The 144,179-nt window shown below is 42.5% G+C and overlaps 1 long non-coding RNA gene across 5 annotated transcripts; it reads left to right on the top strand.

Annotated features, from left to right (window-relative positions):
- Window positions 1–47,510: 47,510 nt before the first annotated feature.
- LOC136665337 (uncharacterized) lies at window positions 47,511–111,381 on the top strand. 5 transcript variants are annotated; one of them, XR_010795232.1, is made up of 4 exons: window positions 47,511–47,549; window positions 47,940–48,007; window positions 89,028–89,183; window positions 111,281–111,381. It is a non-coding gene; the product is annotated as an uncharacterized lncRNA (long non-coding RNA). The 5 variants fall into 5 exon arrangements; XR_010795231.1 differs by lacking the exon at window positions 111,281–111,381 and adding an exon at window positions 102,404–102,560; XR_010795228.1 differs by lacking the exon at window positions 111,281–111,381 and adding an exon at window positions 98,754–98,984.
- The last annotated feature ends 32,798 nt before the right edge of the window (window positions 111,382–144,179 follow it).

The raw sequence follows: 144,179 nt of genomic DNA, 5'->3' as shown, positions 1-144,179 counted from the left end.
ACTGTAAAATCAAGACGGATCTCTTATCAGGAGATGGATTACTCCGCTGTCTTTTCTTTACAGTCGATGTGAAAAATGGACTTGCCTAAGCAATCCAAATGAATTTTCCACGCTGCAGTGGGACACTGAGGAATCCCATTGTTATCACCATAAAAAGCCTATTATTTATGACAGAGATATCTTCAGCCTTATACGTTGATGACACACTGACGCAAGCACTGACTGTCTGTGGTTTCCATCGCCAGTAAAAATAGATTTTGACCCGATGAAGTGATCGCAGCGTTCAATTGACTTGATTTGTTTCCGCAATCACAGCTACACCTTGGCATTAAGCGTTGCCTGATTTACACGTAAAAACCAGGATGAGTCTGAAAGTGACTGGGAGCAATGAGAGGTTTTTTCTTTATGCAATTGCTTTATTTCCCTCATGCTGAAGATTCTCCTCCCTGCTTGGGAGGCTCAGTGCCTGTGTGCCAATGAGACTGACAGCTTAGAGAATTAGATCTATGTACTCGGGGCTTCTGTCAAGTTCCATTGTGTTTCTCCTCCACTAATGCATTCATACCATTTCACTGGGGAAGTAATTGGATGTACAAAATCTGAGTTATAGTCCACGGCTGCACGTGGGGCTATTGACCACAGCAGCTTTATGGCCATGACTGCATGTCATCAGCCATCGATGTCAGAACAATTAACTGACTAATATAAAATGTGTGTGTCAGTAATATTCATTTGCGGTGCATTACATAAAAAATAACGGTAAAAATAACGTTATTGTAACACATTACGTTTATATCATGTTACACCAAGAAATTGTTTGTACAATGGTGTAGAGCAAGGTCAAAGTCTAATGTTCAGGCAAACCTTGATGTAAGTCCTGATCTTATAAGATGTCTACATCTCTGACCACTGCAGTTTCCTCCATTAGTTGTAAACGCTGCCCTGGGTACCTTAGAAATGTGTTGAATTTTTCTGGTGAAGTTGTTACGGCTAATTGTTAGCAAGCTTGGAAACGATCACTTTGTCCTCATTCTACTGAACAAGATGGATGCCTACAGCCTCAGAATGTGACAGTGATGACGGGAGCAGGGCAACCTGGCCTTCTGAGGTTTGCCTCCCTGTGACTGTCACTTCACTCAGTGAAAGCATCCCAGGCTTACTACAAATTAAATTTGGGGAATTTGGGTTCTTTAAGGTGCACGGAAGGTTCATCTTGTATAATGTCCATAGAAAAGCATGTGATGATCATATAAGATGCTGTGAAGCATCAGCGTATCAGCAAAGGACCACCATGCTCAGTTCTGTTTGTGTTCTAAAGGGGGTTGAAAAAAATATGAAGGTCATCATTGAGGTATTGAACTATAGAACTGTTCTCTGGAGGAATGGAGCACCATCCAGTACATTCGGGGTAAGTTGCAGAGTCTTTTGTAGCGCACAACTACTTGAAAGTCACTTAGCATCATTAATGTTTATGTAGGGTGACCAGGCGTCCTCTTTTACCCGGACATGTCCTCTTTTTTAGACTTAAAAAAATGTCCGGGCGGAATTTCACAAACGTCCGGGATTTAGTTTTTCTAGAGCTTACATAGAACTTCGAGAAGTTTCGTTCACAAACTAGCCCCGCCCTCCCCTACTCCGATTGGTTCGCTAGAGTGAGAAGGGGGCGTGGTGAAGTAGCCTAGAATCTTCTGATTGGACGGTCTGACTGTAGAGCTACCGTTATTGGTCGATAACCTTCTCTGTAAACATTTAATTGGTCAGTCTGCACGTCAGTAGTCCTTGTTTACGTCAGGCAAAGCTCATGTACCCACCCTCATCTGGAGCAGCTATGCCGAAACGTAAAAGTTCTTGGATGAATTAAAAAAGAAATTCCCATGTTTTGTGTAGCAAATAAAGGTGTAAAGGACTTAAAAACACACATAGGTTCAGCTAAGCATACAACGGCAGCGAGGGGCGAGAGCTCATCAACCGCACCCCCACGGAGGCGTGACCTCTTTTTCACCCTCTCAGATCTGGTCACCCTAGTTTATAAGGCTGTATGCCATCAGATTCTCACAACGGTGTGGCAAAATCTTACCTAAAGCCTTCTCAGATGTCGTTGATAGAGCACGTTGTTACTGCAGCACTGGGAGGCACAAATTTTCTTACAGAAAAATGTTATAAAAAAAAAAAGTTGGATAAGTAGGTGTTATATTAATACATTATGAATATATTTAATGTGTACTGTGAGTAACGGATTCAAAGGAAGTGTTTCACATAATGTTTCTCTCATTAGAGCTGGATGTCTAAGCCAAGGAACGTTTAAGAGTAATTTTAAGAAAAGATAAAATGTGGAAAATCATTATTCTGATGGCTTACGTCAAGCTTTATAAAGTATTATGTCACTGTCTTGTACTGCAAGGCAATAATTTGCACATCTAACTCACAGTTGTGCTAAATTGCACTTACACCACCATTAATCAAAGGAAATCCTTCCTGCAGACAATGAGGAATTAGCCGAAAGGAACAATGCATAAATTGCATATTGTTCAAGTGTTCATTTCTGTTAAATCTCGTAGGGTTCATTTAAACTCTCACTTTCAAAAAAGAAGAATATGTCCTTAAGAGCACAGCAGTGGTTGATTTCATTTGTGCAACACAAGCTAATATTCCATCATTGCTAACCCTGACCTTTGGAGTGTGAAGCACTTAGCTTTGCTAATTCCAGCTCCATTAGAGGAGCATTCTCTTCTCAAACAGCCTTCTGCCACAATGCAATAATGGGTTATCTGCTTAGCCTGCTAAATGAGGTATAAAATGAAATGGCACATGATTTGTTTTTCATACTTCCAGCTATTTCTTTAAGTAACAGACGGCCGTGTTTGGTCAATGAATCAACATTAGCTCGCCTCCGCAGGCAGGGGTTGCTATCGATTCTGATTAATCACAATTAATTCCAGTTTAGAATCCAGATTAGGAAATATAGAGGATGGCTAGAGCAGCATCATGTTCACATTTCACTGAATCTGGCTCAAGAAATAACCCTGTGGTGTAATTGGTTTTTAGCAGTACTTTCTAAGAAAATTCAGTTTTTCAGGAGGTAAGTAGATTTGATATAAAATGTGCTTGAAGGCTGATGTTCCATTACTGGAGTTTTACTGAAGAATTTTTCATTCATTCATTATCTGTAACCCTTATCCAGTTCAGGTTCGCGGTGGGTCCAGAGCCTACCTGGAATCATTGGGCGCAAGGCAGGGAATACACCCTGGGGGCGCCAGTCCTTCACAGGGCAACACACACACACTCACACCTACAGACACTTTTGAGTCCCCAATCCACCTACCAACGTGTGTTTTTGGACTGTGGGAGGAAACCGGAGCACCCGGAGGAAACCCACGCAGACACAGGGAGAACACACCAACTCCTCACAGACAGTCACCCGGAGGAAACCCACGCAGACACAGGGAGAACACACCACACTCCTCACAGACAGTCACCCGAAAGAAACCCACGCAGACACAGGGAGAACACACCACACTCCTCACAGACAGTCACCCGGAGGAAACCCACGCAGACACAGGGAGAACACACCACACTCCTCACAGACAGTCACCCGGAGAAAACCCACTCAGACACAGGGAGAACATACCACACTCCTCACAGACAGTCACCCGGAGGAAACCCACTCAGACACAGGGAGAACACACCACACTCCTCACAGACAGTCACCCGGAGGAAACCCACGCAGACACAGGGAGAACACACCACACTCCTCACAGACAGTCACCCGGAGGAAACCCACTCAGACACAGGGAGAACATACCACACTCCTCACAGACAGTCACCCGGAGGAAACCCACGCAGACACAGGGAGAACACACCACACTCCTCACAGACAGTCACCCGGAGGAAACCCACTCAGACACAGGGAGAACACACCACACTCCTCACAGACAGTCACCTGGAGGAAACCCACGCAGACACAGGGAGAACACACCACACTCCTCACAGACAGACACCCGGAGGAAACCCACGCAGACACAAGGAGAACACACCACACTCCTTACAGACAGTCACCCGGAGGAAACCCACGCAGACACAGGGAGAACACACCACACTCCTCACAGACAGACACCCGGAGGAAACCCACGCAGACACAGGGAGAACACACCACACTCCTTACAGACAGTCACCCGGAGGAAACCAACGCAGACACAGGGGAACACACCACACTCCTCACAGACAGTCACCCGGAGGAAACCCACTCAGACACAGGGAGAACATACCACACTCCTCACAGACAGTCACCCGGAGGAAACCCACGCAGACACTGGGAGAACACACCACACTCCTCACAGACAGTCACCCGGAGGAAACCCACTCAGACACAGGGAGAACACACCACACTCCTCACAGACAGTCACCCGGAGGAAACCCACTCAGACACAGGGAGAACACACCACACTCCTCACAGACAGTCACCCGGAGGAGACCCACGCAGACACAGGGAGAACACACCACACTCCTCACAGACAGTCACCCGGAGGAAACCCACGCAGACACAGGGAGAACACACCACACTCCTCACAGACAGTCACCCGGAGGAAACCCGCGCAGACACAGGGAGAACACACCACACTCCTCACAGACAGTCACCCGGAGGAAACCCGCGCAGACACAGGGAGAACACACCACACTCCTCACAGACAGACACCCGGAGGAAACCCACGCAGACACAGGGAGAACACACCACACTCCTTACAGACAGTCACCCGGAGGAAACCCACGCAGACACAGGGGAACACACCACACTCCTCACAGACAGTCACCCCGGAGGAAACCCACGCAGACACAGGGAGAACATACCACACTCCTGAATATGCATTTTCAAATGTCAAAAACTCATTGTGAGAGCTTTAATTGGGATGTATTTAAAAATAATCATTTCAGCCATGCCATTGCTGTACTAACTGCATCTGTGAGTGCAACAGTTTTCAGGACGACTGTATAACAGCAGGAGATATGTATGGCCTTGACAGGCTTAGTATAGAGTAGTGTGTTCTCCCACGACACGCCCAGCTTTAGCTCATAGTGTATTTTTTTTGGTAGAACTGTGTGTATCTCTGAGTTAGGAGGAATCCACAGACCACTGTATTTCTTATTCTTCTGTGTTTTGCATAGATGGAGTGCACTCTTGGCCTCCTGGTCATGTTGGAGGTGTTTGGGGTCTTTGAGTAGAAACTCCGCACACCCACGCTCTTGTATGAAAATGATAAACAGACGAGATGGAGGGAATTTTCTCTTCAATGCGCTTCATTTCATAGGCAGCAGGTGAGGAGTTCAATGCCTTAACCTTTTCTCAAACATTACTCGTGCTCTAAGTGTAAACCCAAAAATGGAACACTCTGGAACATCTGCCAACAAGCTTAGCGACACTCAGATTTCAAAAATAGAGATATTAATCACTCCATTATTAGAGTGTAAAGCAGTGAAACTCTAGAGGGATGATGCTCCATCCAGTATCTTGGAGATGGGTCGGTGTGGTGATTTGGCTTAGTACTGCCACGGCAACATAGCGAGCCAGTGATCTGATATGTGGACTGTACAAATGTAAGAGCCATCATTCAGCCGAGCTGTATTTCTGTGGAGCTGTGCATTTATAATCGTTTGTGTAACGCAGATGTCGGGTACAGGATGAGAAGGTCAATACCGAGAGAGTGATGAATTTTTGATCTTAGCATTCGTTCAGGTCTGAGATCCTCTGGCCTTTTCTCGACGTGTAAAACTGAAAAATGATACAATAATTACAGAGTCAAGAAGAAGGCAGGAGATATCAGAGCTGTGTGTGTTATATTAGAAGGTTTATACGAGGATTTTATTGCATTCAATCACAATATTATTGCTGAGATCAAGTACTATTATTGGATGTTAAAAATATGAATCTTTGCTAATGCTTTGCTTTGCTAATATATTCATTTTTGAGTGTTTATGTTGATCCAACACCTCTCTGAAAGTTTCACAGCTGTGTTCAAGTGATTGGGGGGAAATGAAGCAATGGAAATCCATGTTTAGTGTTGGACAGCCATGACTCTTAATGGGGGATTATATTTAGATTATACTCCATATAATTACATTGCAAATTGTTATATTTAAATATAAATTAATAACCAAGTATAAATGTTTGTTTTTTTGGCTTCTCTTGGTGTTATGGAATTGCCCAAGCACCCAACAAAGTCCAGATGTTGTCATGACAACAGACATGAAGACGATGCCATCGGCCAATCATTGGTGTTTGCACATCGGTTCTCGGAGTTGCAAGTGTGGTCAGTCACATGAATTTTATGGCTCAAAATATTGACTTAAAGGTTGGAGGCAGAAGAAAGGCGCCATGAGGCGTAGATGGAGGGACCGAGGACACGTACTGCTGCCATTGCACAAATTCCAATTAATTTAAATGGTGCAAATGCTAATAATGCTCCTCAGGTTCTAACACCATGGTTAAGTTACAGTAAGGCCAGTAAACATCATGGGAACTTTGATGTTCCCATGAAACAGCCTCTGAGCTAAATACTAGCTTAAGTTGATGTTAGTTAGTTGATGAGATTGATATTATGTTAATGCTGAATGCTAGAAACCATTGAAATATGGTATTCTCTGTGCCATGGGTTTTTAAAACTCCTCCGACACAGTAACAAATCTTCAAAAAATTTCAAGGAATCTGCAAGGAATTAAAAAAAATACAACAATATTTATTTCTCTAGTGAATGTCATAAGGGGAAATTGTTATTATTAAGGGAGGAGCTGCCATTTTTAATTGAATTGAGTAGGAGGCAGAGAGATTAGCAGTGGTTTACCAGCAAGGAGGGCGTGACTTGTGCTTTCACAAATTTTGGTAAAAGGGTCTTATTGCAGCAACTTTGTTTGTGTTTGTGTGTGTGGAGGAGTTATAAAGGTTACATTTTCATGGCATATATTCAGCAATTATATTAGCTTTTGCCAGTTTTCAGGTCGGTTCCTTCTACTAGCAGAAATGAATATGCACAAATTATCTCATCGTCATTCATTATCTGTAACCGCTTTTTCCAGTTCAGGGTCGCGGTGGGTCCAGAGCCTACCTGGTATCATTGGGCACAAGGCAGGAATACACCCTGGAGGGGGCGCAAGTCCTTCACAGGGCGACACACTCACACACACATTCACTCACACACTCACACCTACAGACACTTTCGAGTCGCCAATCCACCTACCAACGTGTGTTTTTCGACTGTGGAAGGAACCCGGAGGAAACCCACGTAGACACAGGGAGAACACACGACACTCCTCACAAACAGTCACCCGGAGGAAACCCACGCGGACACGGAGAACACACCACACTCCTCACAGACAGTCAACCGGAGGAAACCCACGCGGACACAGGGAGAACACACCACACTCCTCACAGACAGTCACCCGGAGGAAACCCACGCGGACACAGGGAGAACACACCACACTCCTCACAGACAGTCACCCGGAGGAAACCCACGCGGACACAGGGAGAACACAGGGAGGATTAATGTATACATTGTAACTTTGGTTTATGTTCCTACACCATGAAGTACTTAAAACGTAATCATTTTAAATGGGCCGTGTCATACTTTTTTCTCAGTATCATTTGTATCAAAACTGAAGCAAAGCAAGAACATTGTACGAGAAGTTCTTCCAGTAACTACAAGAAATGTGAGTATTTAATGGCTGACGAGTTTCGCCTTAGTCAAAAGCAGTCCAGGCTTATGAAACACACAACTACAGTGTGAATGGGCAGGACAAAATCACTATTAACAGAAGCAGAGACGTCATATATATGTTTTAAAAAAGCTTAGTTTTTATATAAAGTGAGTTTTAAGTTTTAAAGGAAATGTAATGGTGAGATGATGGTACATTTGCTCGTGAAATTGTACAAAGTAAGTTGGAGAGTTTCTCACATCCTGCAAATGTACTGATGATTTCGACTCCCACCCCCTTCTGGCTCCCTTTTGGCAGCTTGGCTTTCACTATTCCACAAAAGGCTAGGGCACCATTGAGTGTCAAAGCCAGTGGTCACCAGAAGCTGCTTCTGTGCAAAAGATGAGACCGTATTCATGACCTCTGGACCATGGCTTGGAGAAATCATGCTTTTAATACTGCAACTGCATGGTTACACCTGTAGAAAATTAAATTCTCTCTCTTTTCCCCTCTCTCTCTCTCTCTCTCTCTCTCTCTCTCTCTCTCTCTCTCTCTCTCTCGCTCTCAAACAGACACACACACACAAACATACATACACGCTTTTCCTGCCTTATGTTCCCCAACAGACACACACACACACAACCATAGCAAAAAATAAAATAAAATATAAATAAAAAAAAATAAATAAAAAAAATCACAGATAAACACACATCCTGCTGCTGCTGTGATCAGTTTTATTTCTATGTTTAAAGGTATGACTCGTGACACGGAATAAATCTCCTAGAATCTAACAGAACATATAAATGGATTCTAAAATGTGAACAGAGATATGTAACATTTTTTTTTTATTTATCTTATTGCTTTCATAGTTTGCGCATATCATCACTGTCCAATTCAACACATGGTTCTCACTAAAAAGTGACTTAACTTTTAATAGAAATCAATGTTAAAAGCTTTTATTTCAAATCATTGTGGAGCATATTGTTCCATTCATTATGAAGATTTCACAAACTGTGAATGACAGCTGCAATGTTTCACCGATGCAGTAAGTGTCAGGTTCGCAGGGACTGACGGAGGCGGGCGCACTTGCTAAAACACAGTGACTAATTTTAATTCACAACACAAGACAACAATACAGAGACAGACTAAGATAACTATACAAAATATACAAAAACAAAGAAAGACCTAGACAGAGATTTAGAGTGACCTAGACTGGGGAACAGATATATAACAGACCGAGACTGGGTGACAGATACTTAAGAGACAGACTGAGAGAGCTAAACAAACAAAAACTGGACAGAAAGCTAAACAGAGACCTAGACAAGGAGAACTAAACAAACAAACCTAGACAGAAAGCTAAAACAGACAAACCTAATGGGAACACAAAGCATACGGGTGAAACAGACAGACCAGACAGATACGAGACAGACGGGCAAACATGGAACGTCCAGCAAAGAAGGAGTCACACAAAGGAACTTAAATATACCACACAGACAAGGGACACCTGAAACAGATAACGAGGGGGCAGGATTACAAATGAGACACGGACAAAAAGGAGGAACAAAGGCGGGACATGGGCGGAGACACGGACAATAACAAACAGAGCCATGTGCTAAGGGGAAAACAGACACGACAGGACAAGGGCGTGACAGTAAGTTAAAGATCCACATAAACAGTTGTTTTTAATTGGACAGTGACAAGGTCTAGTACATAAACTCACTGGCTGCTTTATTATGTACATCATATAGAAAGCTAAACTTTCTAGTGTTTTTAGATGAGACTGATGTGAAATGGCTCATCATTACACTTCGTTTGAGTATGGGCTACGTTTGCCATGTGGTGATTTATCAGGGCTTAACACTGGGTATTGAGATATTATTGGCTGTCGGCTGGAACTGGCTTGAGGCTGATCCCTGGTGAAGGCAGTTGGACGTCGATAGCTGGATGATACGTAGCTTAATGAAATCTCAAATTCGATGTATTTCCCCGTTTTGTAGCGACCTTTCTGGCACAGATTTTACATATTGCCTCGTCCGAATTGGCTGGTTCTCCCTTTTAATTTGGTTTCAAAGCTGAAATGCTCTCAAATTGGCGAAGTTGAATTTGGTTTTGTGGCTAAGTTGCTGCCATTGTTCCTATTTTATAAAACGAAGGATGACTCTCAGCTGTTTAGCAGCTGCTTTTCAGATGCCAACAGTACAAATTACACACTTAAACTGTTATTTTAAAGATTTTTACGTAAATTTATTTAACATTCATTACACATTTACTACAGAGTAAAACAAGACATATGTTGCAAAACAAAAAGGGAAAAAAATGATACCTTGCAGCTGTGACGGTAGTTTGCCATTCCTTTGCTGTTGTCTGGTCAATAGAGTGGTATGAGAATCACAGAAATACTATTAGTATTCTAAATACTGGAGATCTGTTAGAACCCAACCCTACACTGTAAAAAATGTCTGTGAATTTTACGGTGGAAAACTGTAAAACCATGACAGTAAATGACTGTAAACTCTAAAAAGGTTGAAAACAGTTTCCAAGGACTGGGAGGAGCTGAGACTCATTAGGGAGCTCCCAGCATGCTTTGCTTCTCCATATTTTCTGTGATTTTCAGAGTTTCTTTGTTTTTTTCTGTCTTTGAGACTTAGTGATTTTGGGTTGCATTGGGGTGATCACTGCGTGTGTTTGTGTTTCTATGTATGTTGTGTCGAGACGTGTGTTGGTCAGAAAAGTTCACCATCAGCCTGTGTTCCGCGTGTGGCACCCAGATACCGAACATTTCTTTAGTCCTTTCAGCAATATCTCCTTTTAAGGGCTGAATACAGGAGGCAGTTTGGCTGTATCTAAATACGGCTACATCTCAGTCTCCTTTCTCTAATTTGTCACACAATTTACATGATAATTTTATAGTAAAACAATGTTTCTTTGTTATTTTTATGTAAATACCATGTTTTTTACAGTGTATATCTGTTTTTTTTTTAACAGAAATGTACTGTAAACAAAACAGTCCTTAAATGTAAAATCCTTAATAAAATAGTCACTGAGATCATATATTAATATAGGAACTCTACATTTGCATCACTACAACGCAGTACTCAAACAGTGGGTTTGTAAAAGGCAGTAAATCAAACAACAAACATAAAACTATGGGCCTTCAAGACTACTGAAACATCACAGTTAAAATATTGGGAATTATAATTTCCAGTCGCTTTGATAATCTTGAGACAATCACAGATTTCTTAATCAGACTTAACTAAGTGAAGCGCATTCTGCTGATTTGTTCTCGGGTTAGCCGTTAGCAGTCAGAGAGAGAGAGCTCTGTTGTCTGGCTTGACGTTCACACAGTATCTGAGAATCAGTTTGTGAGTCAGATGGCGTTAGATGCAGTCATGAATGATGCATGCCCTGAGTCAGAGAGTTCTGGCCGCCAGATGAGAGAAATAAAATATATGAATATGAATAAGGCAGCAGAAGACTTTCTCCAAAGCTGTACTCTGCAGAACATTTCTTGCATTTCAGAACTGTGTGCTCTATTAATGAAACATTGATTACCTGCATAAGTGCCTGGCAAACTGCACGGCGTCTATGTGCTTAATACCCACTGTAAACGTATACAGAAATGACAAAACAAAAAGGCACTGAAATGTTTGGGTTTTAGTGATTACATCTTATAAATGTTGAATCACTGTACTTTTGTTTGCCAGTCTGTGAGGAGTTGGTGTGTTCTCCCTGTGTCTGCATGGGTTTTCTCCAGGTGACTGTCTGTGAGGAGTGTGGTGTGTTCTCCCTGTGTCTGCATGGGTTTCCTCTAGGTGACTGTCTGTGAGGAGTTGGTGTGTTCTCCCTGTGTCTGCGTGGGTTTCCTCCGGGTGACTGTCTGTGAGGAGTGTGGTGTGTTCTCCCTGTGTCTGCATGGGTTTCCTCTAGGTGACTGTCTGTGAGGAGTGTGGTGTGTTCTCCCTGTGTCTGCATGGGTTTCCTCCGGGTGACTGTCTGTGTGGAGTGTGGTGTGTTCTCCCTGTGTCTGCGTGGGTTTCCTCCGGGTGACTGTCTGTGAGGAGCTGGTGTGTTCTCCCTGTGTCGGTGCGGGTTTCCTCCAGGTGACTGTCTGTGAGGAGTTGGTGTGTTCTCCCTGTGTCGGTGCGGGTTTCCTCCAGGTGACTGTCTGTGAGGAGTTGGTGTGTTCTCCCTGTGTCGGTGCGGGTTTCCTCCAGGTGACTGTCTGTGAGGAGTTGGTGTGTTCTCCCTGTGTCGGTGCGGGTTTCCTCCAGGTGACTGTCTGTGAGGAGTTGGTGTGTTCTCCCTGTGTCGGTGCGGGTTTCCTCCAGGTGACTGTCTGTGAGGAGTTGGTGTGTTCTCCCTGTGTCTGTGTGGGATTCCTCCGGGTGCTCTGGTTTCCTCCCACAGTCCAAGAACACACGTTGGTAGGTGGATTGGCAACTCAAAAGTGTCCATAGGTGTGAGTGTGTGTTTGTGTTGCCCTGTGAAGGATTGGCGCCCCCTCCAGGGTGTATTCCTGCCTTGCGCCCAATGATTCCAGGTAGGCTCTAGACCCACTGCGACCCTGAACTGGATAAGTGTTACAGATAATGAATGAATGAATGAATAAATAAGTTATTCAAGCATTGTTATAAATTTGGAGTAAAGCATAAATATATAAACTTTATGCTGTTAAAGTCTTTCGATTAAAAACAGAGGGGGGAAAGGCACAATACTTTTACTATATTAAATAGTATGTCTAATATATACCAAATATATTGAAATTCAGCAGCTCTCTGGAGTGCTGTTGCTCCCGGAGTCATACTTGTGTCTCTGCTGTTCACTTCAGTGACATCCTTGGGGCAAGAATTGTGACAGAAACAAAGCAGTGTGCTTACACGTAACAGAGTGACGTTAGCCGTGTTGCTCCAGTCCCAAAATAAAGAAGCAAACTTCAGAATACATCAAATTTTTTAGCGTGACGCAAAGATTGTGCCTGTTTTCCAGTGAGCCATTACCTTAAACAGAATCCTCTGTATTGTCTGGGGGTCAGGGATCATGGGATATGGAGTCCACTTGGTCTTCATTGTCTCACCTGGCTCTGTTAGTGAGCTGCCGCTTATCCTCAGGGAATCGTTCTTGGCTTCGCATGCCGCCTCTGCCTCTCTGTGATATTTCTGCTCCAGTGGACAGTTAAATAAATGGCCTGCCGTCCCCTCGGCCCTGCTCTGCATTCCCAGCTGCGTGCGGGCTTTCCAATAGCCTTTTAATTTGGGTCAAAGTGATTTTCAAAGCACAGCGGCGCATGAAAAATGAAGGTGGCCTCGGAAAACGGCCCACCGCTAGCCTGTCACACGCACAATACACTGCACCTACAGCCCGGTGACGGCCAGAAACCACTTCTTTAAACAGAACAAACGGCGCGAGTGAGCGTGCTCGGACTGAATATAAATGTTTAACTGGTTACGTAGCGTAATCTGACAACACCAGGACTATGTTAACATCACATACCGTATACTCACTTTTTTACTTAGATCCTTTTTCTTCTGCTTTGATGCCTCACAATGGTGGTTTTGTTACTAAGCTGTAACTGTCATTAAAATGATCTCAACTTTGACCTCTCTGGAGCCACGTGCACGTTTTATCATCATGAATAACTGTCCCAACCGGAGCACTTGTAATGTTCATGGCACCATAGGGTTATGGTGGTAGAAACATTACGTTCTTTTGCAACACTGAGGATTAGAAGAGGTTTAGAAATAGTTAAACCTCACTTATCTGTGTGGTTACATCCAGCAAGGTTCCCAAACCCCACCTTTTTTGGACTGGCTTATTTGTGCAAAGTATATTTCTTTGGTAGTTAGCTGTCAGTTACCTTATACACGAGTTACTGCTATGCTAATAAAAGATAACAGTAGTCGTAAACTGGGACAGCTGTATAAATCTCATGTATTTATATGAAGCTAATGTTTATGTTTACAACTGTATTTAAAACACTGGGTCAGATTTGGCTTTTTTTGAGCTCTTGGGGCTCCCATTAGTGTAATTAATTTTTTCCAGCACTGTACTGAAATCAATGGGGTGGGGAGATGGTTTCCTACCTTCCTCTAAAAATTACATAGTGCTGTTTCTTCAGTGCTGAACCTGGAGTAGCAACAGCCAAAGCTCTGTTCTCATTATTACAGGTCAGTGGTACATCACAACGACTTTGAAGGTGTCATTTTAAGGTAAAAATATTGCATAATGTTCCTTTAATGGTATATATATTTGTATATAATTGTTTGCTGTATACAATATATTGCTTTATTGTCAATAATGCAATATGTACAAGACATACAGAGGATTTTAATTGCATCACTCTCAGTCCAATTGTGCCGCTATAAACATTAACAATTAAATAAACACTAATAGACACTAATTTAATTATTTTTAATAAATATTTATTTATTTATGGTGTTGACATAAATAAAATAAAGTCACAGTCTTTGGAATAATAAACAAAAACAAACAAACAAAACCTTAAGTTTGCACTACATTCATAACAAGCGCATGGGGTAATTTACCCTAATTATTATAATTTTTTTTATTATTCATCCCTGATATACCAGATTCACCTCCAATCAGAATTGTGTGAGTTAAAATGTTATGTATATTAATACCACCTGACAAGACCTAGAAAAAAATTTTTTTTTTGTCTCAACACTTTTTAAGGTTCCACTTTTTCAGAATTCATTACGTACGTTAAATGATGCGACTAAACGGGCTAATTTTGCATCTCTGTAAATTCACACAAACACACCTATCTAACGAAGGGGGTCTGGTCTATTCATGGCTGTATACATCAGTAATTAACCAGTATACATGTGTAATTTTCTAGGAGCGGAGTTAATTATAATTTGCTAGAAACTGGAAAATGTATTTGTGCCACAAACCAAGAGCTGTAACGTTTTTATGTTTGTATCAAAGTGACCCACTACACCATCCTTTTCAAACTTGCAGAGAGTGCAACCCAATCATCCTAATGGCTCGCAGCAAGACATTTTAAGAGGGATTACAAACCAACGGGAGTGAAATGCTCAGTTTGAAAGGGGACTCAAACTGTGTGGGAAAGTAGTTTATCACTCCAGAAGCTGATAGGTTTGACACAGACTAGTTAGCAAGACTATTTCAAGTTTTCTCCTGTGGTGGTGAGGCTTCTGTCCATCGTGTGTGATCAGCAGGGGTCCACCGAAAAATGGAGTTCAATATAAATTTGGGGCCCATTCAGAAACTGCAAAACATGAAATCCTGCTTCTCCTACCTCTAACAGGCTGTTTTGGACGAACCTTGGCGTATTGATAGCAGCCGAGCACTTTTCCTTCTTTCAGAGTCTTTCATTGGAGTGTGATGAAGACGTGCTGGAGAAGAGTGTGCAAAAAAGCGCAATTGCACATCCATTCAGGGACCTGGGGTGCCTACGCACCCATCACCTATTTAACCAAGAGAACCCAGTCAGTTGTTTGTGGACTGCCTTAATTAGAAAACATGGAACAAAAGAAAACGATGTTCTGATTTGCATTCATTCATTATCTGTAACCCTTATCCAGTTCAGGGTCGCAGAGCCAACCTGGAATCATTGGGCGCAATGCGGGAATACACCCTGGAGGGGGCGCCAGTCCTTCACAGGGCACCACACACACATTCACGTACACACACCTACGGACACTTTTGAGTCACCAATCCACCTACCAACGTGTGTTTTTGGTCTGTGGAAACCCACGCGGACACAGGGAGAACACACCACACTCCTCACAGACAATCACCCGGAGGAAACCCACGCGGACACAGGGAGAACACACCACACTCCTCACAGACAGTCACCCGGAGGAAACCCACGCAGACACAGGGAGAACACACCACACTCCTCACAGACAGTCACCCGGAGGAAACCTATGCAGACACAGAGAGAACACACCACACTCCTCACAGACAGTTACCCGGAGCCGGAATCGAACCCACAACCTCCAGGTCCCTGGAGCTGTGTGACTGCGACACTACCTGCTGCGCCACCGTGCCGCCCTGTTCTGATTTTGTTACCTTTTATTATGCAAATGAACTGTACCACTGAGTGTTTTCACTGGACCTCCATCAGGGGGCTTGTTCTTATGATCCAGCCTGATGACCTGAATGGTATCAAAGTGTGTGTGTGTGTGAGAGAGAGAGAGAGTGAGTGCGAGTGCATGCTTCCATGCATATTACTTGTGAAAGCATACATCCATAGAGTGGCTCCATTAATTTCCCTGTCCTTTGCGACACTGTACACTCTTCACCCCTCTTCTGCGGCTCAGTGTCCTTGAAGAGGCCCATCTTTCTTGATTAGATGTGTCTGTAAACTGATGAGCTGTATGTGCTGAATGGAGGGTGGTCCTCTAGCTATTGTAGCCTAATTCTCAAGGGCTCTCTATCAGAGCCCCCGACAGTCAAGGCTGACAATCAACCTTTGGCACGCTCGTTTCTGAAGTGCTCCCGTTCCCCTCTTAACGCACATTGCTAATATTGTTTGATCGCTGGCAAAAAGTGAAAATTCCTGAACATCCAATGGCACTCAAGGCTCTTGTAGCTTTCCTCCATCTTGTGTTCCAACACACGCAGTAATATATATACATTGGGGTGGATTTATTTATTTATTTTTCTTGAAAATGTAACAGGCTGAGCCCTACTGATTTTTGGACCGTTTTTTTTTCCGGAATGGCTGTGTGATTTGTGTTGAGTGGTGTTTTTTTTTTTGTGTGCTCTCTGGGAGTTTTAAAAGGTTTTCATCCTTTCAGTGCATGACATGTTTGTCCTCGAGGATTCAGAATCGCTTCATATTCACCCGGAGGAAACCCACACAGACACAGAGAGAACACACAACACTCCTCACAGACAGTCACCAGGAGGAAACCCAAGCAGACACAGAGAGAACACACCACACTCCTCACAGACAGTCACCCAGAGGAAACCCACGCAGACACAGGGAGAACACACCACACTCCTCACAGACAGTCACCCGGAGGAAACCCACACAGACACATGGAGAACACACCACACTCCTCACAGACAGTCACCCGGAGGAAACCCACGCAGACACAGGGAGAACACACCACACTCCTCACAGACAGTCACCCGGAAAATTCCTGAACATCCAATGGCACTCAAGGCTCTTGTAGCATTCCTCCATTGGAAAGTTCCAACACACGCATTAATATATATACATTGGGGTGGATTTATTTATTTATTATTCTTGAAAATGTAACAGGCTGAGCCCTACTGATTTTTGGACCGTTCTTTTTTTCCGGAATGGCTGTGTGATTTGTGTTGAGTGGTGTTTTTTTTTTGTGTGCTCTCTGGGAGTTTTAAAAGGTTTTCATCCTTTCAGTGCATGACATGTTTGTCCTCGAGGATTCAGAATCGCTTCATATTCACCCGGAGGAAACCCACACAGACACAGAGAGAACACACAACACTCCTCACAGACAGTCACCAGGAGGAAACCCAAGCAGACACAGAGAGAACACACCACACTCCTCACAGACAGTCACCCAGAGGAAACCCACGCAGACACAGGGAGAACACACCACACTCCTCACAGACAGTCACCCGGAGGAAACCCACACAGACACATGGAGAACACACCACACTCCTCACAGACAGTCACCCGGAGGAAACCCACGCAGACACAGGGAGAACACACCACACTCCTCACAGACAGTCACCCGGAAAATTCCTGAACATCCAATGGCACTCAAGGCTCTTGTAGCATTCCTCCATTGGAAAGTTCCAACACACGCATTAATATATATACATTGGGGTGGATTTATTTATTTATTATTCTTGAAAATGTAACAGGCTGAGCCCTACTGATTTTTGGACCGTTCTTTTTTTCCGGAATGGCTGTGTGATTTGTGTTGAATGGTGTTTTTTTTTTTGTGTGCTCTCTGGGAGTTTTAAAAGGTTTTCATCCTTTCAGCGCATGAAATGTTTGTCCTCGGGGATATCCAAAATCAGAATCGCTTCATATTCACTCAGTCTGAAAAGAGATTGAATTTTTTTTTTCCTTTCTACGTCTTTTGAAGCATTTTTCTGGCCTTAAATCTCTCTTAAAACTAAAAAGCCTCTCTCTGTATAAGTGCTTAATTTTCAGCAGAATCAGATTTTAATATTTATGTGAATTCAGAGACACAGCCTCCTTTATTGTTTGCTTGAGATGCACAGACAAGTTTTCTGGGATTTTTTTATTATTTTTTTTTAACATCCTGCCATGCACTTTCCTTCTTGGAACATAAAAAAAGAGATGAATTCATCAATATTTGAAGAAAAATTAGAGAAAGAGGGCACCCTTGAAAGCGACTGTTCTATTTGATTATATCATTGTTTACCTCCTCTCCATGGCGATGGCTGCATCAAAGCGTCTCTTCCGAATAACAAACACGGCCCTTTCAGACCAAACAATGCTGTATCCTTACTGCTCCACGTATCGACTGAATTTGGGATCTTCATTGTTTTTTTTTCCCTCGTTCTCCTTGTCACCTTGGATTGGGCACTATCTCCCTGAAGGCTGGGGATCCAGGTGTCACTCAGGCTATTTGCTCATGAATGCATGTAGAATGAGGACTGTGTGTGTGTGTGTGTGTGTGCCAGATTGGAAGTGTGTATCATGGGAAAGCGGATGCAGAGAAGTCTTTATATATTTTATATTTATTTATTTATTTATTTTACTATCTGGCTGTATTGATGAGATAGAGGAGAGAATGATGGGGGTCCAGCCTCTGTGTTGTGGAGATAAGTCCTGAATGCTCAGCCGCTGATAGAGACTCCTCTGATGAGGCTATTCATGTCCTTAAAGGATGCTCCATTCCACCCCTCTCCAGCGGCGGGCAGATTGCCACTCGATACTTACGCAATCGTGTCGGGAGCGGTAAATGGCATGCTTTTTTTGATGTGCAATATCCCATTATTTCTGGGCGTCTGATAGGAACTTAATTAGAAACATAATGGATCTGCCGCACATCAGACAAGGCTAATTAAGGCCGGCTGGAACGCAGGGGATAATTGGGTTTTCACTGCAGGCCTTGTTTTTTGATGACCGCCCCCTTTCAGAAGCCTGTGCCCCGGAGGTCTGGCGAGGTGAGAGGTCATCTTGCTGTAAGGGTTCGGTGTCTAGGTGTGTGCTGTTAATGACTCCTCTCCCCTGTCTGTTTCCACTGCACATAGGACAATGTCTGTCGTCTATACAGCTCTCTCAAATCGTCTCCTACCCTGCATTTACCTTACAGCAACAGGCAATCGGTCGATTATGAGACCATGAAGAGGAGAGTTCAATGACAAGGTACTGTAAAGTCCTCTGACCAGTAATAAACACGGTTTGTCTGAAGTCCTCAGTCTGTATTTTCATAAATTTTGCTTGTACGTCCAGTGCTGCTGGACTTTTTAAAGTCATCAGCAACCACAATGTCCAGTAGAGACACCAATGATTGGGTACAGTGATTAAAAACTCCAACAGCACTGCTGTGTCTGATCCATACTTACCAGCGCATTTGGTACACACACTAACACAACACCACCACATTAGAGTTCACTGCAGCTCGGACAATGAGCCGCCACTGAAATCATACCTGCTCTGTGGTGGTCCACTGAGGGAGTTTTGTAAAGTTAGATCTTGTTATTCCACCTTGAGGGTTTTAAAAACTCCAGCAGCACTGCTGGGTCTGATCCACTCGTACAAGCACGACACACACCAACACATATTCTTTCCTTGTTGGAAGCAGGACAGTGACCCGAATGGAAGTGTTTATCTTTTTAATGTTGGGCAGAGGCTCATACCGTTTTTCAGTCTCGCTGTCGGTACTGTTAGGAGTCTTGCCCAAGGGCATCTATTAGTGTGCTTACTAAAGCAAGGACTCAAACCCTTCAGTCTGACTCATATCTGTCATGTATTCTCATAGTCACAATACATCACATAATGAGCATTAAGATACAGTCCTTGTGTCTGTTCTGTCATATCATTTTGTACTAAAGTGTTGTCTGTTAAATTTGCATATTTAAGATAATTTAATTTTGTATCCGCTACACTAACAAGGCTAAAATATAATAGAGAAATATTCTGTTCTGTATCTCCCTTTGGATTTAATGGAAATGAATGCCCATTAGGCAGGTCTGAATCCTGGTAAGTGACAGGGAAACACATGTTCTGGTAAGGGTCAGCTAAAGTGGGACACGTATAATGGGAATAGCATAGCAGAAGTAATAAAAATTAGCCTACATCTCTTCTGTGTGGGAATGACAGGCTATCATCACATGACGTTTTCTGTTATGGGAAATGAACATACAAATCCACGTCGCTCATGAAAGTGACACATTATGATTGTGACTACATCACAAACAGGAGCTAAACCAAACACTGAAGACACATTTAGGGCAACATTAACAGCTTGTTGGTTGCTGATGTGAGCACAGGATTAAGCCAACGCTGGAGTGGTTCTAGACCAGTTGGTGAGTGGTCTCCTGCTGGGTTTTCATGTAGGGCAGTAGGTGGAGGCTCAATGTCACACACAGCCTCCACAGAGTTCTGAACAATAGCTAACACCTGCTCTGCTGAAGGCAGTGTGCCCTTTGACAGCAATCTGAATTACACACTACTGTCCACTAGCGTCCCCTCTTACAAAGTCAACAGTACTTTTAGCATGCTTGTTTAGGGGTTATTTTGTATTATTTAAAGAAACAATTTTCCAGTGTATGAGCTCATTAACGTGGGGATCTGCAGGCTACCAACACGCACAAGCTAAACCAAATCGACACAGTTAGCTGTTGTTGTGTGATCGGCCTGAAAACATCAAATACGATCAGCCGTTCTGATTTTGTACTGCATCTTACATGAGGAATTGCGTTTTAGAATTGTCCTAGACCTCTGTGCACCACAGAACCACTTTGAACCCATACAGTCATGTGTTCTCACAGCATCTTGCAAGGACTTGTTCTTTCTTTCTCCCAGGAGGGTGAACTTCAGATAATTTGTTTGAGTGCTACCAGCTCAAATCGCCCCCAATCTTATCCCTGTGTAGTCTTGTGTGTCTTTTTATATAGGAAATTGTTTTCACATGGAAATTCTGGGTATTTATTGGACATGTAAATATCAGGGCTACTGTACTGATGCATCAGCATGGACAGAGAAATACAAACTAGACTAGCACTCCTGTGTCTTAAAACCAGCTCATCTGAAGAGATGGCTTCTGCTGATACATTTGGACATCAGCAGTGCTTGCCAACCCATAAATAGTGAAGAAAGACCACCCATTTATGGCACAATGAGAACAGAGAAATTAGAGAGCCCAGCGAACATGGCAATGTAATGTGTGGCTTATTTTCTTTTAAAGGAACAGGAAGTGAAATGTGTTGTTCGGAACAAGGCTGTTTAGACATGGTAAGAAAAGTGCTTTTTTTCGTGTGTCATTCTGGTAAAAGCTTTCACACAAGTTTCATTAAGACCCTAGGGAATGGTGTCAGCTGAAGGTAAAAAGGGAGTCACCTTTAAACGCCCAGTGGTTGAAACATTTGCCTGCGTTGACGAATGTAAATGTGGATGTTTTCAGATTGTGTGTATTTAAATTCAAAATCTCTGTGATTGTGTCTACTGTATCCCGTGATGCTGAGCAAGTGTTAGGATACGACCAAATTAGAGGCTACCAACTTTGATGAAAATAGCAGCCTTATCTAATGATGCTTTTCCACTGACTCGGCACGGCTCGACTCGCTTTTAGTTGGTTGCCTTTCGCAAGATGGAGTTGACATCGTAAAACCTGCGATGTGTCAGAAACTGCCCTATTCACTACATAGTCCACTATTTTTGGGTTCCAGCATTGTGTACGAGTGTCTGAGTGTATTCAGTGCACTCAAACAATCCCACAATGCACCACAAAAGATGACACCAGTGGATAGCAGATACCCATAATTTGGACACAGTTCTAGTCCTTAACAGGAATCATGGGCTTTGAAAACCACAACAATGCCGATGGTAAAAGTTAGGTGCTCTTTACTCGTTGTGTATTCGTGTGTTGTTTTTGGTTTTCGGACTGAACACAGCTCCATGCCCCAGTTCTCACAGATCAGTATTCCTAGCTGCACATTTGGCTTTTGCTGGAGATTGTTGTCTGCAACCGACCCAAGGAGCATTGGTACCTCTTCAAAACACCTCGGGTAATTGTTACGAGCTGCCGTTGTGAGCTGGAAAAAAACATTTAGAAGTGGCTAGTTTGTGCTGGATCTTTTTTATTTCATGGTGATTGACAGGTCTCTCTGGCCAATCAGTGCTCTGCAAGGTTGCCATGTCATGATTTAATACCTACTGGGTTCGGTTGGACCCGTAAGGGAGCAGGGACTAAAAAAGTACCAGATTTGGCCGGTGGAAAAGCAAAAGAGCAGAGCTGAGTGGAGTCGTGTTGTTTCCATGCAGTGGAATTGCTCATGAGCAAATAGTATGGAACCTTTACTGGAATCAGAAACCACTCTGAAGAACGTTGGTGGAATTTATAAAATGATAATAGGAGACACAGTGTTGGCTTAGAGACAACTAGGAAACCTTTCCTTTACATCACAGAATAAAGACATTATGGATCTCAGTGAAGGGTCCTGAGTGATGCTCATCCTCTTGAGATTCATGCGAGCAGTGAATGACAGAAAGCAAATAATGTTGAAGCTTCTGATCGACCGGAGAGAGAGGAGAGCAGGGGCTCTGAGTCAGTGTCCAGGAAAATTCATTATTTTCCCCACTAACAATGATCAATGTTTGTCAATGGACATGCTGAGAGCCAGCCTTGCCTAAACAGATCTCACAGGTCTGATCAGAGTGCGGTGAGAATCGACCAGTGTCCTGATCGATACTGGCAAGATAGGGGCTGAGAAATTGTATTTGGGAAGAATCATGAGGTTTCTCTCCCTCTTTCTCTTTGTGTGTGTGTGCGAGAGAGAGAGAGAGAGAGAGAGAGAGAGAGAGAGAGAGAATTTGTGCATGCATGCGTGTCTGTGTGTGTGTGTGTGTGTTGAGTGGATTTGCCTGTACGAGCTTGGGGAGCAGGAAAACCCAAGCTGCTATAAGAGCAGAGATAATAACAGGCAGAGAGGAAGAAATTGCATGTGCTCAGGTGACAGACCAGCCTAATTAACTCTAATGAGTGAGGCTTTATGGGACAGCGAAAGGCAATTATTATACAATGATTCCCAGGGGTGGAGTGTTTGTGTCCTTCTATCTGATCAACCTTTCTGTCATTCACACAGCAATCCTGTGTTCTGTCAATTGTTAGAGAGCAAGAACGTTAGAGCAGCTTCTTACTTCGGGTCCGCTAGAGGGCACTAGCAAAAAGAAACTATAGCTGAGTCCCAGTTGCCCACTTAATACCAACAAAATCTAACTAGTATTTAAGACTGTACTGTATAGTACAAGGGATTTAGCATGGACGGAAGTGACATGTGCTCAACAATATATAGTGATTATTGAATGGTCCCCACCAATTACCCTATAGGTGCAGAAAGGGTTAAACCACATTCTCTACTCGAGTCCTACCTCCCTGTAACACATATGGCAATTCTGATTGGCTGTGCCTTTCCTTGCTGTCACGTGAGAACCTGAAGCTATGTTTGCTTGTTAGCGGCGCCAAAACTGGAAGGAAAACCTTCCAGTCATATGTGAGACTTACTGTACAAGACTCCTGGGTGACACCTGGGCGTCAAAATTGAGTAACAATGGCAGCAAAAAAGAAGAAGCTGGACATTAGAAGCTATTTTTCAAAGTCACATTCGCTGATGAAATGAGTCCATCATAATAATGTTAATGAAAATGCTAGGCTTTGGTGCACAGCATACAGCAGGCTAAAGTCGTCTTTGTTGGAATTGTGGAGATTATGCAGTGCTCCCACTTTCTTTATTGCTGATGTTTGAGACCGGTTTTTATTTGCTCTATGGCTGAAATAAACTGAAGACTAAACTATGTTTTATCAGTCATTATTCATTCATTCATTCATTGTCTGTAACCGCTTATCCAATTCAGGGTCGCGGGGGGTCACCCAGAGGAAACCCACGCAGACACAGGGACAACACACCACACTCCTCACAGACAGTCACCCGGAGGAAACCCACGCAGACACAGGGAGAACATACCACACTCCTCACAGACAGTCACCTGGAGGAAACCCACGCAGACACAGGGAGAACACACCACACTCCTTACAGACAGTCACCCGGAGGAAACCCACACAGACACAGGGAGAACACACCACACTCTTCACAGACAGTCACCCGAAGTGGGTATCAAACCCAGAACCTCCAGGCCCCTGGAGCTGTGTGACTGTGACACTACCTGCTGCGCCACCATGCCGCCCGAAATAGAAACAGAATTTTTAAAAATAATACAATGCACTGAGTAGTGTGGAGTGAGATAACTGACTTTCAGTCTTTGAAAAAAAAAATGGTGTAAAGCATTGCAACTGCAGCTTGCATTGACATGCGTTGTCATAGCAAAAGTACGTCATATCCTGTTATTAAAAAAAAACAGTGTAGTATTTAAATATTTAGTGTACTACCCTGCTAAACTCACACATTTAAGGTTAGTACTTAGTATAACGTAAAATAGTAGTGTGTAGTACACAATTGGGATGCACCTATGTGTCATTCTGTAATAAGTGAATTCACGAATTCAGTTACTTTAATGTTCACTAATTTCCATAAAGGGAAACGCAAAGGGAGAAGCTGCTCTTAAGGTTAACGTCATTGTGCCCAGTGCCAAGAGTCCAACAGAGGAGTATAAGGCCCCCTAGTATTAGGCTGTAGATCAGTGAAACTGGATTCCTTTCTGGATGAGTTCAGGTGTGAGCCAAAACTAATCATCCAACATCAGTACCTGACCTCGCTGTTTCTTGTTCTCATGGCTGAATGCAGTCAAATCCTCACAGAGCCGTTTAAAACTGCAAGTGTTAAACCTTCCCATTAATTTAGAAACGGTTACTGGAGCCAATGGGCAAACAACCATGTATTTTAAAGGGAACGTATACAGTTGTGGGGAAATGTGGTTCTCAGCTCTGTGTCTTTTAAGGTGGAATGGTGAGATTGAAGGGAAAATAACGATGGTTGTTTGTAAAAGGCTAAAGCTAAAATTGTCTATAATTTTTAATCACTGTTTGAATTACCACAGAAACTCATTTGTAACTCCAGTTGTTTAGTTTTGTGGTGCAGTGATTATTTGTGCTTCTGACCTAGATTTTGTTTTGGTTATTGCTTGTTTTTAGAGAAAAGGTCTTGTATAGAAACATCCAGTGCAGAAATTTAATAGAGATCCTAAATAAATATCCTGTATTTTTTTTTACAACCCATTACACAACATTGTCACATATTTGAATCACTTTATGCATTGATTACATTTTGATCACACAAAACTAAATTCTCCCTGGTGTATCCCAGCCTTCAGAGCTGTAGCCATATGTATAGGATTTCATTAAAGCAGACGGTCATCAATGTTCAGATGTATGGTGTAACAAACCAAAAAAAAAAAACCCTTGTAAAATTAGAGTATTACTGGCAGCAGAGCAGAAGCCATTTACCAGACCATTACAGCAATCTGTAATTATAGGACAGCACTATAGTTCTGTAATCAGGATTTACTGACTATTTGCCAATTATTGTATATTAGGCAGCAAGCCAGACCCTGGGTTCATTTTTCAGCCGTGATTATATTGCCAGGACACGTAGCACTGCCAAAGTGTCATAGGCCTCCAAATGAATAAACAGGAACAGGCTGCACTACTCCATTTGTCAGAGTGGGTTTTTGTTGTGCTTCTGTAACTAAACATTACATAAGAAGCAGCTTCACTTATAATAAGTTTTATTTTCTAGTTTTCTAAATTTTTGCATTGTGTATCAGTGTAGTCACCCCATCACTATCTTATCATTAGTGAATTCAGCTACTTTAAGGTGCACCCACTGTTGGTATATTCACCATTCTCATTCTCTAGTGTGAGGGAGCACCATCCGTTACCTCTAGAAAGACACAGAGTGGTGTTTCTGAGCCAGAGCTAATCATCAAGTATCAATACTTCCCAGTAAACAATTAGCCGTTGATTCACCGTTGAAATAACGTAATGACTGCCGTCTAATCAACGTTCTCTTAAGGTTGAAAATGAAAGTTGAAAAGACGTCCAAACCCAGACATTGAAAAGACGACTATTAGACGTATTTTGGACGTCCATTGACGTTATTAATTGGTCCCGAAATAAATTACTTGTATAAAACGCGTTTTGGACGTCCACTGACGTTATTGATTGGTCACCATTTAACTAACTTATTAAGATGGATTTTGGACGTCCACTGACGTTTAAAATATGTCCTTGATGGACAGACTACTTTTAGACCTATTTTGAACATCCAGGGACGTCCCTTGTTTACTGGGTTGGATCTCAATAATGCTCTCATGGCTGAATACACTCAGATCCTCACAGATATGTTCCAACAGCTAGTGGAAAACCTTCCCAAAAGAGCAAACATTGTTGGAAATTATTCTGGAGAGCACAGAGAAGAATGTGCATAAACAGCTAGGCCAAAATCCCCAACTCACTGCCCTTCTGTGACCTTTAATCCCCCAAACAGCACTGCAAGCCAGCATGGGCTTCTGTGACAGATCTCTCCACATGGGCTTGGAAAATCTTTGACAACCCACTGTCAGTAAACACTTTTCTTCAGTACATTTACAAACGTGTAGACACTTCAATGAATATCGGAAGCTATGTGTCAACGATGTTTCAGAACACTGCCGACTTCTCTGCGCTCAAGCTCATGTAAAAAGTACTGGTGCATGCTGGGAATGTGTATTATGATCCGACGACTCAGCTTGCGGAATATTACTGGAAATATGGATGTCTTATTTTGCCAGTTGAGAAGAACAGAACAACAGCACACAAATAGTTACCAGCTAAAAATTGAAAAAAAAGTGTTCTACATTAATGATTATACAGACTAATGAACAAGCCCTAGCTGAACCAAGAATTACATTCGTTTGAAACAGGTCAAAACACTTTTGTTGACATCATGCATCATTTTTCTTTCAGCTTTAACAAAACCTGTATAAGGTAAGCACTTTCTGACCTCAACATTTTTTTTCATTTAAAGGCAGGAAAAGAAGTACATTATAAAAAATGAATTAGCATATAACATCTATGAACAGGATTGGCACTTCATTCATTCATTGTCTGAAACCACTTGTTCAGTTCAGGGTCGCGGTGGATCCGCAGCCTACCCGGAATCCCTGGGCGCAAACAGGATCACATCCTGGAGGGTGCCCCAGTTCTTCGCACTGTGACACTCACTCACACCTACGGACACTTTTGAGTCCCCAATACACCTACCAACGTGTGTTTTTGGCCTGTGGGAGGAAACCAGAGCACCCGGAGGAAACCCACGCAGACACAGGGAGAACACACCACACTCTTCACAGACAGTCACCCAGAAGAAACCCACACAGACACAGGGAGAACACACCACACTCCTCACAGACAGTCACCTGGAGGAAACCCACGCAGACACAGGGAGAACACACCACACTCCTCACAGACAGTCACCCAGAGGAAACCCACACAGACACAGGGAGAACACACCACACTCCTCACAGACAGTCACCTGGAGGAAACCCACGCAGACACAGGGAGAACACACCACACTCCTCACAGACAGTCACCCAGAAGAAACCCACACAGACACAGGGAGAACACACCACACTCTTCACAGACAGTCACCTGGAGGAAACCCACGCAGACACAGGGAGAACACACCACACTCCTCACAGACAGTCACCCAGAGGAAACCCACGCAGACACAGGGAGAACACACCACACTCCTCACAGACAGTCACCCAGAGGAAACCCACACAGACACAGGGAGAACACACCACACTCCTCACAGACAGTCACCTGGAGGAAACCCACGCAGACACAGGGAGAACACACCACACTCCTCACAGACAGTCACCCAGAAGAAACCCACACAGACACAGGGAGAACACACCACACTCTTCACAGACAGTCACCTGGAGGAAACCCACGCAGACACAGGGAGAACACACGACACTCCTCACAGACAGTCACACGGAGGAAACCCACGCAGACACATGGAGAACACACCACACTCCTCACAGACAGTCACCCGGAGCGGGACTCGAACCCTCAACCTCTAGGTCCCTGGAGCTGTGTGACTGTGACACTACCTGCTGCGTCACCGTGAAATATATTAAAAACAATTAGGTTCAATTAGGTTTCTGATAGTAAGACTTGGCTTTTTCTAGGTATAAATATAACAGGGCCCATACTGAGGTGAAGTAAGCTGCAACAGGGGCCAGAGATGTTCTTTTCATTGGCCAAATAGGGGTCATAACCCTCATTCTTTGAAGAAAACAGAGGTGCGCCAGGCTTATCTCTGCTAGCCAGTGCCACTTGTCCTTATTTCCCCTGTCTATGACATGTCCCTTTTATCTGATTCAAGTGCTTCTGAGCAGACAGTCTTTCCTGGTGCTTTGTGTGACCTACCTCACTGGAACGTGCATACAGCAATCAGCCATAACGTTAAAGCCACCTCCTTGTTTCTACACTCACTGTTTATTTAATCAGCTCCACTGAACACAGCAGTTCTACAGACTGTAGTCCACTCACAGCTCATCATACTTGCTTAGTCACCTTTCACCCTGTTCTTCAATGGTCACAACTCACAGAGGACCACCACAGAGCATGAATGGTTTGGGTGTTGGATCATTCTCAGCGCTGCAGAGATACTGATGTGGCGGTGGTGTGTTATTGTTTGTGTTATGAGTGGATCAGACACAGCAGGGATGCTGGAGACTTTAAAAGGTCTGGAGTTAGTATCAAACATTTACATTATGTGTAGGTTCTTATACAGTTTAAAGGTCTAATTATATGGAATATATTTCAGACATTACCTTGTAGTTCTGTAAGCTTGGAAAAAGATCATGCTACACGTGTAACTCATTTACCAATGACTGAACAACTGTTCATCCATCTACAGAAAGATTCTTCAGGGAATGAAAAGTAGTACCTCAGTGATTCAAACCAAAGCTCTTTTTCAGCACCTTTTTATTGTAGGTGGAATCAGCGGTGCCCTGGCAACCCAGCTGACAATGCCAGTTCCAGCTGGAAGGAGCGGCTGAAGCAGTGGGTAGGAGTATAGGAGCCAAGGAAGGCATGTGATACAACTAGATTACATTCAGGCTTTCCAACCCTAAAACACAAGTTTAAAAAAAAAAAAAAGGACTCTGGGGTTTGCCCTTTGCTCCGATGTCCAGACTTTGCCATCACAAGCTAATCTCCATGTCTGAACCATGCCAGCAGGACTGGAGAATCAGGCCAGTGACTTACAGCTACAGATTAGTCCCTGTGTGAGTTGCCATGCAATTAGCCAGCAGCCAGTTCCGCATGCTGAAGTCTGGGTAAAAAGAGGGTGGCCTGATTTCGTCTTGTGTTTCCCCTGGTTCCTCAGAAATGCATATAGTCAATCTGAAAATGACAGTAGATATATATTGATTTCTAATTTATTTTCAGCTGACAACACCTACTTAACACATTGGGCTCTTGAGCATTTACCTGTGTGTCACATGCAGAGACCTCGTTACATGCACATGAGTGTGCATTGATGTATCTGGGTTTGAAGAGTGCATAGCAGTGGTATGAATGTTGAGTTTTATTTGCATAGTGCAATGCCGTAGACAAACTACCACAAGGATCAAACAACACAGCAGCGTTCTCCCCCCTGTCTAAACAGCCCGGTTCAGAGGACCCGTTCCTTTAAATGAAAACAAGCCTCATCTTGATTCAAGAACAAGAGCCCAGGGGTGAGGAGCGAGAAGCAAAACTCTGGCTTTTAGCTGTTTTCACTTGGTTCTCTTCATTTTCTGTTCTTGTTTTCACCGTGTTTAATCAGGACATTTATTTCTGTGCTTTTGTTGTGTTCGTTTTATGTCATATTTGTGATCTCCTATAAATGCAGGTCCAAATGAGTGGAAGGTGTTCAACTCTAAAGTCTCTGCACTTTTAAATTGGAATAACATCAGAACGACTTCTTTCTGACAGACCACAAAAAAAAAAAACCTGACTGGGTTTGGTTGTTTCACAGTTTATGGTTTGGAAAGAGCTTCCAATCCCCATATTTATGTGCACATGCACTGGAAAAGTTATTTTCCCCTCATAGCATGTCATAAAATGTAAGATCTTAAATATTTGCCTGTGATTTTTGACATTAATCAACAATGGGCCTATTATAATAATTCCCATTTTGTTGCGTTACCTAATAATTTATCAAAATAACGTGACTCCTTATTAGTGACATAAAACAATCCAGGAAATGAAAAGAGAAGTCTTTCACTTCTACATGCCCTCTAAAACTTTACTCCTCAGATGATGAATTCAGGCACAGCTTCTTCTCTTTCATAAAGCAATCACCCTCCAATGCTAACGTTATCCTTTAAGAGAGAGAGAGAAAAAAACAGATGTGATTAAAATGGGATCCTTTCTCTGTCAGTGTGCTTTGATTTGCATTAAACTGTACAGATGTCTCGGGTGAAGGGGAGTGAGTGATTTCATGAGACTGGGATACCCACTGAGCTCTCTAATAAGTTACTGCTTCGATGCTAAAAAGAGCATATTAAACTGATAGGGAACGCAGCAGTGCGCCACACAAATGGACAGCAAGTCAAATGCGAGCGGCTCACTGCGGGCGTTATTTGTTTTAGGTGCTTTTCACTTTTTAAATTGCTGCACAAAGGGGTCTAGTCCCATAGAAACGACTTGAAAGCCTCTTTCCTGTCATCCTCCCTTGAAGTAACTTCAGATGTGTTTGCAGATGTGTGTAAACACAGCCTCTGCCAAGATTTTCAGAACCCCTTCCAAAAACTTGATTTCATTTCCTCTGATTAATATAACACAAATGTTACTCTCTCTCTCTCTCTCTCTGTGATTCCCTTTTCCAGTTTATTTTTAATATGCTTTCAAAGACAGAAACAGGCTCAGAATCATACAGTCCATTGGCATTAGAGTTATGTTGTTTATGTGATGTATATTCTTGTTTATTGCCAGTGTAAGTGGCTGACCACACATATTTAAGTATTGAATATATTTAGTTTAGGGCTAACAGGGAGGTTGGAACTGCCTGCTTGTGAATGTCTTGCTAAAATCAACTCTTCTAGGGTTGCCAGATTTCATGGCCAATCTGGACATGGAGTGTCTGGCAATGGGCAAAGTGTCTTTATCACATCCATCGTTTTTATTTATTTATTATTTTTAGGGGTCATTTTTGTGCTTTCAAACTATTGGATAATTGTATTTCAGCTTTTTGTTACTTTTTCTTCACAGTTTGTATGAATGTCTATGTAATATACACTATTTGTTGTATGTTTGTGTACATCTATTATTTTAAAATATACATACCCACTCACACTTGTACGACTGTTATAGAAAAGCACTGTTAATAGAGTTGGGCATTATGGATGCTAATGCTATGCTAATAGCATTAGCATCCAATGCTAAGCCAATGCTAAGCACAGACAGGAGGTGGATACATTTCCCCTGCAAATCCAAATCCAACATTAGTATCTGACCTCACTAATGTTGTCGTGGCGGAATGCTATCAAATTCTCACAGCAATATTTCACCGTATAGTGCAAAGTCATTCCAAGAGAGTAAAGAGTTCCAGCAATGTTCCATGTTTCTTTAAAACTCAAATTTGTTTGAGAGTTCCTTCCCTTAAACTGATATCAGGTTGAGATTTAACTAGAGCCCATCACGTCCAATCACTCTAGTAATTACAGTCTCACTGCATTATTTTTATCTTACGTTTTCTAAGCAGAAAGTAGACATACACCTCCACTCTTTCACGTGGGGGCTGTTAAAGACCCTCTGAGTTACTTCTCTCACTCCGTGAACAGAGAGGAACAGTGTTTCCGTTTCCACTACATTCAGCTTTCTGCAGTGACTCTGATTGCCTTGTGGTTTCTTGGCCTAGCGCTGGTAAGGTCAAGCATGAGGGTGAGGACACCAGAGATAGCGTCCATTACTTCCAGTATGTAGCAGTCACTGACCTCCTCCGGTCTAAAACAGCCCCTCGGCTCCTGACTCGAGTCAATAGTACACACGCTGCCTGTTAAAATTGCCTCAGGGGGAGCAATGAGACACTGCGAATGCTAAGTAGGACCACAGAGGCCTGTTGGCTGCTTCTTTGCAATTACTGAAGGTGTGCGAATGTGTGAGTGCATTGTAATGTAATGTATTTCATGAATGCTATGCCTGTTGTGTTTCCAAACAATAAACAAGTATTAATATAATCTGAGGTAAAGGTATGTGATCATTGCTAACAAGTTGTTAGCTTAAATGGCTCATGGGGATTTGCTAGTACATTGCTGTTGGACATTCCAGTTGGATAGTCAAGACTAACATTACAGTGGCTCTACAAATCACCTGAGTGAAGACCTAGACACAGTTTGAGGTGACTATTGGCTTTGAATGTTGACTATTGACTTTGAATGTTTATTAGCAACGTTAGCTTTGAAGCTGTAACTTGCAACATTTGTACACACTATGTCTAAACTCTAACGAGTTGTATCAATGCAGAATAGAAAATTGTTTATATTTGAAAAAGAGTGTATATTGTCCATATCGTAATACCATCTCCAGAAAGTACAGCTAGCTAATTCAAAACATATTAGCGGTTTTCCATATTTGCTGCAGCCATGGGCTGAATGAAAACAAAAAAAGTCTCCAGCAAAGAAAGATCATGAGGTTGGAACAAAGCTGTAAGTGTTTCCAAGGCAATCAACACTTGACGTGTTTGGCTTTGAATATTTATACGCTTTAGAATTTCTTTATCGCCTTCGTCAGTATAGAGTACTTTACTGTAAATGTACATAAATAACCTGCTACATCATAATGTGCCTCAGGTTTTGCATATTTGCTGCACCCATGTGAATATGAAGGTGTTTGTTTTGAAGAGCGCAGACTAGGTGGTGTGGAAAATGAGACATTTTTATCCCGGCCATTAGAGGGATTCGGAGGAAGCAAAAATATCGGTTTGGTTGTTTTCACACCCGCAATTTAGGGCCTGAGCTCCTGGAAACCCACTTACTCCCCATTCTCACTGTTTTGCACTCATTCTCTGTCAGTTAATGAAGGCTTGTGCAACTCTGTGTGTGTGTGCATGCACACTGACATTCCGTGTCTTTGTATACATGTGCACCTCAGATGAAGCTGAAATCCTCATTAGAATTTAATAGTTTGCTCTGCTGTTATTAACTAGGTGCTACGGCTGCCAAATCACGCTTCTCTTTGCAGTGATTTTCTGCCACAATCAACCACCCATAAAGTTTATGGAAGATACTTTTCGCCGTCTTTTTTATTCCTTTTATTCCAACTCATAAATCTGGCCCCTCCTCCTTCCCCAAAGAGAAAAGAGTGTGCATATTTGACCAAGTGTGGCATATGTTACTCTTTCCCTTATTATCATTCTTTATGGAGCATTGCAATAACTCCTTTATGACCTCGCTCACTTGTACCAATTGGGAAAAAAAGGGTGTAAGTTTGGAAATCCTTTTCCCTTCCAGGGATCCTCATATCGCAGTAAAACAGAGCGGAGAAAAGTAGCCATAAACATCCTGTGAATGTGCCTCTGTTTGATGTTTCCTTGTAAGGAGGTAACAAAATTAATTTCATTTATTTCTTCTCCGAAGAGAAAAAAAAAAGCACTAAAGATAAATGACCAGTGAGATATAATGCCACACTCGGAGGAATAGCCCAGCGTTCTGCGGTGTCTATTTTTCCATTAGGCTATTTAGCAAACAGAGAGCAGGGGGAGCATACTGAGTACGGGAAAATGAATATCTCTTACTTTTGGGATACATTTGCCTGCAGGGAGGGTTTTCATTATGCACTAAACTAGGTAAAGAAAGAAGGCTAGCGTCGCTAGCAGTCATTATAGTGCAGAATTTAAATAGTACATCAAAGTGGCTTTGTACGGCAAGGCTTTTTATGCGAGTAACACATGAAGGAAAAGAGAGAAGAAAAAAAAAAAACACAGTCCCTGAAGACCCAGGCCCCCAAGAATGAAGGCGAGAAAGTATTAGGGCATTTGTCATTTGTGGACGCTGGGGGGGTACTGCCTCTCCAAAACAAACAGTCGCATCATGCTCTGAGAGAAAACACATCTCTGCTTCCAGAAAACGGCCCATTTGCAAATGCGATATTGACCAAACAACCCTTTGTATTGTTTACAGAGTGCTCTTCCTAATGCAGTGGCTTTTCCCCACTGTAGAAAGAAAGACAGAGTGCAGAAGATAAAGAAAACTACTTGTTATGTGTTGCCTGGGCCAGCTGAGCCTGCTTGGCTTCAACAATGCTGTAGGTTTGGCATCTATCGATCGGAGGACATTAAGTGGTATCTGCTGCAAGATTACAAGCACAGTCTTTGGTCGGGAGCCCATTGGCATTTGGATAAAAGAACTCCACTCTCTCCATCCAGTTCTGTTTATCTGGCTAATTTTATTGACAGAGGCCATGTGAGCGCTCCTGTCAGGCCTTTACAGGTATTGTGGTCTCAGCTTCACTTTTGCTTTCACTCTCAAGAGCCCTGGAATATAGACTACTATTAGTACCAGAAACTCCAGAGTCCCTAACACAGCACAAGGCCTCACGTAGAATCAGGACCACTCCATGTTCATCTCACAAATACTCAGACCCTGATAATAAACTGTTACATGGGTTTACTAATGGTAATCGCATCCCAAACAAGCAGATACAAAATAAACCGAAGAAATCGAAACATATAATCACTGTCCGAAGAATATCCCCAAAAATGTAATTTTCAGGAGAAAGGAAAAAAAACCTTCTTAACTTTCAATGGAAGCCAATGTAAAACAATCATGTGTTTGGTTTAAATTCTAAAAATTGCAGTAAACTTCCCCTTGTTGATTTCCACGTGGAAAAAAAGATTTAGGATGTTAAAATTATTATCCAATCAGGGTGGGGCGGGGGGGATATCTACATAGGTAGAGGCTCTGGCAACCTCTGGCAATAGTTAGAACCTCAGGATCACAAGAACAATTAACCTAAAATGTCAGATTGTCACAGTAACCTCTAACATAATTCTGAACTGACAAAAGAGTCAATAAATCAGATTTTCATTTCCAATGTGTGAGAGGAAACATTCCAGTGGGTGCCACACTCTGAATATGAGCCACAGCCCAACGGAGTTCAAGTCAGATGTTAGAAATATAGCCCAACATATGCTGATGTCTGATATGAAGAGCTGCAAGATTTCACTGCCAATGTTTAGTCTAGAACAGCCAATAAATGGTCATGTGTACCAGCATTAGCCTAGCGCTAACATACTACAGGAAATCACGCCACTGTGCTAGCGGAAATTCGATTTATTGGTTTTGTCTTTTTAATTTTGATCTTCACAGGCCATCTGTGATGTCTGAAGTGACATGACCCCACAAAAAGTGCGTAGAGTGTATATAGGACCAATATACTGCCTAGTGCCTGCATTGATATAAAGAAATTGATCTACACATGAATTTAGCACAAGAAGTAGCAGATACCAGAACATTGGTTAAGGTGAGTCAGAGGAGGCGGGCCGTTGTCCTGGCAACTGTGACCAAATGAAAGGATGTACATTACACTGCGGGTTGGGAGGCATGATTGAGTTGGCATTATTGAAAAGTGAAATCCACTTGACAAATGCACGTACAGAAATAGCCCAAGGCTGACCAGTGCAGATTATTTCCAAGGTGACAAGATGCAGTTTAACATGCGAAAAACAGCAGCGCTGAAAAACTATTCTATATATTAATTACCATTAATCTCTGGACAGCACAGCAGACAGAGATATTTAAATTTTGTCTCGATTCATAAAACAATTCCTGACAACACGGACATTCATGTTTAATTTATAACTCTAAAACAGCGCAGTCAACGTCTGACTTTTTATTTTCGCTCATTAGCCCGATTTTCTTTGTGAGTTACGTTCCTTAAATCATGGAAAAATGTCCATTGGACGGCGTCCTCCATGGCTGAAGTGGCTCTTGTAATACAAAGATGAATACCAGAAAAAAAAGAGAGTGAGAGAGAGGGAGAGAAACACTGATGCTGTTAATATGTCTAGCTTTTGAGCACTTTATATTACTGAACACATCTCCATTATACAATATACACTATGTCCATAAGTCTGTTTCCATTTGCTGCAGTAACAACTTCTCCTCTTCTGGCAGGGCTTCATACTACATTTTGGAACATTGCTTTGAGGAATTGAATGCATTCAATCATGAAAATATTACGTGAGGTCAGGGAATGTTGGTGGATGATTAGTTCTAGATCACAGTTCCACTGCTCTACAGCTCAGTGCTGAGCCAGCCAACACTTGGCATTGAACATACTGCAGAGGTGGGAAGTAATGAATTACATTTATTCTTGTTATGCTTCTTGAATACACCGCCCCCCAATATCATTTCTTGAGACTTAATTCATAGTTCCTTTACCTGAGTTATATTTTTTCTGTGTTACATTTACTTTGTAAATGCAGTGTTGTATTCTGAAAGCTAACGAAATCACAGCACTGCCCACTCTGTATAGTTTAGTCCTGATCTATGGCCAGATTTTTCAGCTCTCTAATGTTTTCATATAAATTACAGTAAACAGTGTTATTATGAGCTGCTAAACAAAATCTCCACTTTTCACAACCCAGTGGAAGCACACCGGCAGTTAGCTGATCAGCTTGCTAATCTTAGCTAAACAGGTCCTGTGCTCTGTTTATTTGCTGCTTCATACATGCTTTATTTAGAGTGCCTGTTAGCTAGCTAATTTAGCTAATGTGCACTAGCAGTCAAGATGCATTAATAGTAGTTTATAGGAAGAATATCACTAAAAGCATTATTAATTCTTACTTAGTGAATGCTTTAATAAATATTTCATGCTAAAGCAACTGAATGCTAATTGAAAAGCAGTTCCTATCCATTCTATTTATTAGCGCAAATATAACCTCATTTGCTAACTCTCTGGTATTTAGTGCTGCACACTCAAGTTAAAAAAACAAAACAACACTGGTCTCTTGTTGGGAAATGCCTTTGATACAGAGCCACAGGGAGTGTTTCAGGGTTCCCACCTCTCCCTCATTGGTCAGGAGACACCTGCAATTCGGGTTGATGTCCTGCTTTCTAGCAAAACTTGTGTTTTCTCGTTCAATTGTTAAAACTCTATCCAACCAAGCTCATAGCTAGATCCATGTATCTGAACATATAATGAACAGGTTGCTGATTGGTTGCTATGAGGTAGTAGGTATTGCTGATTGGTTGTCAACAGAGCGAGGTTCTACCCAGTGTATGTAGCTGGAATAAAGGCTGGGCCTGTGTGTGAGAAGCCTGTCTTTTTTTGGGCATATCTTAGCTTTCTGGAACCTATCCTTACTTCGAAGTGACAAACTATCTACGAGAGGGAGCGAGTTATCCTCAAATAACAGTGCTGCTGTGATGTGGCACGAGCACATAACCGAAGATGGCAAAACTACTAACCTGCTGACTAAACTACTCCCTAACAACCTCACTTAAGCTTTCAGCTCACCACAGCCAGACATACACTGTGATTTTTGAAATTGTTTGTTGGTGGTAACTCACACTGCACGTTTGATTCGTTCAAACTGTACAGAAGTAATCGGTCTGACTGACATGCTGTGACGTTTGTGCACACGTGCAGGTGAATTGCAGCTTTGTGGCAGAGATTTGTCTACATCCAAATGCTTGGTTCAGCAGAATATGGCGCCATGTGTAACATAAATTTTGAGACTGAAATGGACTCACAGGTGGCTGGGAAAACATGGACAATGTAGTCTGTTAATATGCAGTGAAAACTGGAGGTGATCTGTGACTGGACTGTGCACGTGTGTAGCTGTGTCCAAAGCATTTTCAGCTCCTGAGAATTTGTAGAGAAATCCGCTCTCTGGACTGCGCACTCTACGAGAAGCGACTAAAATATCCGACATGTCAAAAATCCATCCGGACATATGACTGCTCACTCTGAGCTCGTTTAAGCAATTAATCAGGCATTGCTTCTCCCTTCACACTGCACGTCAGTTGTCAGCCAATCGAGCTAAAACACGGACCGGTCCTGAAATTCAGTCTGCTATGACCAAATTAGGTATAGATATGGGCCAATATCTCAGTGTATGCATGGCTCATCCTGCTGACTGAACTACCCAGCTCAACAAGAAAGAAGTAAAATGTATATTTTATAATTGTACGATCCTTGTCTGTATATTTACTATTGGTGTTTATTCTCAGTGTGTTTTCAGTGAAAATGATTAGTATGAAACATGAGCTGAAGGTTATTTACTGGTCAAAATTATCCAAAGAAGTAGGGCTGATGCATAAAGAGAGTTATGTGTTACTTAGCAACAGCATTCAGCAGATTGATACAGTGGTTGGATTGATAGTGGTCTGTTAATTCTTAAAAACTAAACCATCAAAAGTTTCAAGCAATATAAACCAAAAATGCAGAAAAGCTTAATTTTACCATCTCAAGTTTCTTGCTACTTTAGGAACTACTTCTTTAAAAACATGCAAATGTGTAAACGTACCACTTCATTATTAATTCATTCATTCATTATCTGTAACCCTTATCCAGTTCAGGGTCGCGGTGGGTTCAGAGCCTACCTGGAATCATTGGGCGCCAAGGCGGGAATACACCCTGGAGGGGGCGCCAGTCCTTCACAGGGCAACACACACTCACACATTCACTCACACCTACGGACACTTTTGAGTCACCAATCCACCTACCAACGTGTGTTTTTGGACTGTGGGAGGAAACCCACGCAGACACGGGGAGAACACACCACACTCCTCACAGACAGTCACCCGGAGGAAACCCACGCAGACACAGGGAGAACACACCAAACTCCTCACAGGCAGTTACCCCGAGGAAACCCATGCAGACACAGGGAGAACACACCAATTCCTCACAGACAGTCACCCGGAGGAAACCCACGCAGACACAGGGAGAACACACCACACTTCTCACAGACAGTCAACCGGAGGAAACCCACACAGACACAGGGAGAACACACCACACTCCTCACAGACAGTCACCCGGAGGAAACGCACGCAGACACAGGGAGAACACACCACACTTCTCACAGACAGTCAACCGGAGGAAACCCACACAGACACAGGGAGAACACACCACACTCCTCACAGACAGTCACTCGGAGGAAACCCACGCAGACACAGGGAGAACACACCACACTCCTCACAGACAGTCACCTGGAGGAAACCCATGCAGACACAGGGAGAACACATCACACTCCCTTACAGACACTCACTCGGAGGAAACCCACGCAGACACAGGGAGAACACACCACACTCCTCACAGACAGTCACCCGGAGGAAACCCACGCAGACACAGGGAGAACACACCACACTTCTCACAGACAGTCACCCGGAGGAAACCCATGCAGACACAGGGAGAACACATCACACTACTCACAGACAGTCACCCGAAGGAAACCCACACAGACACAGGGAGAACACACCACACTCCTCACAGACAGTCACACGGAGGAAATCCACACAGACACAGGGAGAACACACCACACTCCTCACAGACAGTCACCTGGAGGAAACCCATGCAGACACAGGGAGAACACATCACACTACTCACAGACAGTCACCCGAAGGAAACCCATGCAGACACAGGGAGAACACACCACACTCCTCACAGACAGTCACACGGAGGAAATCCACACAGACACAGGGAGAACACACCACACTCCTCACAGACAGTCACCTGGAGGAAACCCATGCAGACACAGGGAGAACACCACACTCCTCACAGACAGTCACTCGGAGGAAACCCACGCAGACACAGGGAGAACACACCACACTCCTCACAGACAGTCACCTGGAGGAAACCCATGCAGACACAGGGAGAACACCACACTCCTCACAGACAGTCACCTGGAGGAAACCCATGCAGACACAGGGAGAACACATCACACTACTCACAGACAGTCACCCGAAGGAAACCCATGCAGACACAGGGAGAACACACCACACTCCTCACAGACAGTCACACGGGGGAAATCCACACAGACACAGGGAGAACACACCACACTCCTCACAGACAGTCACTCGGAGGAAACCCACGCAGACACAGGGAGAACACACCACACTCCTCACAGACAGTCACCCGGAGCGGGAATCAAACCCACAACATCCAGGTCCCTGGAGCTGTGTGACTGCACCCCATTTCATTATTTATGCTGAAAAACACAGATTTGCTCAAGTGAGCCTTCAGTAAAATGCAGGCACTCAGAGCACAAATAATAATTAGTTTATTTAGATTTTCTCCAAAGTACTGTTTATAGGGGCCTGATTTACAAAGGCCTCGTGTTGCAGTGGAATATTAATTTTCGTTAATGAGCAGCTTAAGATCTGCCTTCGTGAAAAATGTTCATGAAGAAGTTGGAGAAGGTCAAGAGGCTATTAGCTGGCACAGTATTACAGGCCACTAGATGCAGAGCAGCAGGTTTGTTTTTAACTCTATACAGCGGTACCCACAGTTCAGAAATCAGAAAGGAGCGCTGACACTGTCAGAATAAAAATAAATGCCCTGTGCAGGTAGTGTTGTGTATTAAAGATACAGACACTTCAAATGCCCCTTCAAAAGTACAGCAGGGGTCCAGTTGTGCAGCTTGAAGGTACATTATATCCTTTTTTTCCAGAAGTAAACTGAACATCTGTATGTTTTCATGAAATAACACTTCTCTCTCTAAAAAACACAGGCAAACAAAACCCTTCAGAATAAAAGCCTGGGGCTAAAATTGGATTTATGAAGTCAGTTCCACTTCTGAGTCTATTTTAATTCATTTCCTGCAACTGCTTCATCCTGCACAGAGAGTCGGTCCATCACAGGGCGCCACACACTCACTAATTCACTCATACAATAACACCAAACACCTATGGACTCTTTTGCACAGCCAATCAACCTGCCAACATGTGTTTTTGGACTGCACAGAAACAAGGAGAACACACACATATAGCTTAAAATAGTCATATATTGGTTTTACGCCTGCACTGGGTGCTTCTAAAATAACATATATGCAGCATGCAACCAAAGAGCTAACCAAAAAGCTGGAGGACAGGTTGATGATTGTAGAGAATTCCTTGCGTCTCAGTCTCAGGCTTGCCTTCATCTTCGAGAACGACTTAGATTCTGTGGTTTCTCTTCCTTTGAAATTGAATTGAGGAGACCCAGGCACTCGTATTGATTTTGTTCTCTGATATTACGGAAGACAGTTCATCTCCAGGCTCCAGAGAGAGAGAGAAAGAGAGAGAAAAGAGAAATGAGACTTGCTACGCTTCAACTGCCATTCACATCCCTGCTATTGCTGCTCCTCTGAGTGATACAGTGCAAAGTCACTGTGTGAGGAACCGTAAATAAAGATAGACATGGAAATGTGTTGATCCGTACAAGCAAACTCACATGCTGTCACATCTGCTGTCATTTACAATTCAAGTAAGTTGTATTTTTGGGCTCATGCATTTCTGCTATTTTTTTTCCCTGACTTTCCTGATTTGGCCAGAGAACTGTTGACTGTTGAGAACATTTCTCGTTTGGAATTATTCTTCCATTTTATGTGTATGTTTGTAAATACCGGCCATTTTATAGTTGTATTGTGTTGGGGGTGCAAAATGAGGAGGCATATGAATTTTGTGGAATTTTGACCTTATGTGGAATGGCAGATATGATCCGAGGGACAGCTCCAGCTTGAGGGAACTGTAGATGGCTTGAAGGGACAACATGGGAATTTGCATTAAATGTTGCATTAAAATTAGTGTCTTGAATACTAATTCATGCGCAGCAGGTTAGTGTCGCAGTCACACAGCTCCAGGGACCTGGAGGTTGTGGGTTTGATTCCCGCTCCGGAAGACTGTCTGTGAGGAGTGTGGTGTGTTCTCCCTGTGTCTGTGTGGGTTTCCTCCAGGTGACTGTCTTTGGTGTGTTCTCCCTGTGTCTGCGTGGGTTTCCTCCGGGTGCTCCGGTTTCCTCCCACAGTCCAAAAACACACGTTGGTAGGTGGATTGGCGACTCAAAAGTGTCCGTAGGTGTGAGTGTGTGAGTGAATGTGTGAGTGTGTGTTGCCCTGTGAAGGACTGCCGCCCCCTCCAAGGTGTATTCCCGCCTTTCGCCCAATGATTCCAGGTAGGCTCGGGACCCACCGCGACCCTGAACTGGATAAGGGTTACAGATAATGAATGAATGAATGAATGAATGAATGCAGTGTAATTGAAGCTACCTTCACATTACCAGGAGGAACTGACACAAATCTGATCTCTTTTGTGTGTGTTATTTGTTTGGCCTTAATCTGACTCAGATCTGATATTTTCAGGACATGCTTCTCGATCCGATACGTATCCGATTTTTGGGCAAGCGTCACCAATTTGAACAGTTTTCCTGTGTCTTTAAGTCTGCACACATGTGCCTAGTGCCGTGGTCCTCGGCCAGCAGCACGGCAAAACAACTATGGAGGAGAGGCTTGACCTGTGTCCCAATCAGCGCCGTGCTCCCTTCATAGGGCCCTTCACAAATTTTAAAACTAAAATTACTACACTCAGACAGGGCACTCGTCCGACAGTAAGATGTGAGGTTTATAGTGTAATAAATGAACTTATATTTCTACATAGACTGCACTCTGAGTGCAGACACCCTTATTATATCCTACACTGTAGTGCCGAGGGAGTAATTTGGGATTAATCCGATCTCTAGGTGCAGCAGTAAAAGCCAGCTGGCTTTTTTCGCTTTCTCTTCCTAATCATGTACAGTATACGAGCTATTTGCTGTCCTCCTGAGGATAATGTGATTTCTCCAGTTTTAAAACAAGTCACCTCACGACAAAGGCATAAATTTATCAACTTGCGCATGCATGATGTTTCAGAGAGAGATTTTACATTAGAGTTTACATTACAGACAGATACAGGTCACTCAGAATCATGAATTTGAACCGCATTACTGTATCTGAAAATTGGAATCAAAATTGATGCTTGTAATGTGAACGTAGCCTTATTCAAACACTGCTATTAAACGGTCAGTGCTAATACCATCCGCTTATTGAAGATTTAGAGACTGCTAATTTAGAACCTGTTAAATTAATTGAAATACAATGAGCTTATCATTTCTTTTTACAGAAAAAAAACTTGGAGATCACCTGGAGATCACAGGTTTCAATCCAGTTGATGTCTAATCCATTCAAGGCTGGGAGTCCTGGACAGCCCAGTTTGCCTCACTCTTTGAGTGCATCAGATGTCCCTCTCTTCCTGCATCGCGGCACACAGTTCTAGCTGGGCATCTGTCAGCTGATGTGATGGACCTGGACCTTTTGTGTTCTTCTCTGAAATGTCGATCTGTTAAGTGGCACTGCATCATCAGCTTTTCAGAAGGACACTAAGGGCTTGCCTTATGTGTTTCAGAGGAAGCATCTGGGCTTAAAATTCATTTAGTAATGTATGAATGAGATGGTATGACAGTATGGCCTTTAGATTGAATGGTAATATTTGACATTTTATTTACTTTATATACCAATCTATGTTACATCCATCAAGGAATATTGGATTTTACCTGGATGTTTACACAATGCTCTAAAATGTATAAACCGGTCCCATTTTTCATAAGCCAATAGGATATTTCTTAGATATTACCAGCCTCTTATTGGACCCTATTTCTGTGTTTGCACAAAGAGAAGGCGAACTGCTCTGGCTGTAAATGTACATATTTCTGTCAAGATGGACATGTTCTCAGTGAGTGCTTCTGTTTCAGGAGACTGTCTTCCAGAATGAATTTCCAGCCTATCAACTCACCTCTGCTCCATGCAAGGAGCAGAAATAGCTGTGGCTGTCTCATCATTAGAAGGTTCAGCCATGGTTTTCCCTGATGTTCCTTCCCACTGTATTGCGCAGATAGCTGTCAAATGGACACAGTTAGAAAACTACAAAGATTCTGAACGCTGTTCAAATCTATATGAATCTTGATGGATTTATCCACGTTTCTGAAACGTTCTATCGCTGCCACAACAAAAACAGTAATGATAACATTCAAAGATTTAATATACTTTTAATATACTATTATTTGGGCTGGCTATATTTATTTATTTTTTGTTTTTATTTTTTATTTTGTAACGAATTCTCAGAGCACACAGAGAGAAATTATCTCATGTAGAATGAGTTGTTTACCCAACTTAGGACTTCAGGAGTAAAACTGAAGGTCTAACACATAAGTTAACTATAGGGTGAGCAGACGTCCTCTTTTACCCGGACATGTCCTCTTTTTTAGACTTAAAAAAATGTCCGGGCGGAATTTCACAAACGTCCGGGATTTTGTTTTTCTAGAGCTTACATAGAACTTCGAGAAGTTTCGTTCACAAACTAGTCCCGCCCTCCCCTACTCCGATTGGTTCGCTTGAGTGAGAAGGGGGCGTGGTGAAGTAGCCTAAAATCTTCTGATTGGACGGTCTGACTGTAGAGCTACCGTTATTGGTCGATAACCTTCTCTGTAAACATTTAATTGGTCAGTGTGCACGTCAGTAGTCCTTGTTTACGTCAGGCAAAGCTCATGTACCCACCCTCATCTCGAGTAGCTATGCCGAAACGTAAATGTAAGATCTCGGATGAATTAAAAAAGAAATTCTCATGTTTTCCCATGTGTAGCAAATAAAGGTGTAAATGACCTAAAAGCTCACATAGGTTCAGCTAAGTATACCAGCCTAAACTAATCACAATGTGGGAAAATAGATACCACTCAAGTGCAGTCTGGGGCATGTTTACACTTCACAAGATGCTAACTGCTAGCCTATAGGCTTCCATTAATTGTAAGCTACATTAGCTTCATAGCTCCAGCAGATAGATTTGCTTAGAATTATGGAAATATATTCTCAAAGTGTTTCATTGCATGTGCTGTGCATTCAGTATTCTCCTCCTGAAGAGTTGGCACTGTAACCCTACTGGAGGCCTAGCATCTGAAAATTCCCTTATTAGAAAATGTGTGAGCGACTTGCTGTCACCATTGACTGATAATGTGATAGAATGTGAAAACTGAGGCTAAGGCTGCGTATAAACTGGGACAGAATAACAGCATTTTAACACCTTCTATAACTGGAAGTAGAATAATTATGAATGAATCACTCTTTTTTTTTTTTTTTTAACGAAAGCATGTATTTAACACATACTCCTACAGTGCAAAACACTGTTGCTGGGAATTAGTCCTACTTTCTGCACCCAGAATAGACGAAGGAAGTACAGTGAGCTGAGGGTAAATATCCTGTCTGCTGTGGTCTGGCCTTTTTTAATTATGTGATGTGTAATGGTGGAGACTCTTCGTGGGTTTCCTCTGGGTAAAACATCATGTCAATTCTCAGAGTGTATGTGGCCAATTAAAAGTGAACAGGAGTGGAAAACCAGTCACTTTTAAACCTTAGGGTGGCTTTATCCTGTGAAATGTAACACAACACTTTTGTTAACTAAAATCCGCCTTCCGTCGTGCAAACTGATATGAGTTGCATGATATGAAGCTCGGGCGGCACGGCGGCGCAGCAGGTAGGTGTCGTAGTCACACAGCTCCAGGGGCCTGGATGTTGTGGGTTCGTTTCCTACTCCGGGTGACTGTCTGTGAGGAGTCGGTGTGTTCTCCCTGTGTCTGCGTGGGTTTCCTCCGGGTGACTGTCTGTGAGGAGTCGGTGTGTTCTCCCTGTGTCTGCGTGGGTTTCCTCCGGATGACTGTCTGTAAGGAGTTGGTGTGTTCTCCCTGTTTCTGCATGGGTTTCCTCCGGGTGACTGTCTGTAAGGAGTTGGTGTGTTCTCCCTGTTTCTGCATGGGTTTCCTCCGGGTGACTGTCTGTGAGGAGTGTGGTGTGTTCTCTCTGTGTCTGCGTGGGTTTCCTCCGGGTGACTGTCTGTGAGGAGTGTGGTGTGTTCTCCCTGTGTCTGCGTGGGTTTCCTCCGGGTGACTGTCTGTGAGGAAATGGTGTGTTCTCCCTGTGTCTGCGTGGGTTTCCTCCTGGTGCTCCGGTTTCCTCCCACAGTCCAAAAACACACGTTGGTAGGTGGATTGGCGACTCGAAAGTGTCCGTAGGTGTGAGTGAATGTGTGTGTGTCTGTGTTGCCCTGTGAAGGACTGACGCCCCCTCCAGGGTGTGTTCCCACCTTGCGCCCAATGATTCCAGGTCGGCTCTGGACTCACCGCGACCCTGAACTGGATAAGCGGATATTGAATGAATGAATGATATGAAGCTCGCTTTTTGTAAATAGTGACCCAGTTTATTCATAATATGCATGGAATTTTGTAAATATATTGCAAAACAAATATTACTGCAAAACAATGACAAATAAATATCTGTTCATATTTATGTGCTTAGTCAGGCCACTTTCTCCAATATCGGAAATATGTTAAAATGGACCCAGTTATTAAACCTGCTGTGCTAGATACAATAATAGATAACTTTAATGAAATCTTTGAGGGAAAGAGTATGTGAGCAGAATCTCTACTCCCTCCCAGTGCAATATCATTCCAGAATAAAAGTAATAACTTGAGAAGAAATCCATTAGGACCGCCAAAAAACTTCATAATCATAACTGAGAGATTTTTTTTTTAAAGAAAAGTCCAAAAATACAACGGGATGACTTTCATTTTGATGGATATTGCTATTCTTAACAACATAGACTAAGACACAGTGCTGGAGAGGGTTAATTCATATGCAATTCTCCTCTCTTCTATAAAACTTGTGTGGAAATAATGAGAGGCAGAACTAAAAAGATATCCTTTCATTCAACACATTCAAACAGAAGACCTCAGGATAAAAAAGACGTATTCAAATGCTGATCTGGCTACTGTAACGTGAATTAAAAGAAAGGTTGAATTTCCATTTTCTCAAACAATTCACAGCATATGATATGATTAGGCTCTTTTCAGCGGGTGAGAAAAAAGGGATAGCTTGCGGAAAGCTAATAAAACATTGATTGATACAACTCAATACAAGGTTACGCTGCTTATCCAAAGTGTCCTATTGGAATATGAATAAAGATATATTTGCAGATTATTTCTTTCGGTATGGTGTGGGGGAATGAATTAGGTTTATAAGTTTTACAGCAATGAGGTTCAGGGTAAAATAAGGCAGGCTTTGGACTCTTCAGTGTTTAAACACAAATATTTAAGCTGGAACAGGTTAAGGTGGAATGGTGCAGCAATTCCGGCTGGAAATTCCATTTGTAATTCCGGCTAGAATATGTTCCTTCTTTGCATTAAACTTTTGTTGTTAAAAATTCAATAATTTATCACATAAAGTTATTTTTTTTTCTGTGATAAAACAAATGTCAAGTTTTTAACTGTGTTCCATAGCTGTTACAGTGTTGAGTGGTGCTATTTCCCGCCCAGGCCCAGACCAATCACAGCAAATTATTATTTTTTTTTTACTTGCTGGGACTTGGGGCGTGTTGTGGGGTGAGATATTCTGAATAAAATATAAACGAATCCCCCTCCCCCCTGTAACTGTCACGCCCTTGTCCTGTCGTGTCTGTTTTCCCCGCCTTATGCTCACTTAGCACATGGCTCTGTTTCTTATTGTCCCTGTCTCCACCCTTGTCCCGCCTTTGTTCCTCCTCCTCATCAGTGTCCTCGTCAGTGTCGTTTGTAATCCGTCCCCCTTGTTATCTGTCTCAGGTGTCTCTTGTCTATGTAATGTATTTAAGTTCCCTTGTCTTGCTTCCTTCAAGTTTAGTCTGTTTAGCTTTCTTTGCCTGTGTAGTTCTCCCTGTCCAGGTGTGTATTTAGCTCTGTCTAAGATTAGTCTGTTTACCTTTCTCTGTTTAGGTCTCTGTCTGTTTAGTTCCCTCTGTCTAGGTTTAGTCTGTTTACCTTTCTCTGTTTATTTCTGTCTAGGTTTGTCTGTCCAGTCCCCTCTCTCTGTCTAAGCCCCTCTGTCCAAGTCTCTCAGTCTAGGTCTTTCTTGGTCTAAGTATTGTCTTTGTTTTGTAGCATTTGGTGTAAATAAAAAGTCAATGTTATAGCGAGTGCGTCTGCCTCCGTCAGTCCACTCAGTCCTGACAGTAAGGGAACCCTCAGAGCGCTGCTCAAACCCAGTGGCTCTCATAGGACAATAACTAATTGGGGAATCTAAGAAGGAACACCCTATGCTTTATCATTCCACAGGAAATAAAGGCCTGTTTAACCGTGGCATGGTGAGCGACTGAATACAGAGCAGAAGCTCTCCTCTGACGGTAAGTGATTTTTAAACACAACATCTGATCTGAAGTGATATTACAAGTTTACGGTTGTTTAAAAAAAGCGTTTTAAAGAGAACGTATGTGTATGTACGTTTTTGTCTGTAATTACCACAGAAACTTATTTGTAACTCAACTACAAACTCGACTTATGTTTAGTTGTGTAACATTTTTGGTTTGTGTTTACTTTCATGCAGTCTCCTAAATTTGGAGACCTTTCCACCCTAAGAGCTAGCAAATGGTGAGGAAACATCCTCAGTATTTTATTTAAAAAGATATTTTTGGTTAAGATTGTGAAAGTTGCCTGTTCACACAGTGTGTCCCAGGTGTAAAGAGTCAGAACAGGTAAGTGTTTGGTTTGGTGCTTCCAGAGAAAGGTTGCGTGTTAATGGTTGAAAATCTGTGTGCAGGTAATAAGTTCTGTTGGCGTTGTGCAGTGTGATAACATTTGATGCTTTAAAATAGATCATTTTGATTAGAATGTACTTATATGCCAAAATATTAATGAGTGATCAAAATTCAGACTCAATAAATAAATTAATTAAATGATTCTATGCTGATAATGTCCAATTTCATTTGCTATTGGCTTTGAGCAAAAGGCTTTAGGTACTTGTCCAAAGTGGAAATCAATGATATGGTCAATGATTCTTCTGAAATGATTCGTATTAATACAGTTTCCCCTGCCTTTTGTTTCACGGCTTCTGCTTTTAGAACTTCAACACCTCGAAAGGAAAAAATGAGGAAACACTTCTGCGAGAATTTGAATTTGTTTAATGCTTCTCAGGCATGAACACATCAGTGATGCCAGATTCTAAAGCTGGATTATTACTTTTTGACCATTCTCCAATTAATCGCAACGTTACTGGATGGAGCGCCATCACAGATGGGGCAGTTCTGCTCCACAACCCAGGGGAGATTTATACCCATCTGGCTGACGCTTGTCATTGAGTATGATGAGTTTAGACTTGTGTGATTGCTTCAGTGCATCCCATTCCAACGGCAGTACATTTCTAAGGAGATCACGCACGCTGTGTTCAAAATTGAACATGCGTGACCAGAATGAATTAACCAATAATAAAGGCTGTGAAAAGTAAAGAATGAGTGGCCGCCGATTGCTGTGCACAGGCTGTATATTTCTCTCACTCAGCTACTCGGTGGCCAGTCATTATTCAGACACAATGATGTCAGTGCTCCTTAAATGGCCTTTAGTGCAGAGGAGACTTATTAACATTGATTGTGATTTATTTCAAAGCTTTACATTGATTTTGTTTTCATCCACACCATGCCTCACTTTAACCCGTACAATCAGCTTCATGATGAAGCGTTTCCACACTGCTTAATAGGTGAGATTGCTTTACCCTCTGGTCTGATAGATTGCACTAGAGCTGCATAATGGAACAAGACCTACTCCGCTGACTGTTCTCACTCAAACCGAAATTCGAAAATCTCACTCGGGCTCATTGGGATCGTCATCCTTCTCTGTTGTGTGGCCTCACTTGGTTTGCGCTCATGAATGTGCGAACCCTGTCTCTTACACATCCAGTTAAATTAATTTACAATTAAATATGCATTGAATCTAATGTTGTTTCTTACCGCAATTGCTTGCAGCGATTTAGCACCATCTCATAAGAACTTCACATGTTCTCACTCGCTAAACGCACATGAACTCTATTCTGATAATGAGGGTTATGACTCAGTATATGTCGAAGTTATTGGGCACCTTTCTTTCTCACATTTCTTTCACATATATATGTTAATTGGGAGTGTCCTCATTTGCCGTAGCTTCAGCTTCTACTCCCCAGGGGAGACTTTACACTAGATGTTGGAACATTGCTATGAGGATTAGTTAGCATTCAGTGTTAAGGCCTGTACTGATGTTGAGTGCGGGCGGCATGATGACGCAGCAGGTAGGTGTCGCAGTCACATGGCTCCAGGGACCTGGAGGTTGTGGGTTTGATTCCCGCTCCGGGTGACTTGGTGTGTTCTCCCTGTGTCTGCGTGGGTTTCCTCCCACAGTCCAAAAACACACGTCAGTAGGTGGATTGGCGACTAGATGTGAAAGAATGAGTGCGTGTTGCCCTGTGAAGGACTGGCGCCCCCTCAAGGGTGTATTCCTGCCTTGCGCCCAATAATTCCAGGTAGGCTCTGGACCCACCGCGACTTTGGATTTGGAATTGGATAAGCGGTTACAGATAATGAATGAATAAATGAATGATGTTGAGTGCGTAACTGTCCAAGTAATTTAGTGTAGTTATTGTTAGCATACACATCTATCCCTGCTACAGATTGGATGGTGTTAGGTCTTCAGAATGTCCCTGCAGGAGGTCCTGGCAGGCATTGGTAAAGGGTCCAGAACTTTTCTGTGGGTCAACAGAATCATTACCATGGGAGATGAGGACAAATGTTCATGGTTACTGCCAGCCTTTCTCCCATATAGAAGACCTTTAGCTTTGAATGTGGAAGGAAAGGCTTGACAGGTTTGGGGCAACCTGGACCACCTTACCTTAACTAAGGCCCACAGATGTAAATATTGGCAGTGGGTACCTAATGCTTACCATGTTTCTGAGGTGTCTGTCCCCAGCATGTGAATGCCCAGCAAGTCCATGAAGAGTTAGAGTAATAAAACTGTTCTGTTGCTTCACTTAAACTGTAATTCGATTATTTTACTTGCAAGTCCTTCAAAAATATGATCTCACAGCCCATTATTTTGCCCTGAAGTAACTGGATTGGTCAAAGGAAAATCCAATAGTCTTTCAGGTTTTAAAATAAGCAGCAAGTCACAGTAAAATAGTTTTGTGTTACGTAACTAGCAATACATTTGCTCTGGAAGACACTGGAATATTTGAATATTTTAAGATATTGTCGCTATTAAAATGATGAATAGCTAAGCTTGTTGGGTGGCACAGTGGTGCAGCAGGTGTCACATGGCTCCAAGGTCCTTGGGTTGTGGGTTAAAACTTGTCTCAAGTCACTGTCTGTGGGGAGGTTGGTGTGTTCTCCTTGTGTCTGCGTGGGTTTCCTCCGGGTGACTGTCTGTAAGGAGTTGGTGTGTTCTCCCTGTTTCTGCATGGGTTTCCTCCAGGTGCCGCAGTTTCCTCCCACAGTCCAAAAACACAATGTTGGTAGGTGGATTGTTATTCTAATGCGTCTGAGTCTGTGGTGCCCTGTCCAGGTTGTTTTCCTGCCTTGTGCCCAGTGATTTTCAGGTAGACTTTGGACCCACCGTGACCATGAATGAATGAATGGATGGATGAATAAGGCTGTGCTTTTTGAAAGCCCAGAAACTAGTAAGTAAAAGCAGTTCCAAAACAGCCACCTTGATATTTTCTCAATAGAAAGTAAAGCTCACAGCTGTTTCTGAATGGAAATCCCTTCAGGCTTGTTTAGGTGAGATCGGGCCACTCTCCGTTTCAACATAGCCATCTTTATCTGTGAATTTCATCTTGGCATGATTACATGCTTCCGCACATTGCTTATCTAGTTTGTGGCAGTGGAAAGGTGTTATTCATGTTCCCTTTGCACTTCAGAATGATTCAGGAACATGTTTTGATTTCTAAGAATACAATGAATGCATAAAAGACTGGAGGTGCTGTGTACAGGAGTGGAGTGTGGGCATTATTTAATATTTGATGTACAACATTTGGCAGATGCTCATATCTAGATTGGCTTACAGTTTAGAGGTAAGCAAATGTGCAGTTAGGAGTCTTGTCCAAGGACCGTCGCTGGAACAGAATGTTTCCTCATGTGGGGAATGTGAGCAATGTTTTAGGCATGGTGCCAGTATTAAATCATGAGAAGGGCATCAAGTAGGAGATGGGGGAGGCCAGTGCATTCAAAAAGTGACACATACACTATATGGCCAAAATATTAACATGGCCAAAAGGTTTTTTTTGGGAAAATTCTCCCTTGGCTTCAGTATCAATTGTTACACTTCTAGGAAGGCTTTACGGGAGCCTTTACGCAACATTACGCTGTGATTTGGTGGCGTTCAGCCATGTAAACATTAGTGAGGTCAAGTACTGATGTTAGATGATCAGATGTGAATCACAAATGCCACTCCAAATCTATCACTCCAGAGAACACAGTTCCACTGCTGACATATGTCTTTCTTCCCTTCTTTACTATTTTTACATAGATCATACAGAACAGGGTGCACTTTAATGTAGCTGAAATTGTTCATTAGAAAAGGTGTTGGGTTTGTGGACATGTAGTTCATGTCAGTGTTTGAGCGCACATTTACCAAAAGTAGCCTTCTCTGTTTGGAGGGTTTGGCCAGAGCTGGACAATATGGCCAACATTTATATCAATATAGTTCTTAATTTTGGTCAGTACAATACAATCCTGGTAGCAATATTAATAATAGGAAAGCCACAGAAAACATGCCCAGAACTGAATGAAACATGACATAATATACAGGGGTTGGACAATGAAAGTGAAACACCTGGTTTTAGACCACAGTAATCTATTAGTGTGGTGTAGGGCCTCCTTTTGTGGCCAATACAGCGTCAATTCATCTTGGGAATGACATACACAAGTCCTGCACAGTGGTCAGAGGGATTTGAAGCCATTCTTCTTGCAGGATAGTGGCCAGGTCTCTACGTGATGCTGGTGGAGGAAAATGTTTCCTGACTCGCTCCTCCAAAACACCCCAATGTGGCTCAATAATATTTAGATCTGGTGACTGTGCAGGCCATGGGAGATGTTCAACTTCACTTTCATGTTCATCAAACCAATTTTTCACCAGTCTTGCTGTGTGTATTGGTGCATTGTCGTCCTGATACACGGCACTGCCTTCAGGACACAATGTTTGAACCATTGGATGCAATGGTTGTGCAATTAATGAAGATTGTCCACCAGGCTGCTCCAATTTAGCCATGAAACCTCCCACACTACAATGACAGGTGTTTCAGTTTCATTGTCCAACCCCTGTATATTTAAATATTGAAAATGTGTATAAACATCACATTGTTTATACAGCAGCTGGATGAAATTTTGCTTTATTTTAATGAGGTTTAGTGTGGTCTGATGGTTGCTTTGTGTTGGGCTAAGTTACCACTGCCCGGCAGAATCTGTGTCTCTTTGTGAATGTTGCTGTGTCGTAGAACAAAACAAAAAATGTAATCGGACTAGTTTGCAATCAAATACATAGCACTGGAGTGAAAAGAAAGGACTGCGCACTCTAGAAAATGTAGTCCAGGTGTCTGCTGCGGGCCTTGCATTCCCATAATACAGATTGGTATTTGAGCGTTAGACTAAGGCCTGATAAGTCACCTCCGATATTAGAGTAGGTGAAAATGCAAAGGGTATTGCTTCTCATCGACAGAAATCCCACCAGAAGTTGACCAAGATGGAGAGGAAGTGAAACGTTCTATTGAAATTTAAGCTAAGAAAGCTAAGAACACTTGTCAAAAGACAGTAGTCATATTGCAATTTTTAACATGGCTTCTACTTGTGTAAATAGCTTTATTTTGCCAATTTGTGGAGATCTGAAATTCAGCTTGTAAATTAATCCTCGTTTCCTGACTTCAAGCTGCTCCGCAGAAGCTTGACTTTCCACTGTTCAAGTTCCAGTGCCCAGATTATCACAGTCCTAAATGTAGATAATGAACCCAGTTGAACAAGTGAGGTAATATATTAAACTTGCTAGATGATTTATTCTTATGAATGCCCTACATTGGACTTTTGTGCTTTCTAATGCGTGCTCCTGCCATGTGTCCAGTGATTCCAGGTAGGATTATGAAATGGTTGGATTGTGTTAATGCATTTATTCAATCATATTTTCATTCATTCATGTTCAGCTCAATCCTGTGACCTGACAGTGACCTGTTGGGACACGGATAGAACCCAGGATCCTGAGGCCCTAGTCCTTTATGGCAGCTGCACTAGCTGTTGCCCCACTATCCCACCCAGCTTGGGTTCATTTGCAATGGACATGTTGAAGTAATTTTAATATAATCTAGTAAATCTAATATCTAATGAAGTCTAACAGAGCCACATGCTTTCTGTTTTAACCAAAGCAAGATAAACAGGTTTAAATAAAGAAACTCTGCCTAGAGTTCTAGGCCAGTGCAATCAGGATGGAGGCTCTAACTTTAGGAGATGCCTGGCACGCAAAAACTGAACTCACTAAAATAACCTGCTATAATTGGCAGCATCATTAAACAGATGCTTATGAATGTGTAGCTGTGCATTTGGTAGATTACAGAGAAATTCCAGGTGTGAAAGTCAGAGGCTTGCTTTAATATAGAAATCCATATCAAAAGGTTGATTAAAAATGTTTTACTTATATACGCATTGCGACAGTATATGGCCAAAGGATTTGGACAGCAGCTTGTCTGGGATTTGTAGAATGTATTAATTAGTGCTATCAATATTTAAACAGTTAGTGCAGATGGGAATTAACACACGGTTTTATGCTAATTAATATTTTACCAAATTTGGCCACAGCTTCCTCCTATAATTCTATTTTTAAACTATCACTACTGTGTTCAGAAGGTAGATTACATTTGATTTATGCTGAAATGTGTATTATGAGCGGCACGGTGGCGCAGCAGGTAGGTGTCGCAGTCACACACTGGAGGTTGAGGGTTCGATTCCCGCTCCGGGTGACTGCCTGTGAGGAGTGTGGTGTGTTCTCCCTGTGTCTGCGTGGGTTTCCTCCGGGTGCTCCGGTTTCCTCCGGTGCTCTGGTAGGTGGATTGACGTCTCAAGTGTCCGTGAGTGTGTGAGTGAATGTGTGTGTCTGTGTTGCCCTGTGAAGGACTGGCGCCCCCTCCAGGGTGTATTCCCACCTTGCGCCCAATGATTCCAGGTAGGCTCTGGACCCACCGTGACCCTGAACTGGATAAGCGCTTACAGATGAATGAATGAAGGAAATGTGTTAGATATGATAAGTAACTCTCACTTTTAGCCTTCCTTCTCTCTCTCTTTCACTCATTCACTCAAGCAGACAGAGCTCCTGTTTCATTACTAAACTTGCTTAATTCCTCTGTGTTTGAGCCCAGGGCTGCACTGTTGCTAAAGCTATCCCTGTAATTCATAAATCATCAAAACTACATTAAAATATTGTAATAAAGGGTTTCCTATGGTTTGTCTTGTGTATCACACTACACATGTATCTCGCTCCCAAAACTACAAGGAAGTATTAGCATTTACATACATTGATTTCTTTTATTATTATTTTTTTATATATTTTTTTATCAGTACACTACTAATATAATTAGAATGTCATTATGTTGATCTTACATCAAGTCCTTTATTTTACGTTCAATCATCCATTACTAAAAGCTTTAAGCTGAAGAAGGGATAATGTGATTAATCACGACTAATCCTGGCAAATTGTTAATTAATATTATATTTTTTTTTTAATCGATTGACAGCTTTAATTTTAAAATATCGTTATTTGTGACTCCTTCTTTTGAGAAGATTTCAAATCAAATGTTGGAACATAGCTGTGAGAATTTGTTAGTATTTGACAGTGAGGTAGGTCTGTTAATGTTGAACGTCCAAGTCACCCCAATACTATTGGATGGTGTTCCATCACTCCAGAGAACCCAGTTCCACTGTCCCACAGCCTGATGCTGAGTTTTCTGAGGATGTTGGGTTCCTATCAGCACCACTTTAAAAAAATGATAAAAATCCCATCAAACTGAGTCAATTGTTTACATCATAGCCATTTTATTTTACCGACGGTTGGGTAATGGGTGTTGTTCCTGCTTAATGTACAGTGCGTTGGGTTTTCTTCTCTGGTGCCACATCCTTTTTAAGGCTTTGGCAGGAGTGTGGGGTTTTTGTGCTGCAGCTGTACTCCCAGATCTCTCACTCCGTCTTGCATTTCCTGTGGTGGAAGCAAAAGGAGGGAGGGACTTGGAGAGTGAGGGAGAGAGGAGTGATCCTGCTCTCACCCCTTCACGTCACTTAAACAGCACTCAGCACTCAGGCTCACACATTCTGAGGGGCCGCAGGCGGAACCAGGGCCCATTCTGTCTCCAAATTGCGTTCTGCCCTCTGCACCCACGAGCCCCTGCAAACAAAACACAGCGTCTGAAGGCCAGGGCCGAGAACGAGGGGGCATGCTGCGGTGTTCGGCAATTACAGACCACTGTACTGCCATGGCCCAGCCTTTCACAATTTCTTCCTGTTTTTCCACTCCGCACCCAACCACACACACTCTCTCTCCACTTCTTTCTCTCATTCTCCAGACACTTTTCTCAATTCTTCTTGTTCCCTCTCTCTCTCACTACTCTATTCTGCCTCTCACCTCATTTCTTTGCTCTCTGTGGTCCCCTGGTGAAGGGAGGAGAAGGATTAGCTTCCCCCACTCTTCTTCGTCTTCTTCTTCTTCTCCTTCTCTGATTCTCACACTGTTCTAATCCCTCAGGTGTTTCTCTAAGCTCATGCCGCCTGCTGCTCATTAGCTATCATCCCACTCTCCACCAGCATTTCACGCTCCATAAGCTGGCAGTTGTCTTCACTCACAATTTACTATACTTTTGCCTTTAGAGTCCAAAAAGAACCTTTTAATGGATGGCTATACCATAAGTAGCTGCTGTAATTTTAAATGATTTTTCCCAAAAATAAATAAATAAATAAATGACACAAGGTGTAGCTACCAGTGTTTATAAGAACCATTACTCATTATTCGTTCTGTAACGTGCAAGTCAAGTATCAAACTGAATGAATATGCTCCACACAGTGGGTTCCTTACACGGGGTGGCCATCTTTAAAAAGGCCTAGAACAGAATGTTTACATCCCAGTCATTGGGTGTCAGTATAGTAACCTTCATAACACAGAGAAGAATCATTGAAGAGAACGAGTACTCCTTCAAATTTAACTAGGTTTTTCACAGCTGCACATCACATACTCTGCATTACAGAACTGTCACCTAATATGAAGGGTTTTGATTTATTAGTTTATGTATTTCATAATTCATTTTCTGCCTTGTGTTTCCTCAGAATTATACTTAAATTTTTACTGGTCTTTGCCTTTTAAACGAACACCAAGAGTTTTTTTTATAAAAAAAAAAAGAAAAATGGCGGATTAGCAATGACAGAGGCTATATTAACCCCTTACAGGTCAGTGGAGCATCACAATGATTTTCATTGACCACATTCATATTATTTTGCGAATGCTGAACTGAGCGACAAATAATGAACGTGAACGTGAGCGTCCTTCACACTCATGAGATTGAATGCCGTTCATATTTACAGCATGCCGCATGACATCAAGACACAGCCAAGCCTGGCTAATGCTAGCGGCATTTTCTTAACCATTTGAATCCATTTTTGAACAAATGGAAAGTTTTTGTGCAGAGTGTGTGTGCCTGGTTTGAAAAAACAAGTCAGGACATCCACCACGTCTGCATCGAATTTAAAACGACTCATTGAGCTAAAGCATCAAAGCAGGTTTGTGGATTACATGCGAATTATTGAAGTCACATTAATTAAAGTACAGGTTTCCCCATTCATTAAAATAAATCCATGTTGTGGTAGTGAACTACTGCATAAAAAAAACACATTTACAATCTCAGCGTTGGTTTAAGCCATTGTTAGTGAGTGCGGTATATGATAATATATTGATTTTGGGAATAGCAATGATTTTGTGCTTGTGATGGATGGGTAGAAAGAGGTTCTATTGAAAAAGAATAGCAGACTATTTTTTGAGGGAATAAAAAAAAAACAATTAAACTAGTTCAATTTTGGAACTAGTTTTGGAATTTTGGATTTTTTTTGGAATTTTGAACTATGAACGTGAACTAGTTCATTTAAATTAGTTTGAACTGAATTTTGAACTGGTTTATTTTAAATGTGAACTGGCACAAAACTGAATACTATGTAAAGTGGCTTTAAGTCTGATACATGTAAGTTACATTAGTAATTCTCAATTGCCATGTGGTATTCAAAATCCAGTACCTTTTTTAATATTTGTGCTGTTTTCTTTTTTGTACTTCAGCTTGTGTTTACAGACCACATGGACTAGTTGAGTATAAACAAATTTTCATATCAATACTTACATTCTACACCAATTCTGTTATAAAAAAAAACTAACAAAAACTAGGTTTGTTTTCCATTAGAGAAGTGTTTAAACGGCCGTATTATAGCATTAGCCACAGTGTTTGAAGTACATCATGGAATCCACATTTTAAATGTTATATGTGGAGTTATTTTTGTGCCAACTCCAAAGACTTAATAATTCCCTCTATTTACACAGGTTAAGAATCTCAAGCTATGATTAGACCTTGTGCATCTGCACCATGAAACATAATGACAGTTATGACAAACAGCCCATAACAGGACATGTTGAGTGGTGAATTTTAAGCAGAAAGAAAGGAACACTTTATAAATGTGTAGAAAATAAATTATTTACAGTAGTGAAAACTCCCCCATTCTGCAGTAACAGCCTCTCTTCCTCTGGGACGGCTTTAGACTCAATGTCAGAAGATGGCTCTGGATATTTGTTTACATTTGGATCACAAATGCTAATTAATCCCCAAGATATTGGATAAAGCTCCATCTCTCCAGAACTGGCAGTTTCATGGCTCTAGAGGGGCTTTATACTCCTCTGATCAACTCTTGGCATTGAGCCCGGTGACCCTAAGCTTATTTACAGCTGCTCCTGGGGGTCACGTGTTCACATGTTCTCATAGTCCAAAGCAAAACATTCTCCATGTATCTCCATTTTTGTGGCTTTGTAGTTTATTAAATCGTTCGAGGGGGCAGGGTGGTGCAGCAGGTTAGTGTCGCAGTCACACAGCTCCAAAGACCTGGAGGGTCTAGGTTCTAGTCCCACTCCGGGTGACGATCTGTGAGGAGTGTGGTGTGTTCTCCCTGTGTCTGTGTGGGTTTCCTCTGGGTGACTCTCTGTGAGGAGTGTGGTGTGTTCTTCGTGTCTGTGTGGGTTTCCTCCGGGTGACTGTCTGTGAGGAGTGTGGTGTGTTCTCCCTGTGTCTGTGTGGGTTTCCTCCGGGTGCTCCGGTTTCCTCCCACGGTCCCAAAGCACAAGTTGTCATAAGTGTCCGTAGGTGTGAGTGTGTTTGTGTGTATTGCCCTGTGAAAGACTGGCGCCGCCTCCTGTATTCCCGCCTTGCGCCCAATGATTCCAGGTAGGCTCTGGACCCACTGCGACCCTGAACTGCATAAGCGCTTACAGACAATGAATGAATCGTTTGATCACAGCAGCTGTCCTTCAGATTGGGTGGAAAATTTCATGATTAATGGACCAATAGAAATGCATCAGAATGACTTGGAGTTGCATCTTTTTTACAGTGACTTCCATTGAAGCTTAATACTTTTTCCTTCTCCTATAATAAATTTTCTTTGGACAGTGACAGAATGTGTGGACATACAGCATATGTTTCCTCATTGTACAACATGACTTACATATGGCTCAGCCAACTTCAGTTATCCTGTTTGCTTCATGTAAAATTGTCCACTGTTCAAACTGCAGTAATTACAACCATGGATCTTTCAGCGGCGCGTTACTGAAGACCACACTCCTCAGCAGAGCCAAAAATGAAGTCCTTTAAAAACTGTTATTGTTCATGTATTCTGCACTCCTGCGCTAATGGGAATTGGGGCGAGCGCGCATATCTTAATTGTGAGCGCTCGTAATGAATGCTGAGTGCCATTAGCTCTCTCGAGTTGTTCTGTTATTGTGAGAATTGAAATATGAGAACGCTATTACACCAATAGACCAGACCAGCAACACTCAATCACAATCCTGCGCCGAATTTCGGTGACGAATATGCTTTCCTCCCCGGGGAAAAAGAAATGAAAATGAATGCACATTTCTGCCTTATTAATCCTTGTATCTGCAAATCATTACATCGCAATAACCCAAAGCTAGCAGCCCCTTCCCAGTGTGTCTCCAACATGAAGCCTGTGAGGGCTAAAGTTCACCAACATTAATCTTAGTCAACATTTTAATGGACTGATATGCATTTCCAATAATGATGTCTATATTTTTCTGCCCCAGACAGATAGTTAGACTGCGCAAGATAGACAGCGCTATTTTCACAAAATAGGCCCATGGATTAACATTAAGCATTAAGCTGGAGTCCGTATAATTATGCCAAAACAGACTGAGACTCCTCTTTGCTTCTTTTAGCTCAGAGAAAAAACCTAATCAGATTTATCGCAGGCTAGCTCTATAATTATTTACTCCATTAGCCATTAGTGGCCCACACAAAGTGCACTGGCTCGCAAAATTAGAATCCTTATCTGAATGTTCCAGAAACTTCACTGTATCCTCCAACGGAATGTGTAAATTTAATGGGATGTGCCCAGCGCAGAAGGTTTTCTTATTTCCCTTTTTTAAAGCAGATGTTAAGGACATTTCAATATCATATATAGCACTGGCCACTGTTTAAGTGTTTGTTCTGTGCTTGCCCACCATCTGGGTGGGAATCAACAACAAAAAAAGCATCATTAATGGGACGGTTTAGCCGCTACCGTGACCTGTAATAATTATATACTTATGATCAACTGTCATTTTTCAATTTATCTTCAATTAAAAAAAATGTTTTCACTTGTTTGTATAATGTTTATACAATAATTTTTAAAATCCAGAGTTTACACCACTCAATATTCATCAGACGAATCCCTGTTCACGATCCCTGCTCTCAATAATGTGATTTAAATGGAATTCCTTTCAGAGGCTTAATGTGGTTATACAACGGTACGTTTTTAAACTTCTCTTTTGTTCGTCAATTAAACTATTAATATAACATCTTTTCATCTAAATGATATTGATATATTTAGTAGTTCTTAAAAAAAAGTCATATCTTAAGTGTTTTAGATGTAACTATACATATTTGTTTCATTCCGTACACACAGAAATATGAATATGATAGTAGGCCTTGCCTCCATCTCAACCCACCCTTCCGCTATTGGCCTGCTGTTTAAGCCCCACCCCAAACGAACAGGATCGATTCTTTAGATTTATGAGTAAGAAGCCTGATCTCATCCGTTTGTGAGTTTCTTTTGAACACTGCAGTTTCAAATCAGAAGTGCTCAGTCATGACTAGGGCTGGGCAATTAATCAAAAATTAATCGAAATCAACATTCAGTACCTCTAATCGACATAATCTAGTGTATTATGATTATATTGATAATTTTTATTCTGTTATGTCCCCACTGTGTGTTCATGTACTGTCCCTTTAAATCCACACTACCCAGCTGTAGTCACATGATTCTGCCCCCTATCTGCCACATGGAAGCAACCTAAACGCTGAGGCCAACCGAGGTGTATAATAACGGCTTATACACCAAGAGTGGCAGATGGTTCTGGGGGAGTGCAATAGTCTCCCTGATGGTGGATACGGCCAAACACAACCACCCCTAAACATGAATAAAAGCCCTCCCTGACCTGAACAACTCAAACCCCCAAATAATCCCCAAAACAGTAAACAAGGGAGCCGCAGTGCATGCTGGGAGCTCTCCTGTGAGTCCCAGCTTTGACAAGTCTCTGATCACTGTCACAATACTTTATTTATTGATTCTTTAAAAAAGTATAGTGCCTATAGAGCTGTGTGGTGTCTGATTCTATATAATGTACCTTTTTAGATTTTTATTGTATTTACTTTAAACAAACGGTCACTGCAGAATGGCCAAGTGGAGGTCCGTCTCATTACTTCGACTAGCTTCACTGCTCAGCAGAAATGTAACGTGTTTTTATTATTATTATTTTTTTTTCATTAACCTGAGAACTGTATCATTTATATTCTCCCTCGGGTTACTTACAGTGAAGCACTTGAAGATGCGATTGGTGCTTCTCACAGCACTGCAGGGTTTTTCTTGAGTGCATTTCCTTACTGTGCCTCCAAACTTTCCACTAAATATGGCTACTTTCAGTTTATTGTTGGCTCTTAGTTGCTATTATATATGACCGTGAAGCCCTTTTCTTGTATTCAACCATATTTTGATGTAGTGCCCTTAAAATCTTCCAGTCAGTTAAAACCCTGAAGGCCCAGATTACTCTAGAACAGGGCTCTGGACGTGCCATGCCTACGCACTTTGTCTGTTTTCGCTGCGGAGCTTGAGCGCAGATAAAGACTAGTCGTGAGTGCTTCGTGATTGTAGCCATGAGCGAATCTTTTGAGTGCTTTAGCATCTGCCCTCTGGGATTGTGAGTGAAGGCTATGAAATAAGGAGCGTGATGTGAGTGGGCTTCCGACCCACATTGCAGATGTAATATCAACAGCTGGTGTCCTTGAAACATGAGAGAGCCATATCTTCTTTATAATGTATATCTGAACTAATTGACACTAGAAGTGGACATAAAGGAATATGAATGACTGTGTGAAACTGAAGGACAAGGCCTCTTTACTCGGCAGAATACATTTTAAAAGGGCTCTCATTTTCTCAGCCAATGCCTGTTTACCTCTCTCCAGAAAAACAGCAGTGAACAGCAGAACTTCAGTGTGAATGCTCTCATTTTTGTTTTGGCTAGAAATGATTATGCTTTTGGTCAAATAACAGGTTTTGTTTATTTGTGAATAAGTGGATAAACAAACACTATGATCAAATCCATATATAAGGAGAACAAATAAAATATGTAAATTCACTATCACTTTTTGATAAACCACTATGAACTAAAATGCTTGTGTTAAATTACTTAATACTTGAGAAACGCTGGAGTTTATAAAAGCCCAAACTCTATTTTGTCTCTTGCACTGTGAAATAAAATAATAATAAACAAGTGTAGTTATTGACACATTTGCTCTTAGAGGCTTATGTCAAACAGATACAACTTGAGTGTGACTTGAGTCCATTTCATGTGACTGGAGTTCACATCTCTGAGTCACACAAGTATCACGTTTTAGTAAATTAGTGTTTTAAAAATAGTTTCAAACACTGTAGAATGTGTGTGTGAGAGAGAGATTTGGCAGAATCTCTATGGAGTTGCTTCATGTGGTGCATCAGTAGGTGTCATGTTTTAAAACAACAAGTCTTTTGCGGAAGTTTTTGGTGGCCATTTCTACCCATCAGTGAGTCTCCCCCAATTACTTAGTCAGCTCCAGGATGGTAGAAATGAATGTGTGCCTTCTCCATACAAAACTGAGCCAATCCACCTCTTCTTTCAAACGGCTGCTAATGCTGCACCACTGAGGAGCGTGGAGGGGAACGAAAACTGCCCAGACCTTTCACATAACCAGGTAGACACCTGAGCTAGCTAGCACTGTGAAGACAGAAATGGTGTGTGGGGGTGGGACTGGAATGTCTATTTTACTCACTTAGAAAACCAGACCAAATACTTTCTCTAGGATGTTTCGTCTCAGTTGGCCAATGAATCAAAATCAAAGGGTGTGATGTAAAATTCATAAAAATAAACCATTCGGAGGTTTGTTTTTTGAGAAGGAAATAAAACTGTAAAAAGCAGTTTGAGGAAACTTCAGTTTATAAGTGTTAATAGAAGGCTACGTTTCCTCTCCAGCTAGTGGGGTGAGAACTTCTACCTTTACAAGTGAAGAGTCTAGGGACAACACGAGATAGAACTGTTAGCTGGAATTTGCAATTAAAACAAAACCCAAAGCAGGATACATAATGGCAGTTTATATTCAGGGCTTGTGACGTGTTGACTCATTTCATCAGCTGGCTGACAACTGAAAATGTGAAGGGTATGTTAAAAAGAAGAAAACAATTATAATAATTATGCAGCAGACTATCTTTAATAAGGCCATGTCCCATCTCTGAACCCAGCTTCAAACTGCTCTCCTAAAACTGGATCCAATGTCACTCGTCTTTTATCTCACACTTGATAAATCTCTGATCAGTCCATTGTGGCCTGAATGGTTAAGTATTCTTTGACCTGATGAGAAGACACTGCTTATTGGTATAGAAAAAGACACAGGTTAGATTCATTCAGGTGGGATTGAGGTCTCACTTAAATTCTGCTAGGAGCATTGCTGTAAAGCCAAAGAAAAATAAGGTCCCATGTTTTGACAGTTTGGGATCTATTATTGTGGACATAATGCAACCCCAAAATAAGGCAGAAGACTGTGGTGCAGACATGTGTGGGCATGCTGCAGTTTTCATGACCAGTGGCAGAGGCAGTAATCTGGAGAAGAGCAGGGAACTTACAAAAATAAGTGGTTGGATTAGACGGCATGATCAACAGATTTGTGTAGGCATGTCGCTGCAATTTAACTCTTGACTGAAATTGAGCCTGAGCCAGCAACACAGAACAGTAGTAGTTTTGTCTTTGTAGGGACCGTAAAGGAATTCATCATAATACAGTTATTTATAACAAAGTATTAATTTTATTCTCATCGCCGTACACAATAATAATAAAAAAGATAAGAATATGCGTTGTAATTATCGTTGGTCTTGTTAAGAATAACTTACAATTACGAGTATTGTGTTGTTTTGATAATAAGTACAAATTCAAATTACAATTACAAATTGTTGTTTTTGTTGTTGCTCCGGTTTCCTCCCACAGTCCAAAAACACACGTTGGTAGTTGGATTGGCGACTCAAAAGTGTCCGTAGGTGTGAGTGTGTGAGTGAATGTGTGAGTGTGTGTTGCCCTGTGAAGGACTGGCGCCCCCTCCAGGGTGTATTCCCGCCTTGCACCCAATGATTCCAGGTAGGCTCTGGACCCACCGCGACCCTGAACTGGATAAGGGTTACAGATAATGAATGTTTTTGTAGTATCGCATGGTTGTCCAAAACATCCAAAACTGTATCTTATAGAGGAAGGGGTATCAAAAAATCTTAATTTTCAGTGGAAGTCAATGTAAAATGGTTTCAGTGCAAGTCATTTTGCAGCATTTCTGTTGGTCCGTTCATCATGAAATCACGCAATGTGAAGTATAGCAGCTGTGTTCAAATGATGTAGTAAACTAAAAACCCACACAAATGGAGATACGTGTTTTAGATTGAACAGTGATGATGTATTACATATCATTATACATTATATAGTGTAACAGTTATAATAAAGTAATTATAAGTGGTTTTTGGTTAGGATTTAGTGTTTAGTCTCATGTAGAGCTCTTGTATCCCCACTCAAATCAAGCCCTAGTTTGTTTTCCGTTTCCTCTGGAGTAGAATAATTAGCCCAATTTTGATCTTACCATTCTTACCAAAGTAAAGTTACACAGTTTTAACACACACCTCTTGTTTTAAATGTAGGAAATTCCACATCTGTCACTGGAAATGATCTGAATCTGATCTTGGAGGATACTGATACGCAGGCCTGCTGGTTTAAATCATGAAGGGGCTCTGTGGAAAGCAGTCGTAAAGAGATAATCAACAGGAAGGAGATATTTCCAGCAACTGTTCATTTAAGAAAATGTTTTCTTTCTGCCACTTGCCGCTCAGCAAGTGGGTTTAGCGAGGCATGATGACTTGGTGGTGCATTGCCCTCCTCCATAACCTCCTTCCCTGAAGCCAAACTGGCACACACTGGACTTCATTTCTCAGAAACAGTGGTAAATATTCAGAGATGGGTCTCAGTTAAATGCCTATTTCAGGTGTCTGGTTCAACTCGTGCTAAAAGCTCAAAGATGCAGCCCTTTTTAGAGGCAACAACAAATAAGCAATTTTCTGCCTTTACAAGCTGACAGCACAATGCGGCCTGTGTCAGCAAATTCTGTTGTGGCTACAGTTTAGAAAACACGATATTATAATTTGCTATCTTATAATGCTAATGACTAAACTTTTCCTCCTTGCCGGAGGGACACCAAACACCTGCCAAGTACTTTTTTCTTTTCTCCCCCCCACCACCACCCCCAACTGCATAATCAAGAATGCATTAGTTGGAGGGAAAAAAAGGTGATCTTCATAAAGCTAGGACAATGAAACCTTCAAAGGCATTGCTTGCTAAATGAGGAGTCCACAGAGGGCTGGCGAAACTTTTCAAAATGTTTAAAGTGCCGGAGAAAGGGAAGTGATCAAGATGAATTATTTATCGAATGTGGAGGATAGTGCACATTCATCTCAGGTTCTGTTGATAAACTATCCTTGAATTACGTCTGACAGTGTCATCATGCCTAAAAGTCAGCTTCACTAGTTTTCCTCTTTATTCTCATGTGGTAGTCCTTCTTATTGCTAGAACACAGAACCACAAAACTGTGGTTTTATGCAGTGTAATGTATTATTTTACTGACTACATAGTGTGTTTGAACACAGTCCAGATAACACCAAAAACACGCAATAAATGTCTCTTAAATCTCACATCGTATTGTTACTATTAGACTAAGAATGTAGCTTGAAATCATTGGCCTCTTTTCCATGGCAGGGTCAACTATGTCTTACACTACTTATATTGGGCGATCCAGGCCGGTTTGACCCCCAAAATCCAATTCGTTTGACTGGCCTGAGTGCTCCGTAACTTGCCTTGGCACAGTACGGTTTGGGTTAAGTTTAGGACAGTCCTTGAACTGTCAATGTGAGTGCTAACCGTTTCAGGGCACAGACCGTGATGTTGGTGCCCTGATGCTCACTGTAAACACATGGTGGCAAAAGGATCATTCACATTTGTTACTGTTTTGCTCAGAGAAAAGTCGTCTTACATGCGCGGTACGATTTAAAGGAAAATGCCTGCGCTGCATAATCAATAAATCTATGAAACATGAGAGCCCAAATAAGTCAGAATAAGCCATAAAGTACAAACCTGAGCTCTAATGTGCTGTACAAAGGCGCCTTTATTCATAAATGAAAGCCACTCTGACGTAAACCTGCTCGGGCTCGGAACATGTAAATGCAGGCCAGAGTGGGGTGGAGGACAACCTTATTCCAGCAAGTACACAATTAAGCCAACAGTTCTGGCCCCACTAGCCTCATTAGTTTCTTTACCCATTGCTAAATCAGGAGCTGAATCTGTGAACCGACCAACCGCAACATTCGTCACGGACATTACAAGGACTTTATCCTGGTAGTGCCCTAGTAAAGACTCAAGGTGAAGTCCGAGTCAACGCATGCACAAAGTCGAGGGAAGTGTTCCGGACTTTCATTGTGCGATCTGATGCAGAATATTCTCACTGTGAGCTGCATGTGTGAAAGACAACTCCAGGACATTTCCGGCTCTGACATTCTCTGGAGATTCTCTAGAAATTCCTTGGAGTTCATGTATGAAAGGACCATAGCATTCCACTCTGTGAATACCGAACTTTGGCAGCCAACAAGACACTTACCTGCAGACTCCTGAAGGATATGTGGCCAACCTCATGTGGTCAGGTTATAATATGTTATATAATAACGTCAGAAAGCTTAAAGGATCAATCGGCGGATTCCTACGTCATTTAAACCCTCCCACAGAATGGTTCTGTGGCCTTGAGTATGGTTTGCTGAATGCACACAAACACTGCGGAGCCTGGTTTTCTCAGCACGGTTAGCTACCCACCGAAATAGTTAGCATCCATGCTCAGAACCATTTGGCCCTGCAGGGGACAGAAGCCATTTTCAGTTTGCTGAGATGAAATGTGAAATCAGACATTTTTAACCAAGAACTACAGTATGCAATGTATTTGAGCATCGTAAAAAAACAAATGTTAAATATACAATAATATTGAATCTTGTTGAGCACAGAAATGAGCTAACTGATAACATTAGAAACCCCATAGGGACGCTAACAAAAATCCAGCATTATTGTTAAGGGTCTGTGTTTATGGACCATGTTTTGACAGTGATGGCCCGACCTGAAGGGTTTGCTCTAATTGCTCATTTTACCACTGACGCATGCTGCAAATTTATTTCTTTTTCTTTTTCCCCCCTCAAACATCACATCCACGTCACACTTCTTTTTAAACAAATTCCAAAGCCCAGACACCTGAATTTTCTCTTCACAATGAATGAATGTATAATGAAGGAGTCAGGTCTGACACAGTGTCAACAGATTAGAAATGGTGCAGCCTACTGTAAAAGTGTTTAATATTCTTTCACATGTCTTTCGAACAGAGAAACAGACTGTACCCAGTAAACAATTAGTCGTTGATTTAACGTTGAAATAACTTAATGACTGCCGTCTAATCAACGTTCTCTTAAGGTTGAAAATGAAAGTTGAAAAGTCGTCCAAACACAGACATTGAAAAGACGACTATTAGACGTATTTTGAACGTCCATTGACGTTATTAATTGGTCCCGAAATATATTACTTGTCTAAAATGCGTTTTGGGCGTCCACTTACGTTATCGATTGTTCACCATTTAACTAACTTATTAAGATGGATTTTGGACGTCCATTGATGTTTAAAATATGTCCTTGACGGACAGACTACTTTTAGACCTATTTTGAACGTCCAGGGACGATCCTTGTTTACTGGGTAGTGACTGCTATTAAAACTCTAGAGTACACATAAATTTAAAGGACACACCCCACCTCATTCCTTTAGTCCCTCCAAGCTTACTGTCCACTCCCTTAAATTAAAGTACATTGTTGGTGAACTTTATTGTATCATCAGTTTATTCCTTTCTTAAAGTTTTCACAGCATTCTGTTGGTTAATGTTGATATGAAATCAAGCATGGGCTGCCACTCCATTCGAGTTATTATTATTCGTGATAATGACGTGCGTGATGCTGTATTTTGACAATGTGTCCATCCAAAGTCCATGGACTGTGTTCATATCGTCCTGTTGCTGCCTGTTCATTCTTGCAGAAAACGTCAATTTAGTCTTTCAGCTTTTAAGATCACTGTTATCAGTCCGTCAGTCAGAGCATGGATAATGCACAGCTTAATTACATGCATATCATTTTGGGATTTTTTTTTCCCCCACACTTTAGGCAGACAGCTTCAGTGTAAGATAACGTCATCTGCCTCTTAATTATTTCTTCATGCTACATTTTTAAAAAAAATTGTTATTATCATAATGATAAAACGCATGCAGGTTAATGCAAGGGCAGCACAACAGGTCCTGGTGTTGTGGCTTCAATCCCAGCCTTGGGTGACCCTCTGTGAAGGGTTTGGTGTGTTCTTCAGGCTCCAGACTCCACACAACCCTGAACATGATGAAGCATTTACAGAAAATATATGGAGGAATGAATATTAATATGAATCCTGCTTCTTTTTGTAATAGAGCTTTTATGACTGTGCCAAGCAGGAATAAAAACAATTCTAAATGAGTAAACGGCAGCTGCATACACTCTTAAGTACCCACCTAATCAGTGAATTTAACACACTTTATAATAGTAGTAAATCACTGTAGTCTGTTGTAGTTCATATTGCTTATAATTTAATTGTGCCCTTTTACCTGCGTTTCTCATGACAGAAGTTCAGGGAAATCTGAAGATGCAGTGTTTGCTGTGCAGATCAGTCTTAACAGATCAAAATGTTATTTTCTCCGCTCAATTATGTGCAGGATTTGTGCTGCAGCCAAACCTGTTTAACAACATTACATTTCCCTGAAAGAAGCTAACACAGCCTGGATTGTCTTTATTTTAAAGTCTAGTTGTGTTACACGTTATGATTACTTGCTAATGGTACATGTAGGGCTGGACAATAATTTAATATCAATAAATATTGCAATATAAAATGTTTCAAAACCAATGATATTAATTCATTTATTATCTTTAACCCTTATCCAGTTCAAGTTTGCGGTGTGTCCAGAGCCTACCTGGAATCATTAGGTGCAAGGCAGGAATACACCCTGGAGGGGGCGCCAGTCCTTCACAGGGCAACACAGACACACATTCACTCACACCTTCAGACACTTTTGAGTCGCCAATCAACCTACCAACGTGTGTTTTTGGACGGTGGGAGGAAACCGGAGCACCCGGAGGAAACCCACGCAGATGCAGGGAGAACACACCACACTCTTCAGACAGTCACCCGGAGCGGGAATTGAACCCATAACCTCTAGGCCTCTGGAGCAGTGTGACTAACCCTAACACTAACCTGCTGCGTCACTGTGCCGCCAAAACCAATGATATGATTTACACCATTTCAGTTTTTCAATAAATATTAATTACAGCATCTGCCACTGACTTATGGTTTTACAGGGTGCTGCTATCCATTAATTGCACTCCGTTTTAAAGTTTAATTTAAAAATATTAATATTGACAAAGCCGAGTGGTTATTTGATGATGTCATGTTGCTTTCGGTTCTTGGCAGTTTTTCTGTAACATTTTATTGTGTTTATCGATGTCTGAATTATATCGTATTGACTGAAGTTAAGAAATATATTGTGATATACTTGTTGGCAATATCGTTCAGCTCTAGGTACGTGCTTAATAGGGAACCACAGTCATGTTAATGATAAAACATCATTTAACTGTAATCTGCATTGATGAACGAGAAAACATTACACTGTTTTTAATTCTGGCCTTCAGTGTACCTCTAGCAGTGCCTTCTAGATATTAGTGCTTTACTAGACAAAGATTTGGAAAGAAGAATTCATATGAATTGTGTTACACTTGCTCTTGCAGTCGCTGAAGTTAAAGCAGTCTGCTGAATGTTTTTCGTATCATCCAGGGGAGTCTTAGCTGTTTGAGCAAGGTTTTTTTTATATGATCATCTGGAGTGGTGTTTTTATTATATTTAGCTTATTTGAGTACTGTTAATATGAAATAATATCAGAGCCTTATTGGATTCAATGTGTAATCAAGTCAGATGATGTTATGAAAGTGTGATTTAATGAGACCAGGAAGAAGAATTAACAAGGTAAAAATATTTTATTTAATGTTAAGATAAAATTAAACAGCAAAAATAACTCATTTGAATATATTCTTAAGTAATATCCTGAGCTCAACAAAAGATCTACAGACACCAACCAAAGTTTCTGGATCCTGGAGTTTCTAGAAATAGCTTTACTTTTTCAGGAAGGTGTGTTGAAAACGTGGACTTCTGATTGTTCTGACAGTTCCTCTTATATGTTTCTTTACCTCAGGCTTGTGCTGGATCCACTGAGGGAATCAACAACAATACAGCAACACAAAGGATGATATTGAAAAAAATTGATCCAGCCAAGGCATCCTTATTGCTTTGGATAATAACCAATTGATTGCAACAACTGAGAGCAGAAGCACTTGATTGGTGTGAAACGGAGGCTCCTCAGAGAGTGTCAGCACACAGAAACACACACACACACATCAGCTCCAAACCTTTCACACCAGGAGCTTCTAGCTATGGGTTCTACACTTAAAGCTTTGTCTGAGCATTGGTACAAAAGTGGAAATTAATGAAAATGTTATGTGTAAAGCAACAGATTACATTTGAATCACGTAACTGTATTTTTGAAATATATATTTCGACCTAGCGATTTAAAAAATAAATAAATAAATAAAAATTCAGTAAAGATTATAAATTTTAAGCCTCAAGATGGTGATTAGCTGGTGATCTAATGTAGCAAACTAAACAGCTAAAATATGACATATATACCCAGTGGTTTTAGGTTGTTCTTTTTAATGTTTTCTCTGTACGTTCGCATATTACAATAACAAACGTGACACAAACCCTGCTGCTAGCCTAGCTACATATGTAGCTTAGCTATGCTAACAATATGCTAAGAAATAAGAACATTTGTGCACAAAACCTAAAGCCATTGCGTAAATGTTATGTTGTGGTTATGCTAACTGGCTAATTTAGTCATACAATGTAAAAGAGCACTCCATTAAACCTAGTGCTCCTGTGATGAATTATGTGTCACATTAGATAATTTGGCTTATATAAGGTTATATTTATACATGTCGTCTTTCTGAAAGTGAATGCAAACATTCAAGCCCTTAAATGTACTTTTTAAAAATTATCATCCATTAATTCATTCATTAATTATCATTAAAAATTATTATTCATTATTTTGTTGGTTCGTTGTCAGTAGTAGTAGTAGTTTTTGTATTTGTATTGAGCAGCACAGTGGCACTGCAGGTAGTGTCTCACGGTCTTACACCTCCAGGGTCCTGTGGTTGTGGTTTTAAGAAATATATGGGCAGAAAAATCTGGAATGATCCAGTGCAGTTTCCATCCACTGCACTTTTGCGAATCCAGCTGCCATTGGCTTTGTAATCAGTGTTGGCATTGAAATGAGGGGGAGGGTTTTTGCTTTGATTAAAACAAACTTTTTAATTATTATTTTTTGTTAAACAGTCATTTACAGCAAAAATGCACTTTATGTTAAGCTTTTTCTAAATGTTTTAGAGGACAGTAAATAAACGTTGTGTGGTCACTGAATTTTGCCAAGGGCTGAATGCGTACTATAATGTACACATGCTCTAAGATGAGCCCCGGACACCTCATTGTTTATTCAAAAAAACAGTGTTCCATTGATCTATTTACGTGCTTCAGCGATAGTCAAAGCACCTCGTCCAAGCCTAAAACTCTTTTAATGATGTTTGAAAATCCTCACAGAAAAGAAACCTAATTAAAAAGGCCCAGATTTTGCGGAAACATCCATAATTCGCAAAAAAAAAACTTTGTTTGATGGAAAACCCGCTTCTGTGTGTGAGCAGTGTTCTCCCTGTGTCTGCTTGGGTTTTCCCAGGTTTCTGTGTCCGATAACGAATGCATGTAGATGGATTGACTGTGTAGCATTGCCCATGAGGGATTGAGTGTGTGATGCCTTGTGATGAACCGGTGCTCCTTCCAGGGTGTGTTCCTACGTTGCACCCATTGATTCCGGCTAGGCACCAGTCACAGCACAGCCCTGAACAGGATGTAGAGGTTACAGAAAATGAATAAATGCATGAATGTTTGTACTGAAGTTCACTCGCACTGCCGTGGCAGTCCTCCTCTTGCTGTATTTCCTTTTTAGATGATATGGTGGGCAGATGCATTGTATCATGCAAATACACTAGGCCCCTTTGCGACAAAAGACTGATATGGAGCAGATTAGAGAAACTGGAGCAGGCCCCACTGTAATCCTCCTCTTTGTGTGTCAATGGTGAGAATGACAGGCCCCGTGCCTGCTTGCGGTATAATTATTAGCTTGCGTGGAAACCGCAGGAGACATGACAGAAATGCAGCGCATGAATATTTTATTGGGGACCCAGGCGCTCATGGGTTCAGGTCAGGCAGCTTGTTCATCGAGCTGCTGAAAAGCATTGTTCATTAGAGAGCATCATAGAGGAGGATGAGGAGTGTCAGCGACACCCTGAGTGATTCCCACTGACTCATCTCTCTAATGCAAGTCAGTCGTGTAATTACGAGCACTTGTTCTGGCAGGTCAGTTCAGGTAGGTGGGAGAGGGAGGGAAAGGCGCATCGTGCCAGATGCACACTACAGAGTGATCAATAACAATACTGCTCATCTGAATGCAGCTACACTCCCAGTTATTCCAGCAATCACTTGTTAACCCTCACTTACCTAACCTTGTGCTGATGCCTCCAGAGACTTCCGCAATGTCTTCTTTAACGCAGTAAATTCTGCCTCATGCTGCGTTCGCATGCAGCACGAGAACACAATACAGAGGGAAGTAATAATGGTTTGCTGATCTTCAACCATTTTTTTTTTTCCTCAGCTAATCTGTGGATGTGCATATTTTAGAGATCCCGAGATGTGGCTCCAAGTGAAGGATAGGAGAAATGTATTAATGGAAATGGAAGAAAGTACGATAATAATGCAACGTTATAGGAACATTTGAACAGAAATGCTGATGTGCAAGAAAAACCTGTATCTGAAAAGATAACTTTAACAAGAGAAGCATGAATCCTTCTTAACTTTCAATGGAAGTCATTGTAAAAAGGTTTTGTTACAAGTGTGTTTTAAGCACTTATGTTGGTCCATTCATCACTAAATCTTTTGCACAATGTGAAGGACAGCTGTGTTTAAATGATGTGGAAAACAGAAAACATCCAGCAAATGAGAATTGGCAGAAGTAATATATTTTTATATGTGCTCCGGTATCCTCCCACAGTCCAAAAACACAGGTGGATTGGTGACTCACGCGTGTCCCTAGGGGTGAGTGTGCCAGTGACTGTTGGTGTGTGTCACCCTGTGAAGGACTGGCGCCCCCTCCAGGGTGTGTTCCCTGGACATTAAGGGAATGAATGAATATTGTATCGAATTACATGCGAGTTTTGATTTAAAAGTGTATTAATACACCAGTTTTTGTTTCAATTTGTTACAATGTAGTTAAAAAATAAAATCACAATACTACTAACAGTTACCGTTAAATGACAACAGCGGGAGAAAATTTGAATTTTGTATTACAATAACGTTACAGGGCGACACGGTGTTGCAGCAGGTAGTGTCTCAGTCACACAGCTCCAGGGGCCTGGAGGTTGTGGGTTCGATTCCTGCTCCGGGTGACTGTCTGTGAGAAGTCTGGTGTGTTCTCTCGGTGTCTGTGTGGGTTTCCTCCAGGTGACTGTCTGTGAGGAGTGTGGTGTGGGTTTCCTCCGGGTGACTGTCTGTGAGAAGTGTGGTGTATTCTCCCTGTGTCTGCATGGGTTTCCTCCGGGTGACTGTCTGTGAGAAGTGTGGTGTGTTCTCTCGGTGTCTGTGTGGGTTTCCTCCAGGTGACTGTCTGTGAGGACTGTGGTGTGTTCTCCCTGTGTCTGTGTAGATTTCCTCCGGGTGACTGTCTGTGAGGAGTGTGGTTTGTTCTCCCTGTGTCTGTGTGGATTTCCTCCGGGTGACTGTCTGTGAGGAGTGTGGTGTGTTCTCTCGGTGTCTGTGTGGGTTTCCTCCAGGTGACTGTCTGTGAGGACTGTGGTGTGTTCTCCCTGTGTCTGTGTAGATTTCCTCCGGGTGACTGTCTGTGAGGAGTGTGGTTTGTTCTCCCTGTGTCTGTGTGGGTTTCCTCCAGGTGACTGTCTGTGAGGAGTGTGGTGTGTTCTGTGTCTGCGTGGGTTTCCTCCGGGTGACTGTCTGTGAGGAGTGTGGTGTGTTCTCCCTGTGTCTGCGTGGGTTTCCTCCGGGTGACTGTCTGTGAGGAGTGTGGTGTGTTCTCCCTGTGTCTGCGTGGGTTTCCTCCGGGTGACTGTCTGTGAGGAGTGTGGTGTGTTCTCCCTGTGTCCGCGTGGGTTTCCTCCGGGTGACTGTCTGTGAGGAGTGTGGTGTGTTCTCCCTGTGTCTGCGTGGGTTTCCTCCGGGTGACTGTCTGTGAGGAGTGTGGTGTGTTCTCCCTGTGTCCGCGTGGGTTACCTCCGGGTGACTGTCTGTGAGGAGTGTGGTGTGTTCTCCCTGTGTCTGCGTGGGTTTCCTCCGGGTGACTGTCTGTGAGGAGTGTGGTGTGTTCTCCCTGTGTCTGCGTGGGTTTCCTCCGGGTGCTCCGGTTTCCTCCCACAGTCCAAAACACACATTGGTAGGTGGATTGGCGACTAAAAATTGTCTGTAGGTGTGAGTCTATTGCCCTGTGAAGGACTGGCACCCCCTCCAGGATGTATTCCTGCCTTGCACCCAATGATTCCAGGTTGGCTCTGGATAAGCGCTTACAGATAATGAATGAATGAATTACACGTTACAGAGAAACACTTTAAAACTTGTGCACACTTAAATAGAACATAAAAGTTCTAGCTTTGCTGGAGAAGGAAACAAAACTGTGGAGAGAAAAAAAGGCACTTGTGTAAAATGCATTATTAGCGTCTGGTTTGTGGATAAAGTAAAATGTATAGATCGTTCTGTGACCAATTCATGATTTATAGGCACATCATGTGTAAGTCTCTGTCCTGTCTGTCATTTTTGCTCCGGTAAGGAATTCACTCACCTTTTGCTGGACCTTGGACCCCACCCCCCAAAGTTCTGTTCCACTTCTATACAGGACATGAAAGATGGATTTTCTTTCAGTGCCCCTTTTGCCATGTTTAAACACTATTCAAAGCGATGTTTTGCTGGCTTGCTGTGGGGAAATAAGTGTCAAATCAAGGTTACTCTGCAAGCTCAGCATAACTTGACTACAGGCCTCTCAGCGAGGTACGGAGATAAAAGAAAGATGAAAATATTTTCAAACCCAGTGATGCACGACCATCCGAGTTAGGGCTCTAATGTACCATTGCCCATAAAGGGGAGATGGCATTGAGGAGGCTGGTCCTGCTGGTGACTCTGCCATTAGCACTCATTTTCCACTCTTAATAGCATAGGCACCTTGTTTAATAAGCATAGATTACAGGTCATAAAGGGCAATGGCGCGGTGAGCACCACTGGTCTGAGATCAAGGAGATATAGTAGAGAACAGAAGCAGCCCTGCCCTCCCCCTTCCCACACTGGGCTTGATGGAAATGTGCAATAAAACGACTGTGTATCCTGCCGACTACGCCACACGCAGCGACCCATTTATGTGGCTCTGAAGGACCCTCTAGAGAGCAGCGGTAGATAATGAATAATAGTGTTAGCTAAAGTGCCTGAGCTGTGACACACAACTTAAGCCTGGAGAATGAGTAGCGGGCTGAAGTACAGGGTCGTTCTGACATCGCTGACCTTGAAGCGAGATTGTGGAATTCTTTTATACCTAAGCTCATCAGTCAAACGATTTTAAACCACTATTGTAAGGCCACAAATTGAAGCAGTACACTTTGTCTCTGGGATTGACATTCAGTGATTTAGACTGACAGGGATAAAAGATTAAACATATTCTGAAATGTGATTATGTAAGATGTTGTTGAATGTGATTGATGCTGGGTGCAGTTTGGCAAAGTTGGAGCTACAGCTTTGGAGAAAATAGAAGCTACATTCCTACAGCACTTCATTTTTTATTTTTTTTTTGGCCTTGCTTATAGCTCTCTCTTTCTGTTTGCCAGTCCATGGCCATTCAGTTATAAGAAAATATATCACCTTGGCTATTTATTCCTGTAATTGTTAACAGATTATCAAGGCCGTTGTTGGCTTTCGCTGCATTGAAAACAAAGCCTCTGTTGAGCTGCTAGTGAACAATGAGGCATGGAGGACAAGGAGGAGTGACAACTTCCTACTTTAAAAACAAGTCACCCCTTGCCATTTTTGCCATAAAAATGGTGGAAAATGTTTTTTTTTCCAATTTAAATAAAGTTTATTGTAACAAAAGTGTAAAGTTGAGTGACAAATGTAGGTGTTTGAGTCTGTATGTATTGCCCTTTCCTTTTTAATATTTGGAAAGCATGATGTTTCCCATGGCTAATACTGGGATCTTATTGGTTAAAGATCCAGTAGCTCAGTCTGGGAGGATGAGGGCTAATGCTGCTTTCATGTTTAAGTAAGTACTGGGAAGTTTCCAAGCATCCAAGTCAAATCGTAATTACAACTTGCACCGAAGGAATTTCTCAAGAGCGCCAGTTTCCCAGAGTTAATGTTTGAAAATGCCCCATCAACAAGGTTAACTGCTTGATTGTGTTGCATGAACAAACTAGCCAGCATCACACTGAATATAGTGACGCTTCCTCCCTTCTGTATACAAGGTTTTGTAGTTCTTTAGGTTGCCTTGGTTTTTCTTTTTGTTTGTTTGAAGCCATGACTATGAATTTGCCTTTGAGGTGTTGCTGCCTTGCTCTCTGACCCCTGCTGTGGACTTTGACAGCGACTTGAGGACTATGCCCCGACAACAAAGATGACTCGCACTTACATCTGAGAGCATCCAGCCGTTGTGTGTTTCAATCATAAATCCAGCCTTGGATAGGTTTGAGAAGGGCAACACTCTCTGACAAACATTTTCATTCGCTGTATTTAATTCTTCAAGTCTCTTTAAAGCAAACACAAATTATTTTTTGCTTTCCATTAACACAGAGTGAACTAGGCCACTGCTAAAGGCAAGCGTGTAGGTGTAGGTGTTTTTCTCACAGCAGGATCTTTTTCTCTCAGAACCACTTCTTATATTCAGTCTTGCTTACTCTGTTTCTCTGCAGTCAATCCAGATCATGAGAGATCGGTTTTTAATCTCTGATTTGCAAGTAGGGCTGGACGATACGGGCAAAATTTATATCACGATATATTTCTTAGTTTCTGTCAATACAATGTAATTCCAATGTTTATATGAACACTAGGGCGGCACAGTGGTGCAGCAGGTAGTGTTGCAGTCACACAGCTCCAGGGGCCTGGAGGTTGTGGGTTCGCTTCCCGCTCCGGGTGACGGTCTGTGAGGAGTGTGGTGTGTTCTTCCCGTGTCTATGTGGGTTTCCTCCAGGTGCTCTGGTTTCCTCCCACAGTCCAAAAACACACATTGTTAGGTGGATTGGCGACAAGTGTCCATAGGTGTGAATGTGTCTGTGTTGCCCTGTGAAGGACTGGCGCCCCCTCCAGGGTGTATTCCTGCCTTGCGCCCAATGATTCCAGGTAGGCTCTGGACCCACCGCGACCCTGAACTGGATAAGCGCTTACAGATAATGAATGAATGAATATGAACAATAAAACAGACACCAAAAAAAGGCCAAGAAACATGTCATTACTGACAAACCTATAATAATATTTGTGAATATTCATTCATACATTCATTATCTGTTACCGCTTATCCAGTTTAGGGTCGCGGTGGGTCCGGAGCCTACCTGGAATCAATGGGCGCAAGGTAGGAATACACCCTGGAGGGGGCGCCAATCCTTCACAGGGCAACACGGACACATTGACACCTACGGACACTTTTGTCGCCAATCCACCTACCAACGTGTGTTTTTGGACTGTTGGAGGAAACCGGAGCACCTGGAGGAAACCCACACGGACACAGGGAGAACACACCAACTCCTCACAGACAGTCACCCGGAGCGGGAATCGAACCCACAACCTTCAGGTCCCTGGAGCTGTGTGACTGACACTACCTGCTGCACCACCGTACCGCCCATTTGTGAATATTAAGATTTTTAAATTAACTTTAAAGTTGAGTGCAATGAACTGAAAGCAATTCCCTGTAATAAACGTCAGTCAGTGACTGATGCTGTAAATAATGTTTAAAAGAGTCATATGATTGTTATAGAAACAGTTTATACTGCGATATAAATTGATACTGAATTATTGTCCCAACCTATTTGGAAGTAAATAATAAAAAAAGAATGGCACTGACATATTTCATTGTCTCTTTATTTGACATACCTTAAATACACTAAAATGCCCTTACCGCTACTGAATTAGCGACCATGGCTCAAGTCTCTACAAATATAAACTGTTTGGAAGCCAGTGCTGAGGAGTGTTTCAGTAGATTCCAAGGAGGACAGGCAAAGTTGGAAGAGCTTGTGTGCCCTCTAGAAATCTCTGAGCTTACTGCAGGGGAAACGAGTGAACTGGCAGACACGTCCTTTCTGAAAGCGATTTAGTCCTTAATCTGACCACAACATCGCCGTCCGTTTTGTAAATCAATTTGGTGTACATCAGCAGGGCAAAAACAGTGATTCAACCACTGCCATTTCACTTGATCTGTTACACAGCCTAGGGAGTTGTGCTTTGCTGTTTGCAGGAGGAATTTACACAACATCTGGCAGCGGATTCTGGCCCCGTCAGGGCCACGGTAAAATCCTACAGCCCTCCCCAACCTCCCACCGCATTGCTAATCCATTTCATACACACACATTCAACATGGATTAACACGTACACCACTGGACAATACACCCTGCCAGGCAGTAGAACGCTCATGTGGCCGGTCTAGGTCATGAGGACTAGTGTTTGGCATTGTCAGATAGATGTTGGTGGTATCGACATACAGAGCACGTGCATTTGCTGTGTTTCAGTATTTACAAAAAAAAATGTCATTTTGTAAAGTATGGAGTGCAGTGCCAGTGCAATATCAGATGCAGAAAACAATAACTACCTGGGCATAGGGCATGCTGTGTGTGCTCTAAGTGAGGAAGCAGGCATGGTGGGTGTTTTTGGTAGTTTGAACCGTCTGCAATTCCAGTCTAAATCCTGTTGCTAGTTGATGGTAACTTTGCGAGACACCTATGGAAATGAATGTCTCTCTTTTAAAGCAATAATCCACTGTAACACACAAATTCATGGATGGTATTGGTGAAATGTTGCAATTAATTTGCTTTTCCACTGCACTGGATCAGCTCGACTCGGCTTGACTTGCTTTTAGATGGGTGCTTTTCCACTAGCACTGCTCCCCTGTGAAATGGAGCCAGTGATATCGCAAAACCCCATCTCTAAAAGGAACCACATGCTTTGAAAACCACAAAAATGCGTTGTCAGTTCACGTGTTGTTTTTGTTTTTTGAACTGAACAATGCTCCTGCCCCATTTCTCACAGATCAGTTTTCCTTGTTGCACTTTCAGCTGGAGATTTTCACCGGCCATCGACCTGAGGAGTGTTTGAACCTCTTTAAAACACCTGGAGGTAAAGTTACAAGTCGGATACCAACAAATGTGAAAGCTGCTCTAAGTTCACAGATGTTACAAGCGGCGAGTTTGTGCTGGAGCTCTGTATTTTGTGGTCAAGGATTTGGAACTCGGCTCAGTTGGACCCGTAAGCAAGCAGGGACCACGTACCAGATTTGGCCGGGGGAAAAGCAAAAGAGCCGAGTCGATACGTGTATGTTCCATTCAGTGGAAAAGTTAAGACACGCAATAATAATTCAGACATTTACATCTTAAAAAAGAGATTATTATTATAGTAAAATGTAAATTAGGTGAACATGAATGAAACCCCACATACAATAGTCCAGTTACTCTGCAGCCTGGGAGATGTCTGCCTGGGAATAAATAATGTTATCATTTTAACTGTGTCCAGTGGGCCCACGGGTCAGCTGCATGATAGATGGAAATGCCGGAGCCCTTATAAGAAGTGACACAGATTCTTCAGGCTGTGGAAATGTGACGGTCACTGTGGCCTGTCTCATTACGTCAGGAGAGCACAAATGATGAGTTACATTTTTAGAGTGGCTGAAGGGAAGGACATGTTGGCATTAACCTGTGCCCCTGTGAGCCCCTTAGAGCCTGCTAGTAATGTCTGTATCCAAAAGAAAGAAAGTGAGGGGGGGGGGACTCACTGCATGAGCTAATAAACTTTTTCCGACAGCTCTTTCAGGCTATTCTTCTGTTTAATATGAACAGTGCCACGCTAGGTTACGTAAGGTAATGTCAAAAATAAACACCATGCTGGAAATAAATGGTTGTAAAATGTATAGTAACTAACAGGCAGCTTGTGTTAGTCTTAAAAACTTAACTGTCATTATGGGATGTCAGCTCCATTATACAGTAACAGAACAAGAACAGAAGCCTGCCATCATTCAAGGAATAACGTTGTCATTGTTAAAACGGGGCTGTATTGCAGTGCATTGTTTCCAGTGCCTTGCTACTTTTCCAGAACCTTTCATTTGACAGCGCACACATTTTTTCACGCTTTGTTGAACACATATCCACGGGCTCTGTGATAGGAATATTACGCTAATAGAGATAAGGAGAGGAAATCAGTGAGACTGGGTAATCTTAAGAGTGGATCGCTTTGTGTTGTAGCGATTTAAATAGTACAAACCGTGCGTGACAACAGGATTAAACATGGAGGAGAGTGAGAGAAGACAAATATAGCTGCTGTTTTTTGTGGTTCCTGAAGAGAGTCATCGGTTCCAGTGCATTCAGATCAGCTTCAAAGGGAGAGCATGCAAAGGTGCTATCTGCACATCTCATGAAAATATCAACCACATGATCTACACACACTCACACACATACACATGGCTATAATGGTCTTCCAACACAAGGACAGGCAATTCCACCCACTTTCACACCCTGCTTTAGAATCAATGAGTCATTCTCTATTGTGCTCAATTGACAATTTAGTTTCTGGAAACGAGCCAGAGGGGAAAATGAAATCAGCATCACACATGTTCTACTTTTATATGCATTTCGCAGCATGTGGCATTCTAGGAAATGTTATAATTGCTGTGAATTTACATCTCAAATAACACCATTGTTACACGTCCCCTGCTGTGGCATATCTACATTGCTTTAATAAACTTAGAAACATAAGATGTCCAGTCAACACCAGAGGAAAAAGGAAAAACGACAGTTTTGTGAATTCTAATTCTGCTTTATGTTGGGGCCCAGTGTCTTGAGCATTGTTCAGTGTTTTTAAATGAGCTAGTTCTTGGGAGAAAACCACTGGGGCTGAGCAATCGACCTGTCCTCGGTGCTCTTCTTGTTAGCATCAGAAGCAAAGTTATACAAGCTTTACAAAATTCTGTAGAAAACACACCAAATCTAATGAAAACTGAAGCACAACAAGTCATGTTAATATAACTGGTTGTAAAAAAAATATATTGCAATTAATCACATTACACTTTGTAGTTAATTTTAATTATGACTTTTATTTTGCTGATTTGACCTTTAAAATATATACATTTTTTTTCTATTAAAAAAAAACTAATTTCAGTAAAACACTGCTAGACTTAAGCTACAACTGTTTACTCCTACATACAGTTACCCTATAAATATATGTGGAGGTACTGTGTTACTCCCTCTGTAATTTTTCTGCAGTAAATTGTACCTTTTTATACATTTTATTAAATGGTCCACAGGTATCAGCTAATGTATGAGAAAATGCAACATCTATTCACTTTATAAACAGTAATATACCATCATTTGGGGTTTATGGTCTCTTGCTCTTGTCCCATTATGCCTCCCCTGGGGGAGGGTCTCTGTTATTGACCAGGCTTTAGTTAGAATAGAGCTGTGGATGGTTCGCAAGAACAACAATGTCTTCTTCTACTTCGGCTTCTCCCGTCCAGGGTCACCACAGTGGATCAATCGCAATTCGCGCCGTCGATCTAGAACAGTTTTTACGCCGGATACCCTTCCTGACGCAGCCCTCCCTATTTAGATAACTCAAGAACAAACAAAGAAAAAACACATATTGTGAATTTGCCCTGAAAACGTTGTTAGTGCAGTACTAACATGTAATACTTGACACCAATAATTTGAAATTATACATATGAAACTAGGCAGACTTATAATATCTGCTGCTGCAATAACAGCTAATGTTGATCCTAATAAAACAATGTCACCAGTATCACTTTTCAGCCATTATTTTTGATTTTTTTTTATTCTGTTTGAAATTTGGTATGAAACACTTTAAATGTAAATTTATTGACATAAACTAAGGTGTACGAGACCATCTCTCATTATGTTAAACTGCGTTTTTTGCCAAAGCACTGTAAAGCTTGTCAATATTTGAGACAAATGAGTGTGTGTGTGTGTGGTTAGAGCATGGATAGGTCAATTGCTGTAAATTCATGATTGATTTATTTTCTTTGCCAGGACTTGTTTCAATAATGAAATGAAAAACATGTTTGATCAGTCAACAAGTGTCCAAACCCAGGGAAAATAAGAGGAACATGCAAACAAGCACTGAATACTGATAGCGCTTTTATGTTCAAGACTTCATCATCCAAAGCCTTAAGCATTGTGTCCACAGTGTTTTCAGTCTGTCTCAGATTCGCAGGAGAATCCTACCAAAGCCTGCTGGGTAGAGCAGTGCCCAGAGCTGGTTCCTCATCTTGAGGATAGAGCACTTCTGCACTAACCTTGAGATAGCTAATCTGTGTGGCTTGATTAATAATCTAATTTGGTTTGATATACAGCACTGCCCCTACACGTATGGCCATGTTAATGGAACTTCTCTCTCCCCAGCACTGAGGCCATATTAATGCCACAATCAGGCTTCATCGTTTTATGGCTCTCCATATAACCTGCAATACCTTCATATGGATAAGTAGGTGTCAGATTCTGTAACTGATAATAGCTTAATACAGTGGTTTAAGAAAAGCTCAAAGGTTTCAGCCTGAAATGAAAGCCAGGGAAAACATTTTTCATTTCTTCTATTTTCCCAAGCACTGACTGCTCTTTACCATTCCAGCAAATGCAATCTTAGGTGTGAAAATTCCATTACTTTTAAGTTGACGCAATGTAGAGTTCAAAGATCATTACCGCCAATGAATCTGCTTTGTGAAGGTGAACTGAAATGCCATATAACAGTGGTTCTCAAACTTTTTTTAATATGAGGCCTCCTTTGTGGATGGTAAGTGACCAAAAAAAACAAGAAAAACAATATGTAAATTTGTTCCATGAAACCATATTTTATCTAGGTCTCGTCAAATTTTCGAATTTTGTTTTTTTTTTTTTTTTTTTTGCACTACCCAGTAAACATTTAGCCGTTGATTCAACGTTGAAATAACGTAATGACTGCCGTCTAATCAACGTTCTCTTAAGGTTGAAAATGAAAGTTGAAAAGACGTCCAAACACAGACATCGAAAAGACGACTATTAGACGTATTTTGGACGTCCATTGACGTTATTAATTGGTCCCGAAATAAATTACTTGTATAAAACGCGTTTTGGACGTCCACTGACGTTATCGATTGGTCACCACTTAACTAACTTATTAAGATGGATTTTGGACGTCCATTGACGTTTAAAATATGTCCTTGACGGACAGACTACATTTAGACCTATTTTGAACGTCCAGGGACGTTCCTTGTTTACTGGGTAGGCTCTTCTTCAACACTACTTTAAACTGATGGACCAGAAACTTGTCCATTTTGACAGATATCTTCACAAAAATGGCAGACTTGCCCATAGCCAATGTGGAGCTGTTCTAAGATATGTATTTTTAAAAATCAAAACTTTTTAAATTATTATTATAGTAATTTTTTTAAATCATGGATCATGCTTTAAGTTAGCCAAATTAGTTAATGATAAATGGACATAACTGAAAATGATAAAGAGATGCAACCTCTAATGCTTTTCCACAGCTCGCAGTTTTCCAAAATTATTCCACTATTCCACTGATCGGAATTCTAATTCTAATTCATCTAATTGGAAATGAATGTTGGTCAAACTTGAAGTTTATTTGCCAGTTTATTTCATGTGTCTGTTTTTGTTGTAGCACAGTTTTGTCAATGGACTGCTGCTGAACAACAACAAAGAAAAAGGCTTGTCCATCAGGTTCTTGGACTTTTACCAATGAGCTCATGCTACAAGTCTTTCATCTGAATTATTAGCCGGTTAGCCGGTAAGCACTGAAGTATTTATCCGTCTCCACTGCAACGTGAAAGCTAATTCAAAAAGTATAGAGTGAACAAAACTGGACTTTGGACTGGACATTCTGCCTGTGGTAATAATGAACTCTAATTGACAACACATTCTCTGTGGTCTAAGTAAGACTAGAACATAGGCTTTTAAAACCCAGGCATATGAATATGACCTTAATCACTGGTGAAGGGAAGAAAGCCCCTTTGGCGATAGTTCCAAAGCTTCAGTCCTTGGCTACACATCTTCTCTCATTCTCTTTCTCTACCTCATCCCCCCAAAAGAAAACAATCTCACGCGGAGAACCTGCAGCGAAAGAGTGAGAGTAGGATAAAGAAGAACGTGAAGCCGAAGCAGTGGAGAGCAGAAGCAGTGAAATAAAGTGAATGAATACAGTGGTTTTTTTTTTTCATTACGGAGATGCAGAAGTCTGTGGCCCATGTTTATAGAGGGAGTGTGCGGAGCTAAAAGCTGAAAAGAGCGGCGCTTAGCTCTTTCAACCTCACCTCGGCTCCAGAGAAGCCTGCTCTGACTTTCATCCTTTTTCTGAGGGGTGCTTTGAGAATGGTCTTAAAAAAAAATAATAAAATAAATAAAAAATTTCAGGCAGCAGGGCTTTCACCCGAGTCACACAAAAGAACTCCTCTGTCGCCGCACAGTTTAATGCTGATGGGTAGAAATTACCCATCCTTCTGCACATCTTTGAATGGAGCTTCCCAAGTGTAGAGCTTCATTAAAAAAAATCTAACTTTTGCATATTCTCATGTAGCGTTGTGAGTGCACATTTAAAACAGTAAATTAATTAGTGGGAACTACAATACATTTGTGGTATGTTTCAGAATATATTTTTACATTAATATCCTCATATTACAATCCATTAATTTTTATTCATCCACTTTTTCTAGCCCATTACACATTTATTAGACTTTAAGACTGATTATATATAAATAGTTGTGTACATTTAAGCCACATTCAGCAAGCGGAGTCTCTCAGATCCCACAGCTCCTAAACACCCAATGACACTGGAGCGGTATAATGTTGTGCAGATGTGAATTTAAACTGTCCCCAGATCAGTACGACTGATGTTATGATTGTTGTGTTGATACCGAAGTAACCCTGCTCAACCGAGTATCATTATCCATTCCACTGAACGTCTTTGTACTGGTCTGGTACAGGGCCATGTTGGTTAATGCTGATCTGGTGCCGGTTTATGCTGCTTTATCCTGGTTTGGTGTTGGTTTAAACTTGTTTAGTTCAGGTTTCTAAAGGTTAATTCTGGCCTGATGCTGGATTAAACTGATTTGGTGGTGGTCTTGGGTCAGGATTTGTTGGTCTGTTTGTAGCTGGTTGTGGTCTGATGTATGATTGCTTATTTAACAAGGGGCAGCCCTAGTGGTTAGGGAACTGGGCTTGTAATTGGAAGGCATGTGTGCTCACAGCCCCCTAGTGTTCACTAGTGTGTGTAAATGTGTGTTTCACTGCACGGATTGGTTTAAATACGGAGAACTGTGTGCAAGCACAGTGGCCAATAAAGTAATTCTAATTTGAATGATTTAGTCTTCGCTTGCGCATGACTAGCGTACTAGCTTCTAACACACAGCATATCGCTATCGGAAAACACCATGTATCTCCAAAACTGTTTATTCCACCAGTGTAAAATGTCTTACAAGTTGGAGTACATTTTTTTTAATCTATCTATTAGTCAACTGGATAGATTAGTACAATGGTAGGAGATGGACCGGTTCTGTGAGAATATGCTTGTTTTGTAGGTGAGCAGCTGTACCTGTCCATTCTGGCTTTTCTATCAGGGAAGCTGTTCAGAGCAGATTGCTGCTAAATCAAACCAGGCCCATGATCCTGAAAAACAGAATATTGCAGCTCACAACAAAGTACACTGCAGAGAGTCATGTAGCCTCAGGAGAGGGACGGTTACTCAATACACGGCTGTTTACAGGCTTCTTTTGTAATATGAGAGTGCTAGGATCAGCTAGTGCTGGAATTCAGCCACATTGTTCTAGACTGCAGTCAGTGTGGTATTAATAACAGCTGCTCTTAATTGCAGCTGTGTAATTGCAGCATAATGAGATACATTTCTGGACTGTTTCAGCCACTACCCCTTTATTTCAGCTTAATGACGAGTAACGTTGGAAAAACCAACAGCTGCTACAAAAGAAATGAATCGTCTCCGCTCACAATTGACCCCTCCATCCTCCGCCCACTGACGTGTCCTTTTGCCAAAAAAAACAACCCAACGTTGTGACCTTTTACACACATCATACCAAATATACACTACATGACCAAGAGTTTCTGGACACTGCTAGTAATGAGTCAACTCTGTATCCACTGCTGACACTAGGATTTAATTGCACCCACACAGTAGAATAGAATTTGACATTAGAGAGAGGGACACTGCTGCACATGAGTTTAAGTCACAATGCAGCTTGGCAAGTGTGGGCTAGTATTGGGTATCCATCTCAGAGGAGGTGTGAAAGCCCTTTCAAGGTGTCTGCAAACTTGTGACCATGCAGTGTAAATATGACCTGCCAATTCTGGAGGGTTGAAAATTACTTTTTGAGTGATTAATTGGGTACGTTTGGTAAAATTAGAAGCTAAATAATGAACTGTTGTACAGGATTACGGATTGATTCAGAAGCACATATATGGAGCACAGCTACACAATATATAATTTAAGAGAATAATTTAAGCAGAGGATTGGGAAAAGAGCCACTGGGTAAACCGCAGCTCCAGGAGGGAAGCCGAACCTCAAACAGAATGCAGGGTTTTTTTTCATATATATAAATGACTTAATCCAGAGATTCACTGCAATATATCCAATTATTAAAAATGCAAGTGGAAATCTCTTTGGAAATATGATAATAAAGAAATAATAATCTTTGAAAAGTGTAAGCACATCAGTTTTGCAGTGTACTCAACACAACCTCGGTACTAAAGACGGAGGACTGGCCGTCAGCTTCCAATGTCAGTTGTTAACGAACGTTATCACATTTTCAGGAACAATAATTCAGAAGGCATCCATCATCTCTTCTCTGCAGATGAATCAAATGTCTTCCTGAAAGGCTCCAACATGGACCCCCCATATGTGACGCCATACTGCTGATGAATGTCGGCAAACTCCTACAAGCTGTTTCTTTCTCAGCAAAGTACAACTTGAAAGGCATTGTCTCAACTTGGTTAATCCTTGCTAACCCCACCCCACAAAAAGGAGAGAGACAAAAAAAACAAGTTTTCTTTCCAGTGCGCTCAGCACAAAACCATGATCAATGGTGTCAGATTCAGCCGTTAAGGCTCAAGCTTGAAAGACTGATGAGGATAGGGCCTGAATCAGCAATGATCACTAGCAAGCAACAAGCCTGGGATTGTCCAGTTCTTACGGGGCATCTGCTATAAGTGTGAGTGATTCCCACAGTCAGAAGGCTTTTATTTAATGTACTCTGATTTAACAACAATGTGCAGGGGTTGCAAAAACATCTTAGTATGAGATTTAGTGAGATCTAAAGGCAACTTATATGATTCTAGAGAAGGAATGATCTCACAGGAAAACAAACTGTGTTCATTCAGAAGCTTCACATCTTTTAATAGCGAATGTTATGTTTGAGTAAGAAACAGATTGAAGCTTATTATGGTTGAGAATTGCAGTGGGCAGCTGTACCATTCTTCTTGGACGTTTTCTTGGATTGGACTTGGACTTCTTCTTGAAGTCCTTCTTCCTCTTCTTCTTCGACATCTCGGACCTGGACTTCCTCTTATTCTTCGACTTCTCGGACTTGGACTTCTTCTTAAAGTCCTTCAACTTCTTCTTCTACTTGGACTTCTTCTTGAAATCCTTCTTTGACTTCTCGGACTTGGACTTCCTCTTATTCTTCGACTTCTTCTTGAAATCCTTCTTCCTCTTCTTCGACTTCTTGGACTTGGTGTTCTTCTTCTTCTTAAACTTCAACTTTGAATAGTAACTGTTTAGCTTTGTAGCCCTTTTGGTATACATTGACTTTAAATGGAAATTTAGCTGTCTCCAGTATTTGGAGTAAGATCCACCTTAAGTGCTACCACTTGTGGAGAAAGAATAGAGCAACATCCTCAAAAGTTTTCATGCTTTTTTACCATTCAGAGGTCTCTCCATAAAGTATACAAGATAATAAAAAGACAAGGCTACAAATAAACCATTCATTTATTCACTCATTCATTCACTCATTCTTTCATTTTACCGCTTCATCCTTTTCAGGGTCATGGTTGGTCCGACCCGGAATCATTGGATGCAGGGAAAAGCACTGGAAGAGCCAATCCATCTACCAGCATGTAGGAGGAACTGGCACACCAGGAGGAAACCCACACAACCACAGGGAGAACACACCAAACTCCTTACGGAGAGTCAACTGAGGTAGGTGTTGGACCCACAGCCCCAGGACCGTGGAGCTGTCAGTGATACTATCTATAATATTATATAAGCCTGTGTTCCCTTATCACCGTATTGTGTTGAAAGCCTGGAATTAATAAATTATAAAGTCGATTCAAACATACCATCACAGACTTCACCATAAGACACTCCTTTAGGGATTACGCAGACCGGAGCTCATTCCTTTGAGTTACAGGATTTTCCGTCTGTTTATGAATGCCATGAAGATGAAAGAAATCCAACAAATATTCATGTCGCAGCTCAGGAGGTTGTTGAACGTCGTGATGCTCTTCTGATTGATTTCGTATGGAGGATGAAGCAGAACGAGTGGCTTTTGTTTTGGAAGTTGTTTAGACAGTGTTTTGTGTTGACTGCATTAAAACAACACTACTGTCAGGATTAATCGCAGTAAGCCACCAGCGGTCAGGCAGACAGGCTTTCACTTCAGCTCTCAGAGAAAGCCACACATTAGTCGTTATTGAATGGATTTTATGTGCCATGTTAAATTACCACAATGAAGTGCACAAAAGGCAGATGCCCTGTAAAGCATAATGACATGAATGTAAACGGATTTCACCCTCTCTGTACATTTAATTAATCAAATGAAAGTCTGCTTTAAACAGCCCATTTACTTGCTGTCATTATTTTTTTCTGCCAAGATCCACTTGTGAAGTGTGTATGGTTAGGCATATGCTAAAAAACCTTTGTCCCTGTGTCTGCGTGGGTTTCCTCCGGGTGCTCCGGTTTCCTGCCACAGTCCAAAAACACACATTAGTAGGTGGATTGGCGACTCAAGTGTCCATAGGTGTGAGTGAATGTATATCTGTGTGTGTGTTGCCCTGTGAAGGACTGGTGCCCCCTCCAGGGTGTGTTCCCATCTTGAGCCCAGTGATTCCAGGTAGGCTCTGGACCCCCAAGACCCTGAACTGGATAAGGGTTACAGATAATGAATGAATGAATGAAAAAACCTTTGTAATTAGGGCTGTTAAACTTTTCAAATAATTCACATTGCTGTTATCCAGTTTTCTCCACAGTTTTAGGATGTTTTCACACCTGCACTTTTACAAACTCTGGTTCGTTTTCATCCTTGGTGCGGTTCGTTTGGGCAGATGTGAAAGAAGTAATTACACTCGGATGTGGACTAAAACGACCGCACCAAAACCCTTTAGAGGAGGTGGTCTCTGTCCGGTCCCAGACAAACTTGACTGTGGTTAGTTTTTGGCGAGAATGAGATCTGACCTTGGTCCGACCCAACACTAAAGTGAACACCACAGGTCGGTGCTAAATGGCATTGGTAGCCAGGGTGTGCTTTGCATATAGGACGCAGTAGGCAGGTAAACGGAGAACTGGTTAAAGTTTAGCCACCAATCAGAGTAATGGATCAGAAACACACTAGTCCAGAACACAGGACCTTCTTCTTGTGTTTACATTCTCACGTCCACGTCCGCCTCCGCCAGGTCTGACAGGTGAGAACATTCTCAAATGGTTTGCAGTGACGCTTTTTGGTGGATATTTCAGTGTGTAAAAAAAAAAAAAAAACCAAGGGGAAAATGCTCAAGATTATGAGCTTCTTAACTGAATTGGACCAAAACCAACGAACTACAGGTGTGTTGGTCACCCCCAACCATTTGGCTAAATTTCCCAAAGTCACATGATGCTTCCGAGCTGAGAGGGGTAAGGTCTTCCTCGTCACATGCTTCGTCATGAGTGTGGTACTCAAATCCAATTCTGTTCTGCTTGCCTGTGGTTGGGTCTAACACTTGTTCCAATATCGCTGTTAACAGCAAGTAACAGGACTGGAGGACCTTCTTTTAGGGGGCTCTCAAGAGGCGTATTTGTCTAATGTAGTACCGTGATAAGGCTGATATGGGCATTTAATTAGACATTGCCATAACTTCCCATAGGATGTGGTAGTTATAGTTTGTAAATGCACCTGCATTTAACTGCTGCACTATTTAAGGTATTTTGTTTTGAAAGGGGGTGGCGCGGTGGTGCAGCAGGTAGTGTTTCACTGTCACACAGCTCCTGGGACCTGGAGGTTGTGGGTTCGATTCCTGCTCCGGGTGACTGTCTGTGAGGAGTGTGGTGTGTTCTCCCTGTGTCTGCGTGGGTTTCCTCCGGGTGCTCTGGTTTCCTCCCACAGTCCAAAAACACACGTTGGTAGGTGGATTGGCGACTCAAAAGTGTCCGTAGGTGTGTGTGTGTGTGTGTGTGTTGCCCTGTGAAGGACTGGCGCCCCCTCCAGGGTGTATTCCCGCCTTGCGCCCAATGATTCCAGGTAGGCTCTGGACCCACCGCGACCCTGAACTGGATAAGGGTTACAGATGAATGAATGTTTTGAATGGTCATATGCCAAAGAATTATTTAAAAAATTGCATTCATTTTTTAAAATGTAATTGTGTTACACCACTAACTGTAATTCATTTTCAGTTTTTATCACAGAGAGCTGCTCTGATTGGAGTGAATTTGTTTTGGAAAAACAGTTGCAGGCTAAATCCCTGGATGTGGGTACATTTACTGGTTTTGTGACATCACAAGAACGATGGCTCAGTATGGCTTAGTTTCCATATACGGACTCTATGAACTAAAACCCTTTTTAAACCTGCTTAAACGCCACATCAAACTCCTAATGCGCATACAGGGAGGGAAATAGTGAGGGCGATATTGAGGGGGAAACCTGTTTTTCCAGCATGCAGACCCTTTAAGGTTTAATATTTGAAGACATGGGCAGCTATTCAGATCACTGAAGCGCCTCAGGACACGGGAATAGGCTGCAGCAGCTCTTTCTGAAGACAAACGCTTTCTAGAACATTCCATGAACTGTTTTAAAGAGCACAGGCCTCACCGAGACTATACACTTCTGTGCCGCCCCAGGGAAAAAGTGAGTAGATTATTTCAGTAAGTCACGGCTCTTTAAAGCAGAGCCTCACGATTCATTTAAAGTGTCAAAGCACAGCCCCATAAGGCGGGCCTTCCACACGCGCCTCACACAACACACTCATTTAGACCTACAGTTTGACGCTCCACTGTCTTTAAAGGCAAACGCCATCATTTGTGCTGTGGATGAAAGTAGACTTCAATAAGTGTATTTATTAAAAAAGGATTTTCAAATAAGCCTTCACTTGGTAAGTGGCACCACCTTTAAAGCTATGTATGGAAATGGCTTTTTTATATATAGAAACAAAGGCATGCATAAATTGTGCATTTTTCTTTTCTTTAACTTTCACATCTGTGGCATGAAGTCGATTACTAAAGACAGTAGCGTTCTACTTTGAAAAGAAACAAAAAGACCCACTGGCTCCAAACACTCTTATCACAGAGGACACGAAGCAGATGCTGAAGCAACGTGAGACAATGGATTTTCGGTTCTTTTCCATCGTAATGTCCATGAAGATCAACCATACAATGCAGATGCAGCAGATAGAGATTGTTGTATCGGAAGATAAGAGATCAGTCTAAATATTCTACATTGTAATTTTTATAGTTGATAAAATGCCTGCCTTGTGCTTCCTTTCAGTGGTCATTTTACCAACTATAAGGCACTCTGGCAACCTTTTATTTGATCTCCCGATGGCCACTGAGTACAATACATTCAATTCAGGCTTCGGGAAAATACAGAAAATGTTCCTTGGACACAAAATTACACAAAAGTGTGATTAAGTGTGTTTACCTGCTGCCTTTATTGCAACCATTCCATCCTTATTTATCCACTCCTCCTAATTTGAGTCTTGGAAGTCGATTGTGTTTTCTCTACAACAATCCAAATAATTCCAGTAACAAAAACAGGCACTTCAGCACATCACTCCATATTGCCACACCATTATTAATGAGATCGTCTCCCATAGCAACCTATTTTAAATCTAGCTTGAAATCCTATCCTTTATTTCACCCAGGCATTTGAGTGATTTTCATTCATTATCTGTAACCCTTATCCAGTTCAGGGTCGCGGTGCACCCAGTGATTCCAGGTAGGCTCTGGACCCAAGGTGGGAATACACCCTGGAGGGGGCGCCATTCTTTCACAGAGTAACACACACTCACACCTACGGACACTTTTGAGTCACCAATCCACCTACCAACGTGTGTTTTTGGACTGTGGGAGGAAACCGGAGCACCCGGAGGGAACCCATGCAGACACAGGGAGAACACACCACACTCCTCACAGACAGTCACCCGAAGGAAACCCACGCAGACACAGGGAGAACACACCACACTCCTCACAGACAGTCACCCGGAGGGAACCCACGCAGACACAGGGAGAACACACCACACTCCTCACAGACAGTCACCCAGAGGAAACCTACGCAGACACAGGGAGAACACACCACACTCCTCACAGACAGTCACCTGGAGGAAACCTACGCAGACACAGGGAGAACGTGCCAACTCCTCACAGACAGTCACCCGGAGCGGGAATTGAACCCACAACCTCCAGGTCCCTGGAGCTGTGTGACTGCGACACCTACCTGCTGCACCTGAGTGCCGCCTGAGTGATTTAACCTCTCCGGGATGGTCATCTGTGGATTCTCCTTGTGCAATTTTTCTTTTTTCTTTTTATTTCAGTTTCTAAATAATGACAGATTCTTAATGATAAGTCTTTAGTTACTAATTCCTAAATAATGATTAGTTTTAGTTTTTTTAAAAATATCAGTTCTTGCAACTTGAATATTCCACTCTTTAAAATTTAAATAGCAATTTCACTACGCCTTCTCCTTCTCTCAGGGACTCCCAGTAGGGTTCGCCACAGAGGATAATCCATCTCCATGTCACTGTGTCCTCTGCATCTTCCTCTGTCACACCAACCACCCGCTTGTCCTCCCTCCCCACATCCATAAACCTCATTTTTGGCCTTTCTCTTCTCCTGCTGCTTGGCAGCTTCATCTTCAACATTCTTATCCCCATACACCTCACATCTTTCCTGTGCCCAGGCTCAAACCGCCTCTGTCACCTTGTCTCCAGACTGTCCCACCTGCACTGCTCCCCCTAATATACTCATTTCTAATCCTGTCCATTCTCGTCACATTGCAGTTCCAATGTAAAATTGATGAATACGTTTTTTCAGCCCGAGCTGAATATGTTGTGAGTATCAAACACAGTTCTCTTGCTGGAAGGTTGAGAACAGTCACTCAGTCAAATATATCCAGCTGTGAGCAGCTCTGTGGTCAGAGACTGACCTGCTAAAATGAAGGGTGTATATCCATGGGGTCCATACTCCCTGCATAGTGCACAACACAGAAAATAAAAGTAAATATACTCTGCACAGGCCTCAAAATCTACAGGGAAATGTGAAGTTTAAAGCTGACCAAAATGATTTTCAACATACATGAGTGCAGAAGCCTTTATGACAGGCACTGTGCCCTACGGAGGGTGTAGGGACACATAGGATTTGGCCTAGGCTTTGTCGCAGCGTGGAAACATACCTCACTGACACTCGTTTTCAGACAGTGAGAACTACGGAGCTAATTTTTGAACTAATTTTCAATATTTGAATTATATTTGTCTGAATATATTATAAGGGAGGCACAGTGGCGCAGCAGGTAGTGTCGCAGTCACACAGCTCCAGGGACCTGGAGGTTGTGGGTTTGATTCCTGCTCCGGGTGACTATCTGTGAGGAGTGTGGTGTGTTCTCCCTGTGCCTGCGTGGGTTTCCTCCGGGTGACTGTCTGTGAGGAGTGTGGTGTGTTCTCCCTGTGTCCGCGTGGGTTTCCTTCGGGTGCTCCGGTTTCCTCCTACAGTCCAAAAACACATGTTTGTAGGTGGATTGGCGACTCTAAAGTGTCCGTGTGAGTGAATGTGTGCGTGTGTGTTGCCCTGTGAAGGACTGCCGCCCCCTCCAGGGACCCACCGCGACCCTGAATTGGATAAGCGCTTACAAATAATGATTGAACGAATGAACCTGTTCCACACTCAGCGCAGGGACAGTGGGATCAGAATATTTACTTGTAAACGAGGAAAAGAATGAGACAAAACAATACGTGGCTTGTATCTGTAGTTTCTCACATACTAAAACAAATCAAAGAAAAGGAAAGAAATAATATTATTACTGAAGCTTGTATATAATCTGTGTATGAATAACTCTCTCAGATTCAGACAGAAGTGCAGTAAAAAGCATCGGACGCTAACAGTTTTCCATTCGTTCCTGTGATGAAAATGCTAATGTGGCTAACAGTATATAATGTTTTTTTTTAACCTCCTGACCCACGAAGTGGTGGGCTTCTGTGCTTCTGAGTTTAGAGTCTTCCCCAGCACAGGAAGAGGAGCTGTATATACTGGAACATTGCTGTGAGGATTTGATTACTTTCAGCCACAGGAACTCAAGCGAGGTCATGTACTGATGTGGATCACAAACACAACACAACCCCATCCCAAATGTATTGAATGGACCTCCATCACTCCAGAGAAAAGCTCTGCCACTACGCACTCCAATGCTGGGAGCTTTTTGCCTCTCTAGCCAGCACTTGGCATTGTGCATGGTGACTTTAGACTCATGTGCAGCTACTCCAGTATGTTCCATTTTATTGGTCAATGCTTTTCTATGGAGGTTATGCAAAATGTGTGTACTTTACACAGTACTAGACGAACTATAGCATGCACGCCCCCAATGAAGTGGCCAGTGAGTGTTTTGGCAGCGAGGTGTGTTTTGAGTGATGCATTAATCATGATAGTGGCCTCCCTCCTCACAGCTGACCGTGACTGCTTTTTCATCCTGAATTCTTCATCATAAAATATCCATTCTCTGTCCAAGAGAGATAATGAAAGTGTCAGCATCTCTGCTATCAGATCCTGCTAGATCCATTGCTGTGGCTCTGCCCGAGCCTTAGAATAAGTGACGGTGTGTGGCACATGCTGTAGTTCAATCAGACGTCCGCAGAGCCTAAATGAATGTCATCTGTCACAGTCCAAAGATACGTCTCCATCCTGACATATAGCTCATCGCTATGACTGAATAGCTGGTGACTAGTTCCCTTTATTGGTTTTTACAAAATAAAAGTTATTTTTACATTTTGTTTCATAAAGATCAACTCACATGAGTCCAAGAATCAAATGTCACAGTACTCCCTGAATGAATCCACAGAGCAGGTTCCCCATTTGTTTAACGGAAGTTTATTGCAGAATCTGATACTCCCATGACACTAGGTGGCAGTGTAATGTGGATGCTTTAGACTGGTGTTTCCCTATCTGTGCTATATATATATATCATTTTATCTTACTAATTGCAGCACACCTGATTTCTGGCCCATATAAGGTGGACCTGTGGCTGAGCTGAGGTAGCTAAACCCACCCCAAGTCCAAGGCAAGGCATCATTCAAGGCCAGGTGTGAGCCATTTCTGGGCCAATCATTCATTGCTGTCTGTGTATTAATGTTTGTGGTTAAAGAGCATCAGATCCACCCAGTACCAAAATCTTCTTAGAAAAGTAAGTGCCGACACGCAGCAAAGGCAGAGTAAGTATCTGGCAATGAAAGTAGTGTTTTATTTATACCCTACCTCTTGGAACGGAGTTACACGTCGTAGTCATGAAATGTGGCAAACCTCCAAGAGCCTGACATGTCATCAGCGGCTCTGACAGTCTGCAGTGATATCAGAGGAACAGGACAATGCTGCCACTTAACATTGCATAATACAATGCAAGAATTGTCTTTTTTGTCTCTTGAGCTCCCCCTACCTGCTGCTGAGTATTTCATGACAGTACCGTAAACATGAATTACAGTCTCTCACATATCTTTCTTAAACACGACTGGCTCTCGGGCTAATCACTAATGAGCTAATCCGGCTAATGTTAGCAGGCTCTACCACTCGCCCTCGTTCATCAGTAACTCTCAAAACCCTGATTATAACACTGTCCTCAACAAAGCTTGGGTAACTCTAGCCATTTAATCCACACAGCAACCAGAGGAAAGCACTTATTAAAATGTAAATCAATGTCTAACGCTAAAAAAAGGTTAGCTAATCCGGCTAAAGTTACTCACTACTCAGTACCTCTCAGAAACCTGATTATAACAATTTGTTAACAAAACGTATCACTAACTAACACTGCAACCTACTTCAGCTTGTGTCTGCTTCAGCCCACTCTACTCAATCAGTGATGTTTTATGCTTGTTATGAAGTAATGAGCCATAATACATTGATATTACATTATGCTAAGGTAATACAATTGTTAGCATGCATTTTAAAGGAGAAAATAACTGACATTTGTGGGTTTATTCTGTTGTTTCATACCACTGTGTTTAAAAGGTGCCTATGAAAAATCTCTGTTTAAAGGGCCATATTGACTTCACCCTACCCCTCTTTCCCAAAAAGATTTACACAAAAAGATAGACACCCTACCCCTAGGCCAAAAGGAGGGGTATGTCTAAGTTGTTGGAGCAAGGGTTAAAATCACTCAGATTCAAGCCAATCCCATCCAGAAATGTTTGGCCATTTAATGTAATCTAAGACCTGGACATTGTCAGAGTAATATAGGGTTTAACTTGGGTGTCTCTTTTATATTTTTATTACATAAAATGAATTAAGACATAACTTGTGGGAACTTGTTTGTTCGAGTTTATGAAAAATTGACAATAAAAGGGTAACAACACCAGCTAAAGGTAGACGTGGCTAAAGCTACATGAAGTGGGAAGGTCCTCTATGATTTAGGGTGTAGACTGGGGCAGGGTTCTGCTGGATTGCTTAGTTCATTTCCATAGGGAGAGAGAAACATCCACGTGGCAAGGAGAGCAATGAGGAAATTAGGGAATGTGGCGAGATCTGGTGCAAATGGACATACTCCTAGATGAATATTCCCCAGTATGACTGCAGCATAAGGTGGGTGTTAATTTGGGCAGGGCTCTCTAATTTGCATACCAGGATGTGCCCTCATACTTCTGTATGGAGACACGCCTAGTTGACCCCCTCAGAGGAGCTCGCAGTGGTGGGAATGACATGCGCACACACACACACACACACACACACACACACACACATATTCATTCATTCATTCATCCATTATCTGTAACCCTTATCCAGTTCAGGGTCGCGCTGGAATCATTGGGCGCAAGGTGGGAATACACCCTGGAGGGGGCGCCAGTCCTTCACAGGGCAACACAGACACACACACACATTCACTCACACCTATGGACACTTTTGAGTCGCCAATCCACCTACCAACGTGTGTTTTTGGACCGTGGGAGGAAACCGGAGCACCCGGAGGAAACCCACGCAGACACAGGGAGAACACACCACACTCCTCACAGACAGTCAGTCTTTCCAGAGTGGAAATCAAACCCACAACCTCTCGGCCCCTGGAGCTGTGTGACTGCGACACTACCCGCTGCGCCACCGTACCGCCCACACATAAATATATTTATATTTATTTATTTGACAAATGTATTTGTCATTTGAGGTACAGTTTGGCTCAGTAAAGCACTGTTTAACTAAAGTTATTACAGAATATTTCACTTTTGGCCGTATCACCCCATTTCTCTTGATATTATTAGATAATGGAATTTCACAATAAAAATGTTTTTAATTAATTTATTTATTTAGCTTATGTAAGTGAATGCACTTATTCCACAGTATGAAGCAGAAGCTGGAAGAAGCCAAGAAATAAACAGCCACCTAGCGTTGGATGGCTCTGTGCCAGTGTTTGTCCAGAAGCTAGTCAGCCTTGGATATGTTTAGACAAAAACAGCCTGAGGTCAAAGCATCTGGCCCTGTCACATATCGTCACTGTCTGAAAAACAGCTTCATATCTTTCCACTTTATTTATTTTCCTATACCTTTTGCAAACAGGAGATTAATTTGAATTGTGTGACACTTGAATAGATCTTGATCTTTTTACATTCTTACATTAAAGATACAGAAGGGTTTTGTCTTTTTCTGTAACTGGTGTATTATTGATTGATTGATTGAGTGATTGATTGATTGGAGAGCAATGACAAACACAACATCCTGAGTCGTTAACAGACACAGATACAGTAAATCAGATTACATGCAGAGGGAGATTTTCTTATTTAATTAGATAATTATCCTCCTTGTCTTCTTTACTTTAAAGCAGTGAATACAGCAGCTGGACATTTGATGAACTAATCAGATAAAGACTGATTTATCTGCAAAACATCCCGAGTTGCAGAGAATTCAAAACGCAGCTCCTCTGCATGTCCTTATTCCGGTTTAACAGGACCAGCTGAAAACAGTGCCTTCAGCAATGTGAGGGTTTATCACATTTAAAATATTCTATATACACTGATTTATACACTTAAAAAGTATGCACAGACTATGCATATTACTTATGTATACACACTGTTTTCATGTATACATACACAGTTTAAAAGGTTTCCTCCGGGTGACTGTTTGTGAGGAGTGTGGTGTGTTCTCCCTGTGTTCGCGTGGGTTTCCTCTGGGTGACTGTCTGTTAGGAGTGTGGTGTGTTCTCCCTGTGTCTGCGTGGGTTTCCTCCGGGTGACTGTTTGTGAGGAGTGTGGTGTGTTCTCCTTGTGTTCGCATGGGTTTCCTCCGGGTGACTGTCTGTGAGGAGTGTGGTGTGTTCTCCCTGTGTCTGCGTGGGTTTCCTCCGGGTGACTGTCTGTGAGGAGTGTGGTGTGTTCTCCCTGTGTCTGCGTGGGTTTCCTCCGGGTGACTGTCTTTGAGGAGTGTGGTGTGTTCTCCCTGTGTCTGCGTGGGTTTCCTCCGGGTGACTGTCTGTGAGGAGTGTGGTGTGTTCTCTCTGTGTCTGCGTGGGTTTCCTCCGGGTGCTCCTGTTTCCTCTCACAGTCTAAAAACACACGTTGGTAGGTGGATTGGCGACTCAAGTGTCCATAGGTGTGAGTGAATGTGTGTGTGTTACCCTGTGAAGGACTGGCGCCCCCTCCAGGGTGTATTCCCTCCTTGCGCCCAATGATTCTAGGTAGGCATTTGGATCCACCGCGACCGTGAACTGGATAAGGGTTGCAGATAATGAATGAATTTGAATTTTAACTCGCATTACCACATCAATATCCACATTTACTGCACACATCATTTACCTACTCTCAGTGTAAACGTGTTATTGTTTTTAGAACAAGTGGCTGTTGTGTCTAGGAGAGCGCAGTGCAGATGCTCCCCCATAGCGAGGCCTGACCGTGCGGCTAGCGGCCTTTAAACTGAGCTGTGTCTCTGCGCCGTGGAGAAGCCGAGCACAGGGACCTGGATGATGTTATCTGGGCCGTTCAATTGAGCACAATCAAATATTTATGACAACGGAAGCAGCGTTATCAGAGTGTTGGTGTAATTAGACATGGGGAGATATGACGACCCCTGCTCTGGGAGGTGGGGGAGTACAGTAGAACGTGGATAAAATCTTTCCCAGAAGATGTCTGCTAGTGGCTCCTTATTGAAACATCATCCCTGTCACACTGACAACTTTCTTTCAAACCACTGCTTAAAATGCCACCAGAGCTTTTCTCTCTCTGTCTTTTTTCCCTCCAGAGCTTTATGTTAATTGTTGATGAGAAGATTGGGATGTGAATTATAATATGAGGTCGAGAGAGAGAGAGAGAGAGAGAGAGAGAGAGAGAGAGAGAGAGAGAGAGAGAGAGAGAGAGAGAGAGAGAGAGAGAGAGAGAGAGAGAGAGAGAGAGAGAGAGAGAGAGAGAGAGAGAGAGAGAGAGAGAGAGAGAGAGAGAGAGAGAGAGAGAGAGAGAGAGAGAGAGAGAGAGAGAGAGAGAGAGAGAGAGAGAGAGAGTGTGGGGGGGAGTCTATCAACCTCCAACCACTGTGATAAAAACAAAAGAGGGCCAGCAGTGATTACCATTGATTGCAGACTGATTGATTGACTGACCCAGATTTTGAATCAAACCATTTTAATCAGCCAAGTGGCTGCCTGCCTGTCAAGGAAGTGTCTTAAAGTGTGTGTGTGTTTATTCTTCATTAATTAAAAGTGTGACTCTAGAGTATAGTGACCTAAATCTACAGGGATGCACCAGTCTGGCTGTGAGTAAAAATACACAGCGCTTCTCTGCTAATCCATACATTCATTTGCCGTTACAGATGTAAGCAGAGTACGCTACTGCAACACCAGTACGCAAGTTTTAGTCCTCTTTACTTTTTAAGTGTAGTCTTGTTTTCTTTGATCACATACACTATGTTTGCATACTTTTTTTTAGGAAGCAGAATATGCATATTAGTTTTTTAAAATTATGCACAAAACATGCGTGGCACCCTTTTAAATAGTATGCACTGAGCCCTAAACTCACCCACACATTTTTCTAGTTTGTGCACCTTTTGATTGTTTGCCATGGGAACAAAATTACTTTAGTTATATATATTTTTTAAACACCCTTTCCACCATGCTAAGTAATATTCATTATCTGTAACCCTTATCCAGTTCAGGGTCACGGTGCGTCCAGAGCCTACCTGGAATCATTGGATACAAGGTGGGAATACACCCTGGAGGGGGCACCAGTCCTTCACAGGGCAACTCACACACACACACCTACGGACACTTTTGAATCGCCAATCCATCTACCGACGTGTGTTTTTGGACTGTGGGAGAAAACCGGAGCACCCGGAGGAAACCCACGCAGACACAGGGAGAACACACCACACTCCTCACAGACAGTCACCCGGAGGAAACCCACGCAGACACAGGGAGAACACACCACACTCCTCACAGACAGTCACCCGGAGGAAACCCACGCAGACACAGGGAGAACACACCACGCTCCTCACAGACAGTCACCCGGAGGAAACCCACGCAGACACAGGGAGAACACACCACACTCCTCACAGACAGTCACCCGGAGGAAACCCACGCAGACACAGGGAGAACACACCACACTCCTCACAGACAGTCACCCGGAGGAAACCCACGCAGACACAGGGAGAACACACCACGCTCCTCTCAGACAGTCACCCGGAAGAAACCCACGCAGACACAGGGAGAACACACCACGCTCCTCACAGACAGTCACCCGGAGCGGGAATCGAACCCACAACCTCCAGGCCCCTGGATTTCAGCACAGTGCTGTCCAAATGAATGAAACTAGAGGGAGCAAATCATAACTAGTGTTCCCTTAAGTTAAATCATAGGCTACAAAGGTTTGCTGAGCATTGGAAAATGTTGATGAGCACGCCAGCGCCTCCTACTTTGAATTTCACCCTCAAAGCACTGTGTTGCTTTAGAAAATTGAATTCAATTTGTTTCCTACTCTAAACTCTAGCCCAAATTTGCTCCTGGTTCCCTGCAGATGTTTACGTCTGGACCCAGGAGACTTTGGCTAAAAGTGCTGTGAATGGACTGCAACCGGAGCTCTGATGGCTCTGGAGCATTTTGGGAGCATTATAAGGCGAGCCAAGAAGACGAAGAAGAGAAAGTAATGGAGAATAGGGCTTTTAACAAAGCAATCAGTGCGCACCACAGATCGACCCATGTGTCAATACATTGGACTGTCAGCTAGCACAGAAGGAAGCAACACACACACAGGAGAGACATAAGGACACCACTTGGCTCTCACTAATAGGATGGAAGCCGCACACCAATGGCCTCTTCAAGGTCACTGCAACCCCAGCAGTAGATAAAGCACCATCCGTCCAGCTCTGGGACATGTGCTAGAATTAGGATCTGTTTACCCTGCAGCTCCAGATTATCATAGTTGCATTATATGACTACTAATGGGAGTGGTGAAAAATGAGATGTCTGCTGAGGGTGGGAAGGCAGCGCAGGCTAATGAGGCATGATGAAGCATTGATCACGCAATATCAATGTGGCCCCAAAAATCCGAAGGCAGACATGGACTAATGGCCCCAATATAATGATACGTCTAGGCCCAGGATGCAGTGGGCCTCCAGCTTCATCCAGAACTGGACCAGGACATTGTTGGCTTGGCCTTGATTGGGATCTGCCAGTTGTAGTTCAACAAATACACTGCAGTTGCTCTCCATGTGTTGCTCTGCATACATTGTTTGCCCCATTTCACCCTGTTCTTCAATGGCCAGGGCACTCCGAGGACCACCAAATCATTCTCAATGCTGCAGTGACACTGACAGGGGGGTGATGTGTTGGTGTGTGTTGCGTTGGTAGTAGTGGATCAGACACAGCAGTGTTGCTTGAGTTTTCAAACCCCTTTGGGTCACTCCAAATGGTGAATGGACGATATGTTTTTTTTTGCACACTCCATTAGCACTGCTGTGTCTGATCCACTTATATCAGGGCAACACACACAAACACACCACACCACCCAAATCATACCTGCTCTGTGGTTTTCTGATCATTCACTCTCTTACAACAACAGGTTGAAAGAAGGTAAACCACTGTAGAACTACAAAGTGTGTGGTGAGTGGAGCTGGATAGTGATTGTAGAAACAAGGAGGTGGTCATAAGGTAACGGCTGATCAGTGTATGTCCACAGCATTGTGCTTCTATTGTGAACACACAATATACTCTCCCTTAAAAGCATGAAAAGTAATGAGATGACTCTGGATAAGCTGCATGTGAGTCTATGGTCAGCATGTCCAATGGCAAGTGTTAGATTAAAGGGTACAAAGCCCACCAGCGTTGGGCCGTGGAGCAGTGGAACTGCATTTTTGAATTGATGTCACTACATGCAGTACGTTTGGGGTGAGGTTGGAGTGGGGTTTGTGATCCAGAACTAACCCTTCAGCATCAGAACCTGACCTCACTTTTTTAACCATATATCTGTGTTCTGAATGCAATCAAAGCTTGTGTTAAGCTTGTCCAACCTGGCAACCGTCGCTATGAAAGAAGGTGTTTGTGGGTCAGTGCGATTCAGGGCAATTCAGAGAGTCTGAACATTTCTGAAAGGGTTTTCATTCAGCTTGGCTTTCCAGCAGAAAGTCATTCGCTAGGTGTGTGTCTTTTACCTCTCTCTCTCTCACACACACACACACACACACATCTCCCTCGGCCTGCTGCATGCAGAGACAGAAGCACTGCTGCTTTTTGAGCTGATTCTCTTCTCTGCACCTCTCCTCTCCTGGGGCTTCCGCTCATATCCTCACAGCCTTTGTGTCTGTGCTTTGCCACTCTTCTTTGTTCTCTGCTTTCTTTTCTTTCTTTTTTTTCCCCGCCCTTTCCTTTCTTCTTGTTTTCCTTTCTTCCCTTTAAACTCTGTCTATCTGCACTGACCATCAAACGCTTTGGGACACCTTGCCTTTTGTTTCTTAGGAATTTGATTTTCTCTCTATACATTTTCCAACTTTGATTCTCCGTGTGCAGCAGGCACAGAGACTGTCATAAAATATTTACGGGATTTTTGTAATAGCCTTTTCTTAAAACAAACCTTATTGTATTTTGCAGTATGTAAGTTATTGCAAGTTCCCTGTCCTTTAGAAAACAGTTACGGTCACTGTCCCTCGGCTCCGGGGGCCTGGGACTATGGGTTCAGTCTTTATCAAGTCCTGTTCCGGGTGACTGTCTGTGAGGAGTGTGGTGTGTTCTCCCTGTGTCTGCGTGGGTTTCCTCCGGGTGACTGTCTGTGAGGAGTGTGGTGTGTTCTCCCTGTGTCTGCGTGGGTTTCCGCCGGGTGACTGTCTGTGAGGAGTGTGGTGTGTTCCCCCTGTGTCTGCGTGGGTTTCCTCCGGGTGACTGTCTGTGAGGAGTGTGGTGTGTTCTGCCTGTGTTCGCGTGGGTTTCCTCCGGGTGACTGTCTGTGAGGAGTGTGGTGTGTTCTCCCTGTGTCTTCGTGGGTTTCCTCCGGGTGACTGTCTGTCTGTGAGGAGTGTGGTGTGTTCTCCCTGTGTCTGCGTGGGTTTCCTCCGGGTGACTGTCTGTGAGGAGTGTGGTGTGTTCTCCCTGTGTCTGTGTGGGTTTCCTCCGGGTGCTCTGGTTTCCGCCCATGGGCCAAAAAAAGAAAAAACACATTAGTAGGTGGATTGGCGACTCAAAAGTGTCTATAGGTGTGTGTGTCTGTTTTGCCCCGTGAAGGACTGGCACCCCCTGCAGGGTGTGTTCCTGTCTTGCGCCCAATTAATCCCGGTGGGCTTCTGACCCACCGCGACCCTGAACTGGAAGAATGAATGTTATAAATATGTATTTATGAATATAAATTGCGATTCAGATTCATGGAGCGATTGAGCTCTACTCATCACCAATAGGGTGAACCGGAGTGTTTCTGATCTAATGATTATGTGGATGAAAGCGTGAAAGCAGTCAGATCCACAAAGCAATGTTCCAGCATCTTCCATAAAGCCTCCGCAAGAGTAAAGGAGCATTACTGTTTACAAGGAGGATTATTAATACCTAGTATTTCATTAGCAGGTCTATATCTACACAGCAAATGGGCACATGCAGTTCCTCCAGTTGTGGAGCTCACCTGGGTAAATGCGACCCCTCCCCCCCCCCTCAAATTTGTCATGAAAAGTCTTTGTTCTTTGTGTATTTGTGGAAGAAAAGGAGGTTCTTTGTGCCTCTACAACAACCAAACACTGCTGAACAGCAAAGGGACTGTTCTTCCAGGCATCCCAATTTACCCAAGGTTGTTTACCGCATCACATCACTCACTATTTGCTCATACAGAATGAGCCCATCTCCAGCAGGCTCGTATTCGAGGAAATCCGAGGGGTCCGTACCCACACACTCCAGCTTTAATGAAACCCACTCGAAAAATGTCACCATGTTCTGCTTGACATTTTCAGCATGGGGCAGCTTTGGCCAATTCATAGCGTGGCTACTTGCCCTGCTTCTGGGCAATTAGAAATTGCATTAACAATTATTTTGGGCAAAATTGCACCGGAATGCCATGCCAAAATTACTAAAAGCCAGTCCAAATTCGCCCAGATTTAGATTTACATTACTGCATTATGCTGTTCAAAACGGCGACTTGCTGCTGGCCAAGAACCTGGTAAAATTTGTAGCACATGTTATTTTATTTATTTTTATTCAGGATTATATGTAAAAATGTTTTGGAAGTTCTGACTAATCTGGATTGACATGTGTTCTGCCTATAGTCATGCTTCTGCACCACCATTTTTATTAAGCACATTCAGCAGAGATTGACATACAAATATCAGTTAAAATGTAATAAGTCTTTGATGTTTTAAATATAAAAAAATGTAGCCTTGATTTGCTCGATGGCTAATGTGGTGTAACTGTAGACGCCAAATCAGATGTCTATTTAATTAGTAAACTACCAGAAATATATTTGGCTAAATTGAGGCTTAGCTAACTTAGCTAACTTAGCTTGCTAATGCTAATCTTATGATTCACTTAAAATTGTATTCCTCTTTCACGCCTGAGAATTTCTATAGAAACACTAGAGTATCGAGTCCAGAGATGTCCTGTAGTGGTCGTTCACACATGCAACCCACAGCGGGAGATTTTCTGCATCAGACATGCTTGCAGTGGAAAATGAAGCACATGCTTTAAGGCAGTGCCTGTACAGCACGTGCAGAACATTTCCCAACTCATTATTATATACTTTTAGGTCTATTTTAGTCTGCGATTAATATTCTAGCTCTCATTTGCACAGGAAGAATGTCCAATTCATCAACACCGTTAATCCTTACCAACTTCCCCCCAGAGGCCCATTCTCTAAACTAAAGACTGACAGGAGCTGTTAGCCTCTTTCTAATATTAATATAATGAGTTAGCTAACTATGTGTTAGCCAGTTAACCACTCTTTTACCATTTAAATAAATGAGTTGACTAGCTAAAGTCAAAGGTTAGCAAACTAATTCCGCTAATGTTCATCCAGTGAATTAGCTAGCTAATGTTTAACTAATTATTATAAAAAATGTATAATACTGTGAGGCAAACCCGTGTGCCTAGTACGCAATGATTTAGCCATGATACCAACACTGTGACTAGACTTCCTGTGTAGTGTATCTATGTGCTCCTTGGATATTTCCAGGTGAAGAGAGAATGTTGTTTTCTCTTACACCACATTCTGTGTGTTTTTATGTGTCTGTGCTCTTCAGGCATTTCCAGGTGAGACGAAAAATATTTTTGCAAATTACAAGGGGAGCGGAATATGCAAATATTCTGGCGTTTACTGTTATTGCAATTTCCCTTCTCCAAATACCTGTGTCGTCTTTTCATCCACTCCCCAATCTTTTCATTACACAAATTAAATGAAAGAGATGAATAGTGGCTGCCAGTGGAGTGTGCCTAGCCCTCCAGTGCAATTCTGCCATTCTACGCACCGCTGTGTGAGTATTAAATACATTTGCATATTCATGCCGTTTGAGTCCTTGGATATACGTGCACCGAGAGAGAAGTGATAACTCGTCAAAGTAGGGCAACAGCTACACCTGCTCTCCAGAAAGCAGCACAATGGCCATCACTACAGCGAACCGTAAAATCCTGAAGCTTTATCGAGCCCGCGCTTAGCGCTGTTATTGGATTAACACTGCATACGGACAGGTCTCCATTGAGCCACTAGCATTCATAGCCTGCTGTTTGAGGGATAGGGACGGAGACGGAGAATGGGACAGGGCTTTCACAAAGGGAGATATCTGTGTTTACAAACGCGACATGACATCACATGACTGTCAATGAGATTAGCTTTCCAATCAGTTCTGTAAATGAATTAGAGTGAGAGCTAATGACGCACATAAGGTAAAACAGAGAAACAGGCCCCAGGTTAAACTCCATCTGAAATCAAAATGGACAGATTTATTTATTTATGAACCCTTATTAAAACGTCCCTGGTCACGTGATGGGAACCACTCCCTTATTGTAACTAACAAACGCATAATATTAAAAAAGTAAAGAACAAAAATCAAGATCCATGGGTTTCTTTGGACGACAAGGATACAGCTCTGTCTCTCAAACACGACAAAGAAACACAAGCAGGAATTCTCAAGGACAACGTGCTTAAGCCCTTATAAGTGGCCTGTGCAATGTTTACGAACTCATCTGTTTCCTTTAGCCAGTTCTGCTTTAACAGCCCCTGTGTGTGAGTTATCTGCTTTAATTAAAAACAGCACTCGCAGCTAAACAAGTAATCAATGACCTTCAGAGCTCTGTCGATGGGGTTCAGCTCAGTATGACTGACGTGAGCAACTCCTTCCAGCCACAGGCAGCAGACGTGAGGCCTTCCGAGAGTTATGGAGATGGAGATGTTGTGTTCAGAGTTGCTGTGTTTGTGGATCTGTAGACAGAGCTGAGTTACAGCTGGGCTAACGTCACATTCTTAAAAGTGCTGAGGGATGAGGGTCTTTGGAGCCTGGGGGGGATTCTGCTGCTGTTGCGATGAGTATGTCAGCCCTAAGCCAAGCAGGCGCCAGTCAGCCTTCACCCACACTGATTATTCCCCTGTTCCACTTCGAAAAAACAAAGATGGATGCAGGTGGAACCAAGACACACATCTGTCTGTCAGAATCACTGATTCGAGGCCCTATATGATGCTTTCCATCCAAGTTCATGGAAGTGAGTGTGTGGGGTTGTGAGTTTTTGGGGCAAAAATGGAGTAGAAATGCATTTAAACCCATAATAACGGGACCTGAATTTGATAAGTGCCTTTTACAAGTCTTCTTACATCTTTTGCGAGTGGATCGTTGGTCCAACTTTGAGACAGTAGCTCATCTGTTGCTGCACAGTTTGCGTTAGCCGTCTCCTAGTTCAGCAGTGGACACTGGACGCCGAATGACACTGAGGGCTCTGAAAACTCTAGCAGCCCTGCCGTGTCTGATCCACTCGTCAGTGTCACTGCAGTGCTGAGAATGATCTATCACCCAAATCATATTTCTGCAGTGGTCCTGTGCACCATTGAAGAGCACTGAAATAGGGATAAGAAAGTATGCAGAAAAACAGGTGGACTACAGTCTGTAACTACAAAGTGCTCATGTGGCCAATGAAGCTGATAAAATGGACAATGAGTGCAGGTACAATGTAGTGTTCGTAATCCAGTAATCGGTCAGTGTAAATCTTACTTGACGTCATCCCACACCTGGACCAGATTTGTTTCACAACACCCCTGACATCTGGTCTGATAAGGAGGCATGCAGCAATAAGGGTATGTTATATTTGATTAGCCACATTTACTTTTATATTTAGCCTTCTGGTTCTTACAAAGACTGATCACAGGTTTTAAATTCTTTTTTTTTTAATATAACAAATTAAATGTAATAATAGATCTATAAAAACAAATCAAATTAATACCAATAAACAAATTATTGTTAACTTGAAGCAAAGAATTAAACACTATAAAGACCAATAGACCTTAAGAAATGTAACTATTCAACAGTAATACAGAAATAAGAGCTTCAGCTCTGCCTTTATGCTGCTCCACACTGTCAGTGGTGGAAGAATCTAAGCCCAATTATTTATTCATTCATTCATTCATTATCTGTAAGCGCTTATCCAGTTCAGGGTCATGGTGGGTCCAGAGCCTACCTGGAATCATTGGGCGCAAGGCGGGAATACACCCTGGAGGGGGCGCCAGTGCTTCACAGGGCAACACACACACTCACACATTCACTCACACCTACGGACACTTTTGAGTCGCCAGTTCACCTAGCAACGTGTGTTTTTGGACTGTGGGAGGAAACCGGAGCACCCGGAGGAAACCCACACAGACACAGGGAGAACACACCACACTCCTCGCAGACAGTCACCCGAAGGACACCCAGGCAGACACAGGGAAAACACACCACACTCCGCACAGACAGTCACCCGGAGGAAACCCACGCAGACACAGAGAGAACACACCACACTCCCCACAGACAGTCACCCGGAGGAAACCCACGCAGACACAGGGAGAACACACCACACTCCTCACAGACAGTCACCCGGAGGAAACCCACGTAGACAGAGAGAACACACCACACTCCTCACAGAAAGTCACCCGGAGGAAACCCACGCAGATACAGGGAGAACACACCACACTCCTCACAGACAGTCACCCGGAGGAAACCCACGCAGACACAGGGAGAACACACCACACTCCTCACAGACGGTCACCTGGAGGAAACCCACGCAGACACAGGGAGAACACACCACACTCCTCACAGATGGTCACCCGGAGGAAACCCACGCAGACACAGGGAGAACACATCACACTGCTCACAGACAGTCTTTTGTTCTTTAAAAAAAATCAGTCGATACCAATATGATTCTGATTTAATCGTGCATCACTACAAACAAGTTGAAGCTGTGGCTGAGTCTAAGCAGCCAAACTCACCTTGAGTCAACACCATTGTTCAACACCAAGAAGTGGGCCATTAGAGATTTGAAGATATGGGTCAAACATCCATTGCTACCTGATTAAAAGCTGTTTCTGCAGCAAAGAGGGGACCATCTACGTTCTGATTTCAGAAGAAACATTGAGCGACCACTTGGTCATTCCGTGTTGAAGATAGATATATGACCCTGTGTTCTGACAATGCACAGAAGCCCACTTTGTGTGTGGTCGACCATGTGCGAGCGTAATGGTGAAACCTGCACTCAGCTAATTACTGGATGTTTACACACTGGAGCTTTTCAGGTCAGACCCATGCCGAGTGAACAAAGCCTCACCTGTAATTTTCCCAGCATTCTCCTGCGTAATGAAACCTGCTTCTCATGAATGGTGTGTGAGGTAGAGGAGGGGAGATGTTTGTTGGGGTAATGTGTAACCCACCCCTTTGCCCCCCCCTCCTCCTTCCCCTTCCTCTCTCTTTTTCTTTTTCCCTTTCCCAGTCTCTATGTGCATCATTGAGTCAAAGGAGGCAGGGAAGGTAGGGAAGGCAGGAAGTAGCCTCAGGTGCTGTCTCGGAGGCATCCCAAAGTGCTAATTATACTTCAAAGCAGAGGATATCATCCTTCTTCTGCAGGCAGGCGGAGAGGTGAAGAGCCCCCCGCCCCACTCCACTTCTCTCTATCTCAGCATTTCTTTCTCTCCACCAGCAGTGAAGCCTCGCCGCTATTAAAGCATGTGACATCTGGGGAGCAACAGAGGGAGATGAGGCAAAACGAAGGCAGTCAGACCCCCATATACTCTCACGCACACTCTCCCTTAAGTCACAATTGATGGTAATAATGCGCCTGCACACCAGGGCCAGCGTCAAAGAGAACGTTCCTCACAGTGGAAGCTGGTGTCTCTTCACCGTGCCTCACTACCTTTTATATCCCAGTAATAAAAGCTTCTGTGCCGCCTTGGAAAACAAGGTCCCTCTTTTGTTTTTAGGGCCAATTTAGCAGCCCCTGCTCCGTGCATCCTCTTTATTGCTCTGCTACAGGAGGCAAGCTGCGGAAGAGCGGGATGCCGGGACAGCCCATGAATAGCAGATGAGTCCTGAGCAGTTCACAAGCAAAGACAAAACACTCAGGTATGGCTTTTTTAAAGCTGTTTTAAAGCTTCACTTGCAGGTCAGTTGGTGGAAAACAAAAAATTGTTAGCTTCATTTTAAAAAACGAAGGTAATGTAGGGCTGGCCACGAATGTTTGGATATTTATTCATTGTGTAGGAATCCGGTTTTTAATTTTGAGATTTGGATATTCATTTTTTTGGATGAATGTGCCAATAAAGGTAACCCTCCACGGCACATGAATTCAGCCATGTCAAAATAAAAGTCAGCATGCTACAGCAACCTACTTACAATGAAGCATGGCAAAGCTACAGTTCGTAATGTCAGCATTACACCTCAAATTAGAACACCTCCATGTAGCTCTGGTTTATTCGTGTACCCTCTATGTCCTTAGCGAGCAGAGCCATACTGGGTGGCGCAGTGACCCCTTAATTTTAAATCTGGCTGTGCTGATTTACTGAGCAATAAGGCTGACCCAAAGTATTCGGGTATTCAGATATTTGTTCTTTGGGTATGTTTCTAATTTTGAGATTTGGATATCAGTTTTTGGGATAAATGTGGCTAACAATAAAGGCAACACTTCACCACATTTAGGAACCAGCAGGTAAAACAGTGCTCTTCCCACTCCACCCCTATTCAGGCTCATCAACATAAAAGTCTTAGTGCAAGTGAAGCCTAAAACTCAGTCATATAAAGCAGGCTAACATGCTAAAACTGCACACTTACAACAAAGCGAGGCAATCCCACAGTTCATTTTGAGAGCTTTGTGCATGAAATTAGAGCACATCTGCTGTTAAATTGTGTAAACTGTCTGTGCCTTCAGTTAGCAAGCTAGTTAGCAGGTTAGTGAGCTAGTTAGCAGGTTAGCTAGCGAAGCAGCGCAGCCTGGAGGGAGGGGTATTGTTAATGACAATCCGTAAGCAGATTTTGTTAATGATAACAATATACACCACCTTACTCCCTGAATAATCACAGAATATCACGGCCAAAGCTCCTAAGCCCTAAAAATGGTATTCTGGACAACCCTAGTAATGTCCAAAGGTTAATAGACACTCCTTCTAATGAGTGAGTTCAGCCACTTCAATATGCATTCTGCAGCAGTCTGAGGTCACCATTACCTATGCAAAGAGAGGGCTAGAATAGTTTAAAGCCCCCCAGCCTTGCACTATGTAGTAGAGGAACTGATTTTGTTTGTGGGACCAGTCACAGAGAAGCCAACCTCAAGACCTTTTAAGTTTTTATGGCTGAATGCCTTTAGTTCATCACAGCAGTGTTCAAACACCTAGCCTTCTAAGAAAAGCAGTATTACAGTTGTAAAGAGGGACAAACTACCTATTAATATGCTTCATTTCAGTAAACATTTTGGGTAAGCATGTGTCAGCACACTTTTGGCCATATAGTGTATAAGAGAAGGGGTCTGCTATTCAGTAGCTGCTGTTATGGGTGGAGCTATAGTTGCAGTATCTATAGAGTGAAGCTGAAGTTGGGTCAGTGTTGCTTGGTTACACAAGGACTCTCAGATAAGTAACTGGTGGCACCTACAATACAACACAGTACACTGTCAGAAAAAAACTGTGGTTGTGGTGGTACCCTCAAGTGTACATGTTATGTTAGGGAACATAACTGTAACTTATTCTATTTTAATTTTACATCTACACACAGGCTTATTATTATTATAATTATTATTATTGCTCCTCTATATTGTGATGTAAGAGGAGGCAGGCTGTGATGATGTACACTTCATGAAAAGCAAATTAGCCATTCACCCACGGAGAGACAAAATGCACAGTTATAGCTGTTCTGAGGATGGAATGCAGAGTCCTGTCAGATATGGGGTAAAATGGCACTTAATATGCTTAAGTACTCTCAGATAATGGTTCCCTGGGCTTCTGCAGTTACTGCAAAACAGTACTTTACTGTGAGTGGAAAAGTTGTCATAGGGCAAATGTAAAAATGCATACCCCACAATTCTTAGTCTTTCATTTTATTTAATAAGAATTTGCACTGAAAATACCAAAACACTTGGGTAACTGTACTTCAGTTCTGTACTTAAATATTACTTTGGAAGTAATGGACTAGTGATAGTACTAATACCGAATGTAAATACACATACTACTGAAGAATTACTGAATTGGCACCTACACAGCCTGGTCTCCAAGTGAATTTGCTCGTATTTGACCAAAAGTGCTTTAATTTAGGGAAGTAGTTCCACTGGGGGAGCTCACTTGGTGAACATAAAAATAACTGTTATAGTAAAAATATATATTGTAGAGTAGCTAGAAATTGTAAGAGTATTGTTCATTCATTCATTCATTCATTCATTATCTGTAACCCTTATCCAGTTCAGGGTCACAGTGGGTCCAGAGACTACCTGGAATCATTGGGCGCAAGGCAGGAATACACCCTGGAGGGGGCACCAGTCCTTCACAGGCCAACACACACACTCACACATTCACTCACACACTCACACCTACGGACACTTTTGAGTCTCCAATCCACCTACCAACGTGTGTTTTTGGACTGTGGGAGCACCCGGAGGAAATCCACACAGACACAGGGAGAACACACCACACTCCTCACAGACAGTCACCCGGAGGAAACTCACTCAGACACAGAGAGAACACACCACACTCCTCACAGACAGTCACACGGAGGAAACCCACTCAGACACAGGGAGAACACACCACACTCCTCACAGACAGTCACCCGGAGGAAACTCACTCAGACACAGGGAGAACACACCACACTCCTCACAGACAGTCACACGGAGGAAACCCACTCAGACACAGGGAGAACACACCACACTCCTCACAGACAGTCACCAAGAGGAAACCCACACAGACACAGGGAGAACACACCACACTCCACACAGACAGTCACCCGGAGGAAACCCACACAGACACAGGGAGAACACACCAACTCCTCACAGACAGTCACCCGGAGCGGGAAACGAACCCACAACTTCCAGGTCCCTGGAGCTGTGTGACTGTGACACTACCTGCTGCACCACCCAAAAAAACTTTAGAATAATATGACTCAAGTAAAAGTAAAAATGTAGTCACCCAATTAATTACTTGAGTAAGAGTAAAAAGTACTAAGTGAAAAATCTACTCAAGTACTGAGTAACTGCAGAGTAAACTGTTTGTTGCACAAAAATATAAAACAGCAATGAGCAAATTCAGAGCCGGAGAATATCTCTTTAACAATTTAACAATTTTTTAACAATTAAAACAATAATAGATTAAATATTTATAAAGTAACAAATTAAATTCAGCCACAATAACTTAATAACAAAACAATGGGCTCAGTAGGTAGAGGTTACAAAGAATAAGAACAAGAAGAAAAAGGGTTTGATTGGTGAAATAGAGTCAAACATTGTTAATGGTTACATTTGATTGGTGAGACACAGTCATGTGACAGAGTCTCTGTTGGAAGACAAAACAAAACATAGAGATCGTAACTTGGACGGATCGATAAAAATAAGTAGCGAGCAGAATGTAGCTCAATGTAATTGAGTAAATGTACTGCTTCTTCTTCACAAATATTCTCAAGTAAAAGCAAAAACTATGCTGCATTAAAACTACTCTTATAAGTACAATTTATCCAAAAAGTTACTTAAGTAAATGTAACAGAGTAAATTTATGGCCCCATCCAGGGTGTATTCCCTCCTTGCGCCCAGTGATTCCAGGTAGGCTCTGGACCCACCGCGACCCTGAACTGGACAAGGGTTACAGACAATGAATAATGAATGAATGAATGTATTCTGTGTATGTTGTTTGAAACAAAAACACACAAATAAAGTTCACTTAGAAACTTAGAAGTTGTAAAACTTTCAGTGTGTGCCGTGTTATCTGCGCCGTCTTTTATAGTATCTGTTTAGAGCTTTGAAACATGGTCTCGATGAATAAAATGTGTTTATGCAACAAACTCTATGAAAAAATAGCTGAAAATAAATAAAGGACTTGAGAGGGTTATTTTAAGGTCACTGGAAAAATATTCATGAATTACATGTAGAATGTGAACTTGCCCAGAAACTCATTTGAAAGTCATATTTCTTTTGTATTTGTTCAATGGAGTATTTAGCTCTGGAGAGTGGTTTCGTGATTGTTTTGATGAGGTGGGAGGTTCAGGGAGCGCGTAGGTTACAGTTGTAGAGTGGCTCGCAATTATTTAACATTATCCGCTTTGCTTTGCCACTGACCTGAGACCTGTTTCTCTATTTTTCTTCTTCCAGTATTGTTTTAGAGGCTGAGGGAAGGAATATGTCCTAGTTTCAAATGTTCCAGTCTGTTCAGACATTGCATGTCCAATACTACACACTCCCTATAATCCAGGTGTTTAAGGTGCACACACAGCTTGTTTAATCTATGCAAAATTATGAAATTAAGTGGAATATTCTGGATCAGCTGCACACGGGCTTAGAGTCATTAATCCATTCATTCATTCATTGATCAGATTGAGGGTCACTGGGCACAAGGCAGTGAACAGGCCGTCCATCACAGGGCACCGCAGACACATACTTATGGGCACATACCTATGGATTTTGAGTAGCCACCATGTGTACCATCATGTGTTTCTGGAATGTGGGAAGAAAGTGGAGCACCCGGAGGTAACCCAAAGAGACGGGGAACAAACCAACCACCAAACTCCTCGTCGACAGTGATCTAAGATGAAGCTTGTACCCACAACCCCAGGACACTGGAGCTGTTGTGCCACCATGCTGGTCACTGTGCCCAAAGCTAGACAACATAGCTACTGTAAATCCAGTTTATTTAGGACGAGTTAGAGTGGTGTTTGTGCTCCAAAACTAATCACCCAGCATCGGTTCCTCAGCACATAATGCTCTCATGGGTGAACTCCATCAAATCCTCACCACAGTGTGCCTCCTCCTCAGAAGCTGGTACTTCTCTATTGATAGCCTTCATTTCAGAAGCAATGTGGGATGAGGAAGTCTTCATAAATTTTGGCCTTTAACTTTAGAGCAAATAAGCTTAGGGTGCAGCTTAATTCAAGAGAGAACAAAATGCCCCGCCGAGGCAAATGATGATGTCAATTAGTGCTCTAATAATGGGTGCATGTGGGGGTGGAGAGGAGAACCAGGAGGGGTTAATGAAGAGACTCTGCGTGAGTGAGAGAGAGAGAGAGAGAGAGATGGGAAGTAAATGGGAGCGATAGTTATTTTACACTAAAAAGAATGGCAAAAACTAAAAGATATTAATGTCTTCTACTGACACTAAACTTTTCCAGCAATACTGACACTCCAGTGTTGGAGCTTTGTGAGAAATGTTCCCACATAGTCCCAGACCGGTCATTAGGAGTTGGGAAGGAGTTATTCGGAGTTAGTCCTGCCAAAAACTAAAGATTCCTAAATGGTTCTTGGCCTGGATGTACAGTTCTAGGAAACAGAACATTCTTTAATTGCCCTGCTGAAAAGTGCAGCATGAATCCCAAGCTCGTTTAAGCTTTACTGCGTTTTGTCCTGGTGGTTTCTGCCGGTCTGGGGTTTGTTTAGCTGCTCACCCAACAATTCATGCAGGTGGACCAAAGTTCCAGCACCTGAACACAACGTATGGTTGCTGTTTCTTTGTCACTCTGTCAAAATTGAACTGAACGGTATGTAGATGTTTTCCTAGGAGGAACCATTTCCTTTACTGACTTACTGATTGAATGACTGACCAAAAACTGAACTTTGTTAAAACGCCACATAGCTGCAGACAGGAGCTAATAAAGTTTGGCTGAAGTCATTGACGTTTCATGTGAGTTTGCGTCTTTGCTTCAAATATTACTGTAAAGGAAGTAGTGTGAAGATAGTGCCATGAATGCGTTTGTCAAGATCCACTGAAATATAGCTCCGTTAGCTTGGAGATCAAGTGGCTTGATCACTTAAAATAAATACAGAGTTTCAAAACAGGTCTCAACCCTATTTAAAATCGACTAAAATTATCAGATGGTGCCATTATTGAGATTTGCCACGGACAATTGTGCATTTTGCCCCTTCCAGGGTGTGTTCCTGCCTTGCGCAGTGATTCCAGCTAGGTTCCAGTCCCACCCCAGTAAACAAGGAACGTCCCTAGACGTTCAAAATAGGTCTAAAAGTAGTCTGTCCATCAAGGACATATTTTAAACGTCAATGGATGTCCAAAATCCATCTTAATAAGTTAGTTAAGTGGTGACCAATCGATAACGTCAGTGGACGTCCAAAACGCGTTTTATACAAGTAATTTTTTTCGGGACCAATTAATAACGTCAATGGGCGTCTAATACTCATCTTTTTAATGTCTGTGTTTGGACGTCTTTTCAACTTTCATTTTCAACCTTAAGAGAACGTTGATTAGACGGCAGTCATTACGTTATTTCAACGTTGAATCAATGCTAATTGTTTACTGGGAGCATAACCCTGAACTGGACAAGCACTTACAGGCAATGCATGAATGAATGAATCAATTGTGTGCTTTTATGTTGGTTTGTTTGTTTTTGTTTTTTCTTTTGTTTTGTTCTTTGGCCAATTAATTAAAACCGTTTCGCCTTAAATGGACAAAATAGAATTAAGCTGTTAAAATAATTGTGACTTTTTGAATGAACTAAACTTGGGCATACTCAACACCTGGAATGATTATTTACATAAAATATACAAGAAACAAAACCGATGCTACAGATTATACACGTGTTGTGAATACGTCCAAATCCTTCTTAAAAATTAATTTACCAGTTTTATATACACATTATTACACAAAACTTGCTACATTTATTAACTTTGCCCTACATTTTCCTGTCCACAATATCACAGAATAAACACCACACGCAGACAAATACATTGATATGAAGCACCAAAGCTAAGGAGGGTAACGACACTGCTTTCCATATACAAAGGTTTTCTCCCATAGGTGTTTTTGGTGGTGAGCAGAGTATTATCGTCCAAACCATAACTCACACTGAACTCTGCTCCTGTTGTCTACTCTTCTCTGTTTTGTGACTTACGGCCTGTGAAATCAACCTGATTAAAAAGCACATATGAACCTGAATACAATAGGGCTGTCCACCAAGCTACACAAAAACAACCTCTCCCTCCCACCCTCAGTGTGTGAGACTCCGCCTGTCGTCCCTGATACAGTCATCCACAGTCACTCCTGAAGTTCTATTCTCCTGCAGCTCAAAGAAAAGTGAGGTTAATTTGAAGCTCACTCTGCAATGAAACCACCGTCTTAATACTATCAAGATTTTGGGATCTCACTCTTTTAAGTGGCATCTTTGTGCATATTTTCTTGGCCTATTGTTATAAGAACAGCTTCAGTCTGAAGACCAAGAGTCAGTGGCTTAGAATGCAGTGTTAATGGAAATGATTAGAAGTGAAGGTGTAGTAAAACTAGGTGAAGGTTTAGTAGATCAAACTCTTTAAATAATACTGCAGTTTATCTGGATTAGTTACTGGTCTATCTTAGGTGCCCTTTAAAGTACGGAGTACCATGTTACAAGTCGGTTTATTCTGTCCTATAAAGAGCTAAATTTGGTGTGTAGCACTGCAGTTCTGTGATTCAGACTGAAAATGTTAAGAAGTGAAACACCTCATTTAACAGATTAGTAACTCACCCACTCACTGACATTTACTTAAACAATCATTTACTAGCTCATTCACTCACTCCAACATTATCATGTGCACTCAAACATTCCTTCAATTGCACATTCATTTATACATTCACTGAAACAGTCGCTCATACACTCACATATTTACACATTCACTAAAACACTCACTCGTTCATTCAAAGATTCACTCAAACACCCTCAAACACTGACTCACCCACTCACTTTCACACTTACACATTGCATTTACATATTCACACATTCACTAAAACACTCACTCATTCATTCAAAGATTCACTCAAACATACCCCCAAACAGATTCACCCACTCACCTTTACACATTACTCTTAAACACTCACATTTACACATTACATTTACATATTCACACATTCATTCAAAGATTCACTCAAACATACCCTCAAAAACTCACATTTCCACATTACATTTACATATTCACACAAACAAACATTCACACTTTTACACATTCAGTTATTCATACATTTGCACATTAACTCAAATCCACACACATCCATTTCCACATTCACTCAAACACACATACTGACAGTCACTCAAACATTCACTTACTCATTTACCCACTCACTCTCTGACTTGTTCTTACATTTTCACATTCACAACAAATCCTCACTCAACCACATACACATTCACACAAACACTCACTGACTCACGTCTACACATTTATATAAACACTCAATCACTAACACGTTTACACATTCACTTAGAGCTGCACATTTACTTACTTTCATGCAAACACTCACTCATATGTACAAGTTCACTCAAACCCACTCAAACTCACATTCACACGTTCACTCAAACTCACACATTCACACATTTACATGCTCACTCAAACTCACATTCACACGTTCACTCAAACTCACACATTCACATGTTCACTCAAACTCACACATTCACACATTTACACGTTCACTCAAACATTCACACATTCACTCACTCACACATTCACACATTCACTCAAACTCACATGCACACGTTCACTAAAAGTCACACATTTACACGTTCATTCAAACCCGCATTTACACATTCACTCAAAAACACACATTTACACATTCACTCAAACTCACACATTCACACATTTACACGTTCACTCAAACTCACACATTTACACATTCACACATTTACACGTTCACTCAAACTCACACATTTACAAGTTCACACATTTACATGTTCACTCAAACTCACACATTTACAAGTTCACTCAAACTCACATTCACACGTTCACTCAAAATGACACATTTACACATTCAGTCAAAAACACACATTTACACATTCAGTCAAAAACACTTTCACACGTTCACTCAAACTCACACATTTACACATTCAGTCAAAACACACATTTACACATTCAGTCAAACTCACATTCACACGTTCACTCAAACTCACACATTTACACATTCAGTCAAAACACACATTTACACATTCAGTCAAACTCACATTCACACGTTCACTCAAACTCACACATTTATACGGCCAGTCAAACTTACTTACACATACAGGTACTGGTCATAAAATTAGAATATCATGGAAAAAGTTGATTTATTTCAGTAATTCCATTCAAAAAGTGAAACTTGTGTATTACACTCATTCATTTCACACAGACTGATATATTTCAAGTGTTTATTTATTTTAATATGATGATTATAACTGACAACTAATGACACCTGTACATTACCTGGAGTGTCTTTCCATTCATATCATTTACCGAAAGAGCTCTTTAAATACTCATCTACTGAAAGGTTCTTTACAGAACCAGAAGTGGTTCTTGCGGTGAAAACGTTTTGAGAGTGTAGCCCTCAAAGTTCACACTCGAAAAGATGAACTTGGACTGAAAACACAATCTACATCCAGCGTGTTGTGTGAGAGGTCGGCTGCCACTCCAGAGCGAGAGGCTGTAAAGCACTCTCTCCACTTGAATAACTTAAATCACTTTAGTGGGAGAGATTGGGAGAGTGGTGGCGGGTGAGCACGAGCGCTGGGGCAGACAGAGAACGTATCAGAGCAAATGCAGTTTTCAACACCACTGCCTCCACTTTCGACTCGCTCATTATGCAGCAGAGCCTGTGTGGTGTGAAATAGCTAATGCCACGTTTAAACTGTTTAAACTCAGCGTTTCATCTCGCACAGTTATTTCCAGCAGCAAAACAACAGCCCACTTCCGTATTCTCCACGAATTGAGAAATGGCCAAACTCTGTCCGTGCGCCTCCTGTGAAGTCTGGCCGTGTTCCCTTATGAATACTGCAGGTGTATCCAGCTGGTGTAATGGCCTTTCCTAGCTCCCATTAAACTCCACTATGACTCTTCAGAGACACCGGTACCTGACCTGCACCTCTGTAAGAAGTGGGACACGACTGAAGTGAGTTTTTACTTTGGTTGATTACTTATTCTTGTATTGAAACAATTCTAATGTCTTTTATTTTAAGTAGAGTCCAGTTTTTAAAAGCTTTGTACAATAAGGACGCATATAAACCGATAGCTTAAAATGTGCTTATGTGCATCCTTACATACAACCCAGTAAACAAGGAACGTCCCTGGACATTCAAAATGGGTCTAAAAGTAGTCTGTCCGTCAAGGACATATTTTAAACGTCAATGGACGTCCAAAATCCATCTTAATAAGTTAGTTAAGTGGTGACCAATCGATAACGTCAGTTGACATCCAAAATGCGTTTTATACAAGTAATTTATTTCGGGACCAATTAATAACGTCAATGGACGTCCAAAATACGTCTAATAGTCGTCTTTTCAATGTCTGTGTTTGGACGGCTTTTCAACTTTCATTTTCAACCTTAAGAGAACGTTGATTAGACGGCAGTCATTACGTTATTTCAACGTTGAATCAACTGCTAATTGTTTACTGGGAAAGATGATCCTAATATTACAAAAGACCCGTTTCTGTAAAATGGCTAGTTGCCTCATGAAGCCTAAATGTGTTTTTACAGTGTGGTACTTAATGCCCAAATCAAAGGGAACACAAACCCTTAAAATGCTGGTCCTTCAAGGGTTCTTTTAGTAAAGAAAACTGTCCTAGAACCCTGAATATTTGAAAAATCTTTTGCTTGAGGGAACTTGACTAGTGTGAGGGATCTGTACTGGCCCAGGCCTACTTAAATGAGGTGGTCCCTGGTATGGTTCAGTTGGACCGCTGAGGGGCAGGGTTTGTCTGCATATTTGCCTCCCAAAAAAATAAAGCTCTTCTTATAGCCTATGTGCAAAACAACTGAAGGACAGTTAGGCTCCAGACTCACCACAACCCTGATCAGGAAGAAACAGTTACAGAAAATGAATGAATAAGGGTTAGAGTCAGTAAACGTATAATTTCTAGGAACGATGCTGGCACTTTTATACCCCACCTCGGCCAAGGCAGGGCACAGCTGCAGGCTCTGGGCTTTACCGCCACCTCCAGACAGGACCCTGAACTGCCAGCGGATTCAGAAAGCGCTGGCGGGGGTGGTCAGTAATACGTGACATACTGTGGGTAATGGCTTGATAATCAAGAGAGGAGAGATGAGAGCATTATGTGATTATCTGGGGAGATGGGCTTGTGACTTGTATATTCATGAGTGTTCTCCATAATGGAGCCCAGATCTAAGCAGAAATGTCCGTCCTAATGAAGGGCCATCATCAGGAACACGCTCAGCTCTACTGTAACGTTGATTTCTCTCCGAGCTCTAAATGCACTCTGAAGTGTGCCCACGGCATAGCTGAGATCTGAGCATTACTGTAATGCCGGATCTTAATGGCCAGTCGCTGCGTACGCTGCAAGTCATGGAGTAATTCTCATTTCTGATGCTGCTGTTGCATGCGAGGTAAAGAGAGGATGAAAGGATTGTCCGGTGCCTCTGTGTCTGCCCATCTGACCTCTACATGAAATGAGAAAGAGAGAGACAGAGGGAGAGACAGACATGTTCAGGCGCCTCCAGTCACACAGTGTGGATAAAGACTTTAATCCTGAAGATAGTGGCTCTTCTAGCGCTCGTCCATTACACTGAGCTGATGGAGTCACTCAGTCCCATCTTTACTGACCCCAGGACCCGCATACAACATGATTCTTCACCAGGAAGCCTGAAGGGCAGGGAAGAGAGGAATAAACCAGGTTAGCATGCCTTAGATGATCCCTCCCTTCCACCATATCTCAAGGAGTGCTGAGTGATCATGGTAAGATATTAGGTCTGTCCCAAAACCTAATAAGCTGCCTAAGTAGGCACTGTTTACGTAGACAGCATATTACTGAGATCACGGCTTTTACCTCAGCGGCTAGCGTCACCTAAGTTTCGGCGAGATGGATACTTCTCTTCCCATTTTGATTGTAATTGTAATTACAATTACTCTGGAAGAACAGCGAAATAGCTGGAAGTTGTGTCATGGGATTGCTTTCGGGGCTGAGGAACAGTTTGACAAGGCCTTAGATTTTAGCTAGATTAAGGTATCTCCGTAGGCAGCGTATTTAAGGCATCTGAAAATTGGAACAGGAGCATGCACACTGTGACGTAAAATACTCTCCTTGCAGACAGCCCACTAGGTTTTGAGACAGACCCATTGTGAGCTTTTTTGAGCATGACATGCTCAAAATATCAGTAGTTTTAAAACACCTACCTTCCATGTGTTTCATTAAAGAGTTTAAGGTGGCTCCTCACCAAGGTGTGAAGTACAGGGTGTCCTGGGGGATCCAGGTTACTTCAGTATGCAGGATATGGGACTGATCATGATGCAGGTTAGACATTATGACGTTCCGGACCTTGGCTTGAGGAAGTTATATTCTAACTGGATTTGAATGAATTTTAATTAAATACCCCTGCTGTATAGTATAAGAATTCTCCAGAACTGATTCTTGTCTAAGGTCACCATGCCCAATGCCACATGTGGGCTCCAGGGATATAAACCTACAGTACTGTGCAAATGAGCAGCAGAATTGATTCACCCACTCACCAACTCACTCATTCATATGTAACCCCCATCCTGTTCAGGGTCACTGTGGGTAAGGAGCCGGCAATCGCATACACCTGTGGACATATTCGCACAAGCGTTCCATCCAAACATGTGTTTCTGGACTGGGGATGGAAGCTAGAGCACGTGGTGGAAACTCAGAACACTGGGACCCTCCTACCCAAAATAGGAGAAGCTCTTACTATGTATTAATACAATAGATATCATTAGAAATGAAGTGTGAAAGTCTGTATGCCAAAGGTATAGAAAGAAAATGCTCTATAAAAGTGATATAATATTTGTAGCCATATTCCACCCACCCCTAAGCCCCCAGTCCAATTTCAGTCAATCCAACAAGTTCCCACAGCCGCTGTCTCACGCTTTGTAACCTGAGACTAGATCACAAGAGGAGCTCTGTCAGTCTGATCTAATCAATATGCAGTGAGTGGAAAGGCTGTATTTTGTTTTTTTTTTTCTTCTTAGCTTGCAGGAAAATCTGTGACAGCAGCCACCCGGAGTGTCCTTTTCTGATGACTGGCCGTGGCAAAGTTGCTGAGGGGATGACCCTGCTGCTTGGGGGGCAGCATTTGAAAGGCAGATCAATGCAGATCGGATCAGAAAGGTGATGGAGGGCAGGCGGAAACTTGGGCAGAAAACAAGAATGTGGACTCTGCAACTGCGTTTTCACAAGGACGCGTGTCCGTCAAAGTGTCGGGTTTCAGGTCCTCTCGCCTTGAGGGAAGACCTGGGGTGGTACACAGTCTATCAGGCTGGAGGCCTTCGGGCTTAGGGTCATTCCTTAAAGGATGGACAGCAATTGGTAGAAGCCCTCCTCCGAATGCTTTGAAGAAGACAATGATGACTCACTAATGCATGGAGGAGACACTCGGGGCTGGTGAGTACATGAAGAATAAGTTGACGGCTGTGGTATGAATAAAGAATGGTAATATTGAAGTAGACTTTGAAATGAGAACATGTTGGAGAGTGAATCTGTCATGGAGCACCAACTGGCACCTTTGGGATGAATACTACTTAACCAAGTCCTTCATTCTTCTGATTCACTGCAGCCACCTGAAAATCTCACTCCAGTCTCACTCCAGCCAACTGCAAATTTCACTCCAGCCGTTTACAAAGTTCACGCTAGTCACCTTCAGTCAACTGCAAATCTCTCTCTCCAGTCTCACCACTCCAACTACCTGAATATCTCACTCCAGTCACCTCAACATCCCATACAAGTCTCACTTCAGTCACCTGAAAATCTCACAAGTCTCGCTCCTCCGAAAAAAAGGTAATAAAATACACATTTACAGTTTTCTGATTTATTTAAGTAACATCAACTTCTATCTCTAAATCAGTAGCTTAACATTATAACACCAGATACAACATTGACATCAGAGTTCAAAAATACACATAAAATTGGCCTACTAATTAAATTGGGGGGGGGGGGGGGGTGTATAATTGCTGAGTCCAAGCCCACCCCATACCCAAAATATTAGATAGCTATAAGCTGATTCCTATGTAGATAAGGCAGTAAAATACTACATTTATAATGACGTCGAACAGCATTTGATTAACATTGACGTTCAAGAGTGAGCCCAGTAAACAAGGAACGTCCCTGGACGTTCAAAATAGGTCTAAAAGTAGTCTGTCCGTCAAGGACATATTTTGAACGTCAATGGACGTCCAAAATCCATCTTAATAAGTTAGTTAAGTGGTGACCAATCAATAACATCAGTGGACATCCAAAATGCGTTTTTTACAAGTAATTTATTTCGGGACCAATTAATAACATCAATGGACGTCCAAAATACGTCTTTTCAATGTCTGTGTTTGGACGTCTTTTCAACTTGCATTTTCAACCTTAAGAGAACGTTGATTAGACGGCAGTCATTACGCTATTTCAACGTTAAATCAACGGCTAAATGTTTACTGGGGAGGCTGTGTCCCAAACAACACACTATGGAACTTTACATACTACACTACAGAGAACATTGCTTAGGTTGGTATATATATTTTTCATTCTATTCAGTGCAGCAGTGTGCAGTTTGGGACACAGCAAGAAACTAACATTAACTTGCTGTGTGTTTAGAGCTCTTTCTCACAACCTGAACACAGCTAAAATTAACGTTCACTAACTCTCAGAACCTCCTGTTTCCCTAACTGTTATATAGAGGCCGCTTTTATACGTGTAATTAAAATCTAACTTTATAAACCAGACTCTGACGGTGAATCGGAGGCCAGTGAAGTTGATGATTGGAGCAGCTTTATATTTGAACAGGGGCCTTAACGAAGGCTGAAGAAGATTTTTCTGGTCTCCTATCTAATGTTATTTTAGCATGTTTAAGTGCTATTAATGAATCCACTGGTGGGTAATTTTTACTGAGTAAGCTTTATTGGCAAAGCCACTTCCGATTCCTTGGGCCTCACCTACAATAACTGGGTCACGCCCCACACTGAGGAACGCTGCAGTACCTGAATATCTCACCCCAGCCTCACTTTAGTCACCTGAAAATCTCACTCCTGTCAACTGCAAATTTCTCTCCAGTCTCACCATCCACTATCTAAAAAATCCCACTCTAATCTCATCTCACTCCAGTCACCTGACAATCTCACCTTAGTAACTTGAAAATCTCACTCCAGTCTCAAACACCCATATGCAAATCTCACTACACTCTCATTCCAACAACCTGAAAATCTCACTCCAATCTCACTACAGTCACATTCGTCACTTGGAAATCTCAGTCCAGCAGCATGCATATCTCACTCTAGTCAACTGAAAATCTCACTCCAGTCTCACTCATCACCTGAACATCTCAATGCAACAACATGCATATCTCACTCCAGCACCGTGCATCTCTCACTCTCGTCAACTGAAAATCTCACTCCAATCTCACACATCCACATGCCTATCTCACTAAACTCTCATTCAAGCAACCTGAAAATCTCACTACAATCTCACTCCAGTCAACTAAAATTCTCACCTTAGTAACTTGAAAATCTCACTCCAGTCTCAAACAGCCATATGCAAATCTCAATACACTCTCATTCCAGCAACCTGAAAATCTCATTCCAATCTCACTCCAGTCACACTTGTCACTTGAAAGTCTCAGTCCAGCAACATGCATATCTCACTCTAGTCAACCAAAAATCTCACTCTAGTCAACTGAAAATCTCACTCCAGTCTCACTCATCACCTGACAATCTCACAGCAACAACATGAATCACCATAGCAACCTGAAGATCTCACTCGAGCCTCAGTATAACGGGCTTTGTTTTCTTTCAAAAGTCATGTTTAATGAAGCCCAGAATCAAACCACTGTCAGAAGGTTGTGATCACTCTCACTGCAATGTGTCCAAGGCCTAGTGCACCGCTGTGGTCAGGACAGTGAGGGACAATGTGTTGCTCTTTTTTTTTTTTTTTTGTACAGCAGGAAAACAAACTACTCAGAAAGAATCAAAGCGGGAGCATCTCAGCTGAAGGCAAAGTGTTTCCATCAAACATTCCGCGCCCAAGAAGAAACTTCAGACAAACAAATGAAACAGACACGAAGAGAAACAAACCGAATCTGAAATGATTTAATGAGAGTGGATTTCATTAGGCCCCGGAATGAGCCGAAAGGCGTTAGCGAGGGGGAACACACCAGCGCTGCACACACACGCTGTCACACTCCATCACGTTCACTAACACACTCCGCCGCCTTAGACGAGCACGCGAGACTCGGCCTGAACGGAACACACAGCCGACAAACACAAACAAACACAGAACGTCTCGCCTAAGCAAGCCGGCTGAATGAGTCACTTAAACGCTCGGAGGAGGGACACTTCCACGCCATTCTGCTTTCATCTACAGGCACTCGGCTCATGGTGACAATTAGAGACACACAGACACTCACACTGACTGATACACACTGACACACATTCACTGGCACCCACACACTGGCTGTATTTACACAGAGCCTGATAATCCATTAATAATCCGACTAATAGCTCAGTCGGAATAGAAAACATTAATGTTTACACATCAGTCAGAAAAGAGTGAAGCGATTGAGGCCAATCTGAATGAAATTTCTATCCTATTGAACGAGATGGATAAATATTTAAAGAGCCCATTCAATATAAATACAGATGCCATGTATAACCTGAATCTGATTACATTCCCAATCGGAATCTGTGGCTTTTATGCACAAGTGCATTCACGTCATTGGGTGTAGTTTGTTCATTTGTGTAGCCCCATAGCAACCCGCAAACCAAGAAAAAAACAAAGTCAGAATAAGTAAGAAAGAGTACCAAGAAAAAATGGCTATAAACCAGTGTTTCTGCTCCTCGAACCTTGACCCTGTTGTGGTGAATAGTGGCCCATGAGGCGCTGAAACTGGTATTTCTGAACAGGGCAGTTTTGAAAGCATATTGTGTTTGTTCCTTGTGGTATTTTGACTAAAGCATGTCACAGATATAGTGACATTATTTTCGCCCACACACATTGACTGATGCATGCAGCCAAGAAACATAGCCGGCACTAAGGCGCCATGATTTATCTGAGCGCAGGTCACACACTTGCATGAGGTCCTGAATTAGGGCTCTGCACCCTGCTAATTCAAGCAAATACTGCCTAAATATGCCATATATCTTCTAAAGATTGCTCATACAGATGTTGTATAATCTCTGAAGAAAAGCTTGGAACAAAATGAGAAGCTTCGGAGCAGATGTACATTGGCCTATGTTCAGTGCTCTGTGCCAGATGTGGGCTTGAAAGGGTTAAAGTCCACCACCACTGAGCTGTGGAGCAGTGAAACTGCTTTCTGGACATCACTCATTTGGACGCTCGACCCTCATTCACACATGAACTCTCTGGATTATCAGGTCCAGACATACTCCGGGACATTAGCGGCTCTCTTCACACATACGCTCACTCAGACTTCACCCTAGGGCGCTACTAAGATAAGGTCTGTGTAACTTCTGGCACAATTTTGCAGGTGTTTGCTGTAGTGTACAATAGGGGCTCTAGTGGACTTTTAAAGGAGTTTATAGAGTGTGTTGTGGCCATAAATGTGAAAGAGGGACTTCCATGAAAGTATCTTTTGTGATTGAAATGCTAAAAGCAAGAAGCTTTGAGGTGGCTAGCTGTTTACTATACAGTATGTGCATCCCTCCTTCACCTCTCTCTGACAGCGTGTCACTGTTGCCGATATCTAAAGGGGCTGCACTCTCAGTAGCTACGGCCCTGCATCTCAGCGCTATGCTCTCTGCTGCTCTAAATGGTCTGGAACTAACGCTCGATTAAAAGAGCCAAATTAGTGTCTGCTTTAATTAGCCCCTCTATTCCAGTACCAAGGGACTGATAGTGAGTGGAGTCTTTTTTTCATCTCTCGCTCCTCCACTGGGTAAATAAATAATTATCACCTTATAAATAAACGCCTAATTCAGGAAGGAAATTAATGAAGGAGATAACCGCAACACAAGGAGAGTGAATGGGGGAGTTCAGAAGCAAAAGGTGACTGAAAGAGGGTTCTCTGCTCACATTCACAGTGAGGTTTATATAAGCGAAATGAGAGACCATGATGTCTGATAATGACTCCAAGAATTACTTCATGTACATGATTACTACATTGTCACTGATCACAAAAACAGTCATTGTGATGATACCCCTTAAGAGGATATATCCTGTACTTTATTATCCTGTACGTACTTGTACCTTAAATCTATTTTAATATTAGATTTCAAAATGGGGGCGGCACGGTGGTGCAGCAGGTAGTGTCGCAGTCACAACTCCAGGGACCTGGAGTTTGTGGGTTCGATTCCCGCTCCGGGTGACTGTCTGTGAGGATTGTGGTGTGTTCTCCCTGTGTCCGCGTGGGTTTCCTCCGGGTGACTGTCTGTGAGGAGTGTGGTGTGTTCTCCCTGTGTCCACGTGGGTTTCCTCCGGGTGACTGTCTGTGAGGAGTTGGTGTTTTCTCCTTGTGCCTGCGTGGGTTTCCTCTGGGTGACTGTCTGTGAGGAGTGTGGTGTGTTCTCCTTGTGTCTGCGTGGGTTTCCTCTGGGTGACTGTCTGTGAGGAGTGTGGTGTGTTCTCCTTGTGTCCGCGTGGGTTTCCTCTGGGTGACTGTCTGTGAGGAGTTGGTGTTTTATCCTTGTGCCTGCGTGGGTTTCCTCCGGGTGACTGTCTGTGAGGAGTTGGTGTGTTCTCCCTGTGTCCACGTGGGTTTCCTCTGGGAGACTGTCTGTGAGGAGTTGGTGTGTTCTCCCTGTGTCCATGTGGGTTTTCTCCGGGTGCTCCGGTTTCCTCCCATAGTCCAAAAACACATGTTGGTAGGTGGATTGGTGACTCCAAAGTGTCTGTAGGTGTGAATGTGTGTGTTTGTGTGTCTGTGTTGTCCTGTGAAGCACTGGCGCCCCCTCTAGGGTGTATTCCCGCCTTGCGCCCAATGATTCCAGGTAGGCTCTGGACCCACCGCGACCCTGAATTGGATGAGGGTTACAGATAATGAATGAATGAATTAATTAATTAATTAATTTTAAAATGGTGTTAATTCCACACACATTTCCATCTTCAGTACTACTTTCTTTATTTGACACAGTTCAAAATTTTACAAACTTTCTCCTCTCCTTCTGGGAAATCTCTTTAAGGGAACACAACTGGACTTTCAAACCACAGTTGTACCTTTTACACTGTACATTCTTTAGAGACAGTGATGTACTTTTATAGTAATGTACTTCTAAGTTCATTCTCTCTTTTAATTTTAATTAATTAACTTTTTTTTCATTATTGCCAGAATTCCAGTTAGTGGTGAAATAGTTGAATTGGTTTGTTTGTATGCGTTAGGTCATTTTATATGGAGCCAACCCTCAAAACACACAAGCCATGGAACCCTTATGGCACTTTTCCACTGCTTACCTTTCACACGTGCTTGTCATCATCTTGGTTTCCACGTGTTTCATGTGGCTTTCACACGTGTTTTGTGTTTCCCTGTGGTTTATACTCCTTGTTTCCTTGTCCATGTCTTTTATTTACTAATCTAAGTGCTTGGTTTCTCTGCATGTTTCTGGGTTGTTATTTTTTTTTTCTCATGTTTCTAGTTTTGCTTCTCTATGTTCCTGGCTTTCTTTCTCTCTGTTTCTAGTTCTCTCTCTCTCTCTCTCTCTCTGTGTGTGTGTATGTGTTATGGTTCTCTGTAGGTTATAGATTCTTCCTCTGCCCTGGTAAATTTTAGTTTTCTGCCTCTGTCTTGTGTAGGTTTCTTTATTATTGTTCATTCATTTATTCATTGTCTGTAACTGCTTGTCAGGGTCGCGGTGGGTCCAGCGCCTACCTGGAATCACTGGTCACAAGACAAGGAGCGAGTCCTTCACAGGGTGACACACACTCACTCACGCCTAGGGACACTTGGGGACACCACACTCCTCACAGATAGTCACCCGGAGGAAACCCACGCAGACACAGGGAGAACACACCACACTCCTCACAGACAGTCACCCGGAGGAAACCCACGCAGACACAGGGAGAACACACCACACTCCTCACAGAGAGTCACCCGGAGGAAACCCATGCTGACACAGTGAGAACACACCACACTCCTCACAGAGAGTCACCTGGAAGAAACCCACGCAGACACAGGGAGAACACACCACACTCCTCACAGAGAGTCACCCGGAGGAAACCCATGCAGACACAGGGAGAACACACCACACTCCTCACAGACAGTCACCCGGAGGAAACCCACGCAGACACAGGGAGAACACACCACACTCCTCACAGAGAGTCACCCGGAGGAAACCCATGCAGACACAGGGAGAACACACCAAACTCTTAACAGAGAGTCACCTGGAGGAAACCCACGCAGACACAGAGAGAACACACCACACTCCTCACAGACAGTCACCCGGAGGAAACCCACGCAGACACAGGGAGAACACAACACACTCCTCACAGAGAGTCACCCGGAGGAAACCCACGCAGACACAGGGAGAACACACCACACTCCTCACAGAGAGTCACCCGGAGGAAACCCACACGGACACAGAGAGAACACACCACACTCCTCACAGAGAGTCACCCGGGGGAAACCCACGCGGACACAGGGAGAACACACCACACTCCTCACAGAGAGTCACCCGGAGGGAACCCATGCAGACACAGGGAGAACACACCACACTCCTCACAGACAGTCACCCGGAGGAAACCCACACGGACACAGAGAGAACACACCACACTCCTCACAGACAGTCACCAGGGGGAAACCCACGTGGACACAGGGAGATCACACCACATTCCTCACAGACAGTCACCCGGGGGAAACCCACGCAGACACAGGGAGAACACACCACACTCCTCACAGACAGTCACCCGGGGGAAACCCACGCAGACACAGGGAGAACACACCACACTCCTCACAGACAGTCACCTGGAGGAAACCCACGCAGACACAGGGAGAACACACCACACTCCTCACAGACAGTCACCTGGAGCAGGACTCAAACCCACAACCTCCAGGTCCCTGAAGCTTTGTGACAGCGACACATGCTGTTTAGTTTTTGTCTTCTTTATCGTAGACGCTTCTCTGCATACTGTACCTCCGCTCCTTCATCTCTCACAGTCTGTATGACTCATGGTACCTACACTTCTTGACTATACTCACTTTTTTCCCTGGTACCTGATTCATTTCTACTATGGTAGCTGGTGACATTGCAAAGTACTGTCACTAATGGGAACAGGATCCTTTGGAAACAACAACAATTCTGGGCTAATGTTAAGCATTATTTACTCATTGTGTATCGTGTTGTTGTTGTTGCAACTCATCAGTTCCCACACATCAGTGTAGTTTTTTTGTTTTTCCATTCCTTTTTGCACCATCTAGCTCTTGATGGATTGGTGTCTGATGAAAGATTCCTAAGAATGTTTGAACCTCTTCAAAGACCACAATGCTCACTGCTGTAGCTTTGTCATTTTACAAATACCTAGTTTGTGCTGGAGATCTGCATTGCAAAAAGACTCTGTGGCCAATCAGGATGGGTTCCTGGTACCAAATTTGCATAATGGAATAGCAGCCAAGAACAACCTGGCTGATTCGAGTAGCATTAAAAAACCCTCCTTCCTACGATGCGTCTTGAAGCTTGCAGGAGTGTTTGAGTAGAGTAGTGCAAGTACCGCAATTGAAAAGCAACATAAGACTCAGAAACTCAAGACTCCCCTCGTGAGGGAGACTCCAACTTAGAGGAACAAGGCAGCCTCGCCCTTATGTGAGGGAACACCTTGCACCCTGTGGAACGCAATCATGCTATTATCTCAAGAGACAACTGTCAACTCGCCAGAGTTGATACGTGAAATGAGTTTGCTCAGCTTCATGAACCGATGCAGTTCACATAGCACCTCTAGTGAGTTGATTTTTGTCTCTTGAGATCATGCATTCAGGTTTAACAGAGGGTGATATCATTCTGCCTGACTTTCACAAGACCTGGCCAAAATACTGGCAAGATCACTCTGAGGAAAGTCACACAGCCACGGGAAGAACACACCAAACTTCCCACAGACTGTGGGTTTGAACCCAGAACCCCAGAACCCTGGTGCTATGACTGAAACAACCTGTTGCTCTCCTGTGTTTTCTTGTAAAACCAATATGATCCAAAAGATGAAAGATGTCAAGAACCCCTGAGTTTGATCAGACATGCAAGTGCATGGAAAACACCATGAACCCATCCTCAACATATGAACACATCAGCTGCTCTTTGTGATAATTTCACATTAATTGAACAGTAGAAATGTTCCAAAATGACTTGCGAACATATTTGTTCCTATTGTTTTAATCCATTGAGGAACTAGAAGAGAACGTGTACAAGTGTGTGTGTGTGTGACAGTGTGAGAGAGATGGTAGTAGGGGGAGAAATAAGTGTCTTTCTGTTCACTAGAGCCTCCCGTATAATACCAGGCACGCCTTCCAGCTGACTGACTCGAGCTGACCTTAAATCTGATGACTGAAGGCCAGTTGAATGGAGTAAATGGACTGAGTCGACTGTGTCCACCCACAGATACGTGTCCATCTCAGCCCTCCAATGAGCAGGCATTATCTCTGCTGTAAAAGACAGTGTGTGTGTGTGTGTGTACTTATATTTAAATAGTTCAGCTGGTTATGGGGCATACACTTTGATTTCAGGTCTGGGTCCTACTTGTTGACCTCACTGACCGTGTTGACGTGAAGAGTGTCTTCCTCTCTTGCAAAACTGAGGTTACCTGTCATCTGCACTCAGGACTAATGGAGGCTGATGGACGTGAGCACCTACAGGTCCCGAGGGGGGACACACATCAACACATGGGGGCGCACACACACACACAAACATACACTAAGATAAGAGAAAAGCCTAAAGCTCATTCCCTTTATCTTCACATGAAGAGTCTGCCCTCCACTGACGTGTAGTGTCCTTCCACAGACAGGTCAGTGACCGGAAAGAAAGGACACGGAAAGGAGTTGGTCTCTCATCTGAAGATATTAGAAAAAGCGCAAGAGGTTTGTAGACGCACCTAATAATTGAGATCAGGCACTTGAATGCTCACCTATTGTTCACACACAGATTGTGTTACCTCCATAGAAAAGCATGTAAAGTGTTGGCTAGAGGAGTGTAAAGCCCCCAGAAACTGGGCTATGGAACAGTGGATCTGCATTCTCTGGAATGATGGAGCTGTGAAGTGAGCTGCACCTTCAGTATTTGAGCTTATTACTTCAGTATACACTGAAAGTAAATGCTAATAATTGAGATATATGTTATTAGATAATAGCATTGCAAAATAAGAATGATACCTTATTAACTTTAATTATTCAGTCTTTAAAGTTGACATGTTTTCCAAGTAATTACGATGACCTATTGAGTAATGTATGTAAATAATATCCACGGTATGTAGATGTTAGCGAGTGCAATGGCAATTGGGGCGACTGCAAAGAATTTAACAAGTAGCAAATTGCTCTGAGTCAAAAAGAGCTTGACTCTGACTGCTTTCCCATCCACCCTCCATCACCCCATCTGTCTCAGTCTGAGAGGAAGCGATGATGAGGTAATGATGAAGAGGCAGACAGCTCCTGTAACGGCTGACAGAAAGAGCAGCAGAGTGAGGTGAACTGAGAGGTGTTATAACTGAGCACAGAGTGAGAGACACAGAGAGAGATGATGATGATGAAGTTGCTAGATGATGAAAAGAGACATGCTCATTGGTGGATTCAGGGACATGAGTAGGAATCAATTTAATTGTACACACAAGAACCTCCCACTGGTATGTACCGTACCCATCAAAAGTTTGGACACATCTTCTCATTAGTCATTGGTGGATAGGGGTAGTCACTGTATAGAACTGTGTACCAGCTCCTACCTCTGAACAATCCCAGTTACAGTCTCAAACACATTAAGAAGGGAGCGGTTCTACAAATTAACTCCTGACGAGGCCACAGCTGTTCACTGTTCAGTGAAGACCTCATGAAGCTGACTGAGAGAACGGCGAGAGTTTGCAAAGCTGTCATCAAAGCGAAAGGTGCTACTTTGAAGAGTCTAAAACACTTTTTTTATTTACTACATAATTCCACGTGTTCCTTCATAGTTTTAATGTCTTCCATATTCATTTACAATAAGAAACTAAGAAAAACCATTGAGCGATAAGATGTCCAAACTTTTGACTGGTACTGTACATTCACAACATGTGGAAAATGGTCCAAAACAAAGGAAACCCTCCCTGAGTTGGTGTGTCCAAACTTTTGATGGGTACTGTACATTGTCTACAATGTAGAAGCCTGCACTGGACCTATTTGTTTTTTAAATCCTGCACCCACCCACTCTCGTCTGTCCTGCTTCCACCCACAACATAGACGTTTCACGCCGGATACACCCGCAGTCCCACACAGGTCAAAATATTGTCACATTATGAATGGACACCGCAAACACAGCTGCATATGATCCTAATGTCACAATGCTCAATACCTAGTGTCAGCGAGGAGTGTAAAGCAGTGGCGGACGCTGATCTTTCAAGGAGGGGAAGCTCAATTTCGGCCTACATCATAAAATGTGCCGGTTTCTTTATACGTAAATTCTACCCTCCGTTCCTTTTTAAGAAAATGATCTGTGACCCTGTCGTACCAACAAGGCGTCTTTTCCAGGGACTTGACTAGTGTCCTCTCAATGGCCAGCAGAGCTAGGCTGCTTAAACGGCCTTGGCCCATGTGAAGTGTGTCTGCCTGTGCTCCCACGGATCTTTACACCAAAGGATCGCTGATTCGCTCATTTTGCTGTCAATTAAAAAGGGATTCAGCCTCAGACAGATCATCCAATCATCATGCAGAAGCTGAGCGTCCGGGCCAGCCGAGGACAGCCCACTGCCCCATAGACCCCCAGAGACGCTGAGCATCCGATGGGCGGGACAAAGCCCAGCATTTATCCAATGACTCGTCTCGTTTCGCTGCACTTCGCTGCTTCGCAAATAAACTCTGTGGACGCTCAGCGTCCTCACTGTTTAAAGCACTGTGAAGCTGAGGGAATGATTGAGAGGAAAGCCGCGTCTTTACCAGTGATAAGAAGCTGATTCTGAACAAACGTTGAGCGCGTTGTAGTGCATATTTATTCAATGACATGTACACACAACAGTATATATTTGATCACTTATTTTTTTTACATTTTAGGGGAAGCTGAGCTTCCCTTGCAGTCTTTGAGCAATCACCGCTGGTGTAAAGACCCACAGCATTTCTCTGTAAAGCTCCATCAAGGTTTGCAATGGTTTGCTTGAATGATGTCTGTGAACATCAGCTCTAAATCTTTCCCAGCCAAGTAGAGACTGCTGATGTACTTCGTCTTTCATTTCATGAGAGTCTCCAACTCTCCAGCTCTGACGTTCAGTCATCTGAGAGCAAGCAAAGCTTCGAAAGATCGAGGGCACGTCCACTTCCCCAGCTGCTCCTGCCCTCCAGTGGTCAACTCAAATGAAATCTTGGGTCAGGCAGGCCACGTGGCCTCTCAGAACAGCCTGACCAGGCATAAGGTCACCGCTTAGGCCTCGTTAGAGCTGCTCAGAGGCTGCATCAAAGAATGAGGACTGCCGAAAGTGACCGGACACCAGCTTTTACTGGAGCTTGCCGTGACAGTCCAAACTCGCTACTGTTGGTCCTTAACTCCTCTGGACAGAGCTGGATGCTGGGAGGCTGCAGTGGGCACTTCTCCGCACTGACATTTGGAGCCGGACCGCCTGGACCTCAGGGCTCTTTGTGGATGGCCGTGGCCTTTTTGGAGGCTGCACTCTGTTCCCTCGATGAAAGAAGTCAACAGTGAGTTAATACACACTGACACACACTCACACTAAGTTCATCAAAGACACGGGTCACTTACTGCAGCAGAGACTGACCACAATGGAGGAGGTCAGATGTAATGCTGTCTCTATTATAAGACCTATAGCAAGGCTGAATGTTATATTGATCTCAGATCTTATCCACTGTCATCATGTGAAGTGGGTTTACTGTCAGTGGACAGGGCCATGACTATCGCTTCCCTTGAAACACGGCTTGTTCCCAACTCTCTCCAAATGCTTACACCAATCAGCCAAATCATTAACACCACCTCCTTGGTTCAGCACTCACTATCCATTCTTTCAGCTCCGCTGACCATAAGGGAGCATTTTGTAGTTTTACAATTACAGACTGTAGTCTATCTGTTGCTCTGCATACTTTTTTAGTTCAATGCTATGGACCGTCCCAGAGTAGGTGATGGATGGTTGGGTGATGGATCACAGTGCTGCAATGACACAGACGTGACACACCTACCTCATTGGTCCACCTTTTAGATGTAAAGTCAGAGACAGTAGCTCATCTGTTGCTGCGCAGATTGTGTTGCTCTTTCTCTAGTCCAGTGGTTCCCATATGTTTTCTGCAGTGCCCCTCTTTTTGAGCCCTGCACACTCTGACACAGACATACAAATCTTTTGCTTCCAGGCTAATTGAAAATAATTTAAAACTATAATTCATATAAAAACTGCAACTGCTTACTGCATAAAACAACTGAATTATTTGCGTATATTGTGATGCGGATGCTTCTAACCTTCTGGATTGGCTTTACGCTAGATGATGGAATATATATATACATATACAGTTATACCTTGACTTATGAGTTACTTTCATTCTGTGACCAAGCTCATAACTCAGTTTGCTCGTATATCTAATTAAAATTCAATGAATTGAAATGCTATTAATCCGTTCCGTCCCCCAAAACCACATCGTTTTTTAAATATGAAAGATGTACATTATAAATAATGCTGGAGGAGGTGGAGGAGATTGGCGGAGGAAGTTGGGAGAATTTTTTCTTTTTGTGCTCTACCGCTTAACTTATTTTTGTGCTCTACTCGTTATACACTTAATGTTACAATGCTACAAAAACAAAAAACAGTGATAAAAGAGAGATGTTTGCATGGCAAGATAACCAAGTGAAGCAAACACTTGCTAGTGGGATGCATAAGCTCGCTCACTCATAACTCAGATCTTGGCTTGCGTCATAAAGCAAAAATATCGACCAAGTGACGGCTCGTATCTCTGAAAATTCACAAGTTGATTCATTCGTAAGTATATGTACTTATAAATGTATATACAGGGGGTCCTTGACTTACGATGTTGATCCGTTCCTACGTCGCGTCATAAACCGATTTTTGGTGTAAGTCGGAGCATACGTACATGCTGTACGTAAATAACATACTGTAAGCACTTATCCTATCCTAACACCTATCCTCCTCGGTCCCGAGCCGCGTAACCGTGTATTCTTCCGCCGCGCACACCAAACACGAAGTTCACGTTACGACGTTTACGACGCAAAACCACTTAAGTGCCTCGAAACAAGGCTTTATACAGTAAATGGGAGATGTGTCGTAACCACGAAACATCGTAACTCAGGACTGACGTAACCCAAGGACCTCCTGTGTGTGTGTATATATATATATATAGTGAAAGCTAGACTTACGAATGATATTAATTTATTAATGAGATGATTAGTTCTGGATCACACAGCCACTCCAACTCATCCCAAAGTGCTTCAAAGCCCAGTTGTTGGGGGTTTTATACTCTTCTAGACACATGATTATCAGCAAAGGGATTCATTTTCTAATGAAATAAAGTAGATACAATAGGTCTCTACAAATATTTGGGTGTGTAGTTTATATTCTCAGCTTGTATATGTTTTCTATACTTTTCCATACCCTTTTGTTCCATGGAAGTGAGACTAGGCCTTAAGTCCTCGCACCGGGGTTCACTCTAATCACACCACACCACAGCCAAGAGCAAACATGGCCCTTAAAGTATCTCATATTTACCTGACGCCCAGCGACAGCAGAATCCACCTTATCAGCAAGGAGCAGAACGTTTTTGTTCTGACGGACGCACTTACAAACAGCCCCTCGTGACCTGCTGAAAGTTTGGATGAGTGAAAAGAAAGAAAGAGCCCTTTGGCTGAAGTGTAGCTCTCAAATACTTGAGACACGCTTAATTGATTAAGAAGAAAGCAGTGCGACAGAAGATTAAACCTCCTGTTTTCCCGTTTACCTCGCTGTTGTTTTTTTCATTGAAGTGGATAGGAACAACAGCAAACAAATATAGATTAAGATCCTCGACTGATTCCGCTCCAGTCCTGGTTTCAAAGAGCTGAATAAAAGGATACGGAGCCGGTAGCGAGGGGCTGTTTAAAAGGGAGCTGGAGGAGCCTCTTGGTTTAGGGCTGTGCTCTTATCACGCAGGATCAGATGGTGCAGGGCTCATCGGTAATTTGCTCTTGGTTTACCGATACATGCCGCCAATTAGCTTCTCTCTCAGGTAAGTCATCCAAGAGCATCTGATGAAGGAAAGTAATTAAGGCTTCTCCCCAGCTCCTGCCTCATGCTCTGTTAATCACCTTTATCGGCCTTTACAGGAGCCTTGCTGCACGGCCTGCTGGGACGTCTGCCATCGCAGTAGCAAATATAATATGCATCCGCTTGCACCTTGTCCAGTTCATTTCAAAGGGGACTTCTGCCACATGGCACAGTGCATGGCGGTCTACACTGCAGCACTGTGTGGAAGCACAAGCAGACAGATCCTCATAGGGTTCTGAGTGGAGGGCAATATACTGTAGTCTTTACATTACAACGTCAAAGAAATGGCCACGTGGTGAAATGCATGAAGAAAAACTACTACTGGAGACCTACTGACAAACACCATACACTAAGCTTAGGACGTAATGATGCATTGTTTAAAATATACAGAAACTGAAACCTGGTTTTAGACCACAGTAATTTATTAGTATGGTGTAGGGCCTCCTTTTGCGGCCGATACAGCGTCAGTTGGTCTTGGGAATGACATATACAAGTCCTGCACACTGGTCAGAGGGATTTTAAGCCATTCTTCTTGCAGGATAGTGGCCAGGTCTCTACGTGATGCTGGTGGAGGAAAACGTTTCCTGACTCGCTCCTCCAAAACACCCCAAAGTGGCTCAATAATATTTAGATCTGGTGACTGTGCAGGCCATGGGAGATGTTCAACTTCACTTTCATGTTCATCAAACCAATCTTTCACCAGTCTTGCTGTGTGTATTGGTGCATTGTCGTCCTGATACACGGCACCGCCTTCAGGACACAGTGTTTGAACCATTGGATGCACATGGTCCTCCAGAATGGTTCGGTAGTCCTTGGCAGTGACACGCCCATCTAGCACAAGTATTGGGCCAAGGGAATGCCATGATATGGCAACCCAAACCATTACTGATCCAGCCCCATGCTTCACTCTGGGCATGCAACAGTCTGGTGGTACACTTCTTTGGGGCTTCTCCACACCGTAACTCTCCCGGATGTGGGGAAAACAGTAAAGGTGGACTCTTCAGAGAACAATACGTTTCACATTGTCCACAGCCCAAGATTTGCGCTCCTTGCACCATTGAAACCGACGTTTGGCATTGACATGAGTGACCAAAGGTTTGGCTGTAGCAGCCCGGCCGTGTGTATTGACCCTGTGGAGCTCCCGACAGACAGTTCTGGTGGAAACAATTCTGCCGTGATTTGGGCAGCTGTGGTTTTATGTTTTTTGGACACAATCCGGGTCAGCACCCGAACATCCCTCTCAGACAGCTTCCTCTTGCGTCCACAGTTAATCCTGTTGGATGTATTTCATCCTTCTTGGTGGTATGCTGACATTACCCTGGATACCGTGCCTCTTGATACATCACAAAGACTTGCTGTCTTGGTCACAGATGCACCAACAATTTGTCCTCTTTTGAACTCTGGTATATCACCCATAATGTTGTGTGCATTGCACTGTGCTCTTACCCTCTGCTAATTAACCCTTCACACTCTGCTCTTACTGGTGCAATGTGCAGTTAATGAAGATTGGCCACCAGGCTGGTCCAATGTAGCCATGACACCTCCCACACTAAAATGACAGGTGTTTCAGTTTCATTGTCCAACCCCTGTACAAAAATAGAAACCATAGTTTAAGTGCAGTGTGACCCAAAAATAAAATAATACGTTAAAAGTAATTAAAATGGAAGGTGTTAGAAAAGAGAATCACTTTTCAACAAGACCCTCTCAGTCAGAGTAGAATAAACAAGATTAGTGCACTAAATAAATATGTTGAAAATGAAAATGGAGAAAAAAGCGAAACAAGTAAAAATGGCTAAAAACCAGAGTTTCCGCTCCTTGTTCCTCACTCCTGGAGTCTAGCGCTGATCTGAGATGTGGCTTATTCACATTTAAAGGAACAGGCACTGTTCAAACAGGGAGAATCCATAGAGGCATAGAGGCGGTGACTTAGATCCAAATGCAGTGGCGTAGATTCAAAGCTATAAATCTAATATCCAAATGTCATCAAGTCACCACAGAAAGGTTATAATATAATCTAAAGCAGGGTTCGGAGACCTATGGCAGCGGGCATATGCAACCCTCGGCTCTACCTTATCATATGTGATTATTAATATATCAGTCTACAACGTCAGGGCTCCATCCTCCTGGATTAACCCTGAACCTCCCACAATAAAGAACACTAGTTTTTTTTTCTGCCCACATGTGAACAAAGGTTTTTATGAAGGCTTTTTAATTAAAAACGTGAGAACACCATTCGTGGAGCACTCATCATGTCTCAGTGCTCTTGAAAACTATTTCATTAGTCAAAATCTATAGCCATTTCTCACTGGTGAAGACTTAAGGCAGGGTTAGGGTTAGTGGAAGTATAGAAGCTGGCACTGCAGCAAAGAGGAAGCAACTTACAGTTGAAAACCTTGACTTCAGAAGAGATGTTGGACGAGCAGGTGTCCATAAACGTATGAACATTTCATCACAACTCCCTTAGACCTCCATATACATTCAAAAACTCTTCTTCAAACCTACACTAATAGAACTCCCTGGGATGAAGTTGGATGTGACTGATGAATGTTTATGTTGGTACATGTGACACTCCTAAAAAGGCTGATGGGGGGTCATGTAGCCCTATGCTTAACACTGCTCTGTAACGTCCAAACACATAAACACTGGGGTATTTTCCAGCTCTCAAAATGTCTTACTGGCAAAGTATGTAGGTTTACTGCAGCAACGATTTTTTTCTTCTTCTCCACACTTATTAATAGCACAAATAAAACTCTTAGCCTAAAGGCTGTTTGAGTGCTCATATCACGACACGGTGATAAATGTGTGGACTTTGGCTTTACTCTGAAGCTGATACGCTGACAAATATTTACACAGCGCATGTAACACTTGACATGGTTTTCCCTCATCGTCTTTTATCATGTTAAAGTATCGCAAGTCGACAAAGAAACATTTAAAAATATCTAGGCTTTCATCAAACTTTGAAATATTGTATAGACAACTTAATATTTGAAAAGGATCAACACTCTTTTATGGCCTACGTACTTTAAACTCTTACCTTTTAGCTCAAGTGCACAGATATACAATTAGAATGCAATAAGCAGGTCATTAGTTTGGGTCACATACGTCAAAACAATAACAAATTTAGCCCTAACATTTATATTTATACCATATAACCTTGGCTGAGAATGATCTCTAACACAAGTCATACCTGCTTTGTGGAGGTCCTGTGTGGGTCCAGCCAGGATGGAGTGAAAAGTGCTAATAAAGTATGCAGAGCAACCATGGTGCTGATAAAATGGATGGTGAGTGTAGAAACAAAAAGAAGCTGATTGGTGCATCTACACTATGTGTGAATGTTTGTGGACACCCCTTTTATTTTATATTTTCAATTATTATAATAGGAGTTGGTGTGTTCTCCCCGTGTCTGCGTGGGTTTCCTCCGGGTGACTGTCTGTGAGGTGTGTGGTGTGTTCTCCCCTGTGTCTGCGTGGGTTTCCTCCGGGTGACTGTCTGTGAGAAGTTGGTGTGTTCTCCCTGTGTCTGCATGGGTTTCCTCCGGGTGACTGTCTGTGAGGAGTGTGGTGTGTTCTCTCTGTGTCTGCGTGGGTTTCCTCCGGGTGCTCCGGTTTTCTTCCACAGTCCAAAAACACACGTTGGTAGGTGGATTGGTGACTCAAAAGTGTCCGTAGGGGTGAGTGTGTGAGTGAATGTGTGTGTGTTTGTGTGTCTGTGTTGCCCTGTGAAGGACTGGCGCCCCCTCCAGGGTGTATTCCCGCCTTGCGCCCAATGATTCCAGGTAGGCTCTGGACCCACCGCGACCCTGAAATGGATAAGCGCTTACAGATAATGAATGAATGAATTATTATTATTATTATTATTTTTATTGCATATCCCAGTACTGGGCTATGTTTTATGGTGTGGTGTGAGCGAATTTCAATACATTGCCATGATTTGAGATGAACTCTTGTCAGTAAATCAAGAATACACCACCCCCCAACACAAACACACCAGACGTCCTTTTCTCTGAACATTAATAACCCATAAATACCCCCTGCTCTATGCAGTATTTTGCAGTTGGAACTACCACTGCATCATTATGTTTATTTTTAGAGCCCTACTAGATCTCTATTTCATCCCCTTGTTTTGTACATATTTCCGTAGTCATATTATCGTCTCAGTATGTGTCTCTTTTGTTTAAACTTTTAATTTCTTTTCATCTTATTTTACGTTGAATGCTACGTCATGGAAAGAGTCACCAAAGCATTTCATGGCTGTTGTTTGTACAATGTACTACTATGTATGTGAGAAATTGCATATGTTTCTTAACACTTTTGCCCCTAATGCTTTTGTTTAAAAGCCCCCTGCCCTGTGTTTCTGCCTTCTATCTACATTGATGAAGCGGTGCAAGTGTTGTCTCA

This window comes from Hoplias malabaricus, chromosome 13 (assembly GCF_029633855.1).
Source record: "Hoplias malabaricus isolate fHopMal1 chromosome 13, fHopMal1.hap1, whole genome shotgun sequence".
Classification (NCBI taxonomy): Eukaryota; Metazoa; Chordata; class Actinopteri; order Characiformes; family Erythrinidae; genus Hoplias; species Hoplias malabaricus.
Note: the sequence above shows the minus strand (reverse complement) of the source record. Positions and strands in the feature narration are given on the sequence as shown.